The following is a 144,179-nucleotide window of genomic DNA, read 5'->3' on the forward strand; positions in this document are numbered from 1 at the left end:
CCCACAACAACAACTCAAGGCAATCTCGAACATACACTAACGACACTGGATACAACTTCTGAATCCACTTTCATCCAACGCCATCTTCTCTACTCTCTACCGCTCTCTACACACGATGCACTACTTGGCCAGGTGAGGTCACCACACTATTAGATAGCATTTTGAAACACCTTTCCACTCTTAGGGTGGTTGTAAAACTGTTGACAGCCACTAGGTGGAGCAAATACCCTGTCACATCTATTGTCATTGTACACTGCTCTCTACTGCGCTAGTTGTGTCTGTCTTAATAGTACTAAGAAAATGAAAATATTAATGAATTAAAGCTAGAATACTTAATTGTAACAATAACAAAGGCGTTACCCCGCCTCAGTTTAGGTAAAAAGTGGAGCGATGAGATAAATGTAACTACTCTCAAATTCATAGACAGATGTATGGATGCAAGGACTGCCCGTCCATGATATCAAAATTATACTTTCAATATTTTTTTTGAGGCTATACAGTGTTTGTTTACATTTGCATTGTTTACACACATTGTAGTAAAGCAAGCTTATATCCTGAGTTCTGATGGGGTATGACAGTTGAACTGAACGCATTTATAAGTTATATTCTTCATGAAGCAATGAGTATATCATTAGTTAATAAGTCCAAAAATGTATGTAGCAACTAAGAATTCTAGCTTTAAAAGTCCAATGCAGCCGTCTTTATCTCAATATAAAATTATTCTGGGTTCAACATAATTAAGTACCTTACTGTGGTTGTTTTAAAATAAAATTGTTAAAAAGAAGCAAAAAATAGCTTCTTAGTAATGTGCAATTTCTCAAGCAAGAATTTTGCTAGGACTGTCTGGGAGTGGTCTGAGTGGAGAGGGGACAAGTGAAAACGACCTGTTATTGGCATAGTAGAGGGTTGGAACCAGTGGCGGTTGGTGACGTTTAAGATTAGGGAGGACATCTTTAATTAATTTATATTACGGCATATTGGATGAGTGCCATTCATTTCCCTTTCACACAGCTCAATGTAACATTGGTAGGTTTAGGCTACTACATGATACTCTAATTTCCCCTATACCCATCATGAGGTTCCTAAAACCTAGCCTACGAATTAAAGTTTACAACATAGGTGCACAGGTCGAGAGAACATTTGAACATTTTGAGTAATCAGGGTGACAGATTCAATACCGCCGTGCACACTCTCGCCTGCATCTAGCTGATCTAGTATGTAATCATCACAGCTGCAAATTAGTTTCTATTGTACAAGTGTGTACAGCTGTGTTTATCCCCATTTTGATCGGTTTGCTTCAGTTTAAGAAATGTTTTTCCCAAAATTTGGCGGAATGAATACATCACCCGCAAACACAGTTCACCTTCATAGCAGCTACATACTAACAGCATGATCACTTTGTTCGTTGTATAATTTCTTCTCACATCTATGCGCTCTACCCCTTTCACCTTCTCCCTTTGCTTGTGGATTTAAGTGCACAACACAACAGCTGTGACCAGACGAAAAATCCTTTCCAAGTCAAACCTTCATACCATAACCGTTAACTGCGACACAGCCTACATCGTCGTTACCATATTAGCTAACGTCATAGTCAACATAGCTACTAGAACTAATGCATTAGTAAACCCTCTACAGTCATGCAGTACAGTGAACAGCAAGCAGTTTAGCAGTTACACCGGCGGGCCCCGATGGCAATAAATTAATAACCCAAAAGCTTACCTTGATTTGGAAGTTCCAGTGTTGAATAGCAATAGCCAGCTAGCTAACATAGCATCCCTCTCTGTTTGAGCTGCATTCGCTCGCTAAGTAAGTGAAAGTGAAAAAATAGACAACGAAATATAGCTATCTCTCTTGGTCTCTCTTGCTTCTCATTCATTGTGGAGGAAATTATTTTGTTAAAAACTGTTCAACTATTGTCTTTCTCTTTGAGTCAACTAATCACCACATTCTATGCACTGCAGTGATAGTTAGCTGTAGCTTATGCTTTAAGCAATATATTCATTCTCTGATCCTTTGATTGGGTGAACAACATGTCAGTTCATGCTGCAAGAGCTCTGATAGGTCGGAGGACGTCCTCCAGAAGTTGTCATAATTACTGTGGCTATGGAATGGGGTGAGAACCATGAGAACCATGCTACCCCAGAAAGTGCTGTCGAGTCTACTGTGGAACTTCATTGAAAAACAGTGTGTTTTAATCAATTATTTGTTGACCTGAATATATTTAATATAGTTTTATCAAAAAGGAAACTTTTTAAATGTTTCAATATTAAATAATTTATGAAATTCCCTAAGGAGGATGGTCCTCCCCTTCCTCCTCTAAGGTTCCACTGTTTGGAACATATAGTGTAAAATGCAAATCATAACATTGTAATTACCAATTTCCACACAAAAACAATATTAATTCCTCATCACCAGACAACACCCATCTGTGGCTCCACCATCACCCCAACGACCCCCCGCTACTTCTCCTCTTGTGCCTTTTATGAATGCACGCGCCTCAGCAGCTGTCATTCTTGTTTGAAAAGCGGGTGCCCGCACTCTGCACCGAACAGCACAGCGCCACACACACTCAATTTGAAGATTATGTTGTGGTTTCTGTCCATTTTGTAGAAAACAGACAGATTGAGGAGGTGAAAAAATCTTGCATTTACGCACTAGGAGGGAATAAGGACACATTCCGAGGGCGCTCACAAAGAGACCGTCTACCTCAAAGAAATAAAACAATTATACCCGCCTCAGTGGTTTCGATACAGCCCGTCTGAATCGTGGATTATTACGAGGAAATCGCTTTGGAACCATGAGCTGGGGGTCAGAGCTATGGGTAAGGATAATCTCTTAATTTATTAGCCACGATTAGTGGCTATCGATAGTGAGAAACACCCCGACGACTCAACAGTGCTCGCAAACCAAGCCCGAATGTTTTTTGTTACATTGCAATAACTGCAAAACAAGCTACACCGTCCATTTTCCCAGTCGTCAATCAGTTCATCCCAATGAAGGCTAATTCCTATGGGAAATCTATCATGTTCCCTGCCTGACTGACATGTAGGCCATTGATATGTAGCTAGCTACCTTGTCCAGACCGATGTGCATTTGTGCCTACTGTAGCCTACATCATAATAACGATACGCACTGAGCTATTTTACGCGTTTAATTCAGTACAATTCAACACAACATAACACTAACATGCTTTTATAAAACACACCACCACTTGATGTTTTTCACTATAGAGTCCAGGCAGTGCTTGTAGGTCAGCTATTCCACTACCATCCCAGACCACATTTGTCTCCCTTGTGATCGAGAAAGCAGAATGCATTATAATAGTAACACTTTTATTTAATGTAATTTAATGCTTGTTGGTGTGGTACCTGGGTCAACTGAAAATACTCAATGGCCTGTACGAAAATAAACAGCAGCAGCAGAGCAGTCAGCATTGTAGCTGAAAATTAGGGATGCAGTCAGTGTTTATGACGTTTTGTTTAGGCTAGATGTAGGCAGTACACACACTACATATCCTATGTCCTAATGGATTTGTCTTGGAACCACACCATAGAACAAGGAGAGTCTTAATAGGAAGGTCTGAGTTGACAGGATATAGGGCTGTGGCTTCTCAGAAGCTACTTTTTCAGAAGCTACTGTTACACACACCACACTGTGCTGTCATTGTCAGCCATGTTGCAATCAGCCAAGTGACAGCTGATTTTCACAATGCAGCCAGTCAGCTCTCCTCCCATGTCTCACACATACAACCAAGACAGCATCATAATCAAAACCGGTTGTGCCACGGATTGACATGAAGCTTGATTTAGCGAAAGTTGTTTTATTAACATATTTTAATAATCTTTTGCATCAATAATGATATTTAAAAATGTAAAACATTCTATGATAATGACCTTTATGTGGGCAGGATTACTTTTGCATGCTCCTACAAACAGTTGCTAGCGAAAGTCTACACACCCCTTGCACAGTCTTCACATTTTGCTGCATTAAAATTACATCTCTAAAGGATTACATTAGATTTTGTTTGCCGAGCTCATGCACGTGTTTACATGGTTCTGCTTATGCTTCAGGTGATATAAATCTAATGCACTACCAGCGCTACACAATTTACTCATCTTTTTCAGCGAAAGTAAAACATTTTCCAAATTAATAAAAGAAATAAGAAAGAAAAATGAATTGATTGCTGTATGTCTTCACACCCCAGAGTTATTCATACTTGGTGGAAGCATAGTACAGCTATTCATAATTTTGAATATGATTCTACTAACCTTGCACAACTCTTAGGGCAATATAATCATTGTTTTTGTCAAAATGACTCAAGCTCAGTCAATTTGATTTGGAATCATTGATGGACAACATTATTCAATGCTTGTCACTGATTTTCAAGCAGATTTCAATCAGGAAAAATTAAGACTTGTGTACTTGTTCCACTGAAAAATACAACTCTATCGCAGGTTTAGGTTTTCAGAAAACTATGGCAGTTTTTCCTCTTAACTTTTTACCTGTCCTTTGCACCTTTCATATTTCTTTTGATCCTAACATACTTTCCAGACCCTGCTGGTAACAAGCATACCCATAACATGATGCTGCCACCACAATACTCATTCACACCTGTAATGTGTGCCAATGGTGCTTCCACTAAGTATTAAATATGGCAGGTTTGCCAGAGTACATGTGGCGAGGCAGGTGTGACTTTTTGATTTAGTTTAATAAAATATATTGACGATACGGGTTAAAAAATGGAGCAAAGTGTGTCATTTTCTTACCGATTTGCCTCATGATTTGGCAATTAGCTCACAATTGCTCTGTCCTTCACATCGGAGTGCTGCTTATGCTTCAGGTGATACTGGTGAAGCCTCTTGATTCTAGCCATCCCGGATCCGGGATCGTGAATACAGCCTCAAGCTCATTACCATAACGCAACGTTAACTATTCATGAAAATCACAAATGAAATGAAATAAATATGCTAGCTCTCAAGCTTAGCCTTTTGTTAACAACACTGTCATTTTGCTTTTCAACCATAGCAAAACAAGCATTTGTGTAAGATTATTGATAGCTAGCGTAGCATTTAGCTTAGCATTCAGCATGCAACATTTTCACAAAAACAAGAAAAGCATTCAAATAAAATCATTTACCTTTGAAGAACTTCGGATGTTGTCAATGAGGAGACTCTCAGTTAGACAGCAAATGTTCAGTTTTTCCAAAAAGATTATTTGTTTAGGACAAATCGCTCTGTTTTGTTCATCACGTTTAGCTACGAAAGAAACCTGTATCCAGGAGTGTAATTATCCCCGCAGCTCATTAGCATAACACAACGTTAACTATTCATGAAAATCGCAAATGAAATGAAATTAATATGCTAGCTCTCAAGCTTAGCCTTTTGTTAACAACACTGTCATCTCAGATTTTCAAAATATGCTTCTCAACCATAGCAAAACAAGCATTTGTGTAACAGTATTGATAGCTAGCGCAGCTAGCGTAGCATTTAGCGTTAGCATCAGCAGGCAACATTTTCACAAAAACCAGAAAAACATTCAAATAAAATCATTTACCTTTGAAGAACTTCGGATGTTTTCAATGAGGAGACTCTCAGTTAGATAGCAAATGTTCAGTTTTTCCTGAAAGATTATTTGTTTAGGAGAAATCGCTCCGTTTGGTGCATCACGTTTGGCTACCAAAAAAAACCGACAATTCAGTCATCAAAACGTCGAACTTTTTTCCAAATGAACTCCATAATATCAACTGAAACACGGTAAACGTTGTTTAGAATCAATCCTCAACGTGTTTTTCACATATCTCTTCATGATATATCGTTCGTGAAAGCCTCCTCTCTCCTCTCAATCACTGGATGACTGCGTGCAGCTTGTAGATTACGCACCAATTTAGACAAAGGACACCGGGCGGACCCCTGGCAAATGTAGTCTCTTATGGCCAATCTTCCAATGATATGCCTACAAATACGTCACAATGCTGCAGACACCTTGGAGAAATGATAGAAAGGGCAGGCTCATTCCCAGCGCATTCACAGCCATATAAGGAGACAATGGAAAACAGAGCCTCAAAAATTCTGCCCATTTCCTGGTTGAAGTTTCATCTTGGTTTCGCCTGTAGCATGAGTTCTGTGGCACTCACAGATAATATCTTTGCCGTTTTGGAAACGTTAGTGTTTTCTTTCCAAAGCTGCCAATTATATGCATAGTCGAGCATCTTTTCGTGACAAAATATTGCGCTTAAAACGGGCACGTTTTTTTATCCATAAATTAAAAGAGCGCCCCTTATATCCAAGAAGTTAAAATATAGTTTTATTCAAAATTCTGGCTTGTAGAGGTCGTGAGAGGAAACTGTCTTGAACTCATATTTCTGCCCGACGTAGAATTCAATGCAATTTAATGTTAGGTTTCCAGGCAAGGGTGGAGCTGAATACCACTGACAATTCCACAGTTATGACGCCACATTTCATCCACCCACTTATGTTCCCTGGTACTAAATGTAGACTAGTTAGTTAAGCTACAACAGACATCCAACGTTGAAGAAAGGCTCTGCCTTTATTCAGCTTGTCTGCTTTTGGTGCCCAAAGGCGGTCACCTTAATTCTTAAAAAACTACATTTTAAGAGGGGCTTCAGATGTTCAGAAGGATGAATTCCCAGAAGACCACACACATACACACAAATCCCGCGCCATGTGTCCTAAACTCCAGCATGAGCGTTATGAAAATTATAGCACTGCTACAGCAATTTTTACAGAGCCCTAATAAGTGGTCACAGCCTCTGGAATTCCTTGTTTGCCTTTTTGTTTCAGATTTTATTGTAGTTGTGCTGTAAAATGATAGCTTGATGTCTCATCATAATTCTTCCGCTGCTCTACCGTTCACTACATACTTCAGTCTGAGACTGCCATCATTGAAGTCATTTGTGGTGACGTCAAAATGAGGGCTGTTGTATGAAACAAAATCATCAGCAATTGGATCATCTCTAACCAATCAGAGTATCAAAGCCAATGATGCATTTTCTAAACGTCGCTTTACCCACATGTTTTCTGACTCTGGCCCAATTAGGGGTGGACTGGGAAAGAAATCGGTCCAGGCATTTTGAACACACAGGCCAATTTTTTTCCTCGAGGCCTCCATACTGAACCATTTTTTTCCTCTTTAGCCCCCCATTATTAGTCATGATAATTATAATTTTGCACAAAAAAACACTATCACATGGCCATTCCACCCTTGGGCCCAACCCATCAGTTTCTGGGACCAATCAGAATGGTTAGAATGTGTTTGTGTTCTAGAAATCATTGGGGAGGTATTCATATCCAGATTCATTGCAGAGGATAAACTAACTGCCGTGGGTGTGGTATTGCGTTTGGGTAGCCAGGCAAGTAGAATTTGCCAATGGTTAAACATTTACTGGTGAATGTACTGTGTGGGATACAATTAGGCCTAGATCCTAGTGGCCTATTGTGTACTTCATATCTGATACATGCTTCAATCTCAGCGATGGGAACAGGGAAGTTGTAAATTGTGTGTGGTTGTGGTGAGTTCCTTGCCTCCTGCTGAAGTCAGAAACAGCAAGGTCTGGAGAAGGTAAAATCTGGTACATGTATCTCCTCTTGAAGGTCAGCTCTCCTGGTCTAAAGTTCATGGAGACCAATGTTAGTGCTTCAGAGGCCTAGTATTTCTATGTTATGACTTCAGCCCTATTTCTCTTACTACCTTAGTGCCTGAACAAGAAGCACTGCTATGCTGCCCAGGCAATGGGGATAGAGCATTGCCCCAGGGTGTTCCAAACACTTTCATGTGTGCTTTCCGACATGCTTTCTCTCTAAAAAGCATGTGTTAATGTTGCAAATAATGGTGTATTACAACCAGATGCTCAGTGCTTTGATAGGATTGAATGACAACCAGACACTAGTTGTAGTTTAGATTCCAGTTACAACCAAACAGAACTCTACAGGTGTGAGCTGGGAATGAAGGCTAGAAGTGGTAAAGCTGGTAGTGAGTTCAGTGTCCCTGGCTGTCATGTGAAACTCAAGTTAGGATGGGATGTGCACTGTCCTCTCTCCTTTGTCCTGTTGTGACATCTCTGTTGCACTTGTTCTACAAATTACATCTTAACTTATTGTTGTAGGCCTAGTAGAACGAACACGATGCGAGCAGAGTTCAGCCATGTATTGGTGTGTTATTACACTGATTGCTGTTAAATGGCATGCTATGTGACAGACTGGGAAGGAGTGGTGGGGCACCACATGGTGCGTGTCAGGCTCAGCTCTTGGTGTTTTCAGCCTAAGCACAGAGAGGAAGGAAGTGATATTTCAGGAAGTGTGGTCACCGTCACAGTCAAGCTGTGTTTCTCAACCACTCGAGATGAACATCACTGGAGATAGTTATAGGCCTTCCTGTGATGTGACGCTCTCAGCTTTTTTCTGTGGGTCTTGAGGAGAAAAGGCAGGGAAATATCAAAATAGCCTACTGTTAATTGCATTCTAGGTTAAATAATGTGTTTAGCATCATTAGAGAGTGTTCCATTTGGCTAGTAACGGTACATTGCTGTTTTGGTCAGTCACTCTTTTCTGTTTAATTTTGAATCAGTCTTAGTTGAAATCCCTTTTTAGCTATGGCTTCATTGTAACAATGCAGCAACTCGCCAATGCTTTCCGAATGATTGTGAGAGTGACTTTTGAGGCAGAATGAGCTGTAGCTCTACACCGTATGTGGTAATTCCAGTCATTTTTTCCTTACATCAAATGGACACATTTGTGTGTGAGTCACTATGAGTGAGTAATACCAATGGGTTAAGATAACAGATTTAAAGTTATTGCACTCCATCTTAGTGATTATAGGTAATAGTCTACCTCCATGTAATGATATTGGGGATGAATGTTGTCATGTCTAAATTAAAAGCAATAGGTTCCTGGCTAGTGTGAGCTCATCTCATCCCTTCAGTTAGTGATGTCATCCATAGGTGACTACTACACTGCACTGCCAGTCACTGAAGTAAAGGGAGTGTCAGTTAGTCATTTTATTGGAAAGGCCATTCGCTTCTCTCCTCTTGCATGAGGCTGACTTAAGAGAGAATCAGATTTCTATTGACCTGCAAACTTGCATTTTCCACTTGACACAGAGAGGAGAGAGTATTGAACAGTCAAGACCAAACACAGAGAGTTGACCCGGTAAATCTAAACCACATTCTATTAGGTCTCTGTTATATTTGGACAAATCCTTTCTCTCAGCCTTGCAGCTCCAAATTCCGTGTTATACAGTCGGCCGAGTTGTTGTTTCTCATTGGTATTCTTGATGATTCAAAAAGGAGTATGGCCTATGACAAAAATAGGTCATATTACTCTTACCTGTTAACTTGGTATGTTTTGTTCTGTTGTGAAGAATTTTTTTTTTTAGCTTGTACTAAATATAGTCCCACTGGTTCCATATTTCATGTGAAGGCCTAATTTTGTAGATTATTCTTTGGTCCAGAGGGCATGTAGTCTGTCCTCAGGTGGCTGTGTTCATCTTCCAGTCCAGCAGGAGGCATAAACTAGGGATGCACGATATATCGGTGAACATATCAGAATCGGCCGATATTATCTAAAAATGCCAACATCGATATCGGCCGATGTCTAGTTTAACGCCGATGTGCAAACCTATATAACGTAGGTACATGACGTAATGACGCCAAGGGAAATTTTGCGCTACACGTGCAACACAGCATTCCTAACCTAGCCTGTGTCTGCTGTGTGGATTGAGCAGTCAACAAGTCGAGCAGTCATTTGAAAGAGTAAGAACATTTCAGCGAGACAACAAAGGCAAATTCCATTAATGCCAAGATAATGGAATTCATTGCCCTTGACAATCAATTGTTCTCTGTCGTGGGTGATGTTGGCTTTCGCCGACTGGTCGAACACCAGTACACACTACCAAGTGAGCTATTTTTCAGATGTTGCCCTACCGGAGTTGCACAGTAATAGCGCCACTGCTAGCTTCACGACATACATACTATGGAACGCTGCTTGGGTCTTTGCATGTCAAAAGATATACAGTAGCACGGTCAAAGCTGTACGAAGAAGTCTGCAAACAAGAAAATACTGGCCACGAACAATGTTTTTGCAATACCTCGTTGGTAATAAAGCATCATTTGTTAGACCGCAACTTCTGGGGTAGCTTTAGCTTGGTACCTAGCTAGCACCAATACAACCAGCCTGAAAACAATTACCAGTAGGAACTGCAGTCATTTTCATTATTCTTAGCAATGATTTAGGAATCCTTGTGAGTAAGTATTAGCTAGGTTGCCACTTGTTGTTCGCCTATTGAAATTGAACTTCAGTTCATGAAAATAGCTAGCCAGCTACTTAACCCTGTTGCCCAAAGCTAACGTTTATAAGCAGCCAGCTGGCTTCATCTGGCTAGTGAGGCGCGATTGTCATTTTGCAATGTTTTTGGGGAAGAACATTGTTTGCATCCATGAGCTGGCTAGCTTCTTTTATGACCAGCACTGTAGGTGCACGAGACAACTTTACCAGCATCATAGCATACGTATCGATGAATCGTTGTGACATATGAAATACAAGTGATAGTGTAATCAATGTGTAATAACTACGTAAAAAATGAATGAACGCGTAAAATTATCATGTGCCGTGCAGTCATATTCAGGTCCTGATTGGGCAACAAGCTTATATGACACGTCAAATAGTGTTATTTGACATGTCAAATAGTGTTGTTTAACGTGTATCTTTTTTGACACGCAAATACCCAAACGGCGTTCCATAGAAAATACTCAAATGAGGGCGCTCCTCGGTGGCACAGTGGTCAAGGGCACTGCATCTAGAGACACTGGGTTCGAGCCCAGGCTCTGTCGTAGTCCGGGTTAGGGAGGGTTTTGCCAGTAGGGATATCCTTGTCTCATCGCGCACTAGCGACTCCTGTGGCGGGCCGGGCGCAGTGTACGCTAACCAGGTCTCCAGGTGCACAGTGTTTCCTCTGACACATTGGTGCGGGTTGGATGCGTGCTGTGTTAAGAAGCAGTGCGGCTTGGTTGGTTTGTGTTTCGGAGGACGCATGGCTTTCGACCTTCATCTCTCCCGAGCCCGTATGGGAGTTGTAGACGAGATAGTAACTACTAACAATTGGAGAAAAGGGGGTAAAATCCCCCCCCCCCCAAAAAAGAACTGAAAAGACCCAAATGGCGTTCCGTGAAATCCTGTTTGAGAATGAAACGACTCACCAAATGAACAACGAAACAGCACAGCAAGTAAGTGAAAGAAATAGGTTTTGATCATGTTTTACTGGTAATGGGGAAATACGTAAATGCCAACAAAATAACTTTTTGGTCAGTGTGGTGTGTGTGTGTGTGTGTAACCTTTATTTAACTAGGCAAGTCAGTTAACTTCTTGCGTCGAGCCATCCCGGATCCGGGATCGTGAAAACAGCCTCAAGCTCATTACCATAACGCAACGTTAACTATTCATGAAAATCGCAAATGAAATGAAATGAATATGCTAGCTCTCAAGCTTAGCCTTTTGTTAACAACACTGTCATCTCAGATTTTCAAAATATGCTTCTCAACCATAGCAAAACAAGCATTTGTGTAACAGCTAGCGCAGCTAGCGTAGCATTTAGCGTAGCATTTAGCGTTAGCATCAGCAGGCAACATTTTCACAAAAACCAGAAAATCATTCAAATAAAATCATTACCTTTGAAGAACTTTAGATGTTTTCAATGAGGAGACTCTCAGTTAGATAGCAAATGCTCAGTTTTTCCTGAAAGATTATTTGTTTAGGAGAAATTGCTCCGTTTGGTGCGTCACGTTTAAAAAAAAAAAAACCTGTATCCAGGAGTGTAATTATCCCCGCAGCTCATTAGCATAACAAAGTTAACTATTCAATTGCTCCGTTTGGTGCGTCACGTTTGGCTACCAAAAAAAAACGAAAATTCAGTCTTCAAAACGCCGAACTTTTTACAAATTAACTCCATAATATCGACTGAAACATGGTAAACGTTGTTTAGAATCAATCCTCAAGGTGTTTTTCACATATCTCTTCATGATATATCGTTTGTTGAAAGCCTCCTCTCTCCTCTCAATCACTGGATGACTGCGTGCAGCTTGTAGATTACGCACCAATTTAGACAAAGGACACCGGGCGGACCCCTGGTAAATGTCTCTTATGGCCAATCTTCCAATGATATGCCTACAAATACGTCACAATGCTGCAGACACCTTGGAGAAACGATAGAAAGGGCAGGCTCATTCCCGGCGCATTCACAGCCATATAAGGAGACAATGGGAAACAGAGCTTCAAAAATTCTGCCCATTTCTTGTTTGAAGTTTCATCTTGGTTTCGCCTGTAGCATGAGTTCTGTGGTACTCACAGATAATATCTTTGCCGTTTTGGAAACGTTAGTGTTTTCTTTCCAAAGCTGCCAATTATATGCATAGTCGAGCATCTTTTCGTGACAAAATATTGCGCTTAAAACGGGCATGTCAAGAAGTTAAGAACAAATTCTTATTTACAATGAAGGCCTACTTTAAAACAAATGGAACACGCCCCAAATGGAATAGCCCAAACAGTTCAGTTAGGATGTTACATGCCTACATTTAGAAATTAGGTGAAAGTTGGAACTGTCACCCTTGGCCATAAAAGTCAGGGGTTAAGGGTCACAGGTCATGCTGTTGATGGTAGTCACTGTCATTATCCACATGACATGTTTGTATAGGGATATTTACATTTTTGTTCTTGACCTAGGCCTACACTCTTAGAAAAAATAGTTCCAAAACTGTTTTTCAGCTGACCCCATATGAGAACCCTTTTTGGGTTCCATGTAGAACCCTCTGTGGAAAGGGTTCTACCTGGAACCACAAAGGGTTCTTCGATCGGGACAGCTGGAGATCCCTTTTAGGTTCTAAATGCCACTGAAGGATTTGGCTGCCGTTTTTCGATCCCGTAAACAAATGTGCAATTGTGTATGTTTTTTTAGCGTTATTTGTAAGTTATTTTGTACATAATGTTTCTGCCACCGTGTCTTAAAACAGACGACAGATCTCTAAGCTATTTCATCTGGAAATGTGACTCTGGGATGGAATTACATGGGGCATCAGCCAGGGTTAACCTTTCTTCTGGTCTGCAAGCCCCAGGAGAATGTCATAATGGAGTTAACCTCTTTTATATGATAAGATGGTCACTTAGATTATTAAAGGAAGAAAGACAATTAAATAAGGAGAGAAATTCCCCAAAACAAGTGCACATACACTGTGTGTACAAAACATTAGGAATACATGACATTGACTGACCTGGTGAACCCTTATTGATGTCACCTGTTAAATCCACTTCAATCATGTAGATGAAAGGGAGACAAAATATTTAAGTGCCTTTGAACGGTGTATGGTAGTAGGTGCCAGGTACACCAGTTTAAGTGTGTCAAGAACTGCAATGCTGCTGAGTTTTTCACAAGCATTCGGTTTCCTGTGTGTATAAAGAATGTTCCATCACCCAATGGACATCCAGGCCAGTGGTCGAAAATGGGTCATTGATGAAAGAGGACAAAGGAGGCTGGCACAAGTTGTGCAGAGCAATAGACAGGCTACAGTTAGTCAACTGACATCCCAGTACAGCATTGGTACCCAGAGACCCATAAAAGAATGCACATCTGGTCGTACCTTGACACGAATGGGGTATGCAGCCGACGACCTTACCGACTTCCACTTCTTTCAGCAAAAAACAATAAACTGTGGTTGGAGTCGGCTAAGGAAAGAAAACACTGGACACTGGAGAATATGAAAAACATTGCTTTGTCTGATGAATCCTGGTTCCTGCTGTTTCAAGCTGATGGGAGGACTAAGGTATGGAGAAAACCACGAGTACATGCATCCATCATGCCACATGTCAACATTTCAGGCTGCTGCTGCTGGTGGTGTGATGGTGTGTGGTGTGTTTTCATGGCACACATTGGGCCCCTTGTTAAAAGTGGAGCAATGTTTGAATGCCACAGGATATCTGAGCATCATTGCCAAACAGGTGCATCCCTTCTTTGCAGCAGGATAATGCCCCATGCCAGAAGGCTAGGAATGGTTCCACCAACATGACCGTGAATTCAGCTTACTGCAGTGTCACCAGATGCACCCAGTCACCAGATCTCAATCCAATTGAGCATCTGTGGGATGAGATGGAACGAGCTATTCGGAGTAGAAATCCACTACCAGCCAACTTGACACAACTGTGGGAACCATTGGAGTCGACATCCCTGTGGAAAGCTTTCGACACCTTGTAGAGTCCACGCCCCAACGAGTTGAGGCTGTTCTGAGGGCAAAAAGGTGGGGGACTCAATATTAGGAAGGAGTTTTGAGTGTTTTGTATTTCCACTGTGTATATAATGTCGTAACATGGCAACCAGCCAGGTGATGTATTTTCCATGTCAGTCAGAGGGAGCCCTAGTCATTTAGATTCCCATAATCTTAATAAGCTTTCTCAATTCAGTTACACACTAAATGGATCGTAGCAAGGAGTCCATATACATACTACACAATTCACTTTAGTACTCAATCCTATACTGCTCAATCTCAGCTCTGAAAGGGGAAATAGGACAGTAACCTTTAGTGGTCATTACTTTTAACACACCGTTTTTCACTTCTCTTAGGAATTTGGTCAGGGCTGGTATGAGAAAGAGACAGACAAACACATACAGACATAGATACTCACATTTATACTCACACATTCCTATACGCAGACTGAGGGAGCCCCATTTCTGACGGGCCTGCCGATGGAGTCAGGGAGGGCAACACTGCTCAAAGAGCAGCAACTGAAGGTAAGTTTTGGCTGAAACACTACTCCACATTGATCGAACACGACAGATGTCTATTCCATTTTGGTTCAACATAATTTCATTGTAATGGCGTGGACACAACAAGGCTTGTACGATATACCGTTTACTTAGTATTTCAAAATAGCAATGGTATGATTTTCCATATCGCCTTGCGGGGGTGCATGCTAAGCCACTGCTTATAACAAAGTTAAGTATTGCTCTAAGAAACCTCATGAACCTCATTGTTTGTTTGAACGACGCTCATGCATCGATAGTTGTAATAGAGACAGTGCCGAGCTGTTGTCGGGTAAGTTAGTCTGTGCCGTGAACGGGCCGAGGGTTTTAGAGTTTTCACTCTGGTTTCCTGAGTTCCTTTTCCCTTGCCTGGCCCTGGAGTCCCCCAGCATCCCCCGTCCTGGCCCCCTGTTCCCCGTCCTGGCCCCCTGATCCCTGCCATGGCTCCCCTGTGGTTCACTTTATATTCAGGGCACTTCTGGGGCTGAAACCTGAGCCTGCTTGTTTTCTCTCCGTGAGTGTGCGGGGGCGGAGATAGTCTAATATTAAGTTTACAACCCCTTCCTCTTGTTGTCACAGGGGGTCTCCATTCTCCGCTTCCTCCTCTTCACTACTCCTTCACCCACCTGCCGAGTGGCAGTGTTATTAATGTTTCCCCTTCCTCTCTGACTCCTTCTCTGACCTCCCCAGGAGGCCTACAGAGCGTTGAGTAGGTTCACCTCTGATATGAGTGTTCCACATTAAATTAGAAAAGAAAGAGAGGAGTGTTGGAGATAGGGAGAACCACATTTCTCCACAGGAGATGAGAACAAGGGACAAGGAGAAAGAGAGGAGCGTTGAGAGGGAAAAAAAGAGGCCTGTGATTGAGTGACATAAAAAGTGTTGAGATATGCAGGAAAAGGGTAGCAGCAGCCTAATGATTTGCATGATATTATGGGTCCTTTTCATATGACGTCTGCCTTTCTGTCATTGGGTGGTTTCACTGGAGGTGCCTCCTCTTTCTCATTCGTTCCTCTATAGGGAACTGCTCTCCTGAAACCGGTAGCCACCTCAACGACGACAGGCTATAAAAGTGAAACTTCTCCACAACGTTTCTAAGACTAATAGCAGAACCTTGACTCTACGATTCAATAGGGTTCTGTTTCAGGTCTACCGCCTACACTGAGCTTGTTAAGACAGGAGTCGGAGTGTCTGGTCTTCTGCTGAGTTGGAGAGGGTATACTGTTGTTGAGGAGCCATACTGAGATTGTTTGAAGCTACAGGCTTGTGTTGAGGAACTAACCAATAGTTAATTGAACTGAAACATTCACAGCAGATTTCCCCTGAACTAATCAGTGATTTACACCTACACACGATGAGCCTTGATCAGAAGCAAACAGGGTGAAGTCAGAAGAAGTGAGAGTGCTACTAGTTTTTCTCTGAAGCAGAAGTTGCTCCTGGGCTCACATGCTGAATATTGTCTCTCACACACCACCCGTGTTCCTTAGCAACCTAAAAAAGGAACTGAATAAATATTTATCAGATTTTAGATCGAATGACAGTGAAAACACACAAACAAAGCAAACTCTTGACTTACAGATTGAAAAGTTGAGATTTACAGATGTTTATTGGAGAGTAAGAATTGAAGATGTTTTCATGCAAGTCGTGTGTTTGTGTGTGTCGTATGAGAACAAGATTTCCTTCAATGTATCAACTAATCTCTACGTCAGACCACAGAATGTTCTCTCTGTCTCGGTCTGTCTCTCTCTTTCTCTCTGTGTGTCTTAGTTCAAGCCACACTGGGCTGGGCGCGGTGTGGAGGAACTAGTCCCGTCTCCATGGGTAACAGTTTGTGACACGTGCCAGACTCGGATCTTACAATTCGCTTTTTCCCCTGTCTGACAATGATAAGATTATGGCATGTGCCCCACTTGCCAGATCCCTCCTTGAGATCATCCATCTAGTGTTTATGAGCCTGGACCTCTGTGTCTGCCTTAGGCCTGAGGGGAAGACCGTTTCAGTCCATGTACTGATCTGGTTCAGTATCCCTGAAAGTATAGCTCTCATGTTTGATGCATGTTCAATTGGTCTTCCCTCGAGTGATGAGTCAGTACAGGCTAATACTTTTCAGGGTTGATATCTGGGATCTGACATATGTCAGAGAGAGTGAATATTGTTAGCAATGAAATAATTATTGAATCATTGCAGGTTGAATGTTGAGACAACACACTTGAGATCCCATATCCAAAGCCAACTCATCCCTGCACTGTATGTAGGCTATAATGATGTGTGTTTTTAAAAATTATAAATAGCCTAGATTGATGTGTATTGGGTACAGCCATCATGTGTGACCACTCCTGACTCGTCATTGATTTTGCTCTCTCTACTGGTGAAGGCGAAAGATTGGCTGATTGCTTCAGTCAGTTCTAGTGCGAGTCTCCAATGGTGACAATTGCCTCAAGGTAAATCTATTCATTCTCCTGCTGTCAGGTGTTCTATAAGAGCCTGACAGGTCTTTGCCTTTGGACGACAGAGAGATAGCAAGCATTACTTCTCACTTACAAATGTAGTCAGATGGCCATGAAAAGCCAATTATGGTCATTCATCTGTGATTTTCTCCGGTCCAAAAACAGATGTTCCTCTTAAATTTTTCGCATCACCTAGCTAACACAAAGAAGAACACCCTCCCACTTTAATTAGGCCTTGTTCCATGTTTCTTCCTTGTAAACTTTTGCATTATTTCCTCTTTACTCTCAAGTCAGGTTTCACTACTGTTCTCTCTGTGACCTCAACCAGAGCCACCAGTAGGGAACTGTGAAATGGACTGGCTAGCTAATGTCAGCATTACATCTGGTGAATTGATCACCTTTTCTCTGTGATTGGTTATTGTTGTAGCTCTGCTATAAACAGACTGCCAGTGCTGATCTCAATCTTGTCATTAGCAACCCTTTTGAGAGAAATATTGGAACAGAGTTACAAATGAGCTCAACATCTTCTGGAGTCTAATAAATATGAAATGAACAGTGTGCCTATCAGCCTGTCTGTTCTCTCAGCCTGTCTGTTCTCTCAGCCTGTCTGTTCTCTCAGCCTGTCTGTTCTCTCAGCCTGTCTTGTTCCTGTTGCTTCCTCACCCTTGACAGCACTTCATTACGCCTGGTGTTGTGTGGATGTTTCCTTTTCGGAGGAAACAGGACCATTGATTGGTCCCCTGGAAGGAGGAACTGTTGTTTCTTTGGCGTTGGCTTGGAGGGAAGCCATTAAATGTTGTGCTGGAGGGGAAATGTACATTAGAAACAGGAAGTTGTTGTGATGCCCTGATAGTTCTGCATCAAGTTCTATCCTGCAGTGTTTCCAGAAATGTACTGTGAAGGATGATAGTGAAAAGAGAGAGAATTAAATCAGACCAGGCATGATATCTATCACAAATCTGTCCACCACCATGTGCTCCCTCCCCAGTGATCTAGAATGCAGGGAAACGGTCGAAAAGCTATTGGCGCACCTCCAAACACAAATTAGACTCAAGGGCCAGATACTTGCTAAAAGTCACTCTGGACAAATGTCTGTGTAAAGGGTTCTACGGCTAGAAGGCACATCTAGTGTGCCGCTGATTTCACAGTACAAGTCTTTTATATAAAAAAAAATGATAACATGCCTACCAGATGTGCTTGTATGAAAGAGTGAGGACTCTGTACTTTAGAAGGCAGGTGAATTTAATGGCCATTTGATGTGAAGTGATTCAGGGATTTAATGATTTGGCCCAGGCCTATTCCTTGTTTCAGTTCATCTTCATTGTCTGCTAAGTATCCTTCCAGTTCTCTGCTGCCAATGACTGGAACGAATTCCCTCACTAACTTTAAGCATCAGCTGTCAGAACAGCTTACCGATCATTGCACCTGTACACAGCTCATCTGTAAATAGCCCACCCAACTACCTCATCCCCATACCGTTATTTTTTGTTTTGCTCCTTTGTACCCAAGTATCTCTATTTGCACATTCATCTTCTGCACATTTATCACTCCAGTGTTTAATTGCTAAATTGTCATTATTTCGACACTATGGCCTATTTATTGCCTCACCTCCCTAATCTCACTACATTTGCACACACTGTTTATAGATGTTTCTATTGTGTTATTGACTGTACGTTTGTTTATTCCATGTGTAACTCTGTTGTTTGTGTCGCACTGCTTTGCTTTATCTTGGCCAGGTCGCAGTTGTAAATGACTTGTTCTCAACTGGCCTACCTGGTTAAATAAAGGTGAAAAAATGATAATGAAAGTAGCTGTGTGAGAATGAACCATATCCTTTTAGGTAGATCCAGCCTCCATTGCTTCCCTGCTCTCTTTCTCTTTTTTTCCTCTCTTTCAATTCAAGGACTGTATTGGCATGGGAAACAAATGTTAACACTGCCAAAGCAAGTGAAATGGATAAACAAAAGTGAAATAAACAATAAAAAGTGAACAGTAAATATTACACTCACACAAGCGCTCTCTCTCTCTCTCATTAGGTCTCTTTTCCTCCTTCCCCCTCCTTTCTCTCCATTACTCCTCTTTCAAGACTGCAACTGGTACAGATCTAATGCTCTGATGAACTAAATAGATTGTGTGTGTGGTTCTGGGGGTTCACTAAAGGCTCATGGGGGAGGTTTTTAGTGAGGAAAAGTGAGTTAATTCTGTCTAAAACTCCCCTCAAATCCTTAAATTAATTAGATTAATGCTCAATTTTTGCATAAAAATGTATAACCAGATGTCAGTCCGTGTTAGATTGTAAAACAGTGTAGACCACACCCCAAGACAAGACACAGTCTCTAACCCTATGTGGCCCGAAGCTTTCATGTCCAATGTTCGCATCACTGCAGATCATCTTCCATCCAGAGCCTAATTAACAGCCTGTCCCTGCCAACATCCATTTCCACAATGGTTTACTCTTTGACACATACCCATGAATGCAGCTAGTCTTCAAATATCCCCATGGAAGTACAGTAGAGTTTGACCACACTGCTGCCCTATGTACATAGAGTCATGGAACCCTGGTCATTTTAATAATGTTTACATACAGTATATACATATAAAGTGGGTAAAACAGTATTCTAGTCAAGGCTCATCCAATATAATGACTGCTGTACACACCTTTTCTGTTCATAAACAGTCCATACTGTCTTTACACACCATTATATGTATATATATTTATATACATTACAGTGGGGCAAAAAAGTATTTAGTCAGCCACCAATTGTGCAAGTTCTCCCACTTAAAAAGATGAGAGAGGCCTGTAATTGTCATCATAGGTACACTTCAACTATGACAGACAAAATGAGGGAAAAAAATCCAGAAAATCACATTGTAGGATTTTTAATGAATTTATTTGCAAATTATGGTGGAAAATAAGTATTTGGTCAATAACAAAAGTTTATCTCAATACTTATATACCCTTTGTTGGCAGAGGTCAAACGTTTTCTATTAACACAAGCATCTTGCTGCAGATAACATCTGCAAATCCGTGTATGTGACCAATACACTTTGACTTGAACATGCCATAGTGACAGCTAGGAGGCAGAGCAGTATGCAACTAAAACAAAACTCCTTTATTTGGTAGCTGACTGGTGATTTAAGAGAATATCTTTATTCATGGACCGGTACATGGCTGATAAACAGAAATGTCTTGACTGAATTGAACTTCTCTCTCTGTGCTTGTGTGAGAAAGAGTTGCTTCCTCACGTGGTCTAAATCAGCAGAAAAGCAACTGGAAATATATGAGCTTTAGGACGTGTCCTATAGACATGTATATTGTAAGAGAGAGAGTAGCCTACAGATGTAGGATCTTAATTTGAGCCAGTTTGCTATATCAGGAAAATAATCCTATAGCAACACGAAATGTGAATTATTATGTGGATTATAATTAATGGACATTTTTGAAAAAAATCAGGTCTGGAATTTTAAAGTGGAAATTACAAACTGCAGAAGCCTTTTTAAACCTAAAATAAACTACATGTTTTCAATTTCATTCATCGCAGGAAAGTTCTCCTTGAACAGGGTGATTTAAATGAAGATCCTACATCAATAGCTACCCTGGTCTTGTAAACTTAGCACAGAGTAATGCTTTACTGCCCCATCTCAACACTTTAACCTTTATGGCTGCAATGGCCATTTCTTTCTGTGTTTATGCCCATACAGACCATGTGGTTACGGCTGTTCCGTGCTGCTACGTGATGTAAAGGGACGGATTATGCCGTTAGTTGAATATTTATTTACTTTGTTGGAGTGTTGACTTAAGAAAAACATGGGGACAGACACCATACACTGTCGTGTTAACCTGGACAGTGAGTGCATCTCTACTTGAAATAAACTCAGCAAAAAAAAGACATGTCCTTACTGTCAACTGTGTTTATTTTAAGCAAACTTAACATGTGTATATATTTGTATGAACATAACAAGATTTAACAACTGAGACATAAACTTAACAGAAATTGAATAATGTGTCCCTGAACAAAGGGAGGGGGGGTCAAAATCAAATGTAACAGTCAGAATCTTGTGTGGCCACTAGCTGCATTAAGTACTGCAGTGCATCTCCTCCTCGTGGACTGCACCAGATTTGCCAGTTCTTGCTGTGAGATGTTACCTCACTCTTCCACCAAGGCACCTGCAAGTTCCCGGACATTTCTGGAGAGAATGACCCTAGCCCTCTCCCTCCGATCCAACAGGTCCCAGACGTGTTTAATGGGATTGAGATCCGGGCACTTCGCTAGCCATTGCAGAACACTGACATTCCTGTCTTGCAGGAAATCACGCACAGAACGAGCAGTATGGCTGTTGGCATTGTCATGCTGGAGGGTCATGTCAGGATGAGTCTGCAGGAAGGGTACCACATGAGGGAGGAGGATGTCTTCCCTGTAACGCACAGCGTTGAGTTTGCCTGCAATGACTACAAGCTCAGTCCGATGATGCTGTGACACACCACCCCAGACCATGACGGACCCTCCACATCCAAATCAATCCCGCTCCAGAGTACAGGCCTCGGTGTAACTCTCATTCCTTCAATGATAAACACGAATCCGACCATCACCCCTGGTGAGACAAAACCGCGACTCGTCAGTGAAGAGCACTTTTTGCCATTCCTGTCTGGTCCAGCGACGGTGGGTTTGTGCACATAGGCAACGTTGTTGCCGGTGATGTCTGGTGAGGACCTGCCTTACAACAGGCCTACAAGCCCTCAGTCCAGCCTCTCTCAGCCTATTGCGGACAGTCTGAGCACTGATGGAGGGATTGTGCGTTCCTGGTGTAACTCGGGCAGTTGTTGTTGCCATCCTGTACCTGTCCTGCAGGTGTGATGTTCGGATGTACCGATCCTGTGCAGGTGTTGTGACACGTGGTCTGCCACTGCGAGGACGAGCAGCTGTCCGTCCTGTCACCCTGTAGCGCTGTCTTAGGCGTCTCACATACGGCAATTTATTGCCCTGGCCACATCTGCGATCCTCATGCCTCCTTGCAGCATGCCTAAGGCACGTTCACGCAGATGAGCAGGGACCCTGCTCACCCTTTTTCAGTCAGTAGAAAGTCATCTTTAGTGTCCTAAGTTTTCATAACTGTGACCTTAATTGCCTACCGTCTATAAGCTGTTAGTGTCTTAACGGCCGTTCCTCAGGTGCATGTTCATGAATTGTTTATGGTTCATTAAACAAGCATGGGAAACAGTGTTTAACCCCTTTACAATTAATATCTGTGAAGTTATTTACATTTTTATGAATTATCGTTGAAAGACAGGGTCCTGAAAAAGGGACGTTTCTTTTTGCTGAGTTTACATGCATTATAGGCAATCTGAGCCCCCCATCGTTTGGTGTATGTATAGTGCCTGGCATGAGGTTGGCTTGAGGTGGATTCTTACTAGTGTGTGATTTGATCCTTGCTCAATGGGCTATTTATAAACAGAGGGCTCAAGTCTGGTCAGTGGTTATATACAGGATTTGTGTCAGAGATTTCACCAGGTGCTATTTTAACCATCTGCACGACAACAAATCATTGTGTTATGCATATGAAATGTATACACTAGACACGTCACTGTAGCACATAGCTGAAATGAAGATTTTCCTTGCCCGCTGCGGTCTGGGTCTGCATGGGCCTGGCGTTAGTGGCCTTGTAGAGGGATTGAGTCATGCGCCAGACGGGCTGCTTTTGAAATTAAATAGAACATGTAATTTTCAATTTAATTGAATATTCAATTTCAATAGTTATATATTCAGTTACAATATGGTAGATATTGCATTTATTGTTTATGTATCAAGCATACAAACTATAATTTAAATTTTAATATTCAACTTCTTAGATGCATTCAGATTCAGTTTTCAAATTCAGTTCTCTAAATTAAATTTAAAACCAGAGATCCTGGTACTTTGCCAGCCAGGAAAGGTAGAAGAGAACAGATATAATCAAATGCTCTCTGTGGTAAACAGAAGCTTCTGGCAGTTTCTGTAATCAATGTATCTTGTTGAATAACTTGTGTAAACCCCAGGTGGTAAGGGTAGGCAACAACACATCTGCCATGTTGATCCTCAACACGGGGGCCCCTCAGGGGTGCGTGCTTAGTCCCCTCCTGTACTCCCTGTTCACCCACGACTCAAACACCATCATTAAAGTTTGCTGACGATACAACAGTGGTAGGCCTGATCACCGACAACAATGAGACAGACTATAGGGAGAAGGTCAGAGAGCAAGACAAGAGGAGCTGATCGTGGACTACAGGAAAAGGAGGGCCCGAACATGCCCCCATTTACATCGACGGGGCTGTAGTGGAGCGGGTCGAGAGATTTTCAAGTTCCTTGGTGTCCACATCATCAATAAACTATGGTCCAAACACACCAAGACAGTCGTGAAGACGGCACGACAATGCCTCTTCCCCCTCAGGAGACTGAAAAGATTTTTTAAAAACAAAACCATTTTAATTTTATTTTTCCCCCAATTTTGTGGTATCCAATTGTTTTAGTAGCTACTATCTTGTCTCATCGCTACAACTCCCGTACGGGCTCGAGAGAGACGAAGGTCGAAAGTCATGCGTCCTCCGATACACAACCCAACCAAGCCGCACTGCTTCTTAACACCTGGAAGCCAGCCGCACCAATGTGTCGGAGGAAACACCGTGCACCTGGCAACCTTGGTTAGCGCGCACTGCGCCCGGCCCGCCACAGGAGTCGCTGGTGCGCGATGAGACAAGGATATCCCTACCGGCCAAACCCTCCCTAACCCGGACGACGCTAGGCCAATTGTGCGTCGCCCCACGGACCTCCCGGTCACGGCCGGTTACGACAGAGCCTCTGGTGGCACACCTGGCGCTGCAGTACAGCGAGGAGACTGAAAAGATTTGGCATAGGTCCCCAGATCCTCCAAAAGTTCTACAGCTGCACCATCGAGAGCATCCTGGCCGGTTGAATCATCGGCTGGTATGGCAACTGCTCTGCATCCTACCGTAAGGCGCTACAGAGGGTAGTGTGTACTGCCCAGTACATCACTGGGGCCAAGGTAGAAATGAGCAAATATTTATATTTTTTATAACTCAGCCTACCTTAGGCTTTCCGAAAGTAGGCTACAAGAGAATGAATTGACAAGAAAAGGAGAGTGAGACAGAGGCAATAGTATGAAATTGACAATCATTCAAATATAAAGAAATCTATGCAGGATGTCCGTAGCCTATTTATCAGCATTGATTAGTCTATGAATTAAGTGAAGTGACGAACAGGTTTGACTCAACATTGACCAACATTTTAGAGGTTTTGACTAACTGAACAGTGGTGTGATTTTACAGTGTAATCTCTGAGATAAAGAAATATGCAATCTATATTAGGCCTTTGTCACTCAGGCAAATGTTTGTGGTGATACTCACTGGTCTAGTGGACAAGTTTGTGTGTGTGTGCACATACTTGTGTACCGTGTGTCCGTGATACGCAGTTTGTGTGTGTGTGTCTGTCCCCTCGGCCCAGGGGTTACTGACTTCTCCTGTAGAGAGTATTGTTCCCACCCAGTCTGCTGGACAAAGACTCTGTGCTCGGGACCCGGGTCGGCATCTCCCACTAAATATTTGTCCTTGTGGTCGGATGCCCACTCTCATGAGACACACTGAAGAAATGCATTGACATATTGACATACACAGGGCTCAGAGGAAACCGATATTTTGCTCCATTGTGTGCTGGGGGGTCTTCTCAAGAGCAGATAAATTAATGACTAATGAGTCTGTCCTACACAACCAACCAACCAATTAGGGATATTTTGTGAATCAGAGACTCTCAATGAGAGGGATTCTTAGAATGACCTCATTGAAAACCCCCTCACCTCTCACTTCTGTTAAATAGATAGATATGACAAAAATAATGCTGTATTACAAAATTACTTTTCCCTTGTTAGTAAAACAGTGATAATATTGCTATACTGACCTGTGGTCCTCATGGCTCTGTATGTTTAATTTACTAGATAATGAGTTGGATATTTACCAACAAGTGCCAACAGGATAGCTTCTAGGCTACATCATGTGACTTGGTGCACATAGGTCCAGTTCAGTAACTCAGCATCAAGCTGTGGGGAGCTTCCTCAATATGCTCCCTCCTGATCTATTATGTCATAGAAACCACATCTCTCTAATCAGCCTAATATTTGATACTACTGTAGCCATGTGATAGTTTTCAGTGGAACTACTTCTTCCTTCCTTGTAACAAGGACACAGAGTTTGTCTCTGTCCATGTGAACTGACCAGGAAAACCTCTGGGCCCTAGTTAGGCATATAGCCAAGGAAAACCTCTGGGCCCTAGTTAGGCATATAGCCAAGGCATTTTACCTTGTCAGGTCACATGGTCATTAAAATCACCTCTTAGCCCTCCCTACACATAACATCTGGTCCACACTTCTATTCTACTATTATGTAAAGGATCACTGACTGAGACAATTACTTCTAAGCCCTCTTTAGCTATTGTCATTTTCCTCCTCTTTAAACACTCAGCAGAACATCTGTCTCCTCTGTGCCCCCCTCTGTTGGGACATCTGGTGTCCCTCTCTCCACGTTTCCTGTGGTGGAATGGTATTTCTGGAGAAACAGTGGGAGACTTCTTCTTAATGTGTTCTGTCTGTCTGCATTATAGTAATACTGGTGGTATACCACAGAGACTCCTAAAAGAACTTGCTACATACAATTTATAGAATTTCCCTTGTGAAGAAAACGTTTAGGCCAGATGATGAGTATAAGATACGTTTGAAACCATGATGCTTTGAAAAAACACTCCTATTTATGATATTTTTGTGATTATGCAGTAATACGCTGACTATGTTTAGGCTTATCTTTAGCACCTGATTGGTGTATACCAGCAGCATACCACCCTGCATACCACTGCTGGCTTGCTTCTGAAGCTAAGCAGGGTTGGTCCTGGTCAGTTCCTGGATGGGAGACCAGATGCTGCTGGAAGTGGTGTTGGAGGGCCCGTAGGAGGCACTCTTTCCTCTGGTCTAAAAAAATATCCCAATTCCCCCGGGCAGTGATTGGGGACACTGCCCTGTGTAGGGTGCTGTCTTTCGGATGGGATGTTAAACAGGTGTCCTGACTCTCTGAGGTCATTAAAGATCCCATGGCACTTATTGTAAGAATAGGGGTGTTAACCCCAGTGTCCTGGCTAAATTCCCAATCTGGCCCTCAAACCAATCACGGTCACCTAATAATCCCCAGTTTACAATTGGCTCATTCATCCCCCTCCTCTCCCCTGTAACTATTCCCCAGGTTGTTGCTGCAAATGAGAATGTGTTCTCAGTCAATTTACCTGGTAAAATAACAGATAAATAAATAATGTATTTTTGTGATTTACAGAAACATGTAGGTCCATGACTCTTGCTCATTTGGACAACTACTTAACAGTCTATTACAGATTCTGGCTTTCACAGATTCTGCCATTACTCTCCTGAAGTTGCCTGTAATAGGCTACACGAGGATACCTACACGAGGAGTCTGCAACCTTTCTCATGTGGAATGCCAATTTATCTTACTCTTTCTACCGATCTGCGTGCCAGCTATGGTTTTCATATGCACATTACCATAACATTTTTATTTCATTTATAATAATGTCTTCGTATCTCAAAATCATTGTCATGTGGTTAATCAAAATTCCATCCTAATCTAAATGAAAATGATACAAACCTAAAAAGTAACTTCTATTGCCATTGCAAAATATCTAAAAATAGCCTACATAAAGCCAACAAATAAAAACATTGCAGCTTGCAGATAGAAAATATCCAGATTTAAAATATCCTATATATCACATTGGCTACACATGGTCTGTCTGCAACAAACGTGAAACATTGTATCAACTGTTAACTTGGGTCTGGCATGAAGCTTGTACTGGCAAACTTGCAACATTGTAGAAAATATTCTGGGCCCTAAGAGTTTCCCGTTCCAGTGAGCTCGGTCTTGGGCAGGTGCTCACCGGAGCTGAGTACCGGCACCTCTAATTTTCAACTGCTTGAACTCCTGTTCCTTTTATAGAATATTAGGTGCTGTATTGGGTGCTCCTGCACCTAAAAATTAACAGTACCAGCACACAAAATAAGTATCGGAACCTATTTCAGTCCAAGTCAAACACTGATAAGTAATCAGGTAGGCCTATTTTATGACATTTCCACTGAATCAGAGCATGACATTTTTCCCTTTCACGCTAAGTGGTTATCGAAAGGGAAAGAGCTGGAAACATTTTTCAAGTACATTCAGGAACTACAATGGGGCAAAAAAAGTATTTAGTCAGCCACCAATTGTGCAACCCTAACCCCACTTAAAAAGATGAGAGAGGCCTGTAATTTTCATCATAGGTACACTTCAACTATGACAGACAAAATGAGGGGAAAAAATCCAGAAAATCACATTATAGGATTTATTTGCAAATTATGGTGGAAAACTTTTGTTATTGACCAAATACTTATTTATCTCAATACTTTGTTATATACCCTTTGTTGACAATGACAGAGGTCAAACGTCTTCACAAGGTTTTCACACACTGTTGCTGGTATTTTGGCCCATTCCTCCATGCAGATCTCCTCTAGAGCAGTGATGTTTTTGGGCTGTTGCTGGGCCACACGGACTTTCAACTCCCTCCAAAGATTTTCTATGGGGTTGAGATCTGGAGACTGGCTAGGCCACTCCAGGACCTTGAAATGCTTCTTACCAAGCCACTCCTTCGTTGCCCGGGCGGTGTGTTTGGGATCATTGTCATGCTGAAAGACCCAGCCACGTTTCATCTTCAATGCCCTTGCTGATGGAAGGAGGTTTTCACTCAAAATCTCAAGATACATGGCCCCATTCATTCTTTCCTTTACACGGATCAGTCGTCCTGGTCCCTTTGCAGAAAAACAGCCCCAAAGCATAATGTTTCCACCCCCATGCTTCACTCTAGGTATGGTGTTCTTTGGATGTAACTTAGCATTCTTTGTCCTCCAAACACGACGAGTTGAGTTTTTACCAAAAAGTTATATTTTGGTTTCATCTGACCATATGACATTCTCCCAATCTTCTTCTGGATCATCCAAATGCTCTCTAGCAAACTTCAGATGGGCCTGGACATGTACTGGCTTAAGCTGGGGGACACGTCTGGCACTGCAGTATTTGAGTCCCTGGCAGCGTAGTGTGTTACTGATGGTAGGCTTTGTTACTTTGGTCCCAGCTCTCTGCAGGTCATTCACTAGGTCCCCCCGTGTGGTTCTGGGATTTTTGCTCACCGATCTTGTGATCACTTTGACCCCATGGGGTGAGATCTTGCGTGGAGCCCCAGATCGAGGGAGATTATCAGTGGTCTTGTATGTCTTCCATTTCCTAATAATTGCTCCCACAGTTGATTTCTTCAAACCAAGCTGCTTACCTATTGCAGGTCTACAATTTTGTTTCTGGTGTCCTTTGACAGCTCTTTGGTCTTGGCCATAGTGGAGTTTGGAGTGTGACTGTTTGAGGTTGTGGACAGGTGTCTTTTATACCTATAACAAGTTCAAACAGGTGCCATTAATACAGGTAACGAGTGGAGGACAGGGGAGCCTCTTAAAGAAGAAGTTACAGGTCTGTGAGAGCCAGAAATCTTGCTGGTTTGTAGGTGACCAAATACTTATTTAACACCATAATTTGCAAATAAATTCATTAAAAATCCTACAATGTGATTTTCTGGATTTCTTTTCCTCATTTTGTCTGTCATAGTTGAAGTGTACCTATGATGAAAATTACAGGCCTCTCTCATCTTTTTAAGTGGGAGAACTTGCACAATTGGTGGCTGACTAAATACTTTTTTGCCCCACTGTATTTGTAATTCTCAATGGATGTAAAAACATAATTTGTTTGCTTGCTGTTTGAGGTGAGGAAAACAACATTACTTTGAGAAGTTCCACAGGTCAGTCTTTATGGAGCAAATGGAACATTTGCTGTCTAACTGGGAGTCTCGTCAGTGAAAACATCCAAAGATCATCAAAGGTAAACGGTTAATTTGATTGCTTTTCTGATTTTCGTGACCAAGCTTCCTGCTGCTAGCTGGACATAATGCTATGCTAGGCTATCGATAAACCCACACAAATGCTTGTCTTGCTTTGGCTGTAAAGCATCATTTCAAAATCTGAGATGACAGGGTGATTAACAAAAGGATAAGCTGTGTTTCACTGTATTTCACTTGTGATTTCATGAATATAAATATTTTCTAGTAATAATGTTTGACCGTTGTGCTATGCTAATTAGTGTAGTTGATGACAATTCTCCCGGATCCGGGATAGGTAGTTCTCCACCTGTCGTGTCAGATTTTGAAATTGTGCTTTACAGCGAAAGCAATCCAAGCGTTTGTGTAAGTTTATCGATCGGACGACAAAACATTAAGTACACTTAGCATCAGGAAGCTTGGTCACGAAAATCAGAAAAGCAATTTAATTAATCGTTTACCTTTGATGATCTTCCGATGTTTTCACTCCCAGTTACACAACAAATGTTCCTTTTGTTACATAAAGATTATTTTTACATCCAAAATACGTCCGTTTGTTTGTCGCGTTATGTTCAGAAATCCACAGGAAAGAGCGGTCACGACAACACAGACAAATTCCATGTCCGCAGAAACATGTCAAACATTTTTTATCATCAATCCTCAGGTTGTTTTTAAAATATATAATCGATAATATATCAACCGCAAATGTCTTTCACAGTAGGAGAGGGAAAAGCAATACCGATCCAAACTCTGTTGCGCGAGCAAAACTCATGTGACCACTTGACGCGATGTTATCGTTCTGGCTCATTTTTCAAAATAAAAGCCTGAAACTGTCTGAACACTGACACCTTGAGGAAGCGATAGGAAAAGGAATCGGGTTCATATCCCTTTAAATCCAGCAAAGGGAGGCTATGGAACATGGAGTTTTCAAAATAGAAGCCACTTCCTGTTTTGATTTTCCTCAGGGTTTCGCCTGCAATATCAGTTCTGTTATACTCACAGACAATATTTTGACAGTTTTGGAAACTTTAGTGTTTTCTATCCAATACTAATAATAATATGCATACATTAGCAACTGAGACTGAGGAGCTGGCCGTTTTACAATGGGCACCTTTTCATCCAAGCTACTCAATACTGCCCCTGCAGCCATAAAAAGATAAACAAGTGCACAGTCAATAACACAATAGAGAAAAAGAAAGTCTATATACAGTGTGTGCAAATGGCATAAGGAGGTAAGGCAATGAGTAGGACATAGTAGCAAAGTAATTACAATTTAGCAGATTAACACTGGAGTGATAGATGAGCAGATGATGATGATCAGATCATGGTGTGTAAGTAGTGATATCAAATTTATTTATATAGCCCTTCGTACATCAGCTGATATCTCAAAGTGCTGTACAGATACTGATACTGGTGTGCAAAAGAGCAGCAAAGTAAATAAAAACAATATGGGGATGAGGTAGGTAAATTTGGTGGGCTATTTACAGATGGACTATGTACAGCTGCAGCAATCGGTTAGCTGCTCAGATAGCTGATGTTTAAAGTTAGTGAGGGAAATGTAAGTCTCCAGCTTCAGCGATCTTTGCAATTCGTTCCAGTCACTGGCAGCAGAGAACTGGAAGGAAAGGCGGCCAAAGGAGGTGTTGGTTTTATGCACTTCCTAAATACTATCAGATCCCCAAATGGGCACATTTTATATGCCTACATTTGTGCGCATGCCAGGTAGCCTATAAGCTATAAGGCCTACTTATATGCGTGACTGTCCTAGGTCAACATTGAGAGGAGCGCTCCAAACAAAAGACAATGAGTAAATTGACAAAACTTGGAATGAAATAAACCAAAACTTGTTTAGCATAGGTTGTGTACTCGGCAAACAATGTGTCCACTCCGACGATGATAACGGGAAGACTGGAATAATGATATTGAATGATATTATGTAAATTACCATAACCAAAGTAACAAACATTGTAGATTAGAAATGATCTTATTGTAGATTAGAAGTGATGTACTACTGGTGATATATGTAATGGGGAATTGATAGACACTAACGGTGATACGTTAGACATTTACGGTGATACGGCCTCAGCAGAAGTCAGGGCATTTATACTTCTTTGCGGGGCAGTGCAGAGCTGTTGTCAAGAAAGTGAGTTTGTGTTTTCTACAGGATGTACTGCCCCCACCTACCATCAACCAATCATGTCAATGCAGAGCTGTACCGAACCCTCTGCATACAAAATTTGGGAGGCGCATGGCGATGTAGTACGGAGCTGGATTTGACCTTTGCATGCCTCTGGAGGCTGCGCAATTGTCTCACATGGAGCCTCCCACCACATTTTTGGATCAAGCATAAATTGGCTTTTAGCCTCCGCAATGGATTAGCTCACTGAGATGTTACTAAAACAATCTCGGTAGACCAACAGCCTATCGACCAAACAATCGACCAGTCTACTAATTGGCGTCAGCCGTATATTAGATATCATTCCCATATTTCAGATGACCTGCTAGGAACACTGACCCCTCACCTCTCTGGCTCTTCCTAATGGCCTATTGATTTCCTCTTGTGACTCTGACATGGGTTTTTATTGAGAGCACTGACCTGTAAAGATGTGTTGGAGGTAGTTGTAGTGGCTATACAGCCTACAACAAATGGAGTGTAACTTACTGTAGGGTTTGACACAGACCAGTCCTAGCCTGTCATGATTGGAGGCGTCTTTGAGTCAGCCTAATCCTGGCTAGCATCAGCAGTCTTCCATTAGTATGAAAGTACAACAGCAAACCACCAACTTGTGGTTATGTGCCAACAAATGAATCTGAATCTGAATATAAAAAGCTTATATAGGAGGTTTCTCTAGATCTGTGAACATTACCTCCCCATCTAGTATTTTGGAAGGCTCTGAATGGATGATTTCATTATCTTTCCTTTTATCCTCTTTCACAACCCCTCAAAGAGAGGGCACCATGTCAAACATTTCATCAGAAGTTTTTGTCTTCCTTCTTCTAAGACCTGTCATAGTGAATCATCATGTAACAAGGCTTACAGGACAATTATTATGCCAGTCTTGTTTCTGGCTGTTGAATTGTAGCTCTTTGGTGTTCTGTTCTGACAGAGATTAAAAAGAAGCAACCACAGCAGTCCCTCTGGAAAACTGATGTGTCAATGGAATGTGTTTGTTAGTGTGCAAGAGAGAGGGAGGGAAATAGAGAGGGGGGGCCCAATAGAGATTGAGAGGGGGGAGTGAGTACTTCAATGATTTGCAGACCCTCTCTGAGTGTTGTTGACCGATCACCTTCCGGGGGCTCTACTACCCCCTGTGGCTTAAATAAGAAGTGCACAAACCAGGTTATTACCTAGGGGGCTTTATGCATAATCATTGCATTAGTTTACAGTAGCAACAAAAGTAATCTTTTACCTTTCATTCCATGTTAGGAAAGTGAAAAGTGTTGGGAGGAGGAGGAGGAGTAGGAGGAGGAGAGAATAGGAGGATGGGAAGGAGGTGGTAAGAAGAAGAAGAGTGGTTTGGGATGCAGCCAGATAGTCCATTCTCATACACAGCGGCAGCAGCATTCTAGTGGTGGCTAATGTATTATATAGAAGCTGGCTGCTGTACACACTGTGTCTGATATAAAAGGCAGAGCAGCCTGGATTATACCAGGAGTGATATGGTATTGTAGCGCCTCTCTCTCCTTCTCTTTCTGTGCTATGTCCCATAGTCATGTTTTCAATATGAAGGCAGATTTTGTATAGACTTCAGAAATTGATTGAAACAATGATGAAGTGTTTCACGAAGAGGAACCCCAAGATGCTGGTGAGCTTTGACTGTCTGCCCCTCCCTTTTTTCTGCTGGATTGTTGTTTTGATGTGATAAAGGTAATAGAATGTGGTGATGATGGCTCTGTGTGATATTGGCGTGAGCCTTTGACACAGATTCCCTCTCTGTAGTTTTCCTTGATATTTTGTTCCAATGTGCCTGTTATTCAACATTTATTAGCCCTTTTCTGCCTGTGGGAATCGTCTGGCCAAGGGTTTGTCCTTTTTTACTGGAAAGCCAGTCTCTCTCTCTCTGTCTCTCTCTCTCTCTCTCTCTCTCTCTCTCTCTCTCTGTCTCTCTCTGTCTCTCTCTCTGTCTCTCTCTCTGTCTCTCTCTCTCTGTCTCTCTCTCTCTCTCCCCCCCATTTGTCATATTGTAATTGTGACACATCTTTCGCAGAAGTGTCCCCACAGTCCTGCTGCCGTGTGTTGTCCAGGTAATGAATGAGGTGATGTTGGTCATCACTGCATTATCCTTAGTCAAAGTGGTCCCTCTTTCTCTCCACTCCAGTGCCCTCCCTCTTAATTCCTCCTCTTCTCTCCACTCCCCCTCTTTTCCTACCCCCTTTTTTCCTCTACTCAATGAATCATTCCCCGTCTCAGGTCTCACTGAGATCACCTCATGCCTGACAGAACATTTAGCTTGTTTGCTCCCAGGCTACGGCTGGAATCAGATGTAGAGTGTGTAGGATTGTGAATGTCTGTCTCAGTCAGTACTGCATCTCTTGCTCCGGGACCCTCGTTGCTTTCAGACAGAGGAGTGCTTCTCTCAGACAGACCAGATTTTGGTCCATGTGGTGGAAATGAGGACAAGGAATAACATATTGCTCTTAAACTTCAGAATTGTCTGGGGAATGATACCCTTTCTAACCTAACCACAGAGAGGCTGCCTTAGCTATTACTCTGGGAAGGGGAGGGTTGGTCCTTCGTTGGATTTTAACGTTGGACAGGGGTGTACCTTTCCCCTCTGCAACTATAGGATACCATGCTGCCTCAACTGAGTAATGTAATGTGACTTTATTTTTTTTGCAAAATCCTAATCATTGATGCATCAACAAGATCTGTGTTGGATTCCAGAGGATATCACTTGAAAACATTCATTTAAACACTTATTTTTAATGTTGTCATCCACGTGTGTGTGTGTGTGTGTGTGTGTGTGAGTGAGTGTGGGTGTGAGTGAGTGAAGGGTGTGTGTTGTGTGAGTGAATGGTGTGGTGTGTGTAAGGGTGTGTGTGAGTGAAAGGTTTGTATGTGTGTGTGTGTGTGTGTGTGTAAGGGTGTGTGTGTGTGTGTAAGGGTGTGTGTGTGTGAAGGGTGTGTTTGTGTGAGTGAAGGGTGTGTTTGTGTGAATGAAGGGTGTGTTTGTGTGAATGAAGGGTGTGTGTTGTGTGTATGTGTGAGTGAAAGGTGTGTTGCGTGTTAGGGAAGGGTGTGTTGTGTGTGTTGCGTGTGAGTGAAGGGTGTGTTTGTGTGAATGAAGGGTGTGTGTTGTGTGTATGTGTGAGTGAAAGGTGTGTTGCGTGTTAGGGAAGGGTGTGTTGCGTGTGAGTAAAGGGTGTGTTGCGTGTGAGTGAAGGGTGTGTTGTGCGTGTGAGTGAAGGGTGTGTTGCGTGTGAGTGAAGGGTGTGTTGCGTGTGAGTAAAGGGTGTGTTGCGTGTGAGTGAAGGGTGTGTTGTGTGAGTGAAGGGTGTGTTGTGCGTGTGAGTGAAGGGTGTGTGTTGTGCGTGTTACTGAAGGGGGTGTGTGTGAGTGAAGGGTGTGTGTTGTGTGTGTGAGTGAAGGGTGTGTGTGAGTGAAGGGTGTGTGTTGTGAGTGAAGGGTGTGTGTTGTGAGTGAAGGGTGTGTGTTGTGAGTGAAGGGTGTGTGTTGTGAGTGAAGGGTGTGTGTTGTGAGTGAAGGGTGTGTGTTGTGCGTGTGAGTGAAAGGTGTGTTTGGGTGCAGTGAGGTTGTGGAGGATTACTCTATTATAGCACTTATGTATTTGGAGGAACAGCATTATGTGTTTCTATGGTGAGATCCTGTTGAGTCGCTGCTTTACAGTGTTCTAATGAACCAATCACTGTGGGGAGATCTGCTGAATCTAATTGACACAGAGGCTGACAACGAGCGTTGAGCCCTTCCTCAGGGAAGAAGGGATGAGGAGAAAGAGGGAAGAGGAGCGCATGCTGTAGAGAGAGAGAGGGGGGAGTGACAAAGAAAAAATATGATCGAGAGGAAGCTACTAGGTTTTCTTTTTTAAATCAAACGACTAGCCAATTGTTTTGCATCTCACATCTCTTCACATGAGTGGGTTGGTGAGTGGGTTCATGAATGAGTGGTTGTTGCAACTGAGGGACGTTGGTGTGAAAAGACCCTCCAGCTGAATGTTGTCCTTGTTTGGCCTCGATGGCAAACATCCATGTTTTATTACAGTACCAAGCTACATTCCTGGTTTGATGCTTCCATTCATCCCTACATTAACAATCATCATGTATTAAAAATGTGTTTGCCTTCATGTTGGCTGTAGCATTATGTTCATTGCAGCAATGGTACAGACTCTGATCCACAGTCCCCCCCCAAAAGACCGAAATGTTGAGCATCAAGCACTTATGTTAAGCTGTTCAAACCACATCCACTTCCTGTGTCTGAGGCAGCTAGCTGTAGCAGTCAGGCAGTGTAAAAAAGGGATTAAAGCAGCACAAAGACACCCCCACTCAGAACCCTGTCGCGCTCATAGGACTGGTCTGGGACAGTAGCTCAGTGACAGTTGGGGAATATACTGCATGAAGTGCTGCAGGCAGCTTTGGTTGGGTTGAGGAGGACAGACATTGGGTTTGGGTTGAGGTGGACTACAGATGATGGAGGAGAGGATGGGGAACTGTTGGAGCTATACCAAGGTGAATGTAAAACTAACCCTAACCAAGCTGTATCGTCTGTGTTCCTTTGCTAGTACTGTCAATGGACGGAGACGCATCATTGCAAAATGTTCTGAGGGGTAGGCTACTCGAGTGTGTGATCCACATCAGTAGGGATGTTTTTTGTAGGCTGTTGTACAGTGTAACTGTTGTATATGGACTAGCCTGTTTGTAGTGTAGCCTATTTCTATTCTCTAGACATTTAGGCGTTTTAACAAGGTGATAGATAAGGCAACATTATGCAGCATCCTTCAGTTTGTCCGTATTCTACACATGCTTAGGTTATATGACAGAGGAGAGACAATGCATAGAAATTATGATTTTGACAATTATGCACCTTTTCGTTCCTGTTAGACTGTACAGTACTGATGAGGGACAGTGTTTAGGCGGAATAACTGTATTAAGCTATAAATAATGTACAAGGCCATTGTGGGTTAGGGTACTCTTAAACTAGCCTACAGTTGAAGTCTTTACTTGAGTGAAGGAGACTGAATGGGTTTCTGTAAATGGTGAAAAGTCCCTCTGAGTCAGGGCCAGTTCATCGGTGGAGGCGTTTCTGCTTGTAGCCAAAATAGCTTACAGCAATACTACAGGGTTACAATGTTTCTAATTATAACCTCAATACTGCATAGCTACAGTGTTTCTTCTTGTAACCTCAATACTGCATAGCTACAATGTTTCTTCTTGTAACCTCAATACTGCATAGCTACAGTGTTTCTTATTGTAACCTCAATACTGCATAGCTACAATGTTTCTTCTCTTAACCTCAATACTGCATAGCTACAATGTTTCTTATTGTAACCTCTATACTGCATAGCTACAATGTTTCTTATTGTAACCTCAATACTGCATCGCTACAATGTTTCTTCTTGTAACCTCAATACTGCATAGCTACAATGTTTCTTATTGTAACCTCAATACTGCGTAGCTACAGTGTTTCTTCTCTTAACCTCAATACTGCATAGCTACAATGTTTCTTCTTGTAACCTCTATACTGCATCGCTACAATGTTTCTTCTTGTAACCTCAATACTGCATAGCTACAATGTTTCTTCTTGTAACCTCAATACTGCATAGCTACAATGTTTCTTCTTGTAACCTCAATACTGCATAGCTACAATGTTTCTTCTTGTAACCTCAATACTGCATAGCTACAATGTTTCTTCTTGTAACCTCTATACTGCATAGCTACAGTGTTTCTTATTGTAACCTCAATACTGCATCGCTACAATGTTTCTTATTGTAACCTCAATACTGCATCGCTACAATGTTTCTTCTTGTAACCTCAATACTGCATAGCTACAGTGTTTCTTCTCTTAACCTCAATATTGCATCGCTACAATGTTTCTTCTTGTAACCTCAATACTGCATCGCTACAATGTTTCTTCTTGTAACCTCAATACTGCATCGCTACAATGTTTCTTCTTGTAACCTCAATACTGCATCGCTACAATGTTTCTTCTTGTAACCTCAATACTGCATAGCTACAATGTTTCTTCTTGTAACCTCAATACTGCATAGCTACAATGTTTCTTCTTGTAACCTCAACACTGCATAGCTACAGTGTTTCTTCTCTTAACCTCAATACTGCATAGCTACAATGTTTCTTCTTGTAACCTCAATACTGCATAGCTACAGTGTTTCTTCTCTTAACCTCAATACTGCATAGCTACAATGTTTCTTCTTGTAACCTCAACACTACATGATTAGTGTTTCTGCTTGTAACCAAAGTACAGTAATACTACAGGCATCTATTATCCCATAGAGGACAATGTGGGTCATAGCCACACTATTAGCTGTTTATGGAACCTCCAAACATCACAATGACGTCAAAAACATGAATTACACCTATCAATAAGTCAAGCATTTTATCTGATTGGTGGCTTTGGCTGGTAAGTCTCTTTTGAAATTGGTACAGCTAGCTCCAAGAAGGACTAGGCACTAAGGTAGAAAGGCCAGCTTGTTCCACTGTTAAATTCAATTACCTGAACTCTTTTTATTCGACACTATTAGCTTATTAGAAGGCAGGTGTGCCAAACAGACTTGGATAATAAGTTAGATGCACTATGCAGAAAAGCGCTCTGCCATTTCCTTGTTGCTAAAATTTGAATAGTTTGCCTAATTTCAGTTTGTGGCAAAACAATCAAGTAGTGTAGAGAATTTATGGTACCACCTAAACTGCTGTGAAATACCTTTTCCATAAACCAAAATATTATATCTTCAGCTGTTTGAATCTGGTGTACAAAATCGAAAGTAAAAGACGCAAAAACAAACATTAAAAATGGGAAGCATAGGAATAGTGCATATAGAACAGATCTACCGCATCTTAGACTTGCTGTCAAAGAGAATGACAGATCTCATATTTCACATCTCTATGTGAATTTTGTCGGGTCGTCTAAAAAGTTACATGTTAGAGCTTTAAGTGTCCGCAGCAAAGTGAGAGAGTATAGCTAAATGTTGACTGTGAAACCCTTGGCCTTAGTGAAGGGAAAATATTAGCATGGCATTGTGAGTAATGTGAGCAGGCATTCTACAGCCATTATAATGTATATCTAGAAACGTTAAACTCGTTGGCATTTCAGTACTACTGGCAAAAAGTGAGGCTAACATGTTGTCAACACATGTAAAAGGTCATGTAGGAAACTTTTGGTCCTCGCAGCTAGAAAGGATTGCGTTTGTGGCACTGAGAATCCGCCACAACAAAATCGCAGAACGCTCTTCCTAAGTATTGGGACGTTATATTCATGCCTGTTTTTCTTTCTCTCTTCTGTTTGCAGGATCAGTTTGATAACCTAGAGAAGCATACACAGTCAGGCATCGAGTTCGTGGAGAGGTACAGTAAATTCGTCAAAGAGAGATCGGATATTGAAATCAGCTATGCAAAGCAGATTAGGTGAGTGTTTCTGTTTTGCCCTGTTATGATACTGTAAGTCTAGTTCTCTGTCTAGATATTTCACCAGTGAATGAAATGGATAGTATTCTTCAATAATTCAATCATTTCGGCCTCAGCCTTCTTCAGCATACAGAGTATAACATACAGTGCATTCGGAAAGTATTCAGACCCCTTGACTTTTTCCACATTTTGTTACATTACAGCCTTTTTATAAAATGGACAAAATCGTTTTTCCCCCTCATCAATCTACACACAATACCCCATAATGACAAAGCACCATTTTTGCAAATGTATCAAAAAATATATGTATCACATTTACAGACCCTTTACTCAATACTTTGTTGAAGAAACCTTTGGCAGCAATTACAGCCTCAAGTCTTCTTGGGTATGATGCTACAAGCTAGGCGCACCAGTATTTTGGGAGTCTCTCATTTTTCTCTGCAGATCCTCTTAAGTTCTGTCAGGTTAGATGTGGAGCGTCGCTGCACAGCTATTTTCAGGTCTCTCCAGAGATTTGTGATCGGGTTCAAGTCTGGGCTCTGGCTGGGCCACTCAAGGACATTCAGAGATTTGTCCCGAAGGCACTCCTTTGTTGTCTTTGCTGTGTGCTTAGGGTTGTTGTCCTGTTGGAAGGAGAACCTTTGCCCCAGTCTGAGGTCCTGAGCGCTCTGGAGCAGGTTTTCATTAAGGATCTCTCTACTTTGCTCCATTTCCCTTTGATCCTGACTAGTCTCCCAGTCCCTGCTGCTGAAAAACATCCCCACAGCATGATGCTGCCACCACCATGCTTCACCATAGGGATGGTGCCAGGTTTCCTCTAGACGTCACACTTGGCTTTCAGGCTTCTCTGATTTCATCAGACCAGAGAATCTTGTTTCTCATGGTCTGAGAGTCTTAAGATGGGGGCTGTCATGTGCCTTTTATTGAGGAGTGGCTTCCGTCTGGCAATTCTACCATAAAGGCCTGATTGGGGGAGTGCTGCAGAGATGGATGTCCTTCTAGAAGGATCTCCCATCTCCACAGAGGAACTCTGGAGCTCTGTCAGAGTAACTGTCGGGTTCTTGGTCACCTCCCTGACCAAGGCTATTCACCACCTATTTCTCGGTTTGGCCAGGCGGCCAGCTCTAGGAAGAGTATTGGTGGTTCCAAACTTCTTCTATTTAAGAATGATGGAGGCCACTGTGTTCTTGGGGACCTTTAAAGCTGCAGAAATTATTTGGTACCCTTCCCCAGATCTGTGCTTCGACACAATCCTGTCTCGGACCTCTACGAACAATTCCCTCGACCTCATGGCTTGGTTTTTGCTCTGACATGCACTGTCAACTGTAGGATCTTATAAAGACAAGTGTGTACCTTTCCAAATCATGTCTAATCAATAGAATTTATCACAGGTGGACTCCAATCAAGTTGCAGAAACATCTCAAGGATGATCAATGGAAACAGGATGCACCTGAGCTCAATTTCAAGTCTTGTAGCAAAGGGTCTGAATAGTTATGGAAATAAGCTATTTCTGTTGTTATTTTTTTTGTAAATTTGCAAAAATGTACAAAAACTTTGTCATTATGGGTTATTTTGTGTAGATTGATGAGGATTTTTTTTTAGAATAAGGCTGTAAAGTAATAAAATGTGGAAAAAGTCCAGGGGTCTAAATATTTTCCAAATGCACTGTAATTATAACATATATCTTGTGTTTTATTATTTTTAATTTATTTTTAATTTCACCTTTATTTAACCAGGTAAGCTAGTTGAGAACAAGTTCTCATTTACAACTGCGACCTGGCCAAGATAAAGCAAAGCAGTATTGTTTAAGATACTGTATTTCACTGCCATAAAAAACAAGCTTTATCATGTTTCCACACAGACAAATTCACTGACAGTTTGACAGTGTACACCTTATTCAGCCTGCAGTGAACACATCACTACTGAGTTTGTTTAAGTGAGGTCCTATCAGAGAGCTCAGCCTGACAGACAGAGGGATGTTAGCTTTACCCAGGTGGATGGCTAGATAAACAGAATGATGATGCCTGTAGCGGAAGTCTCACTCTTTCTATTCATCCCTGTCTCTCTCTCGCTGTCTCCCTCCATCTCTCTGTGTCTGTAGTTTCTCTCTTTCGCTCTGTCTCTTTCTGTCTCTGTCTGTCTCTCTCTCTCTCTCTTGCATGACAGTGTTTTCTTGCTGGTTTTTTTGCTTGAGGACAGAGGAAATAAGGTTGGCGACGGGTGGGGGGTGGGAGGCATGTGTTTCCATAGTAACAAGGTATCAGTATTATCATCCCCAGCCAGCGCTGACCCACATTTCTCTTTATCCAATCACGGTGCAGTATCAGTTGTTTAGTTCCGCCCCCTTTTAAATACCCCCAAGCCCTCCTCTCCTCAAATAGAGTAGGGGTGAGGGTGTGAGGGCATCCTCTTCCTAGGCTCTCTTCTACCCCAACAACAAACAGCAGAGGTCTGCCCAAAAAAATCCCTTATCTGGTTCCCTAGAGAGGGCCAAGAGGAAGGCTAAAGAATCTAATTACTGAATACTGACCAACCCCCACCCAGCACCCCTCATCTGCACCCCTAAACCCCTAACTCCACCTCCTTCTCATTCTAGATAAATCTCCCTTCACTAAGGAGATAATAGGACTAGCAGATCCTTACTCTGTTTGCATGGCACACACACACACACACACACACACACACTCACGTAATGACCTAATAGTTTCCGTATGTGTCTCACTTTGGTATCTGTGACCCAGGGATAGTCTTTCCATGTTGTGATGTGTTTTATTGAACCTGACGACTCTGCAGATGTGGCAGTCAGATGTTTTAATTCACTCTGCTTAAACAGTAGAACTGTAGGACTCATATCTCTCCATCTGAAACACATTTGTTTTCCACGTGGACGGCCTTCTGCTATCACAGGAAGATAGGATTTGCAAGTTACAGAATGGATAGGCCTGTTTATAAAGCTTTTTTGGGGTTGGACACAATGTGCATCTTTGTGTGTGTTGTTTGTTTCTACATCCGGACTAATTATTCTCCCCCTGATAAAGTTAGCTCGTTAAAGCAGGTTGAATCTACTGGGCACGCTCAGACCCATAGAACACAGCCCTGCTACAGTAGATCTAATAAACATTCAATCTAATAAACACACTGAAATGGGCCCTTTGATCATCCATTCGTCACTCCTTTATGCTGGAGGAAGTTTGGTTCTCTACTCCTGTTTTTCTCTTTTTTCCTCCTCCCTCTCTTTCCTGCCTCTCCTTTCCACTGTTGTCTCTTTTTCCTCTCCTCCCTCTCTTTCCTGCCTCTCTTCACCCCTGTTGTTGTCTCTTTTTCCTCTCCTCCCTCTCTTTCCTGCCTCTCCTTTCCCCTGTTGTCTCTTTTTCCTCTCCTCCCTCTCTTTCCTGCCTCTCTTTTCCCCTGTTGTCTCTTTTTCCTCCTCCCTCTCTTTCCTGCCTCTCTTTTCCCCTGTTGTCTCTTTTTCCTCTCCTCCCTCTCTTTCCTGCCTCTCTTTTCCCCTGTTGTCTCTTTTTCCTCTCCTCCCTCTCTTTCCTGCCTCTCTTTTCCCCTGTTGTCTCTTTTTCCTCTCCTCCCTCTCTTTCCTGCATCTCTTTTCCCCTGTTGTCTCTTTTTCCTCTCCTCCCTCTCTTTCCTGCCTCTCTTTTCCCCTGTTGTCTCTTTTTCCTCTCCTCCCTCTCTTTCCTGCCTCTCTTTTCCCCTGTTGCTGTCTCTTTTTCCTCTCCTCCCTCTCTTTCCTGCCTCTCTTTTCCCCTGTTGCTGTCTCTTTTTCCTCTCCTCCCTCTCTTTCCTGCATCTCTTTTCCCCTGTTGTCTCTTTTTCCTCCTCCCTCTCTTTCCTGCCTCTCTTTTCCCCTGTTGTCTCTTTTTCCTCTCCTCCCTCTCTTTCCTGCCTCTCTTTTCCCCTGTTGTCTCTTTTTCCTCTCCTCCCTCTCTTTCCTGCATCTCTTTTCCCCTGTTCTCTTTTTCCTCTCCTCCCTCTCTTTCCTGCCTCTCTTTTCCCCTGTTGTCTCTTTTTCCTCTCCTCCCTCTCTTTCCTGCATCTCTTTTCCCCTGTTGTCTCTTTTTCCTCCTCCCTCTCTTTCCTGCCTCTGCTTTCCCCTGTTGTCTCTTTTTCCTCTCCTCCCTCTCTTTCCTGCCTCTGCTTTCCCCTGTTGTCTCTTTTTCCTCCTCCCTCTCTTTCCTGCCTCTCTTTTCCCCTGTTGTCTCTTTTTCCCCTCCTCCCTCTCTTTCCTGCCTCTCTTTTCCCCTGTTGTCTCTTTTTCCTCTCCTCCCTCTCTTTCCTGCCTCTCTTTTCTCCTGTTGTCTCTTTTTCCTCCTCCCTCTCTTTTCTCCTGTTGTCTCTTTTTCCTCCTCCCTCTCTTTTCCCCTGTTGTCGCTTTTTCCTCCTCCCTCTCTTTTCTCCTGTTGTCTCTTTTTCCTCCTCCCTCTCTTTTCTCCTGTTGTCTCTTTTTCCTCCTCCCTCTCTTTTCCCCTGTTGTCTCTTTTTCCTCCTCCCTCTCTTTTCCCCTGTTGTCGCTTTTTCCTCCTCCCTCTCTTTTCCCCTGTTGTCGCTTTTTCCTCCTCCCTCTCTTTTCCCCTGTTGCTGTCTCTTTTTCCTCTCCTCCCTCTCTTTCCTGCCTCTCTTTTCTCCTGTTGTCTCTTTTTCCTCCTCCCTCTCTTTTCCCCTGTTGTCGCTTTTTCCTCCTCCCTCTCTTTCCCCCTGTTGCTGTCTCTTTTTCCTCTCCTCCCTCTCTTTCCTGCCTCTCTTCTCCCCTGTTGTAGTCTCTCTTTCTCCTCCCTCTCCCTTTCCCCTGTGTTGTAATTGTACTGTATCTTCACGTTGTCTGGAGTCTGTTAGATCTTTGGTAGATCTGTTCTATGGTCTCTGGGGCTGAACAGGGTGATAGCTCTCTGCTGTGTGTGAAGTATCTTACAGATGGTTGGTGAGCAGTTTGCCACCACTGCTTCAGCCATTAGCACTAAATGCTCAACAAGACAAACACCTCACTCTGCTCTGCAGATAACATGGCACTACAATGCATCAGTCGACATATCAAAAGACATATCAAAAGACATATCAAAAGACATATCAAAAGAGAAATGGCGGAAAGTTTGACCTCCACTGTATCGAATGGATAAACGTGCATAATGTTTCAAGGAGGTTAACACACTGTTCCTAGGCCGTCATTGAAAATAAGAATGTGTTCTTAACTGAGTTGCCCAGCACGGTAACACACATTGGTTTAATCCACAGTACAGGACAGTAGGTTAAGGTCTGTGTGCATACTACTTAGGGGAATGGGTATTAAAAATACACTGTGTGGCACAGTATCACTCAATATGGGGCACAATAATTCATATTCCATTACCCCAACACACACACACACACACATTGGTCTAATCCTCATTAAGTAGGCACCCTCTGGTTGTCTATGTGTTGGTTAACTACGCTACGGAGGAGGAGGAAGGGCAAATGCATTCTGCCATGACATCTGGCCATGAGTGAGAGACAGCCAGGTTCAAAAGCGAGTGAGGAGAGGTAGATCTGCCTAGCAACAGAGCAGACACAAGGTTAGAGGAGTAGGGGGGTTGTGGTAGAGAGCGAGAGAGAGAGAGAGTCACGTTCGTTATAAGGATCAGACCAAGGCGCAGCGTGGTACACGTACATTCTTTTTATTAACTGAATGAACACCGAATAAACCAACAAAATAACAAAACAAAATGTGACGCTATAAAAAATAGTGCTGACAGGCAACTACACATAGACAAGATCCCACAAACACCAAAGGGAAATGGCTACCTAAATATGATCCCCAATCAGAGACAACGATAAACAGCTGCCTCTGATTGGGAACCATATCAGGCCACCATAGACATACAAATCACCTAGACCTACAAAAACCCTAGACAATACAAAAACTAGCGTACCCACTCTAGTCACACCCTGACCTAACCAAAATATAAAGAAAACAGAGATATCTCAGGTCAGGAAGTGACAGAGAGAGAGAATACATGCTTTAGTGCTTACCAATATGTCGGAGGAAACACCGTCCAGCTGGCGACCGAAATCAGCGTGCATGTGCCCGGACCGCCACAAGGAGTCGCTAGAGTGCGATGGGACAAGGACATCCCGGCCCAAGACACAGGCTGGGATCAAACCCGGGTCTGTAGTGATGCCTCTAACACTGCGATGCAGTGCCTTAGACCGCTGCGCTACTCGGGAGGCCTATACTGCCTTGTTAAGGGTGGAGTTCGGCTTGCATGGTAGTCTAATGATGATTATTGTCTCATTTTTCTTCTACCAATTAATTCTAGACTAGTTGTTAGTCAGCATGATTAATATTGTCCATGTTATATTGATACAGTAATATAATAGTCTTGATTGTAGCACAATTTTTTTATTCCATTATACAGTTGACATTAAAAGGGCAGCTATGACCATGTTGTTGCAGGGGTTCTATTCTACTGTTTCTGTCGACCTTCATTCTACTCACCATGTAGGACCTGACCTCTATTCCTACTGAAAGGGTTAATGGTCCAGACATCAGCATAGTAAACAGCAGCACACCATGCATGAGTGAAGAAGACCTAGCTACAATGTGACTCACCATTCGCTGCCTGCCTGCCAACCAGCATGCCTCAATGCTTGCTGATTCACTCTGCGTCTGTCTGCTGAAATCTAATTGGCTTGTCTGGTCTGTTGCCGTTTGTAGGTGGATTCTTCTAATAGGTTTACCGATTTTTATTGGCTGATTGAGTAGCCTAGTATGTGTGGTTGTGGGTGAATACATGCGTGTGCTTGTTAGTCTGTATTAAACTGTTGACACAGAAAAAATGGAGCTGGGTGATGAGTTGATCCGACTATCACTATTAAACAAACAAACACAGCAACAGAGAGAAAGACAGGACACGGGGGAGACAGAGTGAGGGTTAAAGAGAGTGAGGGTTAAAGAGAGTGAGGGGGACAGAGAGTGAGGGGGACAGAGAGTGAGGGGGACAGAGAGTGAGGGGGACAGAGAGTGAGGGGGACAGAGAGAGAGGGGGACAGAGGGGCAGAGAGATGTGGAAGCGAGCAAGACAAAAGCGAGGTAGAGATGTGAGTGCATGAATCTCAGTATATTCGTCACACGGTTCAGAACTCTGGGGTCCTCTCATTAACCCTTCACTTACAGTACAGCTGACAGTTTTAAACAGCATACTACATACTAAATCTGTATGCCAGCCTGTTTTATTTGACACACTCATCTTGTGCCAGCAGGCTTGTGCAGCCAATGTCAGAAAGAGGGTGTAGTCTGGAGGAGAAAAGCATGTTTCTTCATGGTGACTGTGAATTTCTGGTCCTGGGGCCATAAGCATTATTAATGGAACAGAGTGCGTGGAGATGGAGGTGGGAGGGCAGGGATGGAGGTGGCAGGGGAGTGTGGGAGGAGGCGTGGAGGTGGGAGGGCAGGGATGGAGGTGGCAGGGGAGGGTGGGAGGGGAGGCGTGGAGGTGGCAGGGGAGGGTAGCAGGGGGAGGGTGGGAGGGCAGGGATGGAGGTGGCAGGGGAGGGTGGGAGGGGAGGCATGGAGGTGGGAGGGCAGGGATGGAGGTGGCAGGGGAGGGTGGGAGGGGAGGCGTGGAGGTGGCAGGGGAGGGGTGGAGGTGGCAGGGGAAGGGTGGAGGTGGCAGGGGAGGGTGGGTAGGGGAGGGGTGGAGGTGGCAGGGGAGGGGTGGAGGTGGCAGGGGAAGCGTGGAGGTGGCAGGGGAGGGATGGAGGTGGCAGGGGTGGAGGTGGCAGGGGAAGCGTGGAGGTGGCAGGGGAGGGTGGGTAGGGGAGGGATGGAGGTGGCAGGGGAGAGATGGAGGTGGCAGGGGAGGGATGGAGATGGCAGGGGAGGGATGAGGTGGCAGGGGGATGGAGGTGGCAGGGGAGAGATGGAGGTGGCAGGGGGATGGAGGTGGCAGGGGGATGGAGGTGGCAGGGGAGGGTGGGAGGGGAGGCATGGAGGTGGCAGGGGAAGGGTGGCAGGGGAAGGGTGGGTAGGGGAGGGATGGAGGTGGCAGGGGAGGGTGGGTAGGGGAGGGATGGAGGTGGCAGGGGAGGGATGGAGATGGCAGGGGAGGGATGAGGTGGCAGGGGGATGGAGGTGGCAGGGGAGAGATGGAGGTGGCAGGGGGATGGAGGTGGCAGGGGAGGGTGGGAGGGGAGGCGTGGAGGTGGCAGGGGAAGGGTGGAGGTGGCAGGGGAAGGGTGGGTAGGGGAGGGATGGAGGTGGCAGGGGAGGGGTGGAGGTGGCAGGGGAAGCATGGAGGTGGCAGGGGAGGGTGGGTAGGGGAGGGATGGAGGTGGTAGGGGAGGGATGGAGGTGGCAGGGGAGAGATGGAGATGGCAGGGGAGGGATGGAGGTGGCAGGGGAGGGATGGAGGTGGCAGGGGAGGGATGGAGGTGGCAGGGGAGGGATGGAGGTGGCAGGGGAGGGATGGAGGTGGCAGGGGAGAGATGGAGGTGGCAGGGGGATGGAGGTGGCAGGAGGGGATGGAGGTGGCAGGAGGGGATGGAGGTGGCAGGGGGATGGAGGTGGCAGGGGAAGCGTGGAGGTGGCAGGGGAGGGATGGAGATGGCAGGGGAGGGATGAGGTGTCAGGGGGATGGAGGTGGCAGGGGAGAGATGGAGGTGGCAGGGGGATGGAGGTGGCAGGGGAGGGTGGGAGGGGAGGCGTGGAGGTGGCAGGGGAAGGGTGGGTAGGGGAGGGATGGAGGTGGCAGGGGAGGGGTGGAGGTGGCAGGAGGGGATGGAGGTGGCAGGAGGGGATGGAGGTGGCAGGAGGGGATGGAGGTGGCAGGGGGATGGAGGTGGCAGGGGAAGCGTGGAGGTGGCAGGGGAGGGTGGGAGGATAGGGGAGGGATGGAGGTGGGAGGGAAACATGAGGGATGGAGGTGGGAGGGGATGGAGGAGGGTGGGAGGGGAGGCATGGTGGATGGAGATGGAAGGGTGGAGGTGGCAGGGGAAGGGTGGGTAGGGGAGGGATGGAGGTGGCAGGGGAGAGATGGAGGTGGCAGGGGAGAGATGGAGGTGGCAGGGGAGAGATGGAGGTGGCAGGGGGATGGAGGTGGCAGGGGAGGGATGGAGGTGGCAGGGGAGATATGGAGGTGGCAGGGGAGAGATGGAGGTGGCAGGGGGATGGAGGTGGCAGGGGGATGGAGGTGGCAGGGGGATGGAGGTGGCAGGAGGGGATGGAGGTGGCAGGAGGGGATGGAGGTGGCAGGGGGATGGAGGTGGCAGGGGAAGCGTGGAGGTGGCAGGGGAGGGTGGGAGGGTAGGGGAGGGATGGAGGTGGGAGGGGAAACATGAGGGATGGAGGTGGGAGGGGATGGAGGAGGGTGGGAGGGGAGGCATGGTGGTTGGAGGGATGGAGATGGGAGGAGAGGGTGGAAGGGGAGGCATGGAGGTGGGAGGCATGTAGGTGGGAGGGGAGGCATGTAGGTGGGAGGGGAGGCATGGAGGTGGGAGGGGAGGGTGGGAGGGGAGGCAAGGAGGTGGGAGGGAGGCATGGCAGAAAGCACTCTGGTATAGATGGTCTGTTGGCACGGTGACATGAATATCAGTAATGGAGGAGGAACACAGTGGAGTGCTATTATAATAACCCATTGGGATAGTGAGTGCTATTATAATAACCCATTGGGATAGTAAACACATTATAATAACCCATTGGGATAGTAAACACATTATAATAACCCATTGGGATAGTAAACACATTATAATAACCCATTGGGATAGTAAACACATTATAATAACCCATTGGGATAGTAAACACATTATAATAACCCATTGGGATAGTAAACACATTGTAATAATAATCATTTGGTGGGTACTTATATGTTTCCTGCTTCACATGTGGATTTTTTTATATGTCAACTCCCCCTGAGACACCCTTGGATAGTGGGGGTCACGGCCAGGATCACGGCCAGGATCAGCCACTATCAGCGGTGACACTGGAGCAATTATGGTTAAGTGCCTTGTTCAAGGGCACACCGGCAGATTTTTTTCACCTTGTCGTCTCGAACTCGAACCAGTGACCTTTCGGTTACTGGCTCAGCGCTCTATCCACTAGGCTACCTGCCACCCAAACATATCATAAACACATACCATAGTAGTACTGTAGTAGTAACTGTATACAGTATATTACTGTGGTTGTAACTAGTTGTAACTACATATATATATATATATATATATATATGTATATATGTATATGTATATATGTGTGTGTGGTTGTATCTAGTAGTAACAGAACCCTGCTGCTTGTTATTTTTTCACAGGAATCTATCAAAGAAGTATCAACCGAAGAAGAACTCAAGAGAAGAGGAGGAGAACAAGTGAGTTTGGCACCCAGACACAACCACAATTACTTAAATCACTGTTATATACTGTATTGCATTTGGATTGTTCGTTATTAGGCTATTTCCTCTCATTTGGTAGCTAATGAAGTAGGCCTAATGTTTCTCCCGACATCTGAGCATCTTATAGCACCCTAGATAAGATGCTGTGTCAGGCCCCTCTACGTCGCCGCCTTCTCTGACATCACTTCCTTTGACATGTGACCTGTCAGATACACGTCATGCCGGGCCTTCCTGTCAACGCTGAACGAGCTGAACGACTATGCAGGACAGCACGAGGTCATTGCTGAGAACCTGACCTCTCAGATCATCACTGAACTCTCACGGTACCTCACAGAGCTCAAGGCAGAGAGGAAATCGGTGAGAACACATACACTTCCTGTTTGTATTCTGATCCATCTACTGTTTGTGTGCGCTATATATTTTATATATATCTATATCCATCCATCCATCCATCCATCTTCCTGGTCTGTTTCTCAGTATTCTGTCTGTTTATATCTCTGTGTATGTTGTTCCCTCTCTCTGTCTCGCTCTGTCTTTACATCTATTGTTCTCTCCTACACTTTTTACCCTTCAACATACAGTTTACTTTATAGACAGTAAAACTAGGCTGTAGCCAGAAACCAGGCACATTTGCCCACAGGAAAGAGAGAGAGAGCCAGGCCCATCCCCTCTGTGTGTGTCACGCCCTGACCTTAGAGATCCTTTTTATGTCTCTATTTTGGTTTTGGTATCGTTTATTGTTTTGTCGAGGTCATTTCAAATAAAAGAAAATGTACGCGAAGCACGCTGCACCTTGGTCCAGTTACAGCCAACCGCACAAAGACATGCCACTGGGCCAACATGACTCCATGCCTGCGTCTCAAATGGCCCCCTATTCCCTAGGGCTGTGGTAAAAAGTACTGCACTATATAGGGAATATGGTGCCATTTGGGATGCGGTCTATGACTCCTTTATATGGAACAGATCATAGACTTCCCTATCATATCTTATCATTAAGAGTTTATTTTTCTCTTATAAACCACCTGGCAAAGATGCATGGAACATACAGTATATTTAAACTCTGAACTCACGTTTTTCCTTCCCATTATAAAGTCATTTGTTAGAGCAGGAGAGGTGCAGAATGCAGCATTAAAGAAGAGGAGAAATTACTCGAGCAGTTTGTCAGAAAAGCCATCACAACCTCTCATGTCATGGAAGCTCAGCCAGGGGAATCCATCGTAGAAAACTGCAAAGAGCAGGTTGCCAGTGGCTGACATGACCTTTCAGACTGACCTCTCTAAGCATTTGTATACACACCGCACAGTCAAGAACAAGCAGCAAAGCTGTATGTCCTCCCTCCTTACCTTTAAAAGACCACGTCAGGAAGACAGGAAACACTAACGGATTATTGATTCATCCATTTTCCTCTTAAAGCTCATTTAGAACAACAAAGAGGGCAGGGGGGATTTCCAGTGAGCTCTAACTGTCTCTGGGTTTGTTTGAAGAAGAATCCTCAGGCCCTCAGGGTTTGCACTGGTCTGTTGGCTCTGGCTCTGGTTTGTTCCAGCCTGGCTTGGCTTGGCCTGGTTCTGCCCCCAGGTCTGGGTCTCTGTCTGTCTAGTGTCTTGTCTTGTGTTTGGCACTGCTTCCAGAGGATTGGCCCTCATTAGTTTGAATGTTCCCCCTCAGACTATCTGCAAGATGCTACTGTGGCCTACACACACACACTGTATCCATTCACTCTGTTCCAGCCATTATTATGAGCTGTCCTCTCGGCAGTCTCTACCATACGTGTTAAGAGAAGGAATCAAGAGATGCTAGTACAAGGAGTAACCAGTGATACAATAACCAGTGATACAATAACCAGTGATAAAAAACAACAACATTGGAACTACTGTTGCTCGTTACCCAACACATCCCATTCCTTCCTGACGGAATCTATGGTACCAGTTATGTTGACGTAGATCTGTCCACAAGAGATTATATCAGCTCTATACCAACAAATACCCTTCATCCAGAGATAGTAGGCTCTCTGTTAAGCAACATTAAAGTGGCTTTTCCCTCCCTCACTCAATTCCATAGCTTTTGGCAGTTTATTGGTTTGGAGGGCAGTTAATGAGTTTTATCTGTATGATGGTGATGACTGACCCCGTGTTCTCCTATTCATCTATACTCCGTCTTTGTTACTGACACATATCACTATCGCATAGTTCCCTCTATTATGGAACCAAATCGTGTCAGTCTTTGACTGGTTCGTTGGCACATGGAGACAATGTCTGGCGCTCGGTTTTGTCTCTGTTTGTTCAATGTTGTTTGTTGTTGGTCTACTAGAGTACTACACGATAAGAATGCTTCAAGCATGTGGATTTTGTTTTTTTCCCTTGTGCTTCCAGGAGAAGTTGTCAGCCTGATGGGCTGTGACCTGGTGGTCAGCCTGATGGGCTGTGACCTGGTGGTCAGCCTGATGGGCTGTGACCTGGTGGTCAGCCTGATGGGCTGTGACCTGGTGGTCAGCCTGATGGGCTGTGACCTGGTGGTCAGCCTGATGGGCTGTGACCTGGTGGTCAGCCTGATGGGCTGTGACCTGGTGGTCAGCCTGATGGGCTGTGACCTGGTGGTCAGCCTGATGGGCTGTGACCTGGTGGTCAGCCTGATGGGCTGTGACCTGGTGGTCAGCCTGATGGGCTGTGACCTGGTGGTCAGTGTGTCACTGTCTAGCAGCCAACATCCTTGTCGTTGTCATGCCAAACACACAGCAGAAAGAGACTGCCACAGCCTGTTGTGCAGTGCACCTGTGTTGTGACTGTGTTGTTGAATATTGTACTGTACAGTATGTCAGTGCATGTCGATAATATGCAAAGCTCGAGAGCTACACATGCTCATTCATAATTTCTGATTCTATCTGTGTCTGTTACTAGTTTGCTTGTAGTAACAGTACTGGATATATAAAACATCTGAAGAAGCAGTCTAGAATAGAAAAAGGTGGCCTTGTTCAGAGAGACCCTCTATGGTAAACGTTTGGCCCAGAGTAAGTAGCCTATTATTTATAATGCATGGTTATTTATTCAGCTGGGCGAGGACAGGAATATGTTCTGCCTCTCTTCAATCAATCAATCAATCAATCAAATGTATTTATGAAGCCCTTTTTACACCAGCTGATGTCACAAAGTTCTATACAGAAACCTAGCCTAAAACCCCAAACAGCAAGCAATGCAGATGTAGAAGCACAGTGGCTAGGGAAAACTCCCTAGAAAGGTAGGAACCTAGGAAGAAACCTAGAGAGGAACCAGGCTCTGACGAGTGGCCAGTCCTCTTCTGTCTGTGCCGGGTGGAGATGATAACAGAACATGGCCAAGATGTTCAAACGTTCATAGATGATCAGCAGGGTCAGATAATAATAATCACAGTGGTTGTAGAGGGTGCAACAGGTCAGCTCCTCAGGAGTAAATGTCAATTGGCTTTCCATAGCTGATCGTTAAGAGTTAGAGACAGCAGGTCTCTTGTAGTCTATCGCACACATGTAATCATTAACACACACCTTCATAAAATCAAATCAAATCACATGGTTAGCAGATGTTAATGCGAGTGTAGCGAAATGCTTGTGCTTCTAGTTCCGACAATGCAGTAATAACCAACAAGTAATCTAGCTAACAATTCCAAAACTACTACCTTATAGACACAAGTGTAAGGGGATAAAGAATATGTACATAAAGATATATGAATGAGTGATGGTACAGAGCGGCATAGGCAAGATACAGTAGATGGCATTGAGTGCAGTATATACATATGAGATGAGTATGTAAACAAAGTGGCATAGTTAAAGTGGCTAGTGATACATGTATTACATAAAGATGCAGTAGATGATATAGAGTACAGTATATACGTATACATATGAGATAAATAATCTAGGGTATGTAAACATTATATTAGGTAGCATTGTTTAAAGTGGCTAGTGATATACTGACCTCGCCTTCTGGATGATAGCGGGGTGAACAGGCAGTGGCTCGGGTGGTTGTTGTCCTTGATGATCTTTATGGCCTTCCTGTGACATCGGGTGGTGTAGGTGGTGTAGGTGATACAGCCCGACAGGATGCTCTCGATTGTGCATCTGTAGAAGTTTGTGAGTGCTTTTGGTGACAAGCCGAATTTCTTCAGCCTCCTGAGGTTGAAGAGGCGCTGCTGCGCCTTCTTCACGATGCTGTCTGTGTGGGTGGACCAATTCAGTTTGTCTGTGACGTGTACGCCGAGGAACTTAAAACTTACTACCCTCTCCACTACTGTTCCATCGATGTGGATAGGGGGGTGTTCCCTCTGCTGTTTCCTGAAGTCCACAATCATCTCCTTAGTTTTGTTGATGTTGAGTGTGAGGTTATTTTCCTGACACCACACTCCGAGGGCCCTCACCTCCTCCCTGTAGGCCGTTTCGTCGTTGTTGGTAATCAAGCCTACCACTGTTGTGTCGTCCGCAAACTTGATGATTGAGTTGGAGGCGTGCGTGGCCACGCAGTCGTGGGTGAACAGGGAGTACAGGAGAGGGCTCAGAACGCACCCTTGTGGGGCCCGTGTTGAGGATCAGCGGGGTGGCGATGTTGTTACCTACCCTCACCACTTGGGGGCGGCCCGTCAGGAAGTCCAGTACCCAGTTGCACAGGGCGGGGTCGAGACCCAGGGTCTCGAGCTTGATGACGAGTTTGGAGGGTACTATGGTGTTAAATGCTGAGCTGTAGTCGATGAACAGCATTCTCACATAGGTATTCCTCTTGTCCAGATGGGTTAGGGCAGTGTTCAGTGTGGTTGAGATTGCATCGTCTGTGGACCTATTTGGGCGGTAAGCAAATTGGAGTGGGTCTAGGGTGTCAGGTAGGGTGGAGGTGATATGGTCCTTGACTAGTCTCTCAAAGCACTTCATGATGACGGAAGTGAGTGCTACGGGGCGGTAGTCGTTTACATAGTCATAAACACTAGTCATCAGTATCTAGCATAGTCATTTGTTTTACAATTGAAAGATCTGCAGACAGACAGGATCGTCAAGTTCCTGTCTATGACTGGCCCTCCTGGGAGGCTTACAGGAGCCTACTGGCCTTTCATTGGGACAGGACAGGACAGGTTAATCCGTCTACAGTACAGAAGGAGAGGAGCAATAATTGAATGGCTGAGGCTATGAATACAGAGTTTTCGCCCCTGCCCTCTAGAAATGCATTTGTCAAATGTAAGGATCCGAATCACGTTCTGCGTGTGTGTTATAACCACACATAATCTTTACTCACCCTCTTCTGAACCCTCAACCAATATGATCGATCTGATGATGTAGCCTCTGTCTGTCTCTGACGCATATTTCTGAACCGCTGCAATTCAAACGAACATTCCAGAAATATATATGAAGGGCCGGCTACAACTTTCTCTGTCTGTTAGAACGGATATTGCTGTAGCACAAGCAAGACTCAGTCTTCACATTGCATTGGGGCAAAACAATTAGCGTTTTGTGTGATGATGTCATCTTTATAGTTATGCTGCCATATAGCCAGGAGTCAATGTTTTCAATGGTGATGGAAAAATAACATGAAATTGCTAGTGACTGCCTGCCTGTGTCTTGCTTGTGTGTTATGCTGTGTAGGCTACATAGCTGGCCTAAATAGCTGCATATAGCACCCCTCCTGAAAAAACATTAAATTGCTTGACAACCTGTTTGTGTCATGCTTATGTTTGCAATAGCATACTGTTACAGCAGACAAATAAATGTTTGTTGGAACTGTTTTGTGTACAAGTGGCAGCGGAGTGACTGAGTACTGAGCAGCAGCTGAAAGGAGGTAGGCTAGTGGATCCTGCATGCGTAGAAATCTCTGTATTTTCCGCAACAGCAAGTCGGGTTCCAGACAATCCTGAACCGCAGCCACTCCTTAAATGAATACGCTCCATTATTTCCACAGTTATGGAGCTTGTTTTGTACTGTAACCTCCCTCCCTCCTCCCCTTCCTCAACCCCTCCCATTTCTCCCTGGTTGAACCCTCGGTAAGCCCAGCTCTGGGGGGCAAGGAAGGAGGGCAGGAAGGGAGGAGAGGCGGATCAGGGTCGAGGTCTCCTGTTGTCTCCTCAGCCCAGACAGACCCAGACCCCATTCATAAATGACGGTTTCTCACTGTAACTCCACACGGACTGAAGTGGCCCTCGATGAGCTAAACATGAGGGGTAGTGTTTCACTCTGTTTTCATAGCATCTGATGTGTCGGTGCAGACACACTGGTGGATGAATTGTGGGTCTTTATATCAGTCAGTCAGTCAGAGTTAGTGTGTCTTGCTAAGGTTGCATAACCTAGCTGCTTTGGGTCGCTAATTCTCCAGACCTGACAGTGAAAAATGTGCACCTGCGCACTGATTAAATAGCAGAGAGACACACACAGAGGTCCACAGAGTAGCTCAGTGTGGAAGAAGAAAGTGTTCTTGGGTGTCTCCCTGAGAGCTAGTAAAAACATGGAACACATCAAATGGACAACACAGACCATCTCACTGGAGAGAGAACAATGTAAGACAAAGAGAACATTGAAGAACAGTTTGTCTTTTTCTGACCTCTGTACTATGGTGTCATAATAGGGAACTACAGTGGCAAGAAAAAGTATATGAACCCTTTGGAAATACCTGGATTTCTGCATAAATTGGTCATAAAATGTGATCTGAAAAATGTGTCATTATCCTAGGGATTCACATACTTTTTACAACCGACACTGTGAATGTTTAAATTATATATTAAAAATAGGCAAGACAAATATAATAATTTGTGTGTTATTAGTTTAAGCGTACTGTGTTTGTCTATTGTTGTGACTTAGATGAAGATCAGATCAAATTTTATGACCAATTTATGCAGAAATCCTGGCAATTCCAAAGGGTTCACATACTTTTTCTTGCCACTCTATATCAGTCTGTTTGTGAGTTGTTTTTCTCACACTCACTGTGTGCACCAACAGCACCATATGCATGTATCTTGAGGAGTCGGCCTCTACACAGAGCTGGGGCACGGTTCTCTCTGGACGGGCCAGGGCAAGGAGAGGGAGGGAGGCCAGGGTGGAGAGAGAGAGAAGACCCCTCTGATCCTCTTGCCCGGTCGGTCTATTCTTCTCCAATCCCACAGCTCCTACCATAATACACATCTCTCAGAGAGGATGATGATTGGACTAATGAGTCTGGCATGGTGTGTGTGCGCGCTTGTGTACATGTGAGAGAGAACCAAGGAGTGTGTGTGAGAGAAAGAGAGGACATGTAGTCGTTTCGTGTCACGGGAGAGTCAGAGTGCAAAGCTTGGAAGCAAAATAATCTAACTTGTGACGGTTTCAAGGCTCTATACAGTGTTGTGGTTTTGCTCTCTTCACAGCCACATTCATTGGTCATGCTTGGCTGGTGGCTATGGTACCTGGAGCCAATCCATCCAGCCAGAGCAGGGTCATGTTAGGCTATCTCTATATGATGGTTCACTAGTCTGCTCTCTACTGTACCAGGAGCGTAGTGGGCAGGCATGGTAAATGACTTTGTCTGGGATAAGAAAACATGTGTCCAAGTAAAGGGCTGCCAACTGAACCTGGCATCACAAGACACATTTTTTCAAAATCTCTTCTACCTGACTGGGACTCAACCCATTTTTTGAAAACATTACCCCAAATCATTACTCCCTGGTAGCCCCAAGCCCTGGCAGTCACATGTTGCTGTTCTGAGGAGGTGAGGAGAGGGGAAAGAGGGGGGTAGGACGAGAGACTGCTTTTTTGGGGAGATCAAAGTGGTGTTTCCTTAACTATACGGGCTGGATGGACCTGGGCCAAGAGGATCGCTGCAGCAGCCTAGTCCAGAAATGTAAATATGGACAGATAGACTGGCAGACACTGAGAAGCACTGTCTGTAGACCATGTTGCCCATACAGATGCCAATATAGTCTATGTTCTCACCAGAATACCTACAGCATACCACCCTGCATTCCCCTGCTGGCTTGCCTCTGAAGCAAAGCAGGGTTGGTCTTGGTCAGTCCCTAAATGGGAGACCAGATGCTGCTGGAAGTGGTGTTGGACAGCCAGTAGGAAGCACTCTTTCCTCTGGTCTGAAAAAAAATATCCCAATGCCCCAGGGCAGTGATTGGGGACATTGCCCTGTGTAGGGTGCTGTCTTTCGGATGGGATGTTCAACTGGTGTCCTGACTCTCTGTGGCCATTAAAGATCCCATGGTACTTATCATAAGAGTAGGGGTGTTAACCGCAGTGTCCTGGCTAAATTCCCAATCTGGCCCTCATACCATCATGGCCAGCAAATCATCCCCAGCTTCCAATAGGCTCATTCATCTCCTCTTCCCTGTAACTATTCCCCAGGTTGTTGTTGAGAATGTGTTCTCAGTCTACTTACCTGGTAAGGGCACAGTGGTTAAGGGCGCTGTACTGCAGCGCCAGCTGTGCCACCAGAGACTCTGGGTTCACGCCCAGGCTCTGTCGTAACCAGCCGCGACCGGGAGGTCCATGGGGCGACGCACAATTGGCATAGCGTCGTCCAGGTTAGGGAGGGATTGGCCGGTAGGGATATCCTTGTCTCATCGTGCACCAGCGACTCCTGTGGCGGGCTGGGCGCAGTGCGCGCTAACCAAGGTTGCCAGGTGCACGGTGTTTCCTCCGACACATTGGTGCGGCTGGCTTCCGGGTTGGATGCGCGCTGTGTTAAGAAGCAGTGTGGCTTGGTTGGGTTGTGTATCGGAGGACGCATGACCCTCAACCTTCATCTCTCCCGAGCCCGCACGGGAGTTGTAGCGATGAGACAAGATAGTAGCTACTAAATCATGTAGTAACCAAAAAAGTGTTAAACAAATCAAAATATATTTGATATTTTAGATCCTTCAAAGTAGCCATCCTTTGCCTTGATGACAGCTTTGCACACTCTTGGCATTCTCTCAACCAGCTTCACCTGGAATGCTTTTCCAACGGTCTTGAAGGAGTTCACACATATGCTGAGCACTTGTTGGCTGCTTTTCCTTCACTCTGTGGTCCAACTCATCCCAAACCATCTCAATTGGGTTGAGGTTGGGTGATTGTGGATGTCAGGTCATCTGATGCAGCACTCCATCACTCTCCTTGGTCAAATAACCCTTACAGAGCCTGGAAGTGTGTTGGGTCATTGTCCTGTTGAAAAACAAATGATAGTCCCACGAAGTGCAAACCAGATGGAATGGCGTATCGCTGCAGAATGCTGTGGTAGCCATGCTGGTAAAGTGTGCCTTGAATTATAAATAAATCACAGACAGTGTCACCAGCAAAGCACCATCACACCTCCTCCTCCATGCTTCACAGTGGAAACCACACATGTGGAGATCATCCGTTCACCTACTGTTTCTCACAAAGACATGGCGGTCGGAACCAGAAATCTCAAATTTGGACTCATCAGACCAAAGAACAGATTTCCACCAGTCTAATGTCAATTTCTCGTGTTTCTTGGCCCAAGCAAGTCTCTTCTTATTATTGGTGTCATTTAGTAGTGGTTTCTTTGCAGCAATTCAACCATGAAGGCCTGATTCCTGTCTTCTCTGAACAGTTGATGTTGAGATGTCTGTTACTTGAACTGTGTGAAGCATTTATTTGGGCTGCAATTTCTGAGGCTGGTAACTCTAATGAACTTATCCCCTGCAGCAGAGGTAACTCTGGGTCTTCCTTTCCTGTGGCGGTCCTCGTCAGAGACAGTTTCATCATAGCGCTTGATGGTTTTTGCGACTGCCCTTGAAGAAACTTTCAAAGTTCTTGAAATGTTCCTGATTGACTGACTTTCATGTCTTAAAGTAATGATGGACTGTCGTTTCTCTTTGCTTATTTAAGCTGTTCTTGCAATAATATGGACTTGGTCTTTTACCTAATAGGGCTTTTTTCTGTATACCACGTGTACCTTGTCACAACACAACTGATTGGCTGAAATGTATTAAGAAGGAAAGAAATTCCATAAATTAACTTTAAACACCTGTTAACCTCTAGCGTCGAGCAATCCCGTATCCGGGAGCGTAATCATAGCCTCAAGCTCATTACCATAACGCAACGTTTCCTATTCATGAAAATCGCAAATAAAATGAAATAAATATATTGAAACACAAGCTCATCTCAGATTTTCAAAATATGCTTTTCAACCAAAGCTACACAAGCATTTGTGTAAGAGTATTGATAGCCTAGCATAGCATTAAGCCTAGTATTCAGCAGGCAACATTTTTACAAAAACAAGAAAAGCATTCAAATAAAATCATTTACCTTTGAAGAACTTCGGATGTTTTTCAATGACGAGACTCTCAGTTAGATAGCAAATGTTCATTTTTTCCAAAAAGATTATTTGTGTAGACGAAATAGCTCCATTTTGTTCATCACGTTTGGCTAAGAAAAAGACCGGAAATTGCAGTCACTTACAACGCCAAACTTTTTTCCAAATTAGCTCCATAATATCGACAGAAACATGGCAAACGTTGTTTAGAATCAATCCTCAAGGTGTTTTTCACATATCTATTCGATAATCTATCAGTGGTGGCAGTTGGATTCTCATTAGAAGCAAACGGAAAAATACTGCAGCTGGAGATTACGCAATAATTGCGACGGAGGACACCGAGCGACCACCTGGTAGATGTAGTCTCTTATGGTCAATCTTCCAATGATATGCCTACAAATACATCACAATGCTGCAGACACCTTGGGGAAAACGTGGAAAACGTAAGCTGACTCCTAGCTCCTTCACAGCCATATAAGGAGTCATTGGCATGAGGCGGTTTTAAAAAATGAGGCACTTCCTGATTGGATTTTTAGCTGGGTTTTTTCTGTAACATCAGTTCTGTGGCACTCACAGACAATATCTTTGCAGTTTTGGAAACAAGTCAGAGTGTTTTATTTCCAAAGCTGTCTATTATATGCATAGTCGAGCATCTTTTCGTGGCAAAATATCTTGTTTAAAACGGGAACGTTTTTCATCCAAAAATTAAAATAGCGCCCCGTATATACAAGAAGTTAATTGAGATTAATTCCAGGTAACTACCTCATGAAGCTGGTAGAGAGAATGCCAAGAGTGTGCAACGCTGTCATCAAGGCAAAGGGTAGCAACTTTGAAGAATTTTAAATCTAAAATATATTTAGATTTGTTTAACACTTTTTTTGGTTACTACATCATTCCATATGTGTTATTTCATAGTTTTGATGTCTTCACTATTATTCTGCAATGTATAAAATAGTAAAATTAAAGAAAAACCCTTGAATGAGTACTGTAGGTGTGTCCAAACTTTTGACAGATACTGTATATTTCTACTGCAGTTGGGTCTGAATCAGAAGCACTGGGCTTTGTTCTAGAGTGAATAGCATCATAAGCTGCCTGAGTTCAAATCATACACCTAGAAAACTCCTACAGTACTGTATGCTTAGATATTCCACCACAGCCCTGTCTTCTATACTGGAACATTGGATATTCTTTATAGCAGCTTGTTTGGGGAGCAATGTTTGTGTCTCAGTGTCTGCGTCCCAAATGGAACCCTATTCTCTATATAGTGCATTTGGAACAATGTGATTTGTTTATCTTTTATAGACGTCTTCCCCCTAACACACTGTCTCAGTTGCCTCTGCTCTTGCAAACTTCCCTCTGAAATGTTGTCATGGAGAAGAAAATATTTGCTTGACGGAGAGAGTTTGACAGTAACAATGATGTCACTTGTTCCGGTCTTCTCTGTGTCTTGTGAAATTACTTGCCGCCTGCCTCTCTCTGTGCGGTGACCTGGAGAGGTAAACATTCTTCTTTACTGTCAGTTATGATTGGCTTACAAACCTGTGATCTTTTAAAGGGGAGTTCCCTTTGGCGCTCACCCTTTAGTATGTTTCAGTTGCAGAGCTGAGACACTTGACTACGTCACTGGACTCTCCAATGCATTTTTAGTGGCTCACATCAATCAATCAATCAAATGTATTTATAAAGCCCTTTTTACATCATTGCCGATCATTCAGAGTTAGAGACAGCAGGTGTGGTAGAGGGAGTCTGAGAGAGGGAGTCTGAGAGAGGGAGTCTGAGAGAGGGAGTCTGAGAGAGGGAGTCTGAGAGAGGGAGTCTGAGCGAGGGAGTCTGAGCGAGGGAGTCTGAGCGAGGGAGTCTGAGCGAGGGAGTCTGAGCGAGGGAGTCTGAGCGAGGGAGTCTGAGCGAGGGAGTCTGTGAGAGGGAGAGAGATATCATGTCACTGACAAAACCCACTCTAGGGACGGAATGGAAGAGCACCAGTAAGCCAGTGACCTGGCCCCCGTAATAGGGTTAGAGGCAGAGAATACCAGAGGAGAGAGGGGAACCGGCCAGGCAGAGACAGCAAGTGTGGTACGCCACTCCAGTGCTTTTCTGTTCACCTTCACACCCCTGGGCCAGACTACACTCAACCATAGGACCTACTGAAGAGATGAGTCTTCAGTAAAGACTTAAAGTTCGAGACCGAGTCTGCGTCTCTCACATGGGTAGGCAGACCATTCCATAAAAATTGAGCTCTATAGGAGAAAGCTCTGGTATTTTCTGTATATCAGGGTGCTAGTTTCTTATGACAAATGTTTTTTTTGTTTTTTAATGTGTGCGACTGTATCTAGGGTATTACGCAAGGTTACATTTAGTTCCTCAGTTAGGTGGTTAACCGATTTTTTTTGTACTCTGACGTCCTTGGGTAGGTAGAGGGAGTCTGGAAGGGCATCTAGGAATCTTTGGGTTGTCTGAGAATCTATAGCACAGCTTTTGATGATCCTTAGTTGGGGTCTGAGCAGATTATTTGTTGCGATTGCAAACGTAATAAAATGGTGGTACGATAGTCCAGGATTATGCAGTAGCAGTAGCTATAAAAAGTGATTGAGTAGGCTGCATAGATTTCATGACTAGAAGCTCAAAAAACGAAACCGCAGGCTTTTTTGTTTTGTAAATGGAAATTTGCTTTCGTAAATATTAGCAACACCTCTGCCTTTGCGGGATGCGCGGGGGATATGGTCACTAGTGTAACCAGGAGGAGAGGCCTCATTTAACACAGTAAATTCATCAGGCTTAAGTCATGTTTCAGTCAGACCAATCACATCAAGATTATGATCAGTTCATTGACTATAACTTCCTTGGAAGTGAGGGATCTGACATTACGTTGCCCTATTTTAAGATGTGAGATATCACAATCTCTTTCAATAATGACACGAATGGAGGTCTTTATTCCAGTGAGATTGAAAAGGCGAACACCGCCATATTTAGTTTTGCCCAACCTAGATCGAGGCACAGACACGGTCTCAATGGGGATAGCTGAGCTGACTACACTGACTGTGCTAGTGGCAGACTCCACTAAGCTGGGAGGCTGGCTGACAGCCTGCTGCCTGGTCTGCACCCTATTTCATTGTGGAGCTAGAGAAGATAGAGCCCTGTCTATGTTCATAGATAAGATGAGAGCACCCCTCCAGATAGGATAGAGTCCATCACTCCTCAGCAGGCCAGGCTTGGTCCTGTTTGTGGGTGAGTTCCAGAAAGAGGGACAATTATTTACAAATTCTATCTTTTGGGAGGGGCAGAAAACAGTTTTCAACCAGCGATTGAGTTGTGAGACTCTGCTGTAGAGCTCATCACTCCCCCTAACTGGGAGGGGACCAGAGACAATTATTCGATGCCGACACATCTTTCTAGCTGATTTACTCGCTGAACCTATGTTGCGCTTGGTGACCTCTGACTGTTTCATCCTAACATCGTTGGTGCCGATGTGGATGACAATATCCCTATACTCTCTACACTCGCCAGTTTTAGCCTTAATGTCGGTAGCTCTGCCTCCTGGTAAACAATGTATGATCGCTGGATAATTATTTTTAAGTCTAATACTACGGGTAATGGAGTTGCTAATGACTAGGGTGTTCAATTTTTCAGAGCTAATGGTGGGAGGCCTCGGTGTCTCAGACCCCTTTTACGGGTGGAGGAGAGACCAGAGAAGACTTGGATTCTCACTCGTTGCTTAATGGGGAGATCCGGTTTAAAGTTTCTGTCGGCTGAATGAGCGACACCGGTTGAGCATTCCTACAGCATTTCCTTCCAGAAGCCATGGCAAAATTGTCTGGCTGCAGGGACGGTGCGAGGGGATTTATACTACTATCTGTACTTATTGGTGGCACAGATGCTGTTTCATGCTTTCCTACACTTAAATTACCCTTGCATAATGATTGCGTCTGAAACTGGGCTTGTAGCACAGCTATCCTCGCCGTAAGGCGATCGTTCTCCTGTATATTATGAGTACAGCGACTGCAATTAAAAGGCATAATGTTAATGTTACTACTTAGCTTCGGCTGGTGGAGGTCCTGTTGAACCATGCCCAGATAAAGCGTCCGGAGTGAAAAAGTTGAATGAAAAAAGTTGATAGAGGGGAAAAAATGTATATATAAAACGGTAATTAAAAAGTAAAAAGTTGGCAGGTGGCAAAGAAACGTTAGCAACAAACCTCGCAGCAGCATGTAAACAAGTCTAGAAGTTGTGACCGGCTCCAGGGTGGGCCATTCTCTTTAAGAGCTGAAGGAAATCCCCTAAAACAGTTTGAGAACTTCCCCATTTGACTCAGCTTCCCCAAAGATAGTCGTGGTTTCCCCAGTAAGACAAGGACGTGAGAAGTGACATTTCCAAGGTTCTGTCTAAACCCAGTTCAGTCATATTAACTTGATCAGGGTTTCCCAAACTCAGTCCTTGGGACCCCAAGGGGTGCACGTTTTGTTTTTTTGCCCTAGTACTACACAGCTGATTCAAATAATCAACTAATCATCAAGGTTTGATCATTTGAATCAGCTGTGTAGTGTTAGGGCAAAAACCAAAACATGCACCCCTTGGGGTCCTGAGATCTGAGTTGGCCTAGACATTTACAGATATGTGCTCTAAATAATAAATTGGGTAGAAATGACCTCCTTGTCTTTCTTCTCGTGTGTGTGCGTGCGTGCGTGCATGTATGCCGGCCGGCGTGTGTGTGCAGAATACAAGAGTTACTGTCGGGCCATTTAGATTAGAAGCATTGATACGCCACTGAAATACAAGCGCTGGGCTTTTCATTCTCTATAATAGTCTGTGTCTTTTATTGATGCCTGGGGAAGACATCGATATTCCACACAGCTACTGAGGTTGAGACCAGCATAGACTGGTGCTTGCTGGGCATAGCTCTCTTTCATTTGTTTCATTGATATCAACTGCTTCAATGAAATGTTCTACACTGTTTTATAATAGGAGTGATACATTCATTATTAGGTCTTTATAATACACCATGTTCTGTCCATTTATGTATCTTTTGAAATGTTCAGAGACAATCCAGAGAAGACTGCAGAGAAACGTGTTCTGCGTTTTGGCCGAGTTGGGCTCTCATTCCTTCTCTCACTCCTTCTCTCATTAATTCCCTGGAGGGGGGAAGGCCAAGTGCGGCCTGTTAGAAAAACACCCAGCGTGTTTACTGAGCATGCCCAGACCGACAGCTGCCATGTCCTCCCTATGCAATATGCCACACTTGGCAAGGCTGGTACTGGCAGCCATCTTAGAATCTCTCTGTCGTTCCGTCACTATCTGTGTCTGTCTGGTATCTCTAGATCCTTTCAGTCACTATCGGTGTCTGTCTGGTATCTCTAGATCTTTTCAGTCACTATCTGTGTCTGTCTGGTAGCTCTAGATCCTTTGTCATTATCTGTGTCTGTCTGGTAGCTCTAGATCTTTTCAGTCACTTCTCTCTCGCTCGCTCTCTCTCTCTGATCTTCATCTAAGTCACAACAATAGACAAACAGTGTGCTTAAACTAATGACACACAAATTATTGTATGTTTCTTGTCTATATTGAATAGATAATTTAAACATTCACCATGTAGGTTGTAAAAATGATGTGAACCCCTAGGATAATGACTTCTCCAAAAGCTAATTGGAGTGAGGAGTCAGCTAACCTGCAGTCCAGCCAATGAGACGAGATTGGAGATGTTGGATAGTGCTGCCTTGCTCTATAAAAAACACTCACAAAATTTGAGTTTGCTATTCACATGAAGCATTGCCTGATGTGAACCATGTCTCGAACAAAAGAGATCTCAGAAGACCTAAGATTAATAATTGTTAACTTGCATAAAGCTGGAAAGGGTTACAAAAGTATCTCTAAAAGCCTTGATGTTCATCAGTCCACGGTAAAACAAATTGTCTATAAATGGAGAAAGTTCAACACTGTTGCTACTCTCCCAAGGAGTGGCCGTCCTGCAAAGATGACTGCAAGAGCACAGCGCAGAATGCTCAATGAGGTTAAGAAGAATCCTAGTGTCAGCTAAAGATTTATTGAAATCTCTGGAACATGCTAACATCTCTGTGGACCAGTCTACGATACAGAAAACACTAAACAAGAATGGTGTTCATGGGAGGACACCACGGAAGAAGCGACTGCTGTCCAAAAAAACATTGCCGTCTGAAGTTTTCAAAACTGCACCTGGATGTTCCAGAATATTTTGCACCTGGCAAAATATTCTGTGGATGAAACTACAGTTGAGTTGTTTGGAAGGAACACACAACACTATGTGTGGAGAAAAAAAGGCACAGCACACCAACATCATAAACCTCATCTCAACTGTAAAATATGGTGGAGGGAGCATCATGGTTTGGGGCTGCTTTGCTGCCTTCAGGACCTGGACAGTTTGCTGTCATCGACGGAAAAATGAATTCCCAAGTTAATCAATACATTTTGCAGGAGAATGTTAGGCTATCTGTCCGCCAATTGAAGCTCAACAGAAGTTGGGTGATGCAACAGGACAACGACCCAAAACACAGAAGTAAATCAACAACAGAATGGCTTCAACAGAAGAAAATACGCCTTCTGGAGTGGCCCAGTCAGAGTCCTGACCTCAACCCGATTGTGATGCTGTGGCATGACCTCAAGAGAGCGGTTCACAAAAGACATCCCAAGAATATTGCTGAACTGAAACAATTTTGTAAAGAGGAATGGTCAAAAATTCCTCCTGACAGTTGTGCAGGTCTGATCCGCAACTACAGAAAACGTTTGGTTGAGGTTATTGCTGCCAATGGAGGGTCAACCAGTTATTAAATCCAAGGGTTCACATAATTTGACCACCCTGCACTGTGAATGTTTACATGGTGTGTTCAATAGAGACATGAAAACGTAGAATTGTTTGTGTGTTATTAGTTTAAACATATTGTGTTTGTCTATTGTTGTGACCTAGATGAAGATCAGATCAAATTTTATGACCAATTTCTGCAGAAATCCAGGTATTTCCAAAGGGTTCACATACTTTTTCTTGCCACTGTATATGTTGGTCATGCCTCAGTACACACGTGTAACATTTGGGGGAAATGAAGATGGGTGTCCTGTCCCCAGGCAGGGTAGCCATCAGCAGCTTCTCCCACCTTCCTGTCATATGTCACTAGTGTCCGGACACTCTAACCAATCAAGCAGCTTCTGTTCTGCTCATGGACATAATGCATCGCTTTCACACAGACATGTAACGCTCCTCCACACCAATGAAGAAGGTCATTGTGACTGAAACGCCATCATCTTTTCAATCTAATAAGGGGCAGTAATGTAATATCCATCTGTAGGTTCAGAAAGGTGCAGAAAGTAGTAATCTCCATCTGTTTTGGGACAATCCTTTTGATGATGAATGGATAGGTCATTTTGAAGTCGCAGGCTGTAGCTGTGCACCTGTGATCTAGTGCTTTGTGCCAATTGGTCTTTCACTGTAATCAAATCTGTGCCATCTACTGGGATTAAGTACAAACGTCTACTGCAGGGATCATCAACTAGATTCAGCCGCGGACCAATTTCTTTCTTGAGCGGATGGTCATGGGGCCTGAAAATAATACAAAATAATTTGGAGACTGCAAATTGACCTCAAGAAGCCCAAACAGATATAATATTTGACATAAACAATCATTTCAAACCATGTTTACATTTGTATAAGATGCCGTCTCTATTATGCGTGGGAATACTTGGGAACAGATGTCCAAAATCTAAATCACTTGGAGCTGATTTTCTGGTGTTTTTAAGGTCTTTTATGTACAACAATGACAATTCCACCAGTTAGGGAAGCCTGGTCTTCTGTATTAGCCCTAGGTCTGGGACATGGTGAGGCTAACCTGCATCTCACAGGGTAGCTGCTTTTAATCCATAATCTCCTGGTGTGTCACAGCATAAATCATACATCCGACAGAAACATCAGTCACCCGTCATCTCGTCTGCCTTCCATCTCTTTAATCAAAAGAAAACAACTCATAATTTCTCTCCTTCAATTTTTTTATTACTATATTTCTTTACCCCCCCCAACCTGCCCACTGCTCTTGTAGATATGATTTATGAGCAAACGTTGTAATAACTTTTTTCTCTTTCTCGATCAGCACTTCCATGATGGACGTAAAGCGCAGCAACAGATTGAGAGCTTGTGGAAACAGCTGGAGTCGGTAAGTACTGTATAGAGTAGTATTACTGAGTATGTAGTACTACTATAATACTATTTCAGCCCAGTAGTCCTAGTACTACTACAGTTATGGCAGCCCAGTAGTCCTAGTACTACTACAGTTATGGCAGCCCAGTAGTCGTAGTACTACTACAGTTATGGCAGCCCAGTAGTCGTAGTACTACTACAGCATGACATCCCATTAGTCATAGTACTACTACAGTCATGACAGTTTAGTGGTTATAGTATGCATGTAGTTGCTAAATTGCAGTATTGTAGGTGGAGAAACTGAAGCCCATTACCTTGCAGTGAATGGAATCACTCCTGTTTAAGGATTAGTTGGTATCGAATGTATGGAACTGTGTGTTTAATAAAAATCTCTAGACAGGGATTTACACAGGATTACACTCATAACATACAGCCTTTATCCCTAAGCCATTCCATCCCAATGAGAAAATAAACCAAAACAATGGCCCTTTTTCTTGTGAATGTGAAAGATTGTTGAGGATAGGACTGCAGAGCTCAAAGTTTATCAACGGTCATACAGTAGCTGCATCTCAGATTGAATTTAGATCAAATGAAGAAGGGAAGTGGAGATGGTAGGCGCCGTAGGCTTCCTGGACAAATATCAAATCAAATGGTTAAAGAGACGTGGTCACAACAACATACAGGAACTCAAGTCCTTCTGTTCACCTGATTTAGAATTCCTCACAATCAAATGTCGACCGCATTGTCTACCAAGGGAATTCTCTTCGATTATAATCACAGCCGTATATATTCCCCCCCAAGCAGACACATCGAAATAGAGATGTATCCAAGGTTCATTGGTCTACAATTTGACTGTAAACGTTGAATGAACCATCAGACTGTTCCATATGCAGGGTAGATTAAGACATTACCTCATTAACAGGTTAACAACAGGTCTGAAGACTGCATTAATTCAGACTGAGTTTCTCAAGGACAGTGCAGTAGATTGTTGTGCATTCCTAAAGCCTAGCATAAAGGCATCCCTCCAAGCTGATCACAAGGAGTGGAGGAGGAGAGGCCAACAAATGAAGGAGTGAAAGGAATGAGTGTCAGTGTATATGTTTTCTCTGTAAAGGAGATCCTGTGATTGTTTGAGTCTCTACAGGGCCTTCCTTATCACTATCTGGACAGAGAGAGAGAGAAACATTACAGTCCCATTCCTTTCCTCCTCCCTCTCTGAGCGCTCAATGTTCCCATTGTGTTCAGGGCAGCGAGGCAAGGGTTAGAGTGCATCCTCAACGAACAAACACTGATTGTTCCGAGCGAGGGATGGAAGAAGGGATGATTTTGAGCACAAACAGCCACCAACATTTATTTAATCTTACGACAGACTTGACTTTGAGAGATAGACCCTTTGGCTGTATAAGAATCACATGTCCAATGTAGGCTAACTGACATCTATGTCACACAATGCCTGGTCTAAAACGATATGACTTCCATGTAACCTACACTGTATGTGCCGTCTATCCCTCTCCAAGTTCCCAAAGGGTAAATGTTTAGTAGCCTATATTAGTGAGCTATAGGCCATACTGTATAAGTGACACCTAAAATAACTATGCGACTGTTCCCCCCCCTCAGAGTAAACGACGGTTCGAGAGAGACTGTAAAGAGGCGGACCGGGCGCAGCAGTACTTTGAGAGAATGGACGCCGACATCAATGTAACGAAAGCAGACGTGGAGAAGGTATGTCCTGTCATCGCTCACCACCAACCAATCTAAAACTAGCCTGCCCACCACTGACCAATCACAAGCAAGTGCATTATAATCACACTGCTTAAACATAACTGCTTTATCTCTCCCCTCTGTGCATGAAAAGAGAAAATAGTTCAACAACCCCCTCTTTTCCCTGACCCACCCCACGTGAGGCATCAGTAACAGTTGGTTTTGCTCCAGGGCTTTCTGCACAGGCTGGCATTGCGTCTCTCTGTCAGCAGCACAGTAATAGTGATCTCCCGCTTCTCACCACGGCGATAGCAGGACTTACTGAGTCATTATCACTGTTGGCCAGGCAGACCAGGAGCAGAGCAGCCAGTCATTGTGACCTGCCTGTCTGCCATGTGCGTCGCTTGGCAGCACAACCAGCTTTGTGTCCGTGTGTGTGTGTGTGTGTGTGTACATTGTTGTCCCTATCTAACCTTTTTTTTTTTTTTTAACCTTTATTTTACTGGGCAAGTCAGTTAAGAACAAATTCTTATTTTCAATGATGGCCTAGGAACAGTGGGTTAACTGCCTGTTCAGGGGCAGAACGACAGATTTGTACCTTGTCAGCTCGGGGATTTGAACTTTCAACCTTCCGGTTACTAGTCCAACGCTCTAACCACTAGGCTACCCTGCCGCCCCAGGGTAGCCTTCCAGGGTAACCTTCCTTCCTTGCATGCTGGAAAATGAGTATTGTGTCGTGTGAATGTGTTGTTTATCTGTATATTTGCGTTTCTGCTCTCGCTGGTGAATCTCAACAGTCATCAGACTTTGGGGTCTTGTGTTGATGTCACATCCTGTGTCCCTAATCATCGGGAATTGGGATTGCCTCTGACGTACGTGTCTTTAACCCACACGCTGCCATGTCTCAAGGCATCATGGGTTAGCACCACCCCGGTGTGTTGCTTCATCAGCAGTCCACCCAGCAGCGGACCAGGCTCAGAGCTCAGAGCGGACACGGTTCAGATCCGATTATGATGCTAATAAAGGCCTGCACAAGGAGCCTTTATGTCCTCAGTCTCTCACAGCCAAACAGTCACAATGGATGGGCTCAGACCATTGGCTCGGACCAGAGCAGTACTGTACAGCACTGGACTGACAGGAACTGAACTGACATACAGCATCAGCCCTGCTTCTCCCTAAGCGACCAACACAAACACATACCAAGTCTGGCACTGTGTCTGAGTCCCCTGTGTTAGTGGAAGTTATTCACTCCTTGGTTTTGAGAAACAAACATGTTTTTAGTCATAACAAGGATGGTTTTAATGCATTTGAAGATTGGTGTTAGTCATGTACACTCAATATGTGATTCTTTATATGATATTATGGCAAGGCAATGTAGCTCTTGATCTGGAGTTTTGTATGGAGAGTTTATTGCCAGTGGAAAGTCTAAACTGGCACTTTTCTAGATAAGCGTGATTCTGTAGGTGCTCGCTTTCCCCCACGCACACACACACTGCTGTGTTCCCAGTTGTGTGTGTGTGTGTGTCGCTATCTAATGGAAGACTGCAGTAATGTTAACAGACCCTACATTATTCATACATAGTATGTGTTGTGTGCGTGTCTGTCTGACTCTGACCTCACTCGCCTCCTCTCACTTACTCAGATTCACTTTCTCTCTGATTAAATTGAGAAAACAAAATAAATATACATTATTTCATTTCTTCTTCTACAGTACCCAGCTGACATTGGGACGGACATTAAATTCAGTTTTTTTACTCCCTTTCATTTTTACATAATTTCCGGCATCTGCTCTTTTACTCTGTGGCTTTTCTTTCCAACAGTTACTCAACGTTTGTCTTGTTTCGGTTGTCGTGGCAGTTCTTTGTTTCAGGCAGGGAATCAGAGAGCTGAGGTGGATGAAGCCGTACTATTTGAATGTGACCTGTGTTACTCCTAACACTCTCTCATTCTGGAAACACACACTGGCACATGATATCATGGACACAAATTTGCCACCACTCTGATCATGTAATAAATCCATCACTTTCTATGTATCATGGTCTGTTAGGATCTGCCTTTCACTATTTAGTGTATTAACCAGGCCACATAATACGCTGCTAGATGATCCTGATAAACCAAGCGCGTCCATGTGTTCCTCTGACTGCAGGCAAGATTCCCTCCATCATTTAGGAGACATTGGAGTATTACATCATCGGAAAACATGACATGTCACCACCCTAACCATTAATGTGTTGATTTGTTATACTGATGGTTATAGGCTAAGTGTTGGATTGTGTGTTGTCTGTTTAGCAGTCTTCTTGTGGTTTTGTGGTATGACATTTCAAGCACTGCTGAGAGAATTCAGATAATTCAGTAATGGAAAAACTGTAGCGTAAATCTTCAGATACACTCACTTGTTATGATTTAAGATAATAGCAGTATTCCACTTGGGATATATTTGGACTTGGGGAATCTGAGCCGTGTAGTCTTAGTTAGGACCATATCTCAGAGCACTGGGTATATTCCAGAGAGGCTGGAGTTTGTTGAGCTGGGGTTCTGGTGGTCTGGTAAGCAGCTGGTGCCAACCTCAAACTGCTCCCTATCCTCCACTGGCGGACAAATCCTTCAAATTACGGTTTGGCCGCTTCGCCACTTAGATTAAGACATGTCCCCTTATGGCTCTGTGTGGACTTTTACTGAGTATCCTATGATATGTAGTCTCCGCTGGAAAGCACTGAAGGAAGTAGAAAAGATGGCCTACTGCTCGGTGGCCCTCAAGTGTCAGTTGTAAAGGAACTAGGCCTATTGGCCTACCACCTAGAGCCCCTGGAGCAATGACTGTAGCTATGACTATGCAGTGTCTATAAAAGTTTCTGCTTCCTGTTCAGCAGGAAGTGGCTAACTTTGTGTGCTTTTGTTGTTATTTATTTTTCTGCCATACCTTGAAGCAAAGTTCCCACAAGGTAGGTCCACACTGGGCAGAGCATGTGCTATAACTGTCTCAAGTTTCGACCTTGTTTCTCATCGCTTATACAGGTCACCCCAAAACACGATCACCTGTTCAAGCACACACTGGTTGAATCAACTTTGATTCCACTTAATTGAATTGAAATTACATTGATCCAACATGGAATAGACGTTGAATTGACGTCTGTGCCCAGTGGGATGTTAGTGGCCTCAGCATCCCGTGAGGATTGTCCTATATGTTACGGGTTTCTTCCTGGGAAGGAGAGGAGGACCAAAATGCAGCGTGGTTATTTATAAACATCTTTAATGAAAGATGAAAACGTGAACACTATACAAAATATGGAAACGTGGACAAACCGAAACAGTCCTAACTGGTGCAAAACACAGAGACAGGAACAATCACCCACGAAATACCCAAAGAATATGGCTGCCTAAATATGGTTCCCAATCAGAGACAACGATAAACACCTGCCTCTGATTGAGAACCACTCTAGGCAACCATAGACTTACCTAGAAAACTACACTGAACACAACCCCATCAATCTACAAAACCCCTAGACAAGACAAACACATAATCACCCATGTCACACCCTGGCCTGACCACAATAATGAAAAAAACACAGAATACTAAGGCCAAAGCGTGACACTATATCTAGACTCTGTCCAATACTGAGCACTGGCCTATATCTGGACTCTGTCCAATACTGAGCACTGGCCTATATCTAGATTCTGCCCAATACTGAGCACTGTGCTATATCTGGACTCCATCCAATACTGAGCACTGGCCTATATCTGGACTCTGTCCAATACTGAGCACTGTGCTATATCTGGACTCTGTCCAATACTGAGCACTGTGCTATATCTGGACTCTGTCCAATACTGAGCACTGGCCTATATCTGGACTCTGTCCAATACTGAGCACTGGCCTATATCTGGACTCTGTCCAATACTGAGCACTGGCCTATATCTGGACTCTGTCCAATACTGAGCACTGGCCTATATCTGGACTCTGTCCAATACTGAGCACTGGCCTATATCTGGACTCTGTCCAATACTGAGCACTGTGCTATATCTGGACTCTGTCCAATACTGAGCACTGTGCTATATCTGGACACTGTCCAATACTGAGCACTGGCCTATATCTGGACTCTGTCCAATACTGAGCACTGTTCTCTGTCCTCTCAGGTGTGTCTATATATCTCTGTTTGTAGGGTTGCTTTTTAGCATAATAAGTTGTCTTTGATGGTCTGTTTGCTGTGTCTTCATACCTGTTTTTTTTTCTGTGAGTTTAGGCTTTATATCAGTCTCTTCATGTGTGTACTTGTCAAAACCTTCTGCTTGCTTTATCCTTAGCATCGTTGACATTAATCAACGTGCTGCTTGGCTAATGTGGCTATGCAAGCAAAAGCATCAGACATGTATTTCTGTCCCTTTTTCTTTATTCAAAACACTGACAAGATCACATGTATGTCGGTGAGGTACATGTATTTATTTCTGGAAGTTCTCGGACACACCAATAGCTTTTGCTGGCCCAGAATACTTAGCACGTCTGAATGTAATTTACAAACTGAGTGCACGGCTATTCTACCACACGATGAATGAGCGGCAGACGAACGCTAGATCCACATTCGGTGCAATATGTGCGAGCCTTAAGACATTTCAGTCTCAGTTTAGCTTTGTGGTTTTAGACTTGTTTCAGAGATTAAAGTGTCTCTGCAGAAGAGGTGTGTGTTTGGTGTGTGTATCATACTGAGCTAGGTTATCCACTGTTTACTGCCTAGTGCGTCAACAGGATGTGAGGCAGCTGAGGTTAGAGTTTGAGGTTTGTTGATCATTAGTGTTGCCAGGGTGTATCTATCCTTCCACACACCTGCCTCTCTTTTACATACATTCACCGCTCTGTTCACTCTGTATAGGTGTGGTAGTCAAGAAGTTGTGTCCCTCCTCCATTTGATTCTTATGCCAGCCCTGTGTGTGTGTCTGTTTCTGTGTCTTGGGGGGGGTGTGTTATGGTATGGGCAGGCATAAGCTATGGACAACAAACACAATTGCATTTTATCGATGGCAATTTGAATGCACCAAAATACCGTTGCGAGATCCTGAGGGCAATTGTGAGGTACAGTATCTTTGACCAACAGATGTAAATCTTTATCCCAGTTATGTGAAATCCATAGGTTAGGGTCTAATTTATTTCAATATAAACTGTAAATCAGTAAAATCAATGAAATTGTTGCATTCATATTTTTGTTCAGTTAAATTGAAGGCAGTCAATTCAGGTGATTTGAATGGAAAATTCTGAAATGTAAACACATTAAAAATAAATAGCTGGGAATTCAGTGTATTGAGAAGTCACTGAAAATAAATTATCTTTGTTTACTTCCTGAATTGACTGCCTTCAATTCGAACGGAACCTAACATTGATAGAAATATGGTATGGCTCAGGTCAGGCCTGGGTGACAGGGACAGGCCTGGTGTACTGTAGCGGGGAGACAGACAGGGTCAGACTTGGTATACTGTAGGGAGGAGACAGACAGGGACAGGCTTGGTGTACTGTAGGGAGGAGAGGGACAGGCCTGGTGTAATGTAGGGAGGAGACAGACAGGGACAGGCTTGGTGTACTGTAGGGAGGAGAGGGACAGGCCTGGTGTGCTGTAGAGAGAAGGTAGACAGGGACAGGCCAGGTGTACTGTCGGGAGGAGACAGACAGGGACATGCCTGGTATATTGTAGAGAGGAGACAGACAGGGACAGGCCTGGGGTACTGTAGGGAGGAGAGGGACAGGGACAGGTCTGGTGTACTGTAGTTAGGAGAGGGACAGGCCTGGTGTACCGTAGGGAGGAGACAGACAGGGACAGGCCTGGTGTACCGTAGGGAGGAGACAGACAGGGACAGGCCTGGTGTACTTTTGGGAGGAGACAGGCGGGGTTTGGCCTGGTGTACTGTAGGGAAGAGACAGACAGGGACAGGCCTGGTGTACCGTAGGGAGGAGACAGACAGGGACAGGCCTGGTGTACTGTAGGGAGGAGACAGACAGGGACAGGTCTGGTGTACTGTAGTTAGGAGAGGGACAGGTCTGGTGTACTGTAGTTAGGAGAGTGACAGGCCTGGTGTACCATAGGGAGGAGACAGGCGGGTGTACTTTTGGGAGGAGAGGGACAGGGACAGGCATGGTGTACTGTAGGGAGGAGACAGACAGGGACAGGCCTGGTATACTGTAGGGAGGAGATAGACAGGGACAGGCCTGGTGAACTGTAGGGAGGAGACAGACGGGGTGTACTTTTGGGAGGAGAGGGACAGGGACAGGCCTAGTGTACTGTAGGGAGGAGAGGGACAGGCCTGGTGAACTGTAGGGAGGAGAGGGACAGGCTTGGTGAACTGTAGGGAGGAGAGGGACAGGCTTGGTGAACTGTAGGGAGGAGAGGGACAGGCCTGGTGTACTGTAGGGAGGAGAGGGACAGGCCTGGTGAACTGTAGGGAGGAGAGGGACAGGCTTGGTGTACTGTAGGGAGGAGAGGGACAGGCCTGGTGAACTGTAGGGAGGAGAGGGACAGGCTTGGTGAACTGTAGGGAGGAGAGGGACAGGCCTGGTGTACTGTAGGGAGGAGAGGGACAGGCCTGGTGAACTGTAGGGAGGAGAGGGACAGGCTTGGTGAACTGTAGGGAGGAGAGGGACAGGCCTGGTGTACTGTAGGGAGGAGACAGACAGGGACAGGCTTGGTGAACTGTAGGGAGGAGAGGGACAGGCCTGGTGTACTGTAGGGAGGAGAGGGACAGGCCTGGTGTACTGTAGAGAGGAGAGGGACAGGCCTGGTGTACTGTAGGGAGGAGAGGGACAGGCCTGGTGTACTGTAGGGAGGAGAGGGACAGGCCTGGTGAACTGTAGGGAGGAGACAGGCAGGGACAGGCCTGGTGAACTGTAGGGAGGAGACAGGCGGGGACAGGTCTGGTGTACTGTAGGGAGGAGACAGACAGGGACAGGCTTGGTGTACTGTAGGGAGGAGAGGGACAGGCCTGGTGTACTGTAGGGAGGAGAGGGACAGGCCTGGTGAACTGTAGGGAGGAGACAGGCGGGGACAGGTCTGGTGTACTGTAGGGAGGAGACAGACAGGGACAGGCTTGGTGTACTGTAGGGAGGAGACGGACAGGCCTGGTTTACCGTTGGAAGGAACTTACTTTGGGCAGCCATGACCTGCACTATGGTGAGGACTGTCTGAGGATCACATGACAGATGACATGACATAGAACTCTGTAGTCTGTGGTGAATTCCATTCCTCTCATTCAAGGGTTATGTTTTTTATTTATGGCTCTTTAGGTTATTTCCTGTTTGTGTGTGTATCACTCAACATACACTGTGTGTTGCTAATGGCTTCTGCTACTGCTGCTCCCTCAACAGACCTGCATCTGGGATAGTGTGCGTGTGTGTGCGTGTGTGTATGCGTGCACACATGTGTGAGTCATGAAGGCACCAAGTTCATTAAGTGTGTATGTGTGATGTGTGTTTGTTTCTCCTCAGGCGCGGCAGCAGGCTCAGATGAGACACCAGATTGCAGCAGACAGTAAGACTGAATACTCCAACTACCTGACCAAGTTCAACCAGGAGCAGAATGAACATTACTACACACTCATCCCCAATATATTCCAGGTAATACTACACCCTCATCCCCAATATATTATATTCAATACTACACTCTCAACCCCAATATATTACATTTATACTAAACACTACTCCCCAATATATTCTGGGTTTTACCACACATTACTACACACTAATCCCCAATATATTCCAGGTATTACAATACATTACTATACATTACTCATCCCCAATATATTACAGGTAATACTACACACTAATCCCCAATATATTCCAGTTAATACTACACTCATCCCCAATATATTCCAGATAATACTACACATTACTACACCCTCATCCCCAATATATTCCAGATAATACGACAGCCTCATCCCCAATATATTCCAGATAATACTACACCCTAATCCCTAATGTATTCCAGATAATACTACACCCTCATCCCCAATATATTATATTTAATTCTACACACTCATCCCCAATATATTATATTCAATACTACACTCTCATCCCCAATATATTATATTTATACTAAACACTACTCCCCGATATATTCCGGGTTTTACCATACATTACTACACACTAATCCCCAATATATTCCAGGTAATACTACACCCCCTTCCCCTATATATTCCAGGTATTACTACACACTCATCCCCCATATATTCCAGGTATTACTACATATTACTACACCCTCATCCCCAATATATTCCAGACAATACTACACCCTCATCCCTAATGTATTCCAGATAATACTACACCCTCATCCCCAATATATTACAGGTAATACTACACCCTCATCCCTAATGTATTCCAGATAATACTACACCCTCATCCCCAATATATTACAGGTAATACTACACTCTCATCCCCAATATATTACAGGTACTACACCCTCATCCCCAATATATTACAGGTACTACACCCTCATCCCCAATATATTACAGGCAATACTACACCCTCATCCCTAATCTATTCCAGATAATACTACACCCTCATCCCCAATATATTCAAGATAATACTACACCCTCATCCCCAATATTTTCCAGGTAATACTACACACTCCTCCCCAATACATTTCAGTTAATACTACACACTCATCCCCAATATATTCCAGGTAATACTACACATTACTACACCCTCATCCCCAAGAGATTCCAGATAATACTATGCCCTCATCCCCAATATATTACAGGTAATACTACACACTGATCCCCAATATATTACAGGTATTACTACACATTACTACACCCTCATCCCCAATATATTCCAGGCAATACTACACCCCCATCCCCAATATATGCCAGGTAGTACTACACACTCATCCCCAATACTTTTCAGTTAAAATTACACACTCATCCCCAATATATTCCAGATAATACTACACATTACTACACCCTCATCCTCAATATATTCCAGTTAATACTACACCATCATCACCAATATATTCCAGGTATTACTAAACATTACCTCACCCTAATCCCCAATATATTCCAGTTAATACTACACCCTCATCCCCAATACATTCCAGATAATACTACACCCTCATCTCCAATATATTCCAGGTAATACTACACACTAATCCCCAGTATATTCCAGATAATACTACACACTAATCCCCAATATATTCAATTTAATACTACACACTCATCCCCAATATATTCCAGATAATACTATACACTCATCCCCAATATATTCAATTTAATACTACACACTCATCCCCAATATATTCCAGATAATACTACACACTGATCGCCAGTATATTCCAGATAATACTACACACTCATCGCCAGTATATTCCAGATAATACTACACACTCATCCCCAATATATTCCAGGCAATACCACACATTACTACATCCTCATCCCCAATATATTCCAGATAACCTAAAGAAAATACACATTACTACAGACAGTGATGCCCTCATCTGTCTCAATGTCTTTTGATTTAATTGACCATTTTAAAATACATTACAACCCCAACTTATGGACACACTGCATTTGAAGATGACACTAACTAAAGTTAATTTTAAAAAAAGATTTTCATTTTGGTCCTCTTATTAACAATTATGTAGATGAATAAAACAGAGGCTGATGATGATCATCGTAGAGTTCCTTCACAACGGACTGTGCCCACTCATGGTAAAGACTGGTGCATCTGCTGGCAACCCATTTGAGTTAGATGATAGTTTGATGATAGTGATGCCAGGTGATGACATGATGTTAACGCTGTTGGCTTGCTGACTCTGATGTTATCCCTGGCCTCTTTACAGCCGGTGATAGTAATGGAGTTGGCTTGCCGACTCTGATGTTATCCCTGGCCTCTTTACAACCGGTGATAGTAATGGAGTTGGCTTGCTGACTCTGATGTTATCCCTGGCCTCTTTACAGCCGGTGATAGTAATGGAGTTGGCTTGCTGACTCTGATGTTATCCCTGGCCTCTTTACAGCCGGTGATAGTAATGGAGTTGACTTGCCGACTCTGATGTTATCCCTGGCCTCTTTACAGCCGGTGATAGTAATGGAGTTGGCTTGCCGACTCTGATGTTATCCCTGGCCTCTTTACAGCCAGTGATAGTAATGGAGTTGGCTTGCTGGCCAGTGGTGTCAGAGCCAGTTTGAAAAGCAACCTCCGAACTATGGTATCTTTGAACCAATTATAGACATCTTCATAGATTTACAGTACCTTACATACTTGGCAGCAGTATAGTGTGGTACGACCACAGAGCTACTGTCTTATAGTATGTAATAGGATGCTAGTGTTACAGCATTGTAATAAGGATCGTTGTGTGTTTGTGTGTTTGTGTGTATGTAGAAACTCCAGGAGATGGAGGAGAGGCGGATCGAGAGGGTGGGTGTGTCCATGAAGACATACGCAGAGGTGGACCGTGAGGTGCTGCCTATTGTAGGGAAATGTCTAGACGGAATGACCAAGGCTGCTGAGTCCATCGAGCCAAAGACTGTGAGTATGCATGCACAAGATTGTGTATACAGTCTTCTTCCAGGCTAGAACCATGTGGGTACTATGTGTTGTTGATGGTATTCTTCCCTCACCAGAGTCCAGGCTCTTGGCCTTACAAAATTCAGAGATACTGAGGTATTTGCCTCACCCATCCACCTCACCTGTTAAGTCATAACAAGACCTGGGATTAAAATGGGTGAGAATGCTTTCTTTGGAGCCTTCTCATTAACTCAGCCGCCTGACTCAGCCAATCATCTCTGGGCTAATTTAAGCCCCATCCCTTGACACTCCCACAGTTAATGGTTTCAGAGAGAGAGCTGGGAAAACAGCAATGTAACAGGAGCAATAATGAGAGAATGAGTGCAGAGAAAGAGAGGCCTATGGGGGGTGAGAGAGAAGGGGAGAGAGCTAGATAGGTACAGATAAGGATCTCTCTGTACTTTGCTCCGTTCATCTTTCCCTCAATCCTGACTAGTCTCCCAGTCCCTGCCGCTGAAAGACATCCCCACAGCATGATGCTACCACCACCATGCTTCACCGTAGGGATGGTACCAGGTTTCCTCCAGATGTAGTGTCTGGCTTTCAGGCCAAAGAGTTCAATCTTGCTTTCATCCGACCAGAGAATCTTGTTTCTAATGGTCTGAGTCCTTTAGTCACCTTTTGGTAAACTCCAAGCAGGCTGTCGTGCCTTTTATTGAGGAGTGGTTTGCGTCTGGCCACTCTACCATAAAGGCCTGATTGGTGGAGTGCTGCAGAGATGGTTGTCCTTCTGGAAGGTTCTCCAGAGGATGCAAAAATGTGTAAAAAACTGTTTTTGCTTTGAGATCAAATGTTTCATATGAGGTGACAATACAGAATGTCACCTTTTATTTTAGGGTATTTTCATAAAAATCTGATTTACCTATTAGAAATCAAGCATTTGAAGGTCAAATTCACTTTTGTGTATTAAAGTAGTAGTAGTAGTACTTGTTCCCATATTCCTAAAACGCAATGACTACATCAAGCATGTGTTTCAGATTGTTGTGCCCAATAGATATTAATGGTAAATAATGTATTGTGTCATTTTGGAGTCACCGAGAGGTGGGGCGAGTACTTGATTGAGCAGAGTAGCGTGATGCTGCCACTACCGTTGTTTGACCGATATGGTACCAGTCTGGACCCATACACTCTTTGAAAAAAAGGTGCTATCTAGAACCAAAAAGGCTGTCCCAATAGGAGAACCGTTTGAAGAACCCTTTTGGTTCCAGGTAGAACCGTTTCCGCAGAGTGTTCTACATGGAACCCAAAAGAGTTCTAACTGGAACCGAAAAGGGTTCTACCTAAAACCAAAAAGAGTTCTCCTATGGGGACAGCCACAGAACCCTTTTGGAACCCTTTTTTCTAAGAGTGGCTGGTCCTAACTCAACACAATACTACACAGATATAGCAAAATAATAATAATAATACGTTGCTGTACACTTCTATATGAATGTGGATGCTACCATGACTACAGCTAATCATTCATTAATTGTGAATAATGATGAGGTAAAAATGTAAGGAGGCACAAAGATCATGCCCCTGAGACATGCTAACCTCTCACCATTGCCAGCAACGGGAGGTTAGCATTTTTTGTTGGGTATATTTATGCATCTGTAACTTTCTCACTCATCATTATTCATGATTCATTCATGAATAAACTCAAATATGAGGTGAAATTCTGTACTGTTGCCTCATATTAAACATTTGATCTCAAATAAAATAGGCTGGAGTATAGTGCCAAATTAAAAGTTTTCGCTTGTGTGAGTGTTGCGTGAAGTATCACACTACATTGTGTAAGGAGGGAGCAGCTTGTCTGGATCTGGCCACTTCACTGTCTGCACACACAAGGTTAACTATGAGTTCCCCACTTCACCAGAAAACATACACACGCTTGACAGTATACATACACACACGTGAGTCATTTATATGTGACTCATTGAGTAAAAAAACATTGGATTTTTCAAGCATTCAATCCAGTATGCCAAGATGGCGGATGCTATCTTAGTGCTAGCTATAGAAAATCATCAGCCTAATATATTGAGATGTCTCATGTTGGCTGCATGCCTGGTTTGACAAAGCCTATCCCTGGGGTGTCACTAAGGGAAGGAGGGGAGATTACTAAATTAAGGCCTGTGCTGTTCCAGTAAAAAGAGTAGGAATAATAGATTCACATGGAATGGCTCCCTTCCATATCCTCTCTACACAGAACCCTATGGCTCTGTCTCTACCGCCAGCAGCAGTCAGGCTGATGACCTCTTACCTCTTCCCTCTGGCCTTATCAGTATAAAGATAGAGATACCGATACAGACCCTGTAACTCTGTAGTGAACAATGAGCGGTGTCCTAATTGACACTTTATATTTCTGGACTTTTACATTTAACCTGCTTTTTAGGAATTCTTGGAATAGAAATGGAGTTTTCTGGTCATATTCAAATGTTATTATGAAGCTGCTGACTGCCATAAGAGATAGGAGAGACCTAACAGATCTATCTCTCCCCGTACTATCTCTCACTCTACCATCTCTCCCCCTACCCCACCCCACCAGGACTCTAAGCAGGTAGTGGAGTCGTACAAGTCTGGGTTTGAGCCCCCAGGGGACGTAGAGTTTGAGGACTACGGGCCGGGACAGACCATGAAGAGGACTGTCTCTGAGACCAGCCTGTCCAATTCACGAGGAGAGGCCAAGGAACGTCCCGGCGGGGGCAAGAGCAAAGGCAAACTGTGGCCTTTCATTAAGAACAAGAACAAGGTAACATACACTCCCACATACTCAAAGGTACTGTGTATAGCGACCCTCACAGGGTCAAGTGTATTATTTGTGGAGTGGTTGTGACATCACTTCATTCTCCCTGTACAAGAATGTCCAATGTTTTTGGCCACACTGTTGGCTTAAATAACAAGGCTTAAATACTGTAACTTCAGGGGACATTGTTGTAGGTTACACTGTCAAATGTGACTTTAATGCTCTATTTTGGTTATTGTTATAGTTCTGTTCAGTTCGTTTTAATTTATCATTGTAATTGCAATAATTCTGTCGTTACAGTACATCAGTAGTATTGTCAGTGTGGTTGTTATTATTTGCCATCCTTTTCCTGGTTACTCACTAGTCATCATTGTCACCATCATTGTCGTTGAGCCACCAACTCTCAACTTAACCAAAACCCACTAATACATCGATAACTGAGTCCCACCACCCCCTCCTCTCTCTCTCTCTCTGTCTCTCTCTCTCCCCCTCTCTCTCTGGTGATAAACTAAAATGACAGATTAACTCACTCCTCTGCACTCTGACTGTATGTCCTGTAGCCTTATAACAGTCTCACTCCCTGATCGTGCTCTTACAATGGTGGTCTGTCTGGAATGGCCTTCTCACAGCCCCTTGCTTCTGTGTGGCTCAGCTGTCTAACATGGGGCCATTTGGGATGAGGTTTTAAGGTTGAGGTGGCACCATGATAGAGCAGAGCACTAGGGTGTGTGTGTGCGGGGGTGTCCTTCCCTAGCTCCGACTCCCTGAGGTTTAATCCCGAGAGAGGGAACCCCATGATGTGTGTGTTGTTTGTTTGGTGTTCTTCCTGTTCATAATGTGTCTGTGTTCAAACTCAAGAGCATAAGGGACAGCTGATGACAGAGTATTTGTCCTTACCTTTTGAGTGAGGCCATGCACGTACTGTACCCTGAGAGTGTGAGGAGAACAGAATGTCCTGGATGGAGAGGAGACACACACACACTCACATTCACACAGCATGGTGAAAACGTGAGACATTTATATCAGAGCATTGCAGAGATGGGAGACCCTAATCCAAGTTGTATCCCTTTCTATAAACAGAACTCCTCTTTGAATATAAAAAATTATATTGCAAACCATTTACGTACATTTATTTACTCCTTTGGTTTTAAAAAGACTGGTATACTAAGCTCTTGTGTGCATGTTCACTCACTGAGTAATGTAAGCAATCTGTCAGTACAAATTGCAGATCTCTCTCTAGCTCCCAAATGGCTGGTAGCTCATTAATTGAGCATTAAAGGGTTTGGGCAGAGAGAGTTAGGTTTCTGTGATGATGACCTGAAATTCAGCTGCTGTCGCATCTCAGAGGATGTGGGGAATTTCTAGTCCAACCGCTCGCATGTGATGAGGTTTCCAGAAAATTGATATTACAAAATGGAAGCTTGCATGTGCTTCTCTGTGAAACTGTCTGCTTAAATGTGTTGCATCAGCACCTAGCTCTAACACTATTAACGCTTCTCACTCACTCTGGTTACGTTACGACCTTCGACCTTTGTTTTACTTTGTTTGTTTGACAAGATTATACTACATTACTACATAACAGCTGGGTATGACACTGGGGTTGTTTGTGTTTGACATCTCTCTTGGTTGTCTCTGTTTCCGTTGGGTTTTTCTCTTACCTGTTTTTAACATTATTTGGGCCCTTATTTATTTATCTCGTTTTGTGTTCCTCCCTCCTTCCTTTTTTGTCCTCTCGTTTTGATTCTGCACCTTTTCCTCCTCTTCCTCTTCCTCCTCCTCCTCGGTCACGGCTCCCTCTTAATGGTAGCTTATGTCCCTGTTAACGTCCCCCGCACCAGCCCCCCCCGCCCCCAGCCTCCAGCCCCCCTCACCCTGTGCTGTTCCCAACGACCCCCAGTCTCCCAAGCAGAACAAGGAGCCCCTCTCCAACCGCTTCAACGAGTTCATGGCCTCCAAACCCAAAATGACCTGCCTCCGGAGCCTGAGGCGAGGGGTAAGTGTGTGTGCGTTGTGCTGTGGATGTGGTCGTTTGTGTGTGAGAGAGAGTGTGTGTGTGTGCGTGTGTTGTGTGTGTGTTGCGTGTGTTGCGTGTGTGTGTGTGTGTTGCGTGTGTTGCGTGTGTGTGTGTGTGTGTGTGTGTTGCGTGTGTGCTCGCCTGTCCCCGGGCTCTGTAGCGCCGCTGTATGATGGAGGTTCATCAGGTAGTGTTGACATTAGGCCTATATTCTTCCGTTATTAATCATTAATTGGCTATATATTATGTGTATTACATCATCAGTTTCATGTTATCTCTGGAACACTGGGGAATCATCTCAACCAAAAAATTATAAAAACTGTACTGGGCCAAATCTATCTTGGACATCTGTCTATCCTCCAGCCTCCTCCATTCAGCGTTCTGCCTGTATCAGTCTCTGTGTACCGCTCTCTCTAGCATGCTTCCATAGTTCTGCTCTACCAGAACCACACAGTCTGTGTCCGTCTCTCTCCAGACATAAACTCAAACTCTCCACCCTGTCTCCACTTTGAACTCTAAAACTGCTTCACACACAATGACCGTGTCGTCTGAGCTCCCTCCTCGTGACAGACATGAGTAGGTGTCCTGCTATATTGCAGCTCTCCTTGAAGTGTTGCCATAATATTGCAATGAAGGAAATCACAAGTAATACATTGCTAGAACTAGTAATGGGGAGAGTATAAGCAACTGGAAGAAGTTTTGTTCTTTAGTCAAGAATGACTTCCTCCTAAACAGCCTATCTGGGTCGAACTGAAAATCAGTAACAGTATAATGTATAATGATTATGCATAAAGTCAGAAGTCGGAGTATATTGAATATGATGTTGCGCTGTATGCTGATTGAGTCACTGAGTCTGTCGGGCCAGGCCCGGCTTTTAGAAGTGCTATTTTAGAAGCAAGCCCCTGAGGTTCAACACACCCTCTTTATCTGCAGACAGACACGCTGCAGCTATCTGGTGTCACGCTGAGTTTCTATTCCTAAACCATGATCCCTGTCCAGGTCAGGCCATGCCCACGGCACCCCACAAGGCTCCCCTTGACCTCAGGAATGGGCTAGGCTGCTCACGTGTTCTTTCCGGCCTCTACGAATAAAGTTTGTTTATGTTCCAATCTTCTGAACGGCAACAGAAGGAATGGACCAGAGCCATACATTTCTCATAGCTTGGCCCACAACGTATGTGTAACGCTCGACGAAATGCGTAGACCAAGGCGCAGCGTGATTTGGGTTCATCATCATTTATTTAAATGTGAACCAGCAACAAAACAATAAAGAGAAACAAACAAACGAACGTACAGCCTTGAAGGGCTCAAAAGCAACAATACAAAAACAAGATCCCACAAACAACAGGTGGGAAAAGGCTGCCTAAATATGATCCCCAATCAGAGGCAACGATAGACAACTGCCTCTGATTGGGAACCATACCAGGCCAACATAAAAATACAAAAACTAGACTACACATAGAAATAATAAACACCCCCCCCAGTCATGCCCTGACCTACTCCACCATAGAAAATAAAGACTTTCTATGGTCAGGACGTGACAGTATGACGTCTATAAGAACAGAGGATAAGTAGTAGTAATAGTAAAACAATGTTCTCTCTGGGATCATATCAAGGAGGAAATAATTGAAGGTCAGGAGAATGAGAAAATGGGGCGAATCTAGCAGGAAGTGAACGTCTTCAATAGAGGAAGTGGAGTAACGGTCATATTCTAAACGTGCAGGCCAGGGTAGTGGTTTTAAATCTGAAGCATTGTTTTCTGTCAATGTTGCAGATTTAAGTTAGTCCCTTACTGTATTCCTTTTATGTAGTACTGTATTGCAGGGAAGGGAGAATAAGAAAGTTCTGGTTTTTGTTTTGGTCGGTCAGGGTGATGAATTGAGCACCTGATTACCTGTTTTTTAAGATTCATATCGCTATATCTGAATCTCTCAATATCATCTTCAACCCTTTTCATACTCCATATTGATTTAGTATTTCTGTTTTTTTGTCTGTATATTAACATTGTTAAGAATACGTTTACACTTTATTGTTGTGTTAAACTTGATTTAACCTTTTTTATTTAGAACAGTAGAGAAGTCAATTCAAAACAAGAACTTTCTTCTCTGTCCTTGAGAGATAAGGACACAGCAGACACTTTAACCAATTAGCCAAAAACTGACCCTTATTAACCACATTGTTATAAATTCTGAAATGAAATATCGGTTTGGGCGTCAGGTGTGTCCTTATAGCCTTTTCTGCTCTGCTCAAGCCGGCACGGTCGGACATATTGCTTAAACGCCTGCTCAGTTGGACAGCACCCCAGTGTAATAGTAATCCAGAATACCTCTTAAAGAAGTACTCCATCTCTGGGTCAGCCTGGTCTAGTTATTAGTCTGTATCGTAGTACAGCACTATACTGTACAGGTGCTGTTAATGAGTGAAAGTATTCACATTATCAATTTAATAAAGCTCAGTACTAAGCAGAATATTAGTTTTGAAATAAAAGTTTACTTCCCTTGATACAGTATCTTTGAGAGGACAAATGTCAGTTTTTGAGCATATTATTACTTTTTTTTCATTGACTTGGTTATATAAAATGTCATATGAGTCTGTATTTGAATATCATGCTAGTTGTGTCTGTAGGTGGGGTTCTGGATTCAGTCCCTGGCTGAGGGCTGCACAGCAGAGGGATTTTTCCACGAGCATGCCCCAGTGGGAGGGCCTGTTATTCCTCAGCCTTCTGGGGCCCGGTCCTCTGATCCAACTCCAGATACACAGACAGACAAAGAGAGAGATGGAGGGAGTGAGAGAGTGAGGATAACTGATGACAGCATCATGAGAGTTAGTTAGTGTGTGAAAGACAGAAAGAGAGGGAGAGAGATGAATGATGTAAGCCTTTGAATGAGTGAGCGTGTGTGTTGGGGGGGAAGTAGTAAACCCATTAGCTTCATTAGTAGCCCTGTGCTAATTGATGAAGCTGTTTTCTCTCTGATGACCACGGCAGCAGCCTCCTACTCTCCCTCGCTTGCTCTGTTATCACAAAGACTGGAGGACTCTGGGCATACCCACTTACGCTTTCGAGGCTAGTCAACATGTCGTAAGTGCGTATGTTGGCCGACTGTGTGTTCGTTTGCATTAGGAAATATGTGTGTGTGTGTCTGGGCCATGTGCGGCATAGACATTAGTCTCATTTAATGATGATAACATTGACAGTATATATACATACACATTTATCACATTTACAGTCACACAAAAACATAGAAATAATCATTTATTTCCTGTTATCTGTTTCTTTAGTCATTTTCGGTAGTTTTGTTTCCTTCTAAATGAGGCTAGTGTCTGTGACTGCTCAGGCTATTTCACATGGCCCTGCTGCCCTGTCATAAGACCACACTAGTCAAATGATCAGAACAAAAGAGGACCTCATTTCCTGTCCCACATCTCAGCTTGAGGCACTATTTGTCACAACAGCAGAATTGCCTTGGACTTTCTGTTGCTGCAGTGCACATTTGTTAGTAGTTAATTCTCAAAGTGTCACAAGCACTACATTTAAACAAAGGAAGTAGGATTGGAGCATGGTGGATGATAGTCACCCCACCGTTTGCTCCTATATCTTATTTTTTGGGGTGCACAACATTGGGTTTGTGGTGCTCGTTACACTTTCAGGAAGTTTAGTCTACCCAGCTCTTCTTTCAGTGTGCTGACACCATTGCACCATAGCCTGTATGTATATAGACCATGTACCTGTATATACACCTGTCTGTCTGGGTTGTCTGCTAAGTCAGGATTTGACTCAATATACCCCGCAGGAATTTGACTATTTCCTTGAAGGAAATAACAAACGCGAGAACCATTTGAAGTGTAGAGAAGTGTACAGAGAGGGAGAAATAGGCTGATCCTGGGCCATTCCATGTGGATGACTTGATTACAGGACTGAAGTGAGTATAACCCTGCCTCATCCTAGCTCCTGAGTGCAGCCTGTGAGCTGTTAACTGGATTACAAATCATTCACTGTAGCTATAGCAGCCCAGTGCATGTTAAAGTATCTCTCTTTTATGTCGTACAAACTACGTCCTCATAATAAGTCATTACAATGATTCGGACTGGAGTGACCCACTGTGCTAAAGTATCTCTCCTCTCTAGAACTATGGAGCTAACAATGAGCTCTAATGATCTTTAATAGTGACCTCACTACATGTGCAATTAAACCAAAGCAATTAACATAAACCTCTTTTCTGCCTTAAATTATTTTTCCAGTTCTATTTTCTATCTATAATTTTCCTTAATTGTCCTTTAATTTAACCGTTATCAATCATAAGTCACTGTTTCTTTGCAAGACCCCTCCCCCTCAATTAACCATTGAAGAAGGTGAACGAAAGTCATTATGGTTATAGTTTTATTGAACTCATTGATACAGATGGTTACTACTGTAGGTCCTGGTATAGCTTTGAATCTAGGAGCAACTTCTCCCGAGGATGAGTTCCAGTCTGTTTATGCTCTTTTGCCAACTCAGATTGGCACAAACAGACTTAGGCTAACCTCTTTTAGGAGTGAATGTCCAGTCAGTTTGAAACATACACACTGCCTCTGAACTGTCATCATGCTTAGCCATGACACATGCTGCTATCACCCCCTGCTGTTACAATGCTATCATTGTGGGGGAAGAAATGAGGGATGCAGGAAGGGAAGCGGAGAGGGTTGTGGAATCATCCCCTAATCTGACCTCCTGTTTCCCTACAATGAGTGTGGGTGCGTCCACTCGTCTCTCTCCATCTTTCTCTTCTCTCAAGTTGCTCGCTCTCATTTGCCGTCCTGTGCAGTATAGACTTGTGAGTTGGCTTACCTATCATCTCAAGTCATTCAAAACGCTTTTCTTATTTTTTCATTCATCCCTGAAAGCTGACATTGAACTTGGCCAAATTAGAAAAAAGTTAACCAGAGCCATACGTTAGAGTAACATATGGCTCAGGAAGACATTAGAAGGGTCCTGAGAATGACCAGGTATTGTCTTGGCATGACCTATTGCTGTGGTAACGCAAACTTAGTTTTCCATTGTAATCAGAACAAACTGTGGCATACCGGGCATCCGATATCCACGGATATACATGAGCACCCAAACTAACCAGCATCTGCAAAGAACCACAGACCCTTAGCACCTCTCACATCTCATCGGTCATTTTCACAAATGCTCTCATACCTGATGGATCTATGCATTTGCTGTTTGGTTTTGAAAGTGCCGGTTATCTCTTTGGTCAATACCACAGGGACATATTTGGTGTGGGTTTGATGATCAAAGCTCAGCAATATATCATACAAGGCATCCAATACTTCTACATTCCCCTTTCCAGGTTAAAACCCACCTCTTTTCATCATATTGGGAAGTGTGGCTAAGGAGCTGCTTTGTGATCAATATATCCATGTCAACGTACATGTGCATGCTATGCCAGGGGGAAACATGACCAATGCTACATGTTATTCTGCTGTTGTCTGACTTGTCTGTTCTCTTTCTCTCCTGCCGTTTCCCTCTCCCCTCTTCCTCCCATGAAGCTTTCTCTCAAGTTGGTAAGCATGACCGTAACACTGCATGACCGTAGTGGCATGAACCGTATTCTGAGCGTAGCGTGCACGTCCTCCTAGCAACACAAAAATGGTTGATCATTCTGTGTGACCGTTGTTTGTGTTCAGTTCCCTTCGTCCAGACTTATTTATTCATTTTGTTGTGACATGACGATGGATTTTACAGACCCTTGTTGTCTCATTTGTTTATTTTGTTGTGTGTCTTGTTTGTTGTGTCTCTCCCACTGTGCCTGTGTGCTCTGTGCAGATCACATTCAATTCCCACGTCCGGAATCTGATTGAGGTGATCAGAATTACTGTTATTGTTTTGTATGTCCGTCTGTCAGAACTGGGTTTCAAGTACTATTTGAAATCTTTTAACTTAAGCCACTTTTCTAATCCATTGCAACAGACAAGCACAGCTGAAGGATTTTGACATTTTTTCAGATAGTATTTTGAACCTAGTTCTGTCTGTCCATCTGCTAGTTCCATTCCCTTTGATCTATCACCATAATCATTAGAATAAAAGACAGATGATCCCAATAAATAAATCATAGCTCCCTACAATAGATAAATCATAATCATAGCTGATAAAGATAGAGGGTAGATAGAATCAAAGATGTTTAAAGAGATAGATGCAGTGCATTCAAAATGCAGGGCTCTAAAGATGTTGTTCAGCATTCGCTGCCAGACTCCGAGGTTCTGATGTAGAAATTAGTGGCACGAAAAAAGAGCTAGACTAAAACATCCAGATAATTCTAAGCCTTCCAGGAATACCATGTATTTTCCACTGAAATGCAGAACAGATGGGAACAAAGGAAATGGGAGCTTTTGATCTGTCAGGTAGAAACTAAACTCATCTCCAGGCTCAATTGCTACAGAGAGAGAGCTGGCTGGTGGATGAGATTAGATAGAGATGGGCTTTGAAAAAGGTTTCTATCAGGATTTATTCAATGTAATGTAATGTTTTAATGAATTATCTACACCTCTAAATTGCAAGCCCTGTGAAGAATTTGGATTGATCAATTATAATCAACTGCCCTGAAATTATTGTAGATCTCCTTAGTCTATCACAATAACATAATCCATGATAATCATTAGTTAATAACTTTGTGTGTAGTAATAATTATCGAATGGTCAACTATGCATGTCAAACCCTTTGTGTAGAGATTAGAAATGATCAGGATCTGTCAACAGTGATTAAATGTAATCAAGTAGATTTGAATGGACAGTACCAGTCAAATGTTTGGACACCTACTCATTCCGGGGTTTTTCTTTATTTGTACTATTTTTGAGATTGTAGAATAATAGTGAAGACATCAAAACTATGAAATAAGACAGATGGAATCATGTAGTAACAAAAAAAGTGTTAAACGAATCAAAATATATTTTATATTTGAGATTCTTTAAAGTAATTACCCTTTGCCTTGATGACATATTTGCACACTCTTAGCATTCTCTCAACCAGCTTCATGAAGTAGTCACCTGGAATTAATTTGATTTAACAGCTGTGCCTTGTTAAAGTTAATTTGTCAAATTTCTTTCCTTCTTAATGCATTTGGGCCAATCAGTTGTGTTGTGACAAGCTTGGGGTGGTATACAGAAGATGGTCTTTTACCAAATAGGGCTAAGTCCATATTATGGCAAGAACAGCTCAAATAAGCAAAGAGAAACGACAGTCCATCATTACTTTAAGACATGAAGGTCAGTCAATCCGGAAAATTTCAAGAACTTTTAAAGTTTCTTCAAGCGCAGTCGCAAAAACCATCAAGCACTATGATGAAACTGGCTCTCATGAGGACCACCACAGGAAAGGAAGACCCAGAGTTACCTCTGCTGCAGAGGATAAGTTCATTAGAGTTACCAGCCTCAGAAATTGTAGCCCAAATAAATTCTTCACAGAATTCAAGTAACAGACACATCTCAACATCAACTATTCAGAGGAGACTGCGTGAATCAGGCCTTCATGGTCGAATTGCTGCAAAGAAACCACTACTAAAGGACACCAATAAGAAGAAGAGACTTGCTTGGGCCAAGAAACACAAGCAATGGAGATTAGACTGGTGTAAATCTGTACTTTGGTCTGATGAGTCCAAATGTTTGATTTCAACCGCCGTGTCTTTGTGAGACACAGAGTAGGTGAACGGATGATCTCTGCAAGTGTGGTTCCCACCGTGAAGCATGGAGGTGTGATTGTGTGGGGGTGCTTTGCTGGTGACACTGTAGGTGATTTATTTGAATTCAAGGCACACTTAACCAGCATGGCTACCAGAGCATTCTGCAGCGATACACCATCCCACCTGGTTTGCGCTTAGTGGGACTATCATTTGTTTTTCAACAGGACAATGACCCAACACACCTCCAGGCTGTGTAAGGATTATTTGACCAAGAAGGAAAGTGATGGAGTGCTGCATCAGATGACCTGGCCTCAACCCAATTGAGATGGTTTGGGATGAGTTGGACTTCAGAGTGAAGGAAAAGCAGCCAACATGTGCTCAGCATATGTGGGGACTCCTTCAAGACTGTTGGAAAATCATTCCAGGTGAAGCTGGTTGAGAGAATGCCAAGAGTGTGCAAAGCTGCCATCAAGGTAAAGGGTGGCTACTTTGAAGAATCTGAAATATAAAATACATTTTGATTTGTTTAACATATTTTTGGTTATTTCATGATTCCATATGTGTTATTTTATATTTTTGATGTCTTCACTATTATTCTACAATCTCAAAAATAGTAAAAATAAAGAAAATGCCTGGAATGAGTAGGTGTGTCCAAACTTTTGACTGGTACTGTATATCTGATTGTGAACTTTATATTACTGGATTTAAAAAAAGTTACTGGATAAAAAAAACACATGTATAGCATATTGTCTTGTGAGTGGTGTGGAGTATTTCGTTTTTACCAACATCTACAGAAATCAATAGCAAGCATGTTGTTCTTTATTCTTGTGATTAACTATTTATTTACAGTAAATAATCTAAGTATTTTTTTGAGCATAATCAAGAGCATGTTGAATGAAACCTGTTTGTTGTGTTGCATGTTGTCTGGTTGGTAAGTGTTGCACAGCGTTGCAGCGCTATGGGATAAAGATCCAGAGCATATTGAATGAAACCTGTTTGTTGTGTTGCATGTTGTCCGGTAAGTGTTGCACAGCGGTGCAGAGAGATGGGGTAAGGAAGGTCATCGCCATGGTAGCCTAGCCTGCTGCGTTTCGATCGGCTTACGTACCAGTAAACTCCAGTGACCTCTGACCCCTGGCCAGTAGGACGTTTTCCTTTGGTTCTGCTATGTTACCACAGAGTATTGTCTGAGCCTTAACCGATCCAGTCCAAGCTCATGATCACACAAATACCATAATATTACTGCAGGGTAAAATCTTACATCAATAATACATGAACATGTGAGTAATGCCACAGTAAATAAACCTTCCAGTGGGTTACTCTATATAGACATGCATTCAACAATTATCCAGTTATTGTATTGTAATACATGCATTTGTAAAAATAAAAATACATTATTTTTTTTAAACTGACCAAATAGCACCACGAAGTGCTGTATCTCTGAACTGCAGCATAAACAGAAGACAAAAGGCAGGTTGTTAATTTGGAAAGTGGAGCAGGTCGAGCACAGAACAGAGAGAATGACTCACCATCATCAGAGATGATCGATATGTATTCTATCCAAGAATCTCCTTCATCAGGAAACATTATACCGTCTGCCCTCAAATGGTCCCACAGATTTCATTTCAGAAACACCACCTCCTTTTAACAGGAGTCATCTTCTCTCGCGACAGTTATGAAATGAACACAGAAATGTGATTTGACTGGATATGAAGTGATACAGCCTAATATCTTTTGAGGCTTGGGACTGAATAGGTGAAAGGTGGTTGTAGGGCTTACCTTCACACAGAGACCCCCCCCCCTCCCCAACCAGAGCTCAGAGGTTAGTGGTAGACTATAGTGCTGCAGTATCTCCTTCACCAGCTGACATAACTCTATCAGATACACAACCCTAAATGATAGGGAATTCATTTATCCTAATGGCTTTTCTGTAAGGGGGATACTGCACCTAAAGGTTCCTAGTGTTAGATAGAGAGCCTGGACATCCGAGAGGGATGTTACATGTTATTCATATATTTTACAAAGAGGGTGTACAACGCTCCTGAAACTCACTTTGTCTCCAACTTGTCTTGTTCTCTCCCACTCTCTTGCTACCATTTCTCTCTCCATTTCTCTGTCTCTCAGGGCTCTGGACCGGAGGACTTCAGCCACCTGCCCCCAGAGCAGAGGAGAAAGAAGCTTCAGGCCAAGATAGACGACATAAATAAGGACATCCAGAAAGAGATGGACCAGAAGTAAGTTGTGTCTGTGTTTTCAACATAAGCCTCAGCCATATTTGTTTGGAAATTATGTCCTACCTCGTCCCTAAAAGCTCACTTCCTTTAGTGTCAGCCCTGTTGTGGAAACAAAATGACCCCAGTAAAACTGCGGCGATGATGCAAAAGCCATCATATGATGTGGCAAGTGACACATTGCTTCTTGAAAATCCTATATCTTGAAAACATGCAAAAGCTTTTGGATTGTCTTAACAGTGGACTAATTAAACAAATACCAAAATGGTTTTTTAATAGATTTTTCCTTTAAAAAAATAGCTTAAGCCTCAAGAAATCTTCAGACCCAACCAAGGAGTTGTAAATCCCAGGGTCTCTAATTTGTTTCCGTCTGAGTGGTAATAACCAATGTGAGTCTAAGCCGGGAGAGGGGGGTACTACTAAGCTATATGGAATTGTTTTAAGAAGGTCATACTAGGGATCATATTGCTATTTTGAATTTTAAAACCACTTGATGTACCCCCAAAAAATATAACACAATTATTTGATGAACAAATATTTTTGTCCTTACTGCTATTAGCCCATACAAACGCATTGAATAACAGATCCACTACATAGAACAACAGATAGTACCCCCCAAAAAATCTAAAGGAAGTTTGTTCAAAAGTGTCTGTCCTATATCTGCGTGATATAAGAAAGACCAGGAAACATTTGTTATTTGTATATATATATATACAGTGCCTTGCGAAAGTATTCGGCCCCCTTGAACTTTGCGACCTTTTGCCACATTTCAGGCTTCAAACATAAAGATATAAAACTGTATTTTTTTGTGAAGAATCAACAACAAGTGGGACACAATCATGAAGTGGAACGACATTTATTGGATATTTCAAACTTTTTTAACAAATCAAAAACTGAAAAATTGGGCGTGCAAAATTATTCAGCCCCCTTAAGTTAATACTTTGTAGCGCCACCTTTTGCTGCGATTACAGCTGTAAGTCGCTTGGGGTATGTCTCTATCAGTTTTGCACATCGAGAGACTGAAATTTTTCCCATTCCTCCTTGCAAAACAGCTCGAGCTCAGTGAGGTTGGATGGAGAGCATTTGTGAACAGCAGTTTTCAGTTCTTTCCACAGATTCTCGATTGGATTCAGGTCTGGACTTTGACTTGGCCATTCTAACACCTGGATATGTTTATTTTTGAACCATTCCATTGTAGATTTTGCTTTATGTTTTGGATCATTGTCTTGTTGGAAGACAAATCTCCGTCCCAGTCTCAGGTCTTTTGCAGACTCCATCAGGTTTTCTTCCAGAATGGTCCTGTATTTGGCTCCATCCATCTTCCCATCAATTTTAACCATCTTCCCTGTCCCTGCTGAAGAAAAGCAGGCCCAAACCATGATGCTGCCACCACCATGTTTGACAGTGGGGATGGTGTGTTCAGGGTGATGAGCTGTGTTGCTTTTACGCCAAACATAACGTTTTGCATTGTTGCCAAAAAGTTCAATTTTGGTTTCATCTGACCAGAGCACCTTCTTCCACATGTTTGGTGTGTCTCCCAGGTGGCTTGTGGCAAACTTTAAACAACACTTTTTATGGATATCTTTAAGAAATGGCTTTCTTCTTGCCACTCTTCCATAAAGGCCAGATTTGTGCAATATACGACTGATTGTTGTCCTATGGACAGAGTCTCCCACCTCAGCTGTAGATCTCTGCAGTTCATCCAGAGTGATCATGGGCCTCTTGGCTGCATCTCTGATCAGTCTTCTCCTTGTATGAGCTGAAAGTTTAGAGGGACGGCCAGGTCTTGGTAGATTTGCAGTGGTCTGATACTCCTTCCATTTCAATATTATCGCTTGCACAGTGCTCCTTGGGATGTTTAAAGCTTGGGAAATCTTTTTGTATCCAAATCCGGCTTTAAACTTCTTCACAACAGTATCTCGGACCTGCCTGGTGTGTTCCTTGTTCTTCATGATGCTCTCTGCGCTTTTAACGGACCTCTGAGACTATCACAGTGCAGGTGCATTTATACGGAGACTTGATTACACACAGGTGGATTGTATTTATCATCATTAGTCATTTAGGTCAACATTGGATCATTCGGAGATCCTCACTGAACTTCTGGAGAGAGTTTGCTGCACTGAAAGTAAAGGGGCTGAATAATTTTGCACGCCCAATTTTTCAGTTTTTGATTTGTTAAAAAGTTTGAAATATCCAATAAATGTCGTTCCACTTCATGATTGTGTCCCACTTGTTGTTGAATCTTCACAAAAAAATACAGTTTTATATCTTTATGTTTGAAGCCTGAAATGTGGCAAAAGGTCGCAAAGTTCAAAGGGGCCGAATACTTTCGCAAGGCACTGTATATATATATATATATATATTACATGTATTTAACCTCTTGTTTTTTGGCACTAAACCCTCTAAGCCCTGTGTAAACTGGGGGAAGGGGGTGGTTCTACTAATTTATCTGGAATTGTTTTAAGAAGGCCATACCAAGGATAATTTTGCTATTTGAGATTGATTTTTTTAAATATAGAAAAAATATTTAATTAGAACATCAAATCAAATGTGATTTGTCACATGCACCGAATACAACAGGTAGACCTTACAGTGAAATGCTTACTTGCAAGCCCTTAGCCAACAATGCAGTTTTAAGAAAAGTAAGCGTTAAGTAAAAAAATAGTTGAGGTAATATGTGCAGTTGAAGTTGGAAGTTTACATACACCTTAGCCAACTACATTTAAACTCAGTTTTTCACAATTCCTGACATTTAATCCTAGTAAAAATTCCCTGTCTTAGGTCAGTTAGGATCACCACGTTATTTTAAGAATGTGAAATGTCAGAATAACAGTAGAGAAAATGATTTATTTCAGCTTTTATTTCTTTCATCACATTCCCAGTGGATCAGAAGTTTACATACACTCAATTAGTATTTGGTAACATTGCCTTTAAATTGTTTTGGGTAGTCTTCCACAAGCTTTCCACAATAAATTGGGTGAATTTTGGCCCATTCCTCCTGACAGAGCTGGTGTAACTGAGTCAGGTTTGTAGGCCTCCTTGCTCGCACACACTTTTTCAGTTTTGCCCACAAATTTATATGGGATTGCGGTCAGGGCTTTGTGATGGCCACTCCAATACCTTGACTTTGTTGTCCTTAAGCCATTTTGCCACAACATCGGAAGTATGCATGGGGTCATTGTCCATTTGGAAGACCCATTTGGGACCAAGCTTTAACTTCCTGATTGATGTCTTGAGATGTTGCTTCAATATATCCACATAATATTCCTCCCTCCTGATGCCATCTATTTTGTGAAGTGCACCAGTCCCTCCTGCAGCAAAGCACCCCCACAACATGATGCTGCCACCCCCATCCTTCATGTTTGGGATGGTGTTCTTCGGCTTGCAAGCATCCCCCTTTTTCCTCCAAACATAACGATGGTCATTGTTGCCAAACAGTTCTATTTTTCTTTCATCAGAACAGAGGACATTTCTCCAAAAGATATGATCTTTGTCCCCATGTGCAGTTGCAAACCATAGTCTAACCATAGTCTGTCTTTTTTATTGCGGTTTTGGAGCAGTGGCTTCTTCCTTGCTGAGCGGCCTTTCAGGTTATGTCGTTTTACTGTGGATATAGATACTTTTGTACCTGTTTCCTCCAGCATCTTCACAAGGTCCTTTGTTGTTCTGGGATTGATTTGCATTTTTTGCACCAAAGTACGTTCATCTCTAGGAGACAGAACGTGTCTCCTCCCTGAGCGGTATGACGGCTGAATGGTCCCATGGTGTTTATACTTGCGTACTATTGTTTGTACAGATGAACGTGATACCTTCACGTTTGGAAATTGCTCCCAAGGATGAACCAGACTCAGACTTCTGAGGTCTTGGCTGATTTCTTTTGATTTTCCCATGATGTCAAACAAAGAGGCACTGAGTTTGAAGGTAGGCCTTGAAATACATCCACAGGTACACCTCCAACAGACTCAAATAATGTCAATTAGCCTATCAGAAACTTCTGAATCCATTACATCATTTTCTGGAATTTTCCAAGCTGTGTAAAGGCTCAGTCAACTTAGTGTATGTAAACTTCTGACCCACTGGAATTGTGATACAGTGAATTATAAGTGAAATAATCTGTCTGTAAACAATTGTTGGAAAAATGACTTGTGTCATGCACCAAGTGTATGTCTTAACCGACTTGCCAAAACAATAGTTTGTTAACAAGAAATTTGTGGAGTGGTTGAAAGACGACGTTTAATGACTCCAACCTAAGTGTATGTAAACTTCAGACTTCAACTGTATTTAACTCCTTATTTTTGTCACTCCATACATTTGTACCTTCAGATGAGTCTTATGAGGCCTGTGGGTGTTCTGGAGCAAAACAACTGACATGTACATGTTCGTTAATCCCACCTTTACATATTAGTGTGTAGCCCAAACTGTTCAGACGCTACAGTTCATTCAGCCTCATTTATTGCCTTTTAAAAAAACATAGCTGACACGGCTGACTTGCTTAAACAAATGTGGTTTCTAATTGAGATGTACAAACTATGACATAAGGGGACGACGCGCGCATAAGAGGCAATCCATAATTTAGATTAAGACAATGAGTGCGCTAGGATGGACGTAGTCAGTATAACTATTTGTTCAGCACTTTTGAAATGCACGGCGATAGAATTCAGAACATGGGCCATTATTACAGTATTGTCCCTGTACAGCAAGTTGGAACTGTAGGATAAATAAAGTGGGAATATAAACAGACAATGAAAGCTCTTACAATATTAAACAGGCTATAGGCCTAATCTCCACCACCAAGTAGGCTAAGTTGTGCGGTGAAAAGGGAACAAATTATTAGGGTGAGGTACATGGGCTACTAACAGCTTACTACACAACATACACTTAGTATTACTTTCTTTGCTACAGTATACATATCCCCCTGGCATATTACATCATTTATGCAACAGCATACAATATATTTTTTGGACTCACCTTGTTGTGCTGTGCTCACTTGAACAGGAAGGTGGCGCGGCGGGCCTTCTTGTGGGCTTTAGAAAGAGGACCGAAATCCAGACTTGGAATTCAGAGTTGGATGACCGTTCAAAATGATTTTCCGTATTTTCCCAGTCGGAGCTAGTTTTATCCGAGTTCCCAGTTGTCTTGAACTCACCGAAGTCTGTGCTTTCCCAGATCCGAGTTTCCAGTTGTTTTGAACGAGGCAGAAATCATGCTGGATTGACAGCATGGCCCATGTATTCAAAACTCTCTGGCCCATGGCGTTAGCCCCCTTTTTCGTGATATCCATTTGGTAGTTATGATATTGTCTCATCACTGCAATTCCCCTACGGACTCGGCAAAGGTCGAGAGCCCGCACTGCTTCTTGACACACTGTTCGCTTAACCTGGAAGCCAGCCGCACCATCTCAATGTGTCGGAGGAAACACTGTCGCTCTGACGCCCAAAGTCGACCGACCGGCCCACAACAAGGAGTCGCTAGAGCACTATGCGACAAGGACATCACGGCCGGCCAAACCCTCACCTAACCCGAACGACGTTGGACCAATTGTGCGCCGTCCCATGCGTCTCCCGATCACGGCAGGCAGTGACACAGCCTGGGATCGAACCCCAGGCTGTAGTGGCGCCTTATCACTCATTGTTGAATTTGCGATTTACAATTTATGTAATGTTTTTGTCCAATGGCCAATGAGCACCGATACGTTTTATCTATAATTTCTCTTTATATGGCAAGGATTGAAAAGGATTTGCCAGTAGATTGCCGACTTGATGCATGATGATGACTGCTTGTCATCAAGATTTTGAGAGTATGAGGTTGACATCAATCCAATCAAAGCTATGGTAGATATAACGTGATTTTACATTTTATCTGTGGCCAATGACCTTGAGCCTTCTTGGATGGGCACTTCTAATGTAACTCTATGGCAGCACCCAAGGGACTTGAATTGTCGAACTCTACCTGTAGATTTTGTGGTGACGTAGTGTCCCCATGAGTGAAATAACACTGAGCCAATCACAGCGCAACTAGATAACCCCTAGTTCCGTATTTTCCGCTGGCTGCTCCACCACCACAGAAAGCACTGAGCTAGGCTGAAACACCTGCATGCGGCTTTATTAACTCAATAATGCATTCATTTTTATATTGTTTGCAAACTGATATGTGACACGTATTAATGCCAGAATAACATGCAAAACAGAAAGAAGAAAAAAATGGCTAAACAGGTGGGGCTCTTCTCTGAATGACACGTCGCCACTGATCCAATGCAAAATAAACGATATCTCTAGCTTAAACTGACATATGTATGGGGATTTGGTTATTATGCTAATTAGATTTCTGCGGGGGAACGGATGATGAAATTAGTTAATATCTCTTCCTCTGTGTCCATCCATCAGAGATGCCCTAACTAAGATGAAGGGTGTGTATGAGAAGAATCCCCAGATGGGAGACCCTGCCAGTGTGGACCCCCGGCTAGTAGAGATGGCAATGAACATCGAGAAACTGCAGTCCGAGGTCCAGAAATTCGAGGTGAGTCATCCTAAGCCCTCTTGACCTTTTCCCAGACATTCATTTATTTCTAGATGCTGGATGAACTGTGAGTGTTGCTAGTATAGCCCTGGAATGAACTACACTAGCAGATCTCATCTCACATCCCTAACGTACGTGTGTGTCTGACTGTCCCTACCAGGGATGGCTGGCGGAGGTGGAGGGGAGGTTACCGTCGAGGAGTGACCCTCCCAGGAGACAGAGTGGTCTGTACGAGTCACAGAACAGCAACAGCACCATGGTCGACAACAACTGTGCACAGGACAGAGAGAGGTACAGTACACACAACACACACTCCATTAATCAACACAGCTTTCTAGTTTGTTACAGTATGTGTTGTGAGATTGCTATAGTTACTGTGTGTGTGTGTGTGTGTGTTGGTCCTTGAGCAGCCCGGATGGCAGTTACACAGAGGAGCAGAGTTCAGAGACTCAGGTCAAGGTGGCCATAGCCAACACTCCAGAGTTTGATGATGAGTTTGACGATGGGGATGAGGAGACACTGCCCACCATCGGCACCTGTAAAGCCGTCTACTCATTTGAAGGTAATACACCTTTAACAGGTAATACACCAATCAGAGACAACAACACGGGTAATGTGGGCTGGCACATCTATTTGACTATTTGAGAGAAACGCAACAATTTAAATTTCCCACCTATTTTTTTTTTACACTGTCTCTCTCCCTCCCTCCCTCCCTCCCTCCTTCCTTTCCTCCTCCCTCAGGTCATAATGAGGGGACTATCTCAGTGACAGAAGGAGAGCTGCTGTTTGTAATAGAGCAGGATAAAGGTGACGGCTGGACGAGGGTCCGCAGGAACGTAGAGGAAGAAGGCTACGTACCCACGTCCTACGTCGAGGTCTTTTTGGAGACGAACACCAAAGGTGCTATGACATACATTTAACTGAAGGGGTTTTCTTTTTGGATGGGACAAAAGAAGGATTTGGTGAGAGAAGATGGGAGGAGTGAGGGTGATGGTTGGTTAGACCAGAGTAGACTCCTCCCTCTCTGAAAGATGGACCAATCAGAATTTCCATCTTGCTCTGTCAGGGTTTCCACCCGGGTCAGTTTTGCATTTTAACCTAGAAAGGTGAAGGTTAGGGTTGTGGAAGCTAATCCTAGATCAGTATCTAGGGGAGTGTTGTTTTCCCACTGGTTCTGAGAGAATCCTGAGAGAATCCTCTCCTCGTTTGCTTTAGTGCCACTGAGTGGCCAGCCGGGAGCACTTACCTCTCATTACCTCTCCAGTCAACTCAATGGGAATCAGGCCAGTTTTAATGATGATTTCAATGAGTGCTGCTGTCTTATGGTTCTTGATATGCATAAGGTCATATTTCCCAACTTTTTGAATCTGCTGCCATTTCTTTCTCCCCAGACATGTAATCAACTGACCTCAAAGATATATTTTATCATAGCCAATGGCCTCAAAGATAGACTAGTTGAGATCAGGATGAAAACAAAATGGCAAATGTAAGTTTGTGTCTGTATCTGTGTTTGACTAACATAAGATGTTGATGGTCTGTATCATCTTCCCACACAGAGGTGGTATTTGAAGATAACTAAAATAGGCTCTCAAATAAACTTTTTTGGGGGGTTAAAACCACAGGATAGTTTTTAAAGAGCATGTGGGGAAAAAATCAACACCAGTTGCTTGCTGTCCCCAGTAGTAAAGCATGCTAGATTGTACAATGTAGAAATATGCTAATGAGAAATGACTGATTCTGCTATACATAATGACTACATGCTGTACCTAATTCATGACAAATATATTGTTTTGAATAACAACCCCTATCCCTTAGATTGTCTCACTCCTGTACAGTCAACATGCACCAATCACATACTTAAAGGTCCAAGAAAGAGACTACTTTATATATATTTTAGTTTTGGACTATTCTGGGCCTTTCTTTTCATACAGGAATACAGGATTGAGAATGAGCTGTACCTCCATTTTCCCTCTCTCGGTGAGAACATTGTGAGAACGGACTGTTGTGGGGCTGATTGGAACGTTGGTGCTTGGTTGGTTGCCAGCTCATGCATGGGTTTTGAGTAGCACCCTTGGTTGGTTGCCAGCTCATGCATGGGTTTTGAGTAGCACCCTTGGTTGGTTGCCAGCTCATGCATGGGTTTTGAGTAGCACCCTTGGTTGGTTGCCAGCTCATGCATGGGTTTTGAGTAGCACCCTTGGTTGGTTGCCAGCTCATGCATGGGTTTTGAGTAGAACCCTTGGTTGGTTGCCAGCTCATGCATGGGTTTTGAGTAGCACCCTTGGTTGGTTGCCAGCTCATGCATGGGTTTTGAGTAGAACCCTTGGTTGGTTGCCAGCTCATGCATGGGTTTTGAGTAGCACCCTTGGTTGGTTGCCAGCTCATGCATGGGTTTTGAGTAGCACCCTTGGTTGGTTGCCAGCTCATGCATGGGTTTTGAGTAGCACCCTTGTGCAGATGAGTCGATTTGAGAAGCGTCTGTGCTAAAGTATGGTGTTGACAAACTGTTTTATGCCTCTAAAATATCCAGGCATTTATCTTTTGAAGATTACTGAATTGTGCAATCATAGGCCCAAAAGGTCTCTTGGAAGAGATTCCAACTATTTCAAATCTCAAAAAGCTCAACAAATATGCCTTCACAACCCTTTCTTCACAACCCCGTGCTAATGTCAGTGCTAACACACTTCCCCCAAACCAGGGTCCAAATGAAATGTGAGGCATGTTAAATTTGTAGTCATTTTATGTTTTACATAACATGTTTTGGTGCATGTTTGAGATTGTTAGAAGCTTAAGTGTCTCTTGGTTTTTGGAAATGATAGATTCACACACAAAGCTGACATATAGAAACAGTAGCAGAATCAAAAGATTCCATTTTTAAGGTATAGCAACTGATATTAAAGCCAGAGAGAAAGAGCTTCTTGGGTTCTCTGGATTAGATATCTGACTACAGAACAATATTTCCTTCAGAAGACGAATGCAAAGAATAGTGAACTACATTTTCTTTCTGAGATTCTCGTGTTATTTATACTTTTTTTTTCAAATTGCAGATTCCTAAAAGTGTGAGAGCTGGCTCAGGAATGGCAGGGCAAGCAGCCTCAGCGACAGAGCGACCACGTTCACGTTCCTTTACGGTCAGAAAGTCAGAGAGAGCGACATGACCGAGGCAAAGACAGGAGACCTCTGATGCATCTCAATTTCCAACCTGATACATTTGTAGAGTTCTCTCCTTCTGCAACGGTCTCTGACCAGAAGCAACAATAAGAGAAAAACAAACCAAATTGAGCGCTCGTAAATCTTTTATTTTTTAATAGGTTATTACCCATTTATCATTTTGCTTCTTTTGTCTCTGCAAAGCTTTGCTTCTCAATGTACCAACTCAGCTTCCGCTATGCGGTGTTACCATGGACGCTGTTGGCTCTCTCACCTCGAATGCCCCCCGAGACCCAACCCACTTCCCTGCCACTCCTCCCTAACCCCCCTCCTAAAGCACGGCAGGGTGTGGTCAGACAGGGCCGGGACCAGCTCTGAAGCAACCCAATCTGCCCCCGACTACACCCCACACACACCATCCCACGTCCCTCTCCAGTCCACACTCCCATACAAATCAATCAGGTGGATGCAGTTGCAGAATCTCTCACTCATTGACTCAGAGCCATCATCGCAGAAGGAACAGTCCAGATCCAGCATCACATGGAGTTTCCATGGAAACAACACATTTATTCCACTCTCTGATTCGTCATCTGTATGACTGAAGTTCATTTATAGTGTGTGTACGCGTGTGGGTGCCTGTCAGTATCATGTACATCCCCCATACACACTCCATCCATGACTGAGAAAGGGACAGGACTGGGAGTTCCAGGAACGTGGGGTTGGAGACAGGTTCACATGACTTCACTCACCTGCACTCTCTCTCCTTACCATACCATCATGTGTTGTTACTGGCATCCCGTCTGCTCCTCTGGCCACACCCCTCCCCTCCACAGACCCCTCCCCTGCAAGTGTCAGTCGCTGGTCGTTGAGCACCATGTCACCGCTTATGGTGGGGCATCTCTCAGGTGGTGCGTGCGGTGTGCATGCTTGCCCTGTCTCCTCCTTGGCTCAGGGGGCTAGCTTATGCTCGTCACCTGGCCTTTTTGGTTTAAGTTAACCCCCACGGCCTGTTACACTTCTTAACCAGTTTATCCATTTGTCACCTTTTGGGTTCTGTGCCTGTGGATCATCTACTAGCTATTCCTTATTTAGTTTTTTGTTGTGGCTGTTTGACTGTTCGTCGTCTCTGAAAGCATGTTCACCTACCTGTGTTTTTAACAGTGAGTGTGTGCTCTCCCTCACAGTAACTCCTCCAGCTCAAATCTCACCAGAATTGAAGAAAATGTGGGATTCCAAAATGTCTGTTTCTGAATGATATCATGCACAGTAAAACATTGAATTTGTCTATTTGTTATACTGTATGTATGTAATGTTGTTGGCTGACATTGTACGTGTTTGAGAAGTGTGTTGAAGGCAAGCGGTCGTTAGCGTCATCCTGTGGATACATGCTGCGGGGTTTCACGTCTCCACTGTATATCCAACAAACAGTGTCCCCCGGAAGAGAACTTGAAGATTATTTAAAATTCTCATGTAGTTTGCTTGGGCCACTTACTACTGCGTGTGGAAGTATTGTATACTATGATCCACACACTTTCCCACAATGTTGTGACTGAATATGAGACAAGACAAACTTCCTATTGGGCCTTATCTGGGTTGATCCTAGCTACCACTTAATCTAAAAACAAGTTCAAGTTGTGTCACATGCACAAGTACAGTGAAATGCTTAACTTGCATGCTCTACCCAACTGTGCAGTAATCAGGGGGAGTAAGATGCCATTCTATTATCTATGGTATGTTGACTAGGTCGAGACATCTCGTTTTTTTATAAAGGTGGTGAAGGAAGATTACTCTCAATGTCTACAGAGATGATGATGTCCACTGTTTCCCTTTCTTGAACGCATATAAACATTTTAATTTTGTAATTATTTTTTAACAGTGTTCGGTCGAAGAGATTGCTTTTTAATTTGTAGCTAGTTTCTAGCTGGAAAACTGTTGCACCTGAATTACAAACCACTTGATGATGAAACCAGTTGTTTGATCTGCCTGAAGTCACTGTAGATAAAGTAATGAAAAACATTGTTTTGTGTAATGAAGCAATTAGTGATATTATTAGCTTCAGGTATGTCCCAAATGGCTCCCTATATAGTGCACTACTTTTGATCCGGCTCTGGTCAAAAGAATTGCACTATGTAGGGAATAGGGTGCCATTTGGCACTCCGCTTTAAGAGTGTTTTGGAAAAAAATGTATTCCAGTATTATTACTCAAGCAACATTTCAAGGAGCAGCAACTGAAATTGTATCAATGCAAACCATGTATATTATCAGCAGAACCACAATTGAACAGTGATCCATCACCATGTGGAGTCCCAGTTACTTGACATAATTTAAAAAGACAAGCAGCGCAAATCTGCATGTTCTGTGGCCGAGAACCAGATCAGGTCAAAGTTTCACATTGCTATTCCCACCCGTCCAGCTCTTATTTTGACTAGTGTAGATATTGACTTGGCAGTTGTTTTGTTTGTTTGTGAGAAGGCAAAACTGATTTTTATGCAGACCATCAGAAGGTGCATCTCTGTGCTGTGCTGACTGACAGACATACCCACTCAGAGAGCCAGTATAGAGAAAAATCTGCCTATCTCTCGACTGAGACCAACCCAGACCTCCAGCCAGGCCCCAGTGCACCTGTACAAAAGAAAATGGCTTGTTGAAATTAGAGAGAATATATATAAATAAATATGGATTAAACTAAGACAAAAAAGGAAATAAATATATTTTTAAGGTTAAGTATTAAAGGCCTTACTTTGTTTTCTCTGCTTTGCTAAGACTGTTTTTTTTTTGTAAAGTCTGCCAAATGGTGTGTTTAGCACTTTTGTTTGTGTTCAAGTTGGTATATGCTTATGTTTTAGAGCACTGAATACTTTGTATTGTGTTAACTGTGCCAATTAAATACATGTTGAAAATAACTTACTTTTTTTCTTGTGTGAGTGGTCTGAGTCAGGCTTACACTGGAACATACAAAACACCTGCACTTTCCATAACGGACTGACCAGGTAAAAGCTATGATCCCTTACGGCTGTCACTTGTTAACTTCTTTGGGACTGGGGGGTAGTATTGAGTAGTTTGGATGAATAAGGTGCCCAGAGTAAACTGCCTGCTACTCAGGCCCAGTTGCTAATATATGCATATTGTTAGTAGATTTGGATAAAAAACACTGAAGTTTCTAAAACTGTTTAAATGATGTCTGTGAGTATAACAGAACTCATGTGGCAGGCAAAAACCTGAGAAAAAAATCCAACCAGGAAGTGGGAAATCTGAAGTTTGTAGGTTTTCAAATCATTGCCTATCGAATATACAGTGTCCAAGGGGCTATATTGCACTTCCTAAGGCTTCCATTAGATGTCAACAGTCTTTAGAACCTTGACTGATGCTTCTACTGTGAAGGAGGGGGGAATGGGAGCTGATTGAGTCAGAGGTCTGCCAGAGTGGCATGAGCTAATCACGCGCGTTCATGTGAGAGGTAGCTGCGTTCCAACGCATTTCTACAGACAAAGGAATTCTCCAGTTGGAACATTATTGAAGATTTATGATAAAAACATCCTAAAGATTGATTCTATACTTCGTTTGACATGTTTCTACGAACTGTAATATGACTTTACATCGGAACTTTCGCCTGGACTTGCCCGCGCGTCGTGAGTTTGGATTGTGTACTAAACACGCAAACAAAAAGGAGGTTTTTGGACATAAATGGACTTTATCGAACAAATCAACATTTATTGTGGAACTGAGATTCCTGGGAGTGCATTGTGATGAAGATAAGAGAATATTTATAATGCTATTTCTGACTTTGTTGACTCCACAACATGGCGGATATCTGTATGGCTGGTTTTTTTGTCTGAGTGCTGTACTCGCATTATTGCATGGTGTGCTTTTTCGGTAAAGCTTTTTTGAAATCTGACACAGCGGTTGCATTAACGAGAAGTGGATCTAAAATTCCATGCATAACACTTGTATCTTTTACCCATGTTTATTATGAGTATTTCTGTAAATTGATGTGGCTCTCTGCAAAATCACTGGATGTTTTGGAACTACTCATGTGTAACATGAAGTCCTATGAGTGTCATCTGATGAAGATCATCAAAGGTTAGTGATTCATTTTATCATCTCTGTTTCTGCTTTTTGTGACTCCTCTTTTTGGCTGGAAAAATGGCTGTGTTTTTCTGTGACTAGACCCCCACATCACAGTAGAAGTATCAAACAAGGTTCTAAAGACTGCTGACATCTAGTGGAAGCCTTAGGAAGTGCAACATGACCCCATAGACACTGTGTATTCGATAGGGCAAGAGTTGAAAAATGACAAACCTCCGATTTCTCACTTCCTGGTTGGATTTTTTTCTCAGGTTTTTGCCTGCCATATGAGTTCTGTTATACTCACAGACATCATTCAAACAGTTTTAGAAACTTCAGTGTTTTCTATCCAAATCTACTAATTATATGCATATTCTAGCTTTTATGGCTGAGTAGTAGGCAGTTTAATTTGGGCACGCTTTTCATCCAAAATTCCCAATGCTGCCTCCTACCCTAGAAGTTAACTGACTTGCCTAGTTAAATAAAGGTTAAAAAGAAATGCTATCAAAAATCACATCAAACATCAAAACAGAAGGCCTATCATTCTTTTAAAACTCACCTCACTGTGACAATCAATCTGAAAGTTCAACAGCAGACTGAAACAGTGTAAAACAGGGTTGTTGTGGATGTTGTTTCAAAACCTAACACTACGAAATGGACAGCTCTTTCTAAGGTGATGATTAATTCAAAACACCTATATGCATATCAGAGCATATTCATAGGCTTATGAGCCCGAGCACGAAAAAAAATACAGATTTAAACATATGATTGTGCCTTTATACAATACATAGCCTACAGTATGCATGGCAGAAAAACAAACAAAATTTCTTAAAATGTCTTTGGTACATAATTGGTCTAGGCATTGAGTGTGGACTGTATTATTATGCATACTGGATGGACTGGTTACCTTATGCTCCAACATTTCTATTCATGAGTCTGTGCGAGTAGTATAGCCCTTGGCGGTGTGGTTGGTTCATTCATTCATTGTGCAGGGTGGTTCACAGTTAAACTGCAATTACTGAATTTGATTTTGAATAAGTAATAAGGGCATTTTTTTATATTTTCAAAATTAATTGGGTGACATACTACCTTTTAGCTATACAGAATATCTCACCACCATGTGTTTCCATCTCCTTCTCTCTCCTGTATTCCTTTCTCGAGCACGCAGACAGGCTGTCAACAGAAATACCCTACAGAAATACACTGCTCGTCGAACATCTCATTCCAAAATCATGGGCATTAATATGGAGTTGGTCCCCCCTTTGATGCTATAACAGCCACTCTTCTGGGTAGGCTTTCCACTAGATGTTGGAACATTGCTTCGGGGATTTGCTTCCATTCAGCCACAAGAGTATTAGAGGTCGGGCAATTAGGCCTGACTTGCAGTCGGTGTACCAATTCATCCAAAAAGCTGTTTGAGGTCAGGGCTCTGTGCAGGCCAGTCAGGTTCTTCCACACTGATCTCGAAAAAAATAACATTTCTCTATGGACCTTGCTTTCTGCACGGGGACATTGTCATACTGAAACAGGAAAGGGACTTCAACAAACAGTTGCCACAAAGTTATCAGCACAGAATCGTCTAGAATGTCATTGCATGCTGTAGCGTTAAGATTTTCCTTCACTGGAACTAAGGGGCCTGAACCATGAAAAACAGCCCCAGACCATTATTCATCCTCCATCAAACTTTACAGTTGGCACTATGCAATTGGGCAGGTAGCATTATCCTGGCATCCACCAAACCCAGATTCGTCCGTCGGACTGCAAGGTGGTGTTTCCACTGCTCCAGAGTCCAATGGCAGCCGGCTTTACACCATTCCAACAGACGCTTGTCATTGTGCATGGTGATCTTAGGCTTGTGTGCAGCTGCTCAGCCATGGAAACCCATTTCATGACGCTCGCAACAAACATTTCTTGTGCTGATGTTGCACCCAGCGACAGCTTGAAACTCGGTAGTGAGTATTGCAACCGAGGACAGACAACTTTTAAGCACTATGCGCTTCAGCACTTGCGGTCCCGTTCTTTGAGCTTGTATAGCTGCACAGTTGTTGCTCCTAGACGTTTCCACTTCACAATAAATTTACAGTTGACTGGGGCAACTCTAGCAAGGCAGAAATTTGATGAACTGACTTGTTGGAAAGGTAGCATCCTATGACGGTGCCACATTAAAAGTCACTGAGCGCTTCCGTAGGGCCATTCTACTGCCAATGTTTGTCTATGGAGATCGCATGGCAGTGTGCTCGATTTTATTCACCTGTCAGCAACGGGTGTGGCTGAAATAGCCGAATCCACTAATTTGAAGGGGTGTCCACATACTTTTGGCCATGTAGTGTATGTTTTGTTCCTGAAATTATTTCACATTGTTTCCTAAATTAAGCACAGGGTAGCTGCAGGAACAAGGTTAGAGAGCCCATGGCATACAGAGTTTGGGCAGAATATCACTTGTCTGGCCGCGAGCACATGCTCCTCAAACAGTGGTTGATGCTTGGAGTGAAATAAGTGTTGTTATATTTATTTCTTAGCTGCTCATATTAAGCACATGCTCTGCTATAAAATTGAAATAGCCTACAAAAGGTAAAGGGGGATACCTGGTCAACTGAATGCATTCAGCTGAAATGAGTCTTCCGCATTTAACCCAACCCCTCTGAATCAGAAAGGTGCTACTGGATGGAACGTGCCTGGCCTCCATTCGCTATTTGAGTATATGTATGACGTCTTTTTCCCCCTGCGCCTGCCCATTTAATAATGGGCCATTCTAAATCGAAACAAATTTTACATATTAGATTAAGAATAAATTGAGAATAGTCTGATTGGTGAACATGAACATATGACCACTTGATGAGAGAACAGCTGTGTACAGTCGTGGCCTAAGTTTTTGAGAATGACACAAATATTGATTTCCACAAAGATAGCTGCTTCAGTGTCTTCAGATATTTTTGTCAGATGTTACTAAGGAATACTGAAGTATAATTACAAGCATTTCATAAATGTCAAAGGCTTTTATTGACAATTACATGAAGTTGATACAAAGAGTCCATATTTGCAGTGTTGACCCTTCTTTTTCAAGACCTCTGCAATCTGCCCTGGCAGGCTGTCAATTAACTTCTGGGCCACATCCTGACTGATGGCAGCCCATTCTTGCATAATCAATGCTTGGAGTTTGTCAGAATTTGTGGGGTTTTGTTTGTCCACCCACCTCTTGAGGATTGACCACAAGTTCTCAATGGGATTAAGGTCTGGGGAGTTTCCTGGCCATGGACCCAAAATATCTACGTTTTGTTCCCCCACTTAGTTATCACTTTTGCCTTATGGCTGGAAAAGGCATTGTTCGTCACCAAACTGTTCCTGGATGGTTGGGAGAAGTTGCTCTCAGAGGATGTGTTGGTACCATTCTTTATTCATGGCTGTGTTCTTAGGCAAAATTGTGAGTGAGCACACTCCCTTGGCTGAGAAGCAACCCCACACATGAATGGTCTCAGGGTGCTTTGCTGTTGGCATGACACAGGACTGATTGTAGTGCTCACCTTGTCTTCTCTGGACAAGCTTTTTTCCGGATGCCCCAAACAATCGGAAAGGGGATTCATCAGAGAAAATGACTTTACCCCAGTCCTCAACAGTCCAATCCATATACCTTTTGCAGAATATTAGTCTGTCCCTGATGTTTTTCCTGGAGAGAAGTGGCTTGTTTGCTGCCTTTCTTGACACCAAGCCATCCTCCAAAAGTATTCGCCTCACTGTGCGTGCAGATGCACTCACACCTGCCTGCTGCCATTCCTGAGCAAGCTCTGTACTGGTGGGTGCCCCAATCCCGCAGCTGAATCAACTTTAGGAGATGGTCCTGGCGCTTGCTGGACTTTCTTGGGCACCCTGAAGCCTTCTTCACAACAATTGAACTGCTCTCCTTGAAGTTCTTGATGATCTGATAAATGGTTGATTTAGGTGCCATCTTACTGGCAGCAATATCCTTGCCCTTTTTGTGCAAAGCAATGATGACGGCACGTGTTTCCTTGCAGCCATGGTTGACAGAGGAAGAACAATTATTCGAAGCACCACCCTTCGAAGCTTCCAGTCTGTTATTCAAACTCAATCAGCATACGGAGTGATCTCCAGCCTTGTCCTCATCAACACTCACACCTGTGTTAACGAGAGAATCACTGACATGATGTCAAATGGTCCTTTTGTGGCAGGGCTGAAATGCCGTGGAAATGTTCATTTGCATGGCAAAGAGGGACTTTGCAATTCATCTGATCACTCTTCATAACATTCTGGAGTATATGTGTAACAATTTAGCTTCCGTCCCTCTCCTCGCCCCTACCTGGGCTCGAACCAGGGACCCTCTGCACACATCAACAACAGCCACCCTCGACGCATCGTTACCCATCCCGCCACAAAAGCCACGGCCCTTGCAGAGCAAGGGGAACAACTACTTCATGGTCTCAGAGCAAGAGACGTCATCGATTGAAACGCTATTAGCGCGCACCACCGCTAACTAGCTAGCCATTTCACATTGGTTACATATGCAAACTTCCATCATACAAACTGAGGCAGCAGACTTTGTGAAATTGTATATTTGTGTCATTCTCAAAACTTTTGGCCACGACTGTACAGCCTGAGGCAAGGAACAGAGACCAAGTTTTTTTTTTCTACTTTCTCAAATCATCAATAGCCTATATATCGCACCATACAGTCCATATATGTTTTGATTTCTAAGACATAATAAGGTTTGTATCATTCACAACTAAAGTTGCCAAATAAATATAAATCCAGCATATAGGACCTGTTTCAAATGATCACCTTAATGCTCAACATAGCCATTTCAAATGCACACTCGCTCTGGAATGGGAAAAATATCCTCTCCATTTAATTTATCGAAGTTTAATTATATTCTTTAGACCAGACTAAAATAAGTAATGGATTTATTGTGATGTATATGAAATAGATTTATTAGACTTTTGAAAATGTAGAAGTTCCAAAGGCTCGCATCAGCAGCTTGTAAGCATAGAGGCCTGGAGATGCAAAAATGATTTATGTTAATAAAATAAAATAAAATATTTATGTTAATTAACATTTAATTACCATAAAACTGGCACTCTTTTGCATGACAATAACTGACTGACAGAATTACTTGACCCCCACAGCCCTAGCCCTCCCCAAAATTGAGTGTAATGGATGTGAAACGGCTAGCTTAGTTAGCAGTGTGCGCTAAATAGCGTTTCAATCGGTGACGTCACTTGCTCTGAGACCTTGAAGTAGTAGTTCCCCTTGCTAAAAAAAACAAAAACAAAAAAAAACTAGTTCCCTTTGCTCTGCAAGGGCCGCGGCTTTTGTGGAGCGATGGGTAACGATGCTTCGAGGGTGACTGTTGTTGATGTGTGCAGAGGGTCCTTGGTTCGCGCCCGGGTATGGGCGAGGGGACGGTCTAAAGTTATACTGTTACACCTACCTACAACTAAGTTACTAAGTATTTGACCAGACTGTGTTGTTACTTTGAGTAAAAACACCTGCTTCCTACCCTTTAGGAAGGCTGGGTTTCTGTTAGCTATCATTGCGTCTAAAGGGCGTAGCTAGTTAAGACTGGTAAAGTAAACTGACAACCAGCAGCTATAAATGTAACATTAGCTATACCAAGTTTAAGCATTTTGACCACTCATCTGTCAATAAGTATATAATCTGACCACAGGTGAAGAGAGAGGGATATCAAGAACTTCCAACGCTACTGAATGCTTCTCATCCATGCAGTACAGTTTTGTTTTGAGCTGAACATTTCAAAACGTGTTATTTTGCCATACTTCCCTTCCCCATTCAAATTCTCTCGTTAAAGACGTTTCTCATTGAACCAATCCAATCTATTCTGTTCTGTTCTGTTCTGTTTGAACTTTAACCTACTATACGTCATTGGCGTCAGCTGTTGGAGCAAGTGGACAACTACAATCAGAAACCGAATAGTAGTAGTTGTTTCATAGCATACACCAAAACGATCTGGTTTGAATGCTAAAATAATTTGTTGACTTCCTGGCATGAGACGGTCAATAACTCGATGTCATTGGCTCACACCAATGACATGGAAGTTTTAGGCAATGCATTCTGGGCCTTTTCGTAGATATAACGAATAAATTAATATAACTACTGATTTGGATTTATAAAAACATTGCACGTATTAAAAATAGGATATTTCATAATTGTTATTGTATATTTAGCCATATTGGTAGATTCAATTTGAGTAACCCTAGACAATACGTTTATACTCTCGCAGTCATATATATAGACGTCATTTGACGGAAACAGTTTGTGTTGTATGAAAGGAGAGAAGGTTAGCACTCCCCTTGACAAGGATGGAAGAGGCCCTAGTGGTCTTCAACACACATATGGTTAAGGCATTGTCATTTACTTCGTGGCATCTTCAACCAATTTTTTTTTTAATGGTACATCCTCACAGGAATATATACTATTTTTCTTAGTATTTTAAGAATTATGAGACATCCTGACCGGAAAAATGAAACGGGACAATTATTTAATTGGCTGTTTTGATTGAAGAATTATCACTATGGCATTCATATTCACTAAACTAGGTATCTTTTTGATTGAAGAATTATCACTATGGCATTCATATTCACTAAACTAGGTAGCTAGTTATGCCCCCCTAGCATAACCAACAGCATGTAACGCATTGACTCAAGATGAGAATGCTGCGAACGTCCTGAACTCTTTTGTGTAGGGTTTTTCAATAACCAGGAGAGGGCAGTCATGTTCTACCAAAGATAGAAGACCTAAGACTTCCTACTTCAATCCATCATCCTTCAAAAAGGTAGGCCTGGTTTGTAAGCATGTGAAATAAAAGATGTGTTTTCAATAAGCTTCAGCTGAACATTCCTTGAATGTGAAGAGATCTTGATAGGCCATAGACTTACTATGCTGATGAATATGAGACATACAGTAGCTTATTGTTGGCAAAGTCCCCCATACTTTTCTCTGAGCCCGAATCAGAAATGCTGTGAGGCTGATGGGAGCAGCAGACCTCCAGAGATCCATCCGCCCTTTCTTCCTCCGTGAAAGCCATCAGGAATCATTGCCCAGGCCACAGCAGGCCACCTCAGTGTGCATGTGTGTCTGGGGCTACTGCATTAGGCAGGCAGACTGGTGAGATAGGGATAGGCACAGGGCCGGACTACCGCATTTGGGGCCCTAGGGGTAGCTACCGCCAGGGGGCCCACCTAATAGACAAACAAATTATCACGACACAGATGCAGACAGGGAGGCTGATAGTACGGTTCTCAGATTATTTATTAGAAACACGGGGCAGGCAAAGGGCATGTGGAGGGCAGGCAGAGGTTCGTGATCAGGTCAGAGTCAGACAGGTACAGGACGGCAGGGCAGGCAGAATGGTCAGAACCGGAAAAAAATAGGAAATAGAACTAGAGAAAAAGGAATGCGGGAAAGAACGCTGATAAGACCTGACAAGACAAGACGAACTGGCAACAGACAAATAGAGAACACAGGTACAAATACACATGGGATAATGAGAAGATGGGCGACACCTGGGGGGGGGAGACAAGCACAAAGACAGGTGAATCAGATCAGGATGTGAGACAAACAACTTTTTGTGGGGGGGGACAGCTAACTTTTTTTCTCGCCATCTAGTGTTCAGCGAAATACCAGGTGTACCTGTACCAGGTGGTGAGGGTAGGTAACAACATCTCCACCCCGCTGATCCTCAACACTGGGGCCCCACAAGGGTGCGTTCTGAGCCCTCTCCTGTACTCCCTGTTCACCCACGACTGCGTGGCCACGCACACCTCCAACTCAATCATCAAGTTTGCGGACGACACAACAGTGGTAGGCTTGATTACCAACAACGACGAGACGGCCTACAGCGAGGAGGTGAGGGCCCTCGGAGTGTGGTGTCAGGAAAACAACCTCACACTCATTATTATGTAGTGGCATGATTTTGAAAAGCAGTAGGAAAAGTGAAAAATGTGAGAGTGAAAAAGTAGGTCAGCAGCAGTTGGTCTGTTGGTTGGTCGTTCCTCTCCTCCATCTGGAATAGATATGTTGTCACTGCCGCTCTAATCCCCTCCACACGGTGAACTGAGACTTGAGGTACTCCTTGGACCGGGGCTACAGCCGAGTGGAGCCCTTTGGATTATATTAGCTACAGTGCTGTGCTGGTCCCAATGAAAAGCTCCAAACGCTGTCCAACTCCCCTACAACAACATCATGACTATGGTCAACTGCCAGCTGGCTTGAGGACCTCTAAATTGTCAACAAAAGTCTATTAAAAAAGGTCATTGGGGATTAAGCCTACCAGATTGCAATAAAGCAGTATAGAAGAATAGACTAGTTACTGAGAGGAATTATTTCTGAATCAGTGGAGGCTCCTCAAAGGAGGAAGGGGAGGACCAGCCTCCTCAGTGAATTTCATAAAAATAAATATATCAAACATTAATTTTACGATAAAACTATACTAAATATATTTACGTCACCAAATAATTGATTAAAATGCACTGTTTTGCATTGAAGGTCTACAGTAGTCTCAGCAGCACCATGCGTTAGCCGGAGGACAGCTAGTTCTGTCCTCCTCTGGGTACATTGACTTCAATACAAAACCTAGGAGGCTCTTGGTTCTCACTTACAGTGCATTTGGAAAGTATTCAGACCCCTTGACTTTTTCAAAATTTTGTTAAATTACAGCCTTATTCTAAAATGGATAAAATAGTTCCCCACCTCATTAATCTACACACAATACCTCATAATGAAAAAGCAAAAATAGTTTTTTTTAAATTTTTGCTAATTTATAAAAAATTTAAAATTTAAAAAAAAAAATCACTTTTACGTAAGTATTCAGACCTTTTACTCTGTACTTTGTTGAAGCACCTTTGGCAGCAATTACAGCCTTGAGTCTTCTTGGGTATGAAGCTACAAGCTTGGCACACCTGTATTTGGGGAGTTTCTCCCATTCTTCTCTGCAGATCCTCTCAAGCTCTGTCAGGTTGGATGGGGAGCATCACTGCACAGCTATTTTCAGGTCTCTCCAGAGTCCAGGCTTTGGCTGGGCCACTCAAGGACATTCAGAGACTTGTCCCAAAGCCCCTCCTCCATTGTCTTGGCTGTGTGCTTAGGGTGGTTGACCTGTTGGAAGGTGTGCCTTCGCCCCAAGCTGAGGTCCTGAGTGCTCTGGAGCAGGTTTTCATCATGGATCTCTCTGTACTTTGCTCCGTTCATCTTTCCCTTGATCCTGACTAGCCTCCCAGTCCCTGCCGCTCAAAAACATCCCCACAGCATGATGCTGCCACCACCATGCTTCACTGGAGGGATGGTGCCCCAGGTTTCCTCCACTTGGACACTTGGCATTCAGGCCAAAGAGTTCAATCTTGGTTTCATTAGACCAAAGAATCTTGTAACACCATAGTACCCTCCAAACTCGTCATCAAGCTCGAGACCCTGGGTCTCGACCCCGCCCTGTGCAACTGGGTACTGGACTTCCTGACGGGCCGCCCCCAGGTGGTGAGGGTAGGTAACAACATCTCCACCCCGCTGATCCTCATCACTGGGGCCCCACAAGGGTGCGTTCTGAGCCCTCTCCTGTACTCCCTGTTCACCCACGACTGCGTGGCCACGCACACCTCCAACTCAATCATCAAGTTTGCGGACGACACAACAGTGGTAGGCTTGATTACCAACAACGACGAGGCGGCCTACAGGGAGGAGGTGAGGGCCCTCGGAGTGTGGTGTCAGGAAAATAACCTCACACTCAACATCAACAAAACTAAGGAGATGTTTGTGGATTTCAGGAAACAGCAGAGGCGGCAGGGTAGCCTAGTGGTTAGAGCATTGGACTAGTAACCGAAAGGTTCCAAGTTCAAATCCCCGAGCTGACAAGGTACAAAATCTGTCGTTCTTCCCCTGAACAGGTAGTTAACCCACTGTTCCTAGGCCGTCATTGAAAATAAGAATTTGTTCTTAAGGCGCAGCAGCGCCTCTTCAACCTCAATAGGCTGAAGAAATTTGGCTTGTCACCAAAAGCACTCACAAACTTCTACAGATCGAGAGCATCCTGGCGGGCTGTATCACTGCCTGCCTGGTACGGCAACTGCTCCGCCCACAACCGTAAGGCTCTCCAGAGGGTAGTGAGGTCTGCACAACGCATCACCGTGGGCAAACTACCTGCCCTCCAGGACACCTACACCACAGGGAGGCCATAAAGATCATCAAGGACAACAACCACCTGAGCCACTGCCTGTTCACCCCGCTATCATCCAGAAGGCGAGGTCAGGTGCATCAAAGCTGGGACCGAGAGACTGAAAAACAGTTTCTATCTCAAGGCCATCAGACTGTTAAACAGCCACCACTAACATTGAGTGGCTGCTGCCAACACACTGACTCAACTCCAGCCACTTTAATAATGGGAATTGATGGGAATTGATGTAAAATATATCACTAGCCACTTTAAACAATGCTACTTAATATAATGTTTACATATCCTACATTATTTATCTCATACGTATATACTGTACTCTATATAATCTACTGCATCTTTATGTAATACATGTATCACTAGCCACTTTAAACTATGCCACTTTGTTTACATACTCATCTCATATGTATATACTGTACTCGATACCATCTACTGCATCTTGCCTATGCCGCTCTGTACCATCACTCATTCGTATATCTTTATGTACATATTCTTTATCCCTTTACACTTGTGTGTATAAGGTAGTAGTTTTGGAATTGTTAGCTAGATTACTCGTTGGTTATTACTGATTTTATTTGATTTGATTGATTTGATTTGGTCTGAGAGTCCTTTAGGTGTCTTTTGGCAAACTCCCAGCGGTCTGTCATGTTCCTTTTACTGAGAAGTGCCTTCCATCTGGTCACTCTACCATAAAGGCCTGATTGGTGGAGTGCTGCAGAGATGATTGTCCTTCTGGAAGGTTCTCCCATCTACACAGAGGAACTCTGGAGCTCTGTCAGAGTGACCATCAGGTTCTTGGTCACTTCCCTGACCAAGGCCCTTCACCCCTGATTGCTCAGTTTGGCCGGGCGGTCAGTTCTAGGAAGAATGATGGAGGCCACTGTGTTCCACTGTGTTCTTGGGGACCTTCAATGCTGCAGACATATTTTGGTACAGTTCCCCAGATCTGTACCTTAACACAATTCTGTGTCTGAGCTCTACGGACAATTCCTTCAACCTTATGGCTTGGTTCTTGATCTGACATGCACTGTCAACTTTGGGACCTTATATAGCCAGGTGTGTGCCTTTCCAAATCATGTCCCATCAATTGAATTTACCACAGGTGGACTCCAATCAAGTTGTACAAACATCTCAAGGATGATCAATGGAAACAGCATCCGCCTTAGCTCAATTTCGAGTCTCATAGCAAAGGGTCTGAATACTTATGTAAATAAGGTATTTCTGTTCTTGTTTTTTCAGACATTTAAAAAAAATTAAAAAAAATTTTGCTTTGTCATTATGGGGTATTGTGTGTAGATTGATGAGGATTTTTTTTAAATGTATTACATTTTAGAATAAGGCTGTAATGTAACATAATGCGGAAAAAGGGAAGTGTGACGACCCTCCCACTCTGTCTGCCGTATTCTCTTTGTAGTTTCCTTATTAGGATGCCGGCAGGCGGAATTGGGAGGGTCGTCAGCTACATGGGAAACACCTGGGCCCGGTGTCTCCCAGGATAAATACACCACTTCCCCATTCATGGAGGAGACTCTCTCCATGCAGACACTTTGATAGTTTTTGTTGTGTTTCTTGGTGGTTTTTGGTTGTTTGCCTTAGCACCTTTCAAAACTCTGCATTATCACATTCATGCATGCAAAACACTCACTTACATTACTGATTACACACACCATTGTATATTTTCCTTAGTTGCTTTAGTTAATAAATATATATTTTGTTACTCCTTATCTCCACGTTGTCTCCCTTTTGTTACGGGCTTTGAGCCGGTTCGTGACAGAAGGGTTCTGAATACTTTCCGGATGCACTGTACACAGTAATTATGACAACTTCCAGAGGACGTCCTCCAACCTATCAGAGCTCTTGTAGCATGAACTGACATTAGTGGTGGTCAGTGCCGTTTAAGATGAGAGAGGATGATTTTTTTTATGAGCATGGCCTTTTTTCTATTACAGCATATTTGATGACTGTCATTCATATTCTATACACCCAGCTCAATGTAACATCGATTGGTTTAGTCTACTACATGTTACTCACATTTTCCCTGTATCCTTCATGAGGTTGCTACAACCTAACCTATGAATGGAAGTTTAAAATGTAGGTGCACAGGTCGAGAGAATTTTGAGTTATCAAGGTGATAGGCAGTGACACATTCAATACCCCCTTGCACATCTTTCGGATCTAGGGTGTAATCATTAGTCCAACAGTTGCAAATGAGAGTTTCTATTGGACAAATTCTATCTATGTTTATCCTCGTTTCGTTCCGTTTGCTTCCGTTTAAGAAACATTTTTCAACAGAATCGGCGGTATGTATACACCCCTGATCACACGCAAACACAGTTCACTTTCATAGCAGCCATATAAAAACAGCATGATCATTTTGTTCCATGTATACAGTATATATTGTAATTCCTTCTCTCAAATATCTACGCGCTTTCCTCTCACCTTTTCCTTTCACTTGTGGACTTCAGTTCGCAACAGATCAGCTGTCTGTGACCAGGCAAAAAATAAGCCAAACGTTCATATCATGACTGCTAACTGCTACACACAGTTGTTGTCACCTCATAGTCAACATAGCTACTAGAACTAACGCGTAAGTAAACCCACTACAATCATGCAGTACAATGTACAGTCAGAAAGCAGTTTAGCAGTTACACCAGCAGGACACGGTGGCAATACATTTATAAAACCAAAAGCTTACCTTGACTTGGAAGAGTTCCGGTGTTGGACAGCCATAGCCACCTAGCTAACATAGCATCCCTCTCTGTTTGAGCCGGGTGTTTGAGTAGGCTAAACTAGCTAATTGCATTCATCTACCTAAGTGAAAGTTTTAAAAATACAACCCAATATAGCTAGCTCTCTCTCTCTCTCTAACTTCTACTTAATTTTGGAAGAAAGTAATTTGTTCAAAACTGTTCAACTATTGTCTTTCTCTCTCTTTGAGTCAACTACTCACCACATTTTATGAACTGCAGTGCTAGCTAGCTGTAGCTTATGCTTTCAGTACTAGATTCCTTCTCTGATCTTTTGATGAACAACATGTCAGTCAGTGGAGGCTCCTGAGAGGAGGAAGGGCAGTATGATCCTTCTCAGTTAAATTCATAATATGCATGCCATTAAGGATATTCATATGCACAATTTCATGGAACAATTTAATTTAATTCATAATAATTTTTGTATCTCAATTGGCCAAGCATTGTCCGAGTTAGGGGAGGGTTTGGCCAGCCATGCTGTCCTTCTCCCATCGCACTCTAGCGATTCCTTGTGGTGGGCCGGGCGCATGTTCGCTGACTTCGGTCGCCAGCTGTATGGTGTTTCCTCTGACAGATTGGTGCTGTTGGCTTCCAAGTTAAGCTAGCAGTGTGTCAAAAAGCAGTGCAGCTTGGCAGGGTCGTGTTTCGGAGAACGCATGGCTTTTTACCTTCGCCTCTCCCGAGTCCATACGGGAGTTGCAGCAATGGGAAAAGACTAACTACCAATTGGAGAGATAAATGGTAAAAAGTACATTTAAAAAATGATCTAAAAGTAACCTTGATAACACCTTTGAGCGATGGGGAGAGTTGGGGATAAGTACCATAGGGGATTTATACATAGAAGGGACCTTTGCTTCCTTTGAGTTGCTGAGGGAAACTTATAATCTTCCCAGAAGTAATTTTTTCAGATACCTACAAATTAGAGACTACGTTAGAAAACACCTCCCAACATTTGGGAATGCTAAACCTTCCATGTTTGACGGATGCATAAAAATATGCCCCACCTCAGATAAACTTATATTGCGTCTTTATGATGCTTTTCAATCTGTTAGCACACCTTCTACAGATGCCATCAAGGCAAAATGGGAGGAAGAACTAGGGACTGACATCTCGGTGGCAGACTGGGAAGAGAGCTTGGAGTATATCCACACATGCACCATTAATTCCAGACATCGTCTCATACAATTCAAGGTATTACACAGATTACACTATTCCAATACTAAACTGCATAGGATATTTCCTGACACATCCCCTACATGTGATAAATGTCAGGCTACGCAGGGTACACTACTCCACTGCTTTGCCCTATGCTCTAGCTTGCATGGTTATTGGTGTGGAATTTTTGGGATCTTCTCTGAAGTTTTGGAGACTTCAATAGATCCAGACCCGCTTCTGATAATCCTGGGAGTATCTGAGTCCCTAAACGGATTAACCAACCCCCAAAAACAACTAATCTCGTACGGTCTCATCTCGGCAAAAAAACTAATCTTGTTGTTTCGGAAAAGGAGGGAAGCGCCCTCTACCAAATTATGGCTCAGTGAACTGGCAAACACTGTACACTTAGAAAGAATTAGATATATTCTGAACAATAAATTATCAACATTTGATCAAATCTGGCAGCCTTTCCTCTCCTACTTGGACGAGTCGGCGCTGTAAATTTGTACTTATTAACGCACCTCAATTGTAATATTTTAATCTACCTTTGGGCAGCATGTGCTGGCCCTGCCACCCGAGCAGTTGGGAGGGGGGTTTGGGGGAATAAGGGGGGATAGGGGGACTAAGGGGGGGGTAGGGGGGACATCTTCCCTCTTTCTTTCTACGTGTCCTTGTTTTGTATGTCGTGTTTTGTATTATTTGTTCTGCACCCAGATCTCTGGGTCTTGTTGTTCCTGTATGCTCTTTTATGTTTAGATAAGAATTGTATACCTGTCTTGTATACCTATACACCATTCTTGTGTGTGTTTAATAAAAATATTTGAAACAAAAAAATGATCTAAAAGTAACTTTTATTGCTATTGACAACTAATTAAAAATAGCCTATATACACATTAAAACATTGCAGCCTACAAGTATACGCATGGCATGTCTGCAACTAACTTGAAACATTGAATCAACTATCAACTGGGTCGCCCAGAAACTCCATTGAAACATTGTATAATATATTCTGGGCCTTCAAAGTTTCGAGTCAGTAAGTTTGGGACAGACACAGCTGTAGGCTATTTGTGCAACGGGTATTTTATGACGTTTCCGCTGAATCAGAGCATTACATTTTTCCCTTTCATGTCGTGTGGTTATAGAAAAGGAGAAAGCTTGAAATATTGTTCAAATACTTTGAGGAACTATTGTCATTCTCAATTGATTCTACAAACAGACTTTGTTAACTTGCTGTTTGAGGTGAAGAAAAATTACCACAGCTCATTAGTGGGGGTGAGTTAAGACAATCAGAACTACTATCAAACATCCCCGAATGGGCACATTTATAGGCCTGCATTTGTATGCAGGCCAGGTAGACTAGTCCTACTTCTATATGTGTAATCAGGTGTGCGTCCTTAATCAACATTGACAGGAGCGTTTCAAACTAAAGACGATGAATAAATTGATCAAACTCGTAAATGGAATGAAATAAACAAAAACTTGTTTTTCACAAGTGTAGCATGGTGAGAAATTATGGAAATTAACGGTAGCCTACTACTGGTGAAATAGGAAATGGGAATTGATAGACACAGTAAACAATTCACACAATAAAGTTATGAAACAATGAATACCCACAAAATGGCAGGAGAGAGCACATTCTGGAGAGAGACATGCCCTGAGCCACAATCCCCATATTCTTGGACCATGGCATCCCCGCGGCTTCCTCGATGGATTAGTCCACTGAGATAAGCACAAATCCGACAGGTATCTGATTAAATCAAATTAAATCAATTTGTAACTGCTCGACATTTAAAAGCTAATGTTTTCAATACAGACCCCTTTTGTCATACAGTATTCCAAAGAAAGCACCCATCATTTATTAAATTTGCACAGTATACCCTTAATCTTGTAATAAATAAAATCTAGTGATACTGTAAGGACCGACGCTGGAGTCGAGAAGCAGGTACGGGGAGTCAAACATTTAATGAGGAACAGACAACAAGACAGGAACAGCATCAGCACACGGGTAACAAAATGACATACGAACGTTAATGCAGAAGTGGGGAACAGAGCTGAGGGACAGACAGATATAGGGAAGGAAATAACACAGGTGACTGAGTCCAGGTGAGTCCAAATGATCGCTGTTGCGCGTGACGAGGGAAGCAGGTGTGCTAATGATGGTGGCAGGAGTGCGTAATGCTGGGGAACCCGGCGCCCTCGAGTGCCAGGGGGGAAGAGCAGGAGCAGGCATGACAGATACATAACTTGACCTTTCTGCCATCCATTGTGACATTGTGGGAAGATAACCAACCTTCCAATTAATGGCAATGCATTTCTTAGCATCTATAAATGCTAGATTAAACAGGTTCTTCTGACAACAGTCTCCAGTATCAACATTTCCAAGCAAACAAAAACAGGAAGAAGGGAGACTCTGTAGACATGCTGAGATAAAAGAACATACTCTTTGCCAGATTTCAGCTAGCCTTCACAAGATCATAGCCTATGCAAATATTTCCCCTTTTGTGTTTTACACCTCTAGCAGAGGACTTACATTTCTGAGTGCATGATATTCAGTTTCACTGGCATATAGTATGTTCTGTGGATGGTTTTAAACTGCAGTAATGTATGTCTAAGATTACATGACCATCACTGGGCATTCATCATACTGGATCTGTATCTATTCATCATCATCAATTGTGTCTTCCAGGTCTTCCTCACATGTTTTGTATCATTGAGAAAAGCCTCTATCAATCGTTTTGTTACAGTTTGGAAATCAACTTCAGCAACAGAGGTTTGTCAGACTACCTTAAAATAGTTTAATATTTGAAGCTTCTGGCTTGTCCAGTGTTTGCTGCTTAGAGAGAATGCAGTGTTGTATCTGCAAAAGTTCACCTCAGCGCTGTCACAGACTGGTCTTCCCTGGTGGCCTGACCCTGCTGAGACCACAGTCAACATATAATCCTGCTCAGATGAGGCATGACAAAGAATGACCTTGGTGTACATTTATACATTATATTATCCAAGAATAGAATCAATGGTTCAAATCTTCAATCATTTGGCCTCTGGTTTCATCGTTTGATTCAGGCCTAGTGTGATTGTGGCAAAAATAATAGCTAAAGTTAGTGAGCTAGGTAACGTCAGCCAACTTTTGGCTAGCTCGAATGGTACATCAACTGGCGAAAACTACCCAAGTTAATTTACTTCTGTTGAAACGGGATCAAAAAGGCTACAAAAGATTTCCATCTACAAAACAGCTGTTAGATACTGCTACCTGACAGATAGCTCAGCACTGGGAATAAATATAACATAAAATGCAATTTCTGTTAAGTCAAACAGCAGTTACCTTGCCAGCTACATTAGTCAATAAAGATTAGCCAGTTTCTGCTCTGCATGCTTTTACAACTGGGAGAAAAAGTGCAACACACACAGACAGTAGCTGCAGACAGCAGCATTGTGCTGGTCCAGCCTTTCAGAAGCTTTGCCTTCACATAGCCTGTCCGCCTGCTCTGTGGTGTCTGCTAGTACTAAATTCAGCCGTCTGAAACCGCCAAACAGCCTACCCGACAGCTCTGGGGCATCCGCATGGTCCTAAAGCACACCCATGCATGCCACTTTTTGTATCACAGTGCAAAAATAAAACTGCAATTTTAGAATGTGGGTGGGTCATGTCCCCCCCCGTCCCCAGTGAAAGTTGTGCCCCTGGCGTGGACTGTCCATTTTCGTGTGTGAACATGCCCTTCTAGCCACAGTAGCCTGTGGTCATAACATTTCAAGTCACCATTTGGTGATGTCATCCATTTAAAATGCAGGCCTGCCTGTGCTTTAGGGCCTGAAGTTGTTTCAGTCACTTACTAATGACTTGTCACTTTCCTGCAGGCAGCGGGCAGCCAGGCCACTGCTGACCAGTCTATCATTTGGCCTCTCTCATTTGCTGGGTGCTAATGATTATGGGAAGAAAGGCTTGAAGCAGAGTTCATCTATGGAGATGGAGACTGAGGTCAGTGGGTCACAAACTATAAACCCCAAGCAACCAGAGAGATTTCTCTCTCTCTCTCTCTCTCTCTCTCTCTCTCTCTCCAAGCATGTTGGTAGGATCCCATGAGCTTTGCAGGTAAAAAAAAAAAAGAAGAAGAGTGACTTAAATTTCAGAAGGAAAGTATTCTACCCCTGAGGTACATTGGAGTTTCTCAGTATTTTCATATTACATTTAAACTAGAAATCCAAATGGTGTGTGTTGCAGAGGAGGCTGGTGGAGGAGCTATATGGCTGGAATGGAATAGATGGAATGGAGTCAAATATGTGGTTTCCATGTTTGATGTATTTGATACCCTTCCATTTATTCCATCCCAGCCATTACAATGGGCCTGTCTTCCTATAGCTCCTCCCACCAGCCTCCTCTAGTATGTTTGTGCTCTACATAAGATGAGTCATAGGATACATTGGGTTCATGTTTGGTTGCCTAGCCACGCAAAGCCTTTGTGAGAGAGAGACAGCGATAGAGCGATAGAGAGAGAGGGAGGGAGAGAAGGATTTCCTGATGGAAAAGGAGAAACATCTGGAAGTGCAAAGAAAAAATATATTCATAAAATAAGTATGAGCTGCTGTGATTTGGCTTGGGGTGAGAGGGGCAGGTTTAGTGACTGAAAGTGGCCATAGGTTATGACCCAGATTGATCCAGAGATCTGAAGCCATGAGCCAAAAATTCATCTCCTTTCCAACTTTTGAAACTATTTTTCTTACCCATTCTCAATCTCTTTTTCATTTTCTGGTCTTCTCTTTTTTACATTTTCCTCTCGTATCTTTTCTTGTCACATACACTCCTAGTGTTGTAATCATTAAGTAGTGTTTGCTTAGTATGGCTCTCCCACGTCCCTATTACAATTAATTAGTTCTCTATCAGTCCCAAAATGGTCTGGAAAGTCTGGGGTTGCGTTCAAGCCTTCGAACAATCTCGTTTTGAGCAATGTAATGACACTGATTAAAGCCATGAATAGCCAACACGCCCAGCCAGCAGTGAACCAGGAGTGAATTCAAGACCTATTCACTTTTATGAATGTGGATATAAGCATTTCCGAACCCTAGAATAGGCATGGTTTGTGAGACATACAGAGATGCTTTAAACTTAGAAAGGTCAAGGGTCAACTGACGGATGACCCCCGTGCTTCCATTTACAGCACAGTGGGTGTCTCTCTCTGTTTGTGTGTATGTACACTTATTCTTGTGTGTGTGTGTGTGTGTGTCTGTGACTCTGTGATTGTGTATTGCCCCTTCCAAATGACCCATTAAAACAAATGTAATTGCCAACAATGGAATTCCTGCTTGTGACCTCACCTTGGAGTGTAATTACGTTTCAACAGTGTCATTTTCACCAGAGGAATGGAAACCTCACTGGGACTCAGAGTTTAGTTGTAACACTCTTGGAGTCGTCGTCTTCTTTTAACACCAGCAATAAATCACACATGCACATGTATGTATACGTGCACATGTACATGTACACACACACCTATTCCATTTCAGAAGTCTTATAGTGGCTTGAGTGCGTGTGCCAGTATGGAACATGACATTTGGGAAATTAATGGCTGCTGCGTTTTGCCTTGAATCACAATGAATAACAGAAGGTTGAGTGAAAGGAATATGTTCGCCACAGCACATAGGAACCTCTGTTTGCCTGACCACTCTTTGTAGTCTTTAGATATTTTTGGAAGGGACGTTTTAAATTATGACTTTCTACGGTGTGTGACTGCAGTGAGATGGACCGAGTGGATGGACGCTCCACATCATTTGACAACCTCTGACTCTTCAGCAGCCAGACCAAACCACAGGACTCTAGACCACAGGACTCCAGACCACAGGACTCTAGACCACAGGACTCCAGACCACAGTACCCCTAGAGCACAGTACTCAAGAGATGGATAAAACACACTTACCTGGAGCCAGTATGACCAGTGCTGAACCTAGGATGACATAGTACTGTACCTCTCCAAATCCCCAACACACACACAGACGCATGCAATCACACACACACTGTGCGTTTTGCACACACAGACACACACACATGCGGTCCTTTTACTTTAAGCTATGATACACACATAAAGTGCCTTCAGAATGTATTCATACCCCTTGACTTATTCACATTTTGTTGTGTTGTGCCTGAATTCAAAATATATATATTTTTAATTCTCACCCATCGACACACTACAACCCATAATGACAAAGTATAAACATGTTTTTAGACATTTTAGCAAATGTATTCCCCAACACTTAACGAATACCAGCATACCCGTAACATGCTGCACCCACCACTATGCTTATGGAGCATGGTACTCAGCAATGTGTTGTATTGGATTTGCCCCAAACATAACACTTTCTATTCAGGACAAGAAGTGAATTGCTTTGTCACATTTTTTGCAATATTACATGAGTGCCTTGTTGCAAACAGGATGCATGTTTCGGAATCTTTTTATTCTGTACAGGCTTCCTTCTTTTCACTCTGTCAATTAGGTTATTATTGTTGAGTAACTACAAGTAACTACCATCCCCAGTTTTTTCCTGTCACAGCCATTGAACTCAGTGCCTGTTTTAAAGTCACCATTGATTGGCATCATGGTGAAATCCCTGAGTGGTTTCCTTCCTCTCCGTTAACTGAGTTAGGAAGGACACCCGTATCTTTGTAGTGACTGGGTATATTGATACACAATCTAAAGTGTAGTTAATAACTTCACCATGCTTAAAGGGATATTCAGTATCTGCTTTTTTTTTACCCATCTACCAATAGGTGCCCTTCTTTGCGAGGCATTGGAAAACCTCCCTGGTCTCTGTGGCTGAATCTGTGTTTGAAATTCACTCCTCAACTGAGGGACCTTACAGATAATTGTATGTTTGGGGTACAGAGATGAGGCAGTCATTAAAAAATCATGTTAAACACTATTATTTCACACAGAGTGAGTCCATGCAATGTATTATGTGACTTGTTAAGCACTTATTTAGGCTTGCCATAACAAATGGGTTGAATACTTATTGACTCAAGACATTCCAGCTTTTCATTTTTTCTTAATTTGTAAAAAATGTTAATAACATAATTCCACTTTGACATTATGGGGCATTGTGTGTAGGCCATTTCAAATTCAGGCTGTAACACAATGAAATGTGGAAAAAAATCAAGGGTTGTGAATACTTTCTGAAGGCACTGTATGTGCAACCCCCCCAAACTCGCCCCCTCCCCAGCACCAACCAATCAAGATATATTGCTTCCTTTTTGCCAATGCTCTCCTATGTGTGTACTGTCTTCCCCACTCTTCATTGTCTCGCATCCTCTCTCCCCTCTCTCCCATCAATCTATTCTCTGTTCTGTATGTTGTCTCTCTCTCTCTCTCTCTCTCTCTAGAGAGTATCGGTAAAGTCACAATTGCCTTTACGAAAAACCCAACTCATCCCTTCACTCCCTCTCACTCTCCTTTTCTTTCTTAGTGTCTTTCCCTTGTGTGTTCTGTTCCTGCCATGACTCCTACTTGATCCCTGACATGGCTCTGGTTAGCCCTGTGTCCTCCAACCAGATCTCCCAGCTCTCACCATGGTGGAGCCAGGAATCTGTGATCCTCATTGGTTAGAACCCAAATGTTAGTTCAGTGGTGGTTAGAACATTGGACTCCAAATACATGGTCTTGGGCTGTGTTTTTGCACGTAATTCTATAGCACAGCAAATATAGGCCTGAAAGCTACAGTATCAATCATCTTTGCACTCATCGAAGGAAACGGTTTTTGCTAACAGCTTGTTTCACTTGACTATTGCATTATTTTCTTGGAAACAGATGTAGGTTTTATTATGATGCCATCCTATTATTTGCTTCAGCTGACAGTCAATTCCATCACCATTACATCTCTTTCCTCCCCTCAGCACTGGAGATCTATTAAAAGTAATGTTGGACATAGTCTGGTTACTGTCCGTTGTCCAGGAGGGCGGAGAGCGGAGGCTGTGTAGTGGTGTGTAGTGGTGTGTTGTGGATAGTGGAGATCCTATATCATGTTTTCGAGCCTAGCCAAATAGGGCAGGGTTAGAAACAAACAGGCAGTTTATGACAGGTGGCCTCCATGGGAGAGGTCTTTATTCAGGTTTCTGTTGCATCATGGATGGTCAGGAGAAATATCTAGACTTGCTCGGTGGACACATTTCCTCAGAGCATGATGCTGGCACATTTGAGTTATGGGGTGAAGCGTTATGGCCTGGTAGAAGGGGTATTTAGGGGTTGGAACTGACTGTCCAGGAGAGGATGGAACATCCTATATCCCATTGTTTTTAGGGCCCTGTAGGGCTGGGCCTTGGACAAACAATCTGTGAGAATAAAACGTTCCTTTTTCATTTTAATTCAAGCACCGGGACAAAGAGATGATTGGATACAGTACCGTACGAATAGTTTTCCATTAATTCCATTATAGAAATTGAACAAAACCCAACTACAACACAAGGTTATGACTGAAATGGCATCAACGTGGTAGAAAAAAATTGTTGTAGAAAATGATTGACTGAGAGCTTTGGATAAGTACATATAGGCCTACTTTATTGATATTGTCCCCTACAAAATTTTTGGCTTCTAATTTGATAAATATTTTTTTCTTAAATGTTTCCCTCTAAAAATACACTCTGATGATACTGTATGGGAAAATCACAAGCGAATAGCTACTTGAGACATTTTGTTGGAAAGTTGGCAATTGGCTTGACAGAAATGTCACAATAATATGGATAGAGGTTCAGCGATGTTATTGTTTGTTTCCTTATGAAAACACACAGAAGGTACCTTGTTCCTCTGGCACAGTGATGTAATCATGTGGTAGTCTAAAACAAGTGTATCATGCCTCACTATGTTGGTTTGAATGTGAGGTTTAGCAAAAAATGCACTGTTCGGAAGTATTTTTCCCAAACATTTGGTTGTTTTACATGTTACCCTACAGTTTAGTGCAAACTGAAATCAAATAGCTACAGGTAGCCTACTACTGTATAAAGACCTGGATATGTGACAGGCACCACCATAACGTTTGCTGAAATAAGAGAAAGATAAACCTAAGTAAGCTATATTTTGCTCCATTATTTCAAAGCCTGAAGCAGGCAGCCACAGTTGTTTGGGTCGCTTGGGTTTAGGAGATTAGAGTAGAAATCCATCTATTTCTCTGAAATTGCTCCATTATGACCATCATCCACAACAATACAGGGACCAGCGTGGCCCTACAGATCTGGTTAAAATAGAGGGACCAACGTGCCCTACAGATAAGGTTAGATTAGAGGGACCAGCGTGGCCCTACAGATCAGGTTAGATTAGAGGGACCAGCAAAGCCTTCAGATCAGGTTAGACTAGAGGGACCAGCATGGCCCTATAGATCACGTTAGAATAGAGGGACCAGTGTGGCCCTACAGATCAGGTTAGATTAGAGACGACCGGCTGGTCCGTCTCAGTGGGCTTGGTAGTGGAACCAGCCAAGGGACTACAAGGGGATTTAGTTTGCTTCCCAAATGGCACACTATTCCCTATATAGTGCACTACTTTTGACGAGAGCCCTGTGCCCTGGTCAAAAGTAGTGCACTTTATAGGGAATATGGTGCCATTTGAGACACAGCCTACTTGCAATTGAGCTCTTGCAATTGAGCTCAAAATATCCAACATCCTATACCTCATGGATTACTGTAGCCACAGGGGCGAATCGGATTAAAGCAATCGTTCATTTGATGCATGGCTTGTTCCCACTGTGTTTTCTGATGCTTGAAGGAATTGGGCCTGTTGTGTTGTTTTTCAAGAAAAGGAAGAGGAAAGAGTTAATTACTTGCGTAATTCATTTGAATCACTTGCTTTGGCAGTATATGTTTCCGATGCCAATAAAGCTCCTTTGACTTTAATTAGAGAGAGAGAGAAAGTGTGAGAGAGAGAGAGACAGAGAGAGAACCAAACCGAGAGAAAGGGACCAAGCTCAGTGTGGGTGGGCTGTGGGCCTTCATAGCTCCATAGGCTAGGTGACTGAAGAAAGATCATCTGATTTAGCTCAAGATTAAGCCACCAACAGGATCAGTTCACCTGTTAAAGCACTGCTAGACCACACAATGTAACACAGGCTGCTGTCACACTCCACACATACACTCAATGACAAACACACTATGGGACCAGTACTTTAGCCCAAAACTTTGTGTTTTTATATCAGTAACTCAGAGTTTGGTGTAAATCATGCACTGATATCATCCCTACAGTATGTGTGCTTTATATATCAATTTAATGTTGCCCTCATCAATGGTGGTTCCTAGTTAGGCCTCTTTCTCGGTTTTAGAATTGAGATCTGTTTCCCTCATCTTAGTTCACATGAGGGTGCAGTAGTCTACAGGTTAGCTTCCAACCCTTAGATACACACTCCATCATCTGTAGACTGCACCACAGATGGCCCCAAGTGCCACAAATGTTGTCCTGTGTGGCTCAGTTGGTAGGGCATGGCACTTGCAATGTCAGGGTTGTGGGTTTGATTCCCATGGAGGACCAGTATGAAAGAAAAGAAGAGAATATTTAAAGTGGCCAGCCATGCCATATCTTTGTTTCTGCAGGTATGGCATTTTCTTTGGAGATTATGTTAGGTATTTACCAGACTCAGGGAGGGACAGGCAGCGAGGTCATGGCAGTCACACTATACAACCTCTGACTGGTCCCCTGTTCACGTTTCTCTGAGTCATCTGACAGGCTAGCCACACTACACAACCTCTGACTGTGCACGTTTCTCTGAGTCATCTGACAGGCTAGCCACACTACACAACCTCTGTCTGTGCACGTTTCTCTGAGTCATCTGACAGGCTAGCCACACTACACAACCTCTGTCTGTGCACGTTTCTCTGAGTAATCTGACAGGCTAGCCACACTACACAACCTCTGTCTGTGCACGTTTCTCTGAGTCATCTGACAGGCTAGCCACACTACACAACCTCTGTCTGTGCACGTTTCTCTGGAGTCCTGTGACACAACCTCTTTTTCTCTCCCTAATTTCATGCAAAGGTCGCCTAGTAACGGCTACAACACCCGACCCCCACCTCACCTCCCTCTCCCATCTTACCGCCTCTCTCTCTCTCTCTCTCTCTCTTCCCCCACCTCAGTAATAAATGCTAAATTTCCAGTTGACGTATTTAAACAGACCAACAGACAGACTGTATGTCCTTTTGGGATGGCCAGGTACCATTGGTAGTCTGGGGGAGAGTGTGTCTATACCTTTCTGGATAACCTCACAGGGTGTGACTGTTCGACCCAGCCCTTCCTCCTGTGTGAACATCCTCCTGTCCATCAATGCTGTTACTAGAGAAACAGGGGAGGGGCTTGAGACATGTTCTTACAGGAATTTTCACAAGTACAGTACCTTCAGAAAGTATTCATACCCATTGACTTATTCCACATGTTGTTGTGTTACAGCCTGAATAGATCCAAATAAATATTTTCTCATCCATCTACACACAATACCTCATAATGAAAAAGTGAAAACGTGTTTTTTTAAAACATTTTTGCAAATGTATTGAAAATGAAATACAGAAATATCTCATTTACATAAGTATTCACACCCCTGAGTCAATACTTTGTCAAGACTTTGTAGAAGCACAGTCTTTCTGGGTAAGTCTCTAAGAGCTTTCCATACATGGATTGTGCAACATTTGCCCTCTATTCTTTAAAAAATTATTCAAGCTCTGTCAAATTGGTTGTTGATCATTGCTAGACAACCATTTTCAGGTCTTGCCATAGATTTTCAAGTAGATTTAAGTCAAAACTATAACTCAAACATTTACTGTCTTCTTGGTAAGCAACTCCCATATAGATTTGGCCTTGTGTGTTAGGTTATTGTCCTGCTGAAAGGTGACTTAATCTCCCAGTGTCTGGTGGAAAGCAGACTGAACCAGGTTTTCCTCTAGGAATTTGCCTTTGCTTAGCTCCATTTCTTAGCTCCAGTTTCTTTTTTAGCCTGAAAAACTCCTTAGTCCTTAACAATTACAAGCATATCCATAACCTCATACAGTTACAACTGTGCTTGAAAACATGGAGAGTGGTACTCAGTAATGTGTTGTATTCAGTGGCAGTCGGTGCCGTTCAAGATTAGGGAGGACAATTTGTTTTTTTTTAAGAGCATGGCCTAATTTCTATTACATCATACTGAATGACATATATGGCAATGGTCTATTTGCATATAGGGATACTGCAGCTCTGATTGGTTATGTCGCACCGGTCTGTAGAGTAGCTGCTGAGTTGTGCCTGTCAGTGCAATAGTGTCCTACTCCAGCGCATTCTGCGTACAAGAAAATCTCTTGTGTAAGTTAGTTTTGCATACTTGTTTGATAACTTCTGAACAGTGTAAAATTCTATATTTATACCTTATAAATGTAACAATTGTACATAAATTTATGTTGGAAGGTAAAACCAAATCATATATGAATGTGGCTTTAAATGCTTACATCATCATTCTTCTTCAGTGCTTCAATAAGACAAAGTGGAAAGAGTCAGTATGTGCTACTATTTCCAAGTATAGTGCATTGTACAATGCACTGCTGAAATACATGGGTTGTACATAACAATATATTCCATTCATTATCAGAATAACATTGATACAATGTAAGCTGAGAGACAATCGATACTGTATCAGTTGACAATTCACATTGAAAAGCTGATCTTGTACAATGTTGCATGGGGCATAAATGGGATACAACAGTAGCCAACTGCTTTACAATACCCCTACTTCTGAGTACTGTATAAGGATAATGTAACTGTAAGACTGACACATTTCTCAACATGCTCAAAACCTGCCATTAGATACAAATTATTGTCTGATTATCCAACACAGTGTGTGTCTGTGTGTGTGTGCGTATGTGTGACTGCCTCGTCTATTCCATGAGCAACGGTCTGTGACTCAGACAATCCTATCCAGCGTACTAATCAGAGCGAGATACGTCTCTCTACTTTTAGCTTTTTTCAAGCAGCCGCTTGGCTCTTTCGGAACTTATCAACTCTTGGCTCTTCCCCCTCTTCCTTTCCTCCATCTGAAACCAAATGTTTTCTGTAGAAAGAAACAGGATCAGAGCCCATTGCCTCCGGTCTGCCTTCATGACATCATCCAGCACAGCACACATCTGGAACCGATCGACTGTCTGCATGTGTGTGTGTGTGTGCGTGTGTGTGCGTGTGTGGATGGGGTGTTTAGGAGATGATAGATGTGGGAGCTGGAGGAGGGAAAGGGGGGCCGGTGACACATCGGCAGCTGAAAAGAGGTGGGAGAGAGAAAGACATAGAAGAAAGAGAGAAAGAGGGGAGAGAGTAGAGAACAGACTGGGCAAACATTCTCGGCCAAACACTGATGCATCCTGAGCTTTCGGTCATTAAACATTACCCCTGCCAAGCAGAGTTTTCATAAGCCCGCTCAATCCAGCTGAGAAACATCACATTAGATCTATTCTTAAAGAGTATATTCTATACGGCATGCCAGAAATTGAAGTGTGGTTATGGGGGAAGAAGCTCTTAGCTCTCTGGCTGAATGTAATGCTCTCCACTACAACCACACCCCTCCATTTGGAAAGCATTACAGTGATATGGCACTAGTGTAAAAGTACATTCCTGGCTGTAACCAATGTTCCCAGTGCCTCCCAGACTGCTTGGGTCAAGGTCTAATCTGATAACTCTCGCACCCTTTGGACCTTTAACTGTTTTAGATGTTTACTTTCTTCTGTATTTCCTGTTGTTTTAGAGGACACCAGAGCTGGTTTAGTTGTTTATAGACTAATAGCATTTCCAGCTGGTCTGTCTGATAAGGGAAAAAGGTGCTGATGATCGGTAGGAAGAAGGGAGCTGGCTGGTACAGACGGTTTAGTTCCTGTTTTGACCACTAGAGGACACTTGCATTTACTTACAGCCTTCTCATTAAACTGATGACAAAGGAATAGGGGCAAACTATGACAGGACAAAGATGGCTACTGAAGAAAAATACAAATATTTAGGTCTAGCATTTGATGCAATGAGTTCTAACTTCATTCAGGACGAGCATTTCTGGCAGATCTTCTGTCCTTGTCTCGGAAAGTACTGTAAGATACCGTCTTTGAGGGTGTTGGATCAATAGTGGGTGTAAAGAAAGACAGTGGCGATGACACTGGATAGGGAGGTGAGATTAGCAAATGGACAACCTGTACCATCATTCAGGTTGACACAGACTGTACACTGGCAGCACAGGAGGTTGGTGGCACCTTAATTGGCGAGGATGGGTTCGTGGGGATGGCTGGAGAGGAATAAGTGGAATGATATCAAATACATCAAACACATGGTTTCCATGTGTTTGATGCCATTCCATCCTCACTGTTCCAGCCATTATTATGAGCCGTCCTCCCCTCAGCAGCCTCCACTGCCTGATAGACAGGAAATGACAGAGGACTGAAGGATGTGAGTGGCAAAGAGATTTGGGAGGGAGGGATAGAGGGAGGGATAGAGGGAGGGTAGGAGGGAGGGATAGAGGGAGGGATAGAGGGAGGGTAGGAGGGAGAGAGGGAGGGTAGGTGGGAGGGATGGAGAGATGGGGAAAGAGAGAGCGAAAGAGGAAGGGAGCGAGAGAGAGAGAGCGAGAGAGAGAGAGAGAGAGAGCTGTTGGCCAGATGTCTGTTTGGGTGGCTATAGTATTACTCAATTAGGGGAGTTTCTCAACGTTGGTTTATCTCTCAATAACTATCTAGACTAAAGCTCTCCTCATTTTTCCTGTGATTCATCCCTTTTCTTTCCCCATCTCTTCTGTTGTTAACCTTTCTCTCCTTTCTTCTCGGCTCTTTTAGTACCTCTTCTATGCCATTTTCTTCCCCTCTCTACTCGTCCCTGCTTCCTTGCTTCCCTTTTCCACTACTCTATTCTCCATCACAGCCCTTACACTCTCATCTCTCTACCTCCATTTTCTCACCATCCTTACTTCCTCCTCTTTTCCATGATGCTGTCTGTTCTATGGGCTGGTTTGGTTTGGAGATGATTTAGATGACTGCAATAATTCATCTACTCAGATTTCACAGAAAGAAGGAGGAGAGCGAGGTACGAGTAAAGTTGTGATAGACGTTAAGTATAAAAGAGAAAGATGGATGAGAGAGGAGGGATAAAATGGAAAAATGTGGAGTTGAAGATAGAAGGGGAGGGACAAAGTCATTATGCAGCAAGAGAAAATACAATCATGGAGAGGGGAGATATGGAGAGAGGAAAACACGTGGAATGCAGGCTCTCCAGAGAGCACACATGTGTAAGTTCCCTCCCTCCCTCCCTCCCTCCATCCCTCCCTCCCTCCCTCGCTCTCTCGCTCCCTCTCTCGCTCCCTCTCTCGCTCCCTCACTCTCTCGCTCTCTCTCGCTCTCTCCACTCTGACACAACTACGCTCTGTTGGAGCAGAGAGGCCTGCAGCACAGTCATCTCCAGCATGGCCCGTAGGACACACTGGACCCTACAGTATGTCAGAACAATACCCAACCTACTCCTCCTGCAGCACTGAGCCAGGGACCACAGCCACTTCAGACACTCACACTGATACTGTATGACTTTCTGGCCACATTTCCAGGCCATGGGTCAATGGACCTTTTCACCTCTTTTCTATTCTCGGGGCTACAGTTTTCCCTCTTCTCTATTCTAAGGGCTACAGTTTTCCCTCTTCTCTATTCTCAGGGCTACAGTTTTCCCTCTTCTCTATTCTCAGGGCTTAGGTTTTCTCTATTCTCAGGGCTAAGGTTTTCCCTCTTCTCCTTTCTCAGGGCTAAGGTTTTCCCTCTTCTCTATTCTCAGGGCTAAGGTTTTCCCTCGTCTCTATTCTCAGGGCTAAGGTTTTCCCTCTTCTCTATTCTCAGGGCTAAGGTTTTCCCTCTTCTCTATTCTCAGGGCTAAGGTTTTCCCTCTTCTCCTTTCTCAGGGCTACAGTTTTCCCTCTTCTCCTTTCTCAGGGCTACAGTTTTCCCTCTTCTACTTTCTCAGGGCTACAGTTTTCCCTCTACTTTCTCAGGGCTACAGTTTTCTCTTTCTAACTCCCTCATGATCAGAGTGGATGTGAACTGTCTTAATGGACTGTCCAGTGTAGCCTCTCACTCCACCCCCATTCTGTATGAGAATGTTCCAGAATGTTTGGGTTTCCTTCAACCCCTCCTCTCCACACCCTTGTGACTGTGTTCTGAGTCACTCTAACCATCCGGGACCACTCCTGGGGAGACGGGGGGCGCCAGCCTCACCTCCCTCCGAATGTCAGCCAGAACCTCCAGAGGGCTTTCCCTTCGCAGCAGACAAGTTGGAAAAGTTATGCTCAGGGCATTCTCAGGGGAAACACTTAGCATTTTATTGCATGTAATATTATCTCAGTGGAACTAGATTCACATTTGATAAATGTAACATTTCCAGAATATCGTTGGATAGGAAAAAAAATTAACATTTCACTTATAGAGGCGGCAGGGTAGCCTAGTGGTTAGTGCATTGGACTAGTAACCGAAAGGTTGCAAGTTCAAATCCCTGAGCTGACAAGGTACAAAATCTGTCGTTCTGCCCTTGAACAGGCAGTTAACCCACTGTTCCTAGGCTGTCATTGAAAATAAGAAGTTGTTCTTAACTGATTTGCCTAGTAAAATAAAGGTAAAAAAAAAAATGTAAAAAGTTTTGAGTGAAAACTACAAGTTAGCTGGTTGAGCTGGTTATACCCATGTCCATAGCCTGGGGAAACCCCAGCTTGACCATGACTGCTGGCCCATATGACCATTTTTTGATTTGGTGCTGAAGTCGATCAAATCCTGTTTCTCTTCTCTCTGTGCCCAGATCTCCGGCGGTTCCTTCCTTCTGGCGTTTTGCGTGTCTCACATTTTCCATGTTATTGTTTTTTCTCCTTGGTGAGTTAGGACTTTTCAAACACATTGTGGTTGGACCCTGCCAGTGCTGTGGTCTTTCAAACACTTCAGTCAGAGCTTGGCTTCTGAGAAGCAGATACTATGTTGCGTCACCCTTGTTTCTGGGCTGAGAAATGATCGCTCTCTGTGCTCATGCTGGTTGGCTTGGATTTGATTGTTCTTCATCGTAGCTAGAGAGAACATGTTGTACATAGTTACTCCTCGGTGTCAATATTTGTATTTGTACACAGCTGGTTGGGAAATTGCACAAGTAATACAATAATTCTGCTGCAGAAAAGTTTTCACTAAAACATCAAGCATAGAGCAGATCACAAACGGATGGAAAAAGAGTAGAAACAAACTGGTGACGAGATGAATGAACCAACAGCTGTGTGAATCATCTCCTGAATATGCACTGCTGGCTAAGACTAAGACCAAGCCTAAGGCCACACTAACTAACACACAGCTGCATCTCTACCTCAACCTCTCACTGCAACACTCCCATCAACAGTGAAGCCAACAGCAAAACAGGCTGTACTCCATCAAACAACACAATCAAGAGTTTCCCTCCCCCTTCCTTTCCCTATCCTCCAACCTGGTCTCAGAGCATTTTGTATTATGCTGTATGTAAATCCGAGATGCATCATTTAGTTTGATATTGTTAAGTTTTATATGGTATGTATTAATTTGTGGACATCCATCACCCATTTTGTAAGATATGTTATGAATTGCAGTTCCTATTATATGTAAAGAATTTGCAAAATGTGTGATATTGTAACGATTCTGGTTAGTGGAAGGAGAGGACCAAAATGGTAAGTGTTCGTCATACTTTTATAGAAAAACTGAACGCTACACAAAATAACAACAAAGAGAAAACGAAACAGTTCTGCCAGGTGAACAGACACTAAACAGAAATTAAACACCCACAACCAAAATGGGGAAAACAGGCTGCCTAAGTATGATTCTCAATCAGAGACAACGAACGACACCTGCCTCTGATTGAGAACCATACTAGGCCAAACACATGGAAATATAACAGCATAGAAAAGAGAACATAGACTACCCACCCCAACTCACGCCCTGACCAACCTAACACAAAGACATAAAAAAGGAACTAAGGTCAGAACGTGACAGTACCCCCCCACCCCAAAGGTGCGGACTCCGGCCGTCTTTCCGCAGTGGCGCTTCTGGCGTGGGACGTGGACCCCACTCCACCATAGTCTTTGCCCGCTTAAGTAACTCGGCAGCGCCGGAGTAACGGGCGGCTCCGGCAGCTCCTGACTGACGGGCGGCTCCGGCAGCTCCTGACCGACGGGCGGCTCCAGCAGCTCCTGACTGACAGGCGGCTCCGGCAGCTCCTGACTGACGGGCGGCTCTGGCCTGGAGAGAGAACCTGGAGGCAGGAGACGGAAAAACAGCCTGGTGCTTGGAGCTGCCACAGGACCTACGGGAGGCCTGGTGCGTGGAGGAGGCACCGGATGGACCGGGTTGTGGGGGAGCACTGGAACTCTGGTGTGCAGCCTTGGCACCACTCCTCCAGGCTGGATCACCACTTTAGCCCGGACCCTCCAAAGTGCAGGCACAGGTTGAACCGGGCTGTGGGTGAGCGCTGGAGATCTGGTGCACACCACTCGCACCTCTCCCTTAAGCTCAATGCCCACATTCGCCCACAACAAATAGAAAAGAGAACATAGACTACTCACCCCAACTCACGCCCTGACCAGCCTAACACAAAGACATAAAAAAAGGAACTACGGTCAGAACGTGACAGATATATTAATAATTCTAGCTAGGCGGCTAATGTTAGCTAGTTGGCTAACGTTAGCTAGGCTAGGTGTCAGGGGTTAATGTTAGGGTTAAGTTTAGGAGTTAGGTTAAAGGGTTAGGGTTAGGGGAAGGGTTAGCTAACTTGCAAAGTAGCTAAAAAAAGAAGCAAGTAGTTGAAAAGTTACTAATTAGCTAAATTGCTAAAGTTTTGGTGTGCTAGACGTTTGCGTTATGCACCCAACCATCCATCCCGACTAAACACCCTACTTTCGTTTCATCTGTCTTATGTAACCATACCAAACGTAACATATCATACTAATTTGAGTGTCCTGTATTTACATTTACTATGTTACGTCCAGTCTATTAGACCATGCTGTTCCCTCTGAGCCTCTTTTTCTTTCCTAGTGTTTTAAACCCAGATGTTGAAACGTGTTGTAATGTGTTGTAAAGACCAGACTACTTCCAGTCTATCCAAAACACAAGGACATTCAGCCAGTAGGAGACTAACCAGAGACCAGAGGCTTGTGCAAGGCTTGTCTCAACGGGGATAAGGTGTTCTGTTCTATTTTGTTCTGTTCTGCTCTGTTCTATTCTATTCTGTTCTGTTCCATTATATTCTGTTCTGTTCTATTCTATTCTATTCTATTCTGTTCTGTTCTGTTCTGTTCTGCTCTATTCTATTCTGTTCTGCTCTGTTCTGTTCTGTTCTATTCTATTATATTCCGTTCTGTTCTGTTCTGCTCTGTTCTATTTTGTTCTGTTCTATTCTGTTCTGCTCTGTTCTGTTCTATTCTGTTCTATTCTGTTCTGCTCTGTTCTATTCTGCTCTGTTCTATTCTGTTCTGTTCTATTCTGCTCTGCTCTGTTCTATTCTGTTCTATTATATTCTGTTCTGTTCTATTCTGTTCTGCTCTGTTCTATTCTGCTCTGTTCTATTCTGCTCTGTTCTATTCTGTTCTGTTCTATTCTGCTCTGCTCTGTTCTATTCTGTTCTATTATATTCTGTTCTGTTCTATTCTGCTCTGTTCTATTCTGTTCTGTTCTATTCTGTTCTGTTCTATTCTGCTCTGTTCTATTCTGTTCTATTATATTCTGTTCTGTTCTATTCTGCTCTGCTCTGTTCTATTCTGCTCTGTTCTATTCTGTTCTGTTCTATTCTGTTCTGTTCTATTCTGCTCTGTTATATTCTGTTCTGTTCTATTCTGCTCTGCTCTGTTCTGTTCTATTATATTCTGTTGTGGGAGCGGGGTAGTTGGGAACAGGGAGAAGTTGAAATGGACCAGGGAGAGGTGTGAGAAAGAAGGGTGAGAGGAAAGGGCCCTAGTTTTGGTACAGTTAAAGGGGCATGCAGTATAGTAAACAGTCCATGGGTAATGGGAGACGGGGAGTCCCAAAACAGACCAGGGGGGTAACGTCAATCACAACAAAGGGTTAGTACTGTAAAGCTATCTCCTGCTTTGTTCTGGAAGATGTGTGTTGTGCGTGTGTGTGTGTGTGTTTGTATGTTTTACAGCGTGCATATGCATGAACGTGTGCAAATGTGTGTGTGTTTCCTAGCTGCTCATGTTCAGTACCTCTACTCACCTCTCTGTACATGTGTCAGTAATTAACAATCAACAATGAGCAGTGAGAGAACACATCAGGGGAAAACTCACTAGGCAGCCAATCATTTCCCCAAATTACCCTCCTCCTCTTTCTCCCTCGCCTCTGTTTCACTCACTTAATTTTTATTTTGGAAGCAAACCTCCCACAGACTGTTAGAGCTCTGCAGTCAGTCAGTCAGGAAATCAGTCAGTTAGCCAGTCAGATAGTCAGCCAGTCAGTCAGACAATCATTCAGATTGGCAGTCAAATGTCAGAATAAACGAGGACATGAATGTGTGTGTATTCAGGTATGTGTTTATGTTTGAGGATGTTTGAGTTTTATCATAGAAATAGTTGATATCATGGACTACAATTTCAGAGAGAGAGAGAGACATGGCGAGAGACAGGGAGAGAGTCAGGAAGAGAGCGACAGAGAGTGACAGGGAGAGAGCGACAGAGAGTGACAGAGAGAAAGTCAGGGAGAGAGCGACAGAGAGTGACAGGGAGAGTCAGGGAGAGAGCGACAGAGAGTGACAGGGAGAGAGTCAGGGAGAGAGCGACAGAGAGTGACAGGGAGAGAGAGAGAGTGAGAGTGACAGGGAGAGAGAGAGAGCGACAGGGAGAGAGAGAGAGTGACAGGGAGAGAGAGAGAGCGACAGGGAGAGAGAGAGTGACGGAGATAGCGAGAGGAAGAGAGAGAGAGAGAGAGAGCGACTGGGAGAGAGATATAGAGAGCGACTGGGAGAGAGAGGGGGAGAGAGAGACAGGAAGAGAGATATAGAGAGTGACAGGGAGAGAGAGTGACGGAGATAGCGAGAGGAAGAGAGAGAGATATAGAGAGCGACAGGGAGAGAAAGGGAGAAAATAACCCCCCACTTTCCATTACCTGATGAACATGGTAAATGGCTGTCATTTACTGTACCTCCCTTCATTCCTCCCTCCTTTCGACACCCCATCTATCTTCCCCTTGACACCACGTCCCCTCTGACCCCTCACCATCCCGGGCCTCAGGGAGAAAAAAGTCATGACCTCACCCTCTTCTCTCCCTGTCAACTTTGGTCTCTGTAAGAGGTGGTTTAAATGACCTCATCCAGGGGATCTGTACAAAACTACACCTCAACAACCCCCTCTTCCCTCGCCATACCACTGAAAAACACTGTCTCCTGTACTGCCTCCTAACCTCCCACCCCCCTCTCACAACTTAGCCCCCTGTCTCTAGCACCACTCCTAGACCAGTGAAACCATTTTCTAGTCTGGTCTGTAGCCCCCTTCTTCTTGCCTCTTGGCACTAGGGATGGGAATTTTAAATAATTTCACTATTCAAATATCATGACATTTTGTTAGATATCCGGATAGTCTAAAAATATGTTTTTGTTTCTTTGTTTAAATTAGGACACTTGATTTGACAGCCTGCACAACTCAGGAGAGACTGTGCATGCTGCAGCATGTGGTGTGTGCATGGGAGGGGGAGAGAGGAAAAGTAGAACTCGGGCTAGTTAGATAAACATGTAAATGCCATAGGTTATCTAACATCCCATCTGGCAGTGCCTGTCCTTACTGCATCAATCAGTTTGATGTAAAGAAGCTAGCTAAGATAGCCAGGTGTTACTGTAGCTAACTGGCTAGCTAGTTAACTAGGCTAGCTCACGCTATTTTGCTGTGCTCCCCGTTCATGTCTACAACAATTTAATTCAGATTAAACAACAGTTTACCTGTATGTTGCTCGTTGTTTTATTAAA

At 43.4% G+C, this 144,179-nt stretch overlaps 1 protein-coding gene and 1 non-coding gene across 18 annotated transcripts; both read left to right on the forward strand.

Annotated features, from left to right (window-relative positions):
- Window positions 1-2,507: 2,507 nt before the first annotated feature.
- On the forward strand, window positions 2,508-106,994 carry LOC112220209 (formin-binding protein 1). 17 transcript variants are annotated; one of them, XM_024381916.2, is made up of 18 exons: window positions 14,636-14,784; window positions 38,709-38,824; window positions 49,111-49,167; window positions 49,401-49,548; window positions 67,523-67,585; window positions 69,187-69,291; window positions 76,730-76,858; window positions 79,619-79,765; window positions 82,329-82,532; window positions 84,334-84,519; window positions 90,069-90,083; window positions 94,319-94,428; window positions 100,809-100,941; window positions 101,102-101,232; window positions 101,352-101,503; window positions 101,683-101,841; window positions 102,873-102,918; window positions 103,989-106,994. In XM_024381916.2, exons 1-17 carry the CDS (start codon window positions 14,740-14,742, stop codon window positions 102,884-102,886), a joined length of 1,914 nt encoding a protein of 637 aa, XP_024237684.2. In that variant the 5' UTR covers window positions 14,636-14,739; the 3' UTR covers window positions 102,887-102,918; window positions 103,989-106,994. The 17 variants fall into 17 exon arrangements, with proteins under 17 accessions (XP_024237687.2, XP_024237688.1, XP_042158431.1 ...); XM_024381920.2 differs by lacking the exons at window positions 102,873-102,918; window positions 103,989-106,994 and adding an exon at window positions 90,346-90,381 and having other exon boundaries at window positions 14,635-14,784; window positions 84,424-84,519; window positions 101,349-101,503; window positions 101,683-101,861; XM_024381917.2 differs by lacking the exon at window positions 102,873-102,918.
- Window positions 106,995-114,441: 7,447 nt separating this feature from the next.
- On the forward strand, window positions 114,442-114,569 carry LOC112220442. Its single transcript, XR_002948876.1, has one exon. It is a non-coding gene; the product is annotated as a U6atac minor spliceosomal RNA (small nuclear RNA).
- The last annotated feature ends 29,610 nt before the right edge of the window (window positions 114,570-144,179 follow it).

This window comes from Oncorhynchus tshawytscha, linkage group LG20 (assembly GCF_018296145.1).
Source record: "Oncorhynchus tshawytscha isolate Ot180627B linkage group LG20, Otsh_v2.0, whole genome shotgun sequence".
Taxonomy (NCBI): domain Eukaryota; kingdom Metazoa; phylum Chordata; class Actinopteri; order Salmoniformes; family Salmonidae; genus Oncorhynchus; species Oncorhynchus tshawytscha.

What these genes read in the sequence shown, in the direction of transcription:
- LOC112220209 (XM_024381912.2), top strand. Translation starts at nt 14,740, where the DNA reads ATGGAGTCAGGGAGGGCAACACTGCTCAAAGAGCAGCAACTGAAG. An exon ending in TCAAAGAGCAGCAACTGAAG is followed by an intron (nt 14,785 to 38,708) that starts GTAAGTTTTGGC and finishes TTCTGTTTGCAG; the next exon opens with GATCAGTTTGATAACCTAGA. An exon ending in CAGAAAGAGATGGACCAGAA is followed by an intron (nt 94,429 to 100,808) that starts GTAAGTTGTGTC and finishes TCCATCCATCAG; the next exon opens with AGATGCCCTAACTAAGATGA.